Below are 123,032 nucleotides of genomic sequence, written 5' to 3'. Positions count from 1 at the left end.
TTCTCAATGCCATCATTGAGAATGTTCAGATTCTCATTATTAGTCATTGCAGATTGGCAGCTTTGTAAAAAGTCCACAAACTTTCTTAGCTCTGCACTATCCTTTTGTGTGACCTTTGGCCAGGTGTGTAACTTGTCTCTAACGGCCTTAGCAATGACAAAAGGCTCTCCATAACGTTCATTGAGCATATTCCATGCTGCCTCATATGAGTCTTCAGAGCCAATCAGAAAATAGCCATCTAAGGCTTCCTTAACACAGCCACCAACATACTTCTGTAGAAAAAATATCTTTTCGGCAGTGGGAATGTTCTTTCTCTCTATTGGAGTCTGAAAGGATGCCTTCCAATGCTTAAACTTAAGTGGATCCCCACTAAATACCGAGGGTTCTGGAATAGGCAGTCTATTAGCTGACATAGCTTCTGCCAAAACCTTTACAAGCTCACCTGTGTTCTCATAAGTGACATTTAACTCTCTTCGTGGTTGTAAGGGTTGATTAGCAGTATTCTTGGACTCTGTTACCTGTAAGTTTGCAGGGTTTAGAGTGACTCTTTCTTGCTTTACTGAAACGTAGTCTTCCTCATAAACTTGTAGTTTTGCTTGTGCTGCCTTGAGTCCTTTCAGATTTTCCAATCTTTCAATTTCTCTTCTAAAGTCCTCAACTGACTTTCTCCTTGCAGCACTTTCCTCTTGTTGTCTCTTTATCACGGCCGCTTTCTCCTTTTCTCTTTGTAGCTTGCGCTCAGTTTCCTCCTTTTCCTCTAGGAGACGTTGTGACATTGCAGCAGCTGCTTGCTCTGCGGATATGCGTTTGTCTTCTTCTTCAAGCATTTGCATTCTTTCTCTGTACTTCTCTTGTTCCGTCATTATCTGAAGCACAGCCTTTGTGGCTTCATACTCTGCTGCAGCTTTTTGTCTTTTGGAGGAGGAACCATTAGAAAGAACTGTATTGGCTTTAAATGGACTATGAACTGAGGCACTAACAGAGCTGGAGGATGTAAATACAGAGCCTGCATCAGGCCATACAATCTCCTCTTGAGTTTCTCCTTTAATGTGACATTTGATCTTTTGCAAAACTACTGTAGTCACTGATGTGCATTTGTCTAGCTTGGAACGCATATCATGAGGTGGTCCATCCATTGCTCTGTATTCATCATAAATATCATTAAGCTCGGCTGCTTCTCTTTGTACAACGTTCATGTGACCTTCAAGAATTTCAGGTGGATCTCCTTTTATAACAGATTTTTTTGCCACCTTGATTAATGCTTTCCATCTGTCATAAATACTGTCAAAGCGACGTTGCAACCCTTGTAACCTTTCTTTATGGAATTCTTTTCCTTTTTCTGTGAGCATGCGAGGCCTTTCACTTCTACGTTGCTCCATTTGCACTGTATGTTCTAAAGAGGTTTCATCCACTTGCCTTGCAGCTTGTTCTGCACTGGGAGCTTCAATTTCTGTCTCATTTGTGTCTGCCATTTTGTTTTTCTTGTAATGCACTTATTTGTTGATGCAAAATCTCCTTTTAACTTGACTTGAGTAATGAATTGTGAACTTGGGTGCATTAATTCCCTTCTTGCTAACTTGTGATGCTGTTGTTGTCAGGCTTAACACAGTTCCTTATTGTTTCTCCCTCCTTGTGTCATCTTTCCAAACATAAACTTTAATGTCTGGCTTCTGGACATCTTTATGAAGAAGCAACTGTGAACTTGTGTGTCCATTAACATTTGCAGCAGCTTGGTCCTTGGTGCACTGGCACGATGTTGCCACCAGGGGGCCGGGAATCATGCAGGTCCGAGTTCGACTATCACTTCTACCTCTTCTTAAAGTCAATAAAGAGTTCTTTTACTGATGGCATGAAGTTGGCTTTAATGTTAGTTGTAAGGTCTTGGGGTTGTTACAGCTTCACCTTGATCACAAACTACGCCACCGTCGAACTAAAACATAACATAAAATCCAATGAAATAGTAAGACAAGTGAAATAAAGACATAAAATGATCTATATAACATACAAACATACCTCGCTGGCTGACCCATGCTTTGAGGCAGAAATGAGCACTTTACAGATACTTTTAAGAAACAACTTTCTCAGAATTAAATTGGCGTCTCTTGCTTCAACTTGCCATGCTCACACATCAACATGGGCGTGCATCTCCCTCAGGTGCACCAGTGGAACGAAAATGCAGTACAATAGTTCCTACATGAGAATTTTTACAATAAATGACCTAATGGCATATAAAATATGCATAGTGCAAAACAAAATACATTAACTGAAAGTAAGGCAGTAAAACACGCCATGAGCATCAGGTAGCACAAAGAAGCAGTTTCTGCCGAAGGAAGGAAAATCCTCCAAATACTCCAGAATGTTAAGAAGAGTGATCAGATGAATTGCAAAGTTCTTTGCCATAAAAATGAACTTAATCCCAAAAAACCTATTTCCACTGCATTTATCACTACCATAAAAAGACATGCTGAGATAATTTCAATAAACAAACAATACAAACAATAGAATGTTGACGAGCACAAGGCTGAAGATTATTATGTTATGCTGACTGAGTTAGAATAATAGTGAGGATTATGTTTGAGATCGTTGTTCTTCCTGTTAACCATGGTTATCTGCAATGCAACATCATTGTGTTGCATAAAAAGGGCTTCACAGGCAAGGATGTTGTTGCTACTAAAATTGCAGCTAAATCGACCATTTATGGGATCATCAAGAACTTTTAAGAAACAGGTTTAATTGTTGTCAAGAAGGTTCAGGGCGCTCAAGAAAGTCCAGCAAGGCTTAGAACGGTCTCCTAAACAGGATTCAGCTGCGGGATATGGGTGCCACAAGTGTAGAGTTGCTCAGGAATGGCAGCAGGCAGGTGTGAGTTCATCTGCACACACAGTGAGGCAAAGACTTTTGAAGGATGGCCTGTTGTTAGCTGAATGGGAAGAATAGGATCCAGGCAATTAATACCTGTACCCCTGCTGGGATAATCAGTAGGCTAAAAGAAGAGAAAGAAGCCACTGGCATCAAGATAAGAAAGCTCTTTAACATGTATGGAAAGTTTCAATCCAAATCCAGCACTCTGAGACTTTACACTAAATGAAATGAAGGATGCTGCAGTGTCAGAACCACTATTCAGGATGAAACAACAAACATCCATGAATACATCAGCAAGATGAGCACAACTGATAGTGTGTTTGGGACAGCCCTAGTCCTGTGGCACTTTCAGATACAGATAGACAAAGGTGATGGTTTTAACCCGCTTAAGAAAAAATGCCATGGAAAATAACAATTATGATGACTGGCACGTCTTCTTCTTCTTCGTTTATTGGAGCATTATCGCCACCAGCTGGAAATGAGTGTATCCCTATTAATGCCAGTATTTATTGAATTTCTAATAAAAGGTCTGGTCCACGGTCTTAATGCTGTTTTGAAATGAAATGAACTGAAGTTTAAATGCCCCATTTAACGCCCCATACCTACCATTATCCGATGACACATCTGATTACCTGGATGTTTTGCTCGTTTCTTCTCCTCTCCTTTCTTTTTTTTCCTATACTGAGCATCTGATGACACTCAACCCGAGAATCACCATAACATAACCTAATAGACCTTGACCATTTTATAGGGTTTTATTTTCTTTCTGGGATTTTGCACAAACCACAAAAAATAATCAATGCACACTGGGCTTGGATTGAAAACATTATGAATGAAATGTTCTTTCTTTGGGTGCTTCCCACCCCCTTTCCCTTTTGACAGGTTGTGTTTGAGACTTCAGCGCAGCAGCAGCAAGCAGGGGCACTGAGGGCCCTTGCGTTCACTTTTTGCGTATATGTGTGTAATAGAATTTAGAAAACACAAATTGTGCCAATTATAAGTCTTTATCATAATTTCTGGTGTTTTGTGTTTGTTGGTTTGTTTTTATTATGTTTTACTTTGCGAGCTGGTTATTAGTGGCATGGTGTGAATGACTGTAAAATTGTATATGCAGGAAAAATTACAATGTATTGTTTCATCTGATTTGTAGTGTGTCTTCCTCTCTCTGCTGTTCACGTTTATTAAAATGAAAACAAGCATAAGACAATCTTGACGGGAGGGGCCAATGGGGGAGCCTCAAATTTTAGAGCTGGAACGCAAATATGCAAAACAAGCTACATAAAGCAGTCAAATTGATATAATGATACTACTCACTAAAGGAGAAATGAAACAGTAATTAAAAAAATCAAGTGAAGATGGCAGAACAGTAAAGATGAAAGAATTCGCAGGAAGTTAGTGTCCCCTATCAACACTTCTTTGCAGGTGGTGGCGGTAATGCACCAGAAACGTTGCTTGCCAATCGACATTAAACAAGAAGAAGTAGTAGCGCTTGTAAAAAGCAGAACGTAGGCGTAAGGAAGTAAGAGTATAACTACAGTCATCAAACGTTTTATCTTCCACGAGGACCTTTAGTTTTTTAAGCCGTCTAAGGCAAAGATCGTGTGGCTGTGCCCCTCTGGTCTCCAGCAGATCGCGTTTCTGTTTCTGATGCGTGATTGGAAAGATATACGCTCTCGTTGATCGTTGTAAACAAAGAACGTGTACTCGTGCTGACTGACGGGAGTAACATGCCGGAAAGAGGATGTAAGTGAGCCCACTCTCTCTACTCGTCGTAGTCTAATTACAAAATCGGCACGCTTGCCTCCTTCTCTCCTGGTGGATCTTTAATTCGGGTTACTCAGAGAGGGATCCACAGTGAGTAAATTATAACTGCATTGGTTGCCTAACTCCATCATTGTCTACAGGGTTTCTCTCTTAGCTAATTTGTGTTTTCGCTTGTACCTTCTGTTTATCCTCTGTCGCTTACTTTATTCCATCTGATGATCGCATAGAGCTTCTTTTGTTAATAGCATTACATCCTCTGCACAATGTGGCTGCTCTGAAAAAGAAGTCAACAAATCAGAGAATCTCGACTCCCTGGAAGAACTTATAAGTACACCTACACTGAAGACTAATTTAGAAGATCTTCTTTTGACATGGAAAAGTAAAAGCCCTCTTGAAAGTAATGAAATCTTAGTAAGTAAGGAACAACATCAGGTTTCTTTACGGCGCTGCAGCCAGGTTGAGCCAAGTGTACTGTTTGTCTTTCTATCTTAGTACAGCACTGGTCAAATGTTTGGACACAGCTTCTCATTTAATGCCTTTTCTTTCATTTCATGACTGTTTACATTGTAGGTTCTCACTGAAGGCATCAAAACTATAAATGAAGAAATATGGAAATAGGAAGTAAACAAAAAAATGAAAATAACTCATGTCTTATATTCTAGATTCTAGCCACCCTTTGGTTTGATTACTGCCTCGCACTCTTGGCATCCCTTGATGAGCTTCACAGGTAGTCACCTGAAATGGTTTTCCAACAGTCTTGAGTACTTTCTAGCCCTTTTGGTCCATATGATCCCAAACCATCTCGATTGGGTTTAAGTCGGGTTACTGTGGAGTCCAGGCTTTCTGGCGTAGCGCTCCATCATTCTCCTTGGTCAAATTAGCTCTTACACAGCCTGGAGGTGTGTTTGGGGTCATTGTCCTGTTGAAAAATAAATGATGGTGCACCTAAACACAAACCAGATGGGGCGGCATGTTGCTGCGGGATGCTGTAGTAGCCATGCTGGTTTAGCGTGCATTCAATTTTGAATAAATCCCCAACAACGTCACAAGCAAAGCACCTCCACACCATCACACCTCCTCCATGTTTCACAGCGTGAACCGTTCACCTTTTCTGCTTCGCCCAAAGACACAGTGGGTGGAACCAAACATCTCAAAATTTGACTCATCAGACCAGATTTTCACTGGTCTAATGTCCATTCCCTGTGTTTCTCGGCCCAAACAAATGTCTTCTGATTGTTGCTTTTCCTTAGTAGTGGTTTCTTAGCAGCTATTTGACCATAAAGGGCTGATTCACAAAGTCTCCTCTCAGCAGGTGATGTAGAGATATTTCTGCTACTGGAACTCTGTGTGGCATTTCTCTAGGCTCTAACCAGAGGTGCTGTGATTTCTGAGGCTGGTGACTCAGATAAATTTATCGTCAGCAGCAGAGGTGACTCTTGGTCTTCCTTTCCTGGGATGGTCACCACGTGAGCCACTTTTTTGTTTGTTAGCGATTGATGTTTTTTTGCGACTGCGCTTGGCGACTACATCATGAAGCTCATTGAGAGAAGGCCAAGGGATTGCAGCGCTGTCAACAAATGAAAGGGTGGCTACTTTTAGATGTCTAAAATATAAGATATATTTAGAGTTATTTATCTTTTTTCTTTGCTAAATAATTCACACATCTCTTTTCATATATTTAATGTCTTCTGTTTGTGTCTACAATGTGTCTCTATATACGTTTTCTTTAACCTTTTAACGATGTTAAACTGAAACTGAATTAAGGTTTTAAGAATGTGTCATAATCTGTACACTTTGTAGGTTTTGTCATTCTATAACCGCATGTCATTGTTTCTTTGTCATTATAGGCAAAAGAAGGGAAAGCATCAAAGAAAACAAAAACCAACCAGTTCCAGCAAGTACAGATGAACCAGTTGTGAACCGGATGGAAAAGACTTTTACCACTATGAAGCAGCCCAGAAGACGCCAGAGCATTGACAGTGGGGACAAAAGCTTCACATGTGATCAGTGTGGAAAGACTTTAACCCGGCGTAGCGGTTTAAAACAACATCAGCTCATCCACACTGGATTTAAACCATTCAGCTGTGATCAGTGTGGAAAGTCTTTTACTGACAAGGGCAACTTAAAAAAACATCAGCTCATCCACACTGGATTTAAACCATTCAGCTGTGATCAGTGTGGAAAGTGTTTTACTCAGAATGGCAAGTTAAAACAACATCAGTTCATCCACACTGGATTTAAACCATTCAGCTGTGGTCAGTGTGGAAAGTGTTTTACTCGGGATGACATCTTAAAACAACATCAGTTCATCCATGCTGGATTTAAACCATTCAGCTGTGATCAGTGTGGAAAGTGTTTTACTCAGAATGGCAAGTTAAAACAACATCAGTTCATCCACACTGGATTTAAACCATTCAGCTGTGGTCAGTGTGGAAAGTGTTTTACTCAGAATGGCAAGTTAAAACAACATCAGTTCATCCACACTGGATTTAAACCATTCAGCTGTGGTCAGTGTGGAAAGTGTTTTACTCAGAATGGCAGCTTAAAAAGACATCAGCTCATCCACACTGGAGAGAAGAGGAATGAAGAGAAGGGGAAATAACATGCCTATCTTAAGCTGGCAGCCAGCATGTAGAAATTCTTTCTCTGAATTGTTGATATTAGTTTCTTACATTTTCTGATTTTTAATCAAATAGTCTTTTCAGAAACTTCTGATTGTTGTTTCGTAAATGTAATGGCTATTTACTAGAAACCCAAGTTAGACCCATGATTAAGAGGCCACTGTTTTTTTCTGTTAACTTATTTACACATTACTTAAAAGTTATGTCGCTATAATCATTTTTTGTATTTTCTCTGTAAGAAACCGACTTGCTAACCCTTTATTCCAGTGTACCTACTGTTAAGTATTTGTGCATAAATATAATTAAAATGCCAATTCAAAGAGAATGATTAAAATTTCATATAATTACAGTGGAATTGCAGCATTTATCACAGGACTAGAGTTGAAATCCAAATCCCCCTGTAACTGTATTGTCATGTGCCATGTGCAGTGTAATAGGGCAGTATTAAATTGCGTTCTTTTGAATTCTTTTGACGACAGAGAAAGACTAGACTCAGAGTGGTCAAGCTCAAAAAACAATCTTTATTTTACATTTCCAAAAATGGAGAAGTGCAGAGACGAAGACGTGCCCCAGTTCTGAAAGCCTTGTCCTCACAGACCTTACTACAAAGTACAAAAAACAATATAATCAGAAAATAAGCACTAAGAATATATGTTTATTTCAGAACAGCAGCCTTTTGCGGCTGGATTTATTATGAGGCAGACCAAGACAAGTATAGTTGAACAAGGTATTTATTTACCATACAGCTCACAAACAATCCACTGCATGTAATAGCAACTGACAGTCTTAAATACTTTCAGCTGTCACAGGTTAAAGCATTATTCTATTAACAGGTGAGTTCTCAAATCCTGACCTTCCACCACATTATATAATACATCAACTTCAATAAAAATATATATAAATACATTTTTCATTTTCATATTAATAAATATTTTTCACTTTATCCTTAAACCATACCCCATACACCTCCATCGTCCCGATACCCAAAAACTCCAACCCATCTTGCCTCAATGATTACCGCCCAGTAGCACTCACCCCCATCATCACTAAGTGCTTAGAGCGACTGGTCCTAGCACACTTCAAATCCTGTCTCCCCCCCACCCTGGACCCCCACCAATTCGCATACCGCCGGAACAGGAGCACAGAGGATGCAGTCTCCATCGCAATGCACTCTGTCCTCTCACACCTGGACAACAACAACACCTACGCCAGAATGCTGTTTATAGACTTCAGTTCAGCATTCAATACAATCCACCCCTCACAACTCATCAGGAAACTGACAGACCTGGGTATCAGTTCCCTCATCTGCAAATGGTTACTGGACGTCCTGACCAACCGCCCCCAACATGTCCGGCTGGATAACCGCTGCTCATCTACCATCACAATGAACACCGGTGTACCACAAGGCTGTGTGATGAGCCCTTTCCTCTACTCCCTCTTCACCCACGACTGCAGACCTGCTGATGGTTCCAACACCATCATTAAGTTTGCAGATGACACCACGGTGATTGGCCTCATCAGTGACAACGATGAGGCCGCCTACAGGGAGGAGGTGGATCGTCTGGCTGAGTGGTGCGACAGAAACAACCTGCTGCTTAACACCGAGAAGACCAAGGAGCTCATCGTGGACTACAGGAGGAATGCTGACCCACATCCACCCATCCACATTAAGGGGACGGCTGTGGAGCGTGTGAGCAGCTTCAAGTTCCTGGGAGTCCACATCTCCGAGGATCTCACCTGGACGACCAACTGCTCCAAGCTGGTCAAGAAGGCTCACCAGCGCCTCTTCTTCTTGAGGACTCTGAGGAAGAATCACCTGTCCTCAGACATCCTGGTGAACTTCTATCGCTGCACCATCGAGAGCATCCTGACCAACTGTATAACAGTCTGGTACGGGAACTGCTCTGACTCGGACCGGAAGGCGTTGCAGAGGGTCGTGAAAACTGCCCAGCGCATCGCCAGAGCACCACTTCCTGCCATAAAAGACATCTACAGGAAGCGGTGTCTGAAAAGGGCTGGGAAAATCATCAAAGACCCCAGTCACCCATCACATGGACTCTTCACCCTCCTGCCCTCTGGGAGGCGCCACAGGAGCCTCCGGACTAAGACCACCAGGTACCGGAACAGCTTCTTCCCCACAGCTGTCAGACTCCTGAACTCTGCCTCCTGACATCTGACCCACGTTAAACTCATGGACTGAACATACACACACCCACAATGGACAACTGTACCCTCAAACACAATAATAACATGGACTGAACCACCACTCACAACCACTAGCACTTTATATAGCCTCTGTAGAAACTATCTACACCCTCACTTATCTTAACTGCACTACTGTATAGCTCTGTGTAAATAATCATTCTGTACATTCGATAATCTTTAATCCTACAACTGTTTACAACTTGCATAGTTCCCATTTCTGTATAGCTGTATATCCCAGATTCTGTAAAGTTATTTATTTCATATTCTGTATAGTTTTTCATATTTATATCCTGTTCATATCCTGTACATAGCTTGTACTCACTACAGCCTGTACATACTTATAGTTATAGAATATTCACAACATACTTCATACCGTGTACATTATAACATACCATAATAGACCCATTTCTGTAATATACTCACATATCTATATTATTGCTAATATATATTGTAATATATCTATATCACTAAAGCACTTCTGGATGGATGCAAACTGCATTTCGTTGCCCTGTACCTGTGCATGTGCAATGACAATAAAGTTGAATTCTAATTCTAATTCTAATTCTTATTATAAAACACCAAAAAAACCCAAGCACAAAAGATTTACCACGCTCCTTTAACCCATGGCCTCTCCTGGAACCTTTAAATGTGTCTGGACCCCCAGGAAAACATTTGCCCAAACACCCTGGAGTGAACACGGGAAAGAAAGGTGAGTAATAACATCTTACGGTCACTTCTTTGCACCACCTTTATTTCTAGACAGAGGCTACAAACTGATTTTAAAATAAACAATAAATACTAAATGAAAAATCCAACTTGTGTGCAAATGTTCTTCCTGTGCTAGGCTTAAAGTGTGTTAAGAAATAAATATATATTCCTAATGCTCATTTGCTGATTAGATTGTTTTATGAGAGGCCCAGACTTGAGTGTAAAACTAGGTCGCAGTCTGACAGGAAACTGCATGTCTTTGCAGCATATGAGGAGCAGACAGAGAGTGAAACTAAGTTCAAACGAAGGGTGACAGGTTGCCCTGGCAACAGACCTCAGAAAGGGGACATTATTGCAAGCTGCACAGGAAGTAAGACACAAAGAAAAGAGGAACTGAGTAAAAGGAGTTGTTTGTATCGAAACTGTGTGTGACGTGTGAAGTACCAAAATAACACCTATATGAGACACATGTTGAGCTTCTACTGTTAGAGATTCTGCAACTGGCTTTGGGCTGTGCAGGGCTCGCTCTTTTCCGGAAGATGATTGAATAAAGAATTATAAATGTTTTGACCACTCTTAGTCGGGTTTTCTCTGTTCTATCATGGGGATTAAAGAATCGGGTTTAATAAGTGCGATGCTGAATAAAGAGCTAGATATGGTGCTTTTAATAAAGTGAAAGGTGCTCCTAAAGTGCTATACAAATTATAATATAAATGATAGTAAGGGAGTCGTCTCCCTTACATGCAGTAAAGCCCACTATTAGAGTACATGGTCTGGACCATTTCTCACCACAAATGCACCACAGTGGCTTCACCACATTTTGTACAAGACGATATACCAGCTGTTATATCTTCACTCCGGGTTACTAGTATAACAATGATACTCAGACCACGACGTAACTTGAGGTATTTATTATAACGCATAACTTAACATGGAGCTAGCCCGAGCGACAGCCTAAAGCTTTTATCCCATAATGCATCTGGGCATGACCGCTACGGGTCCTGTTATAACCCAAAATACACAACACCAGCCTTTAAAGAAAGTAGTGCCAGACAGTCAAGCTATGCTCCAGTTGTCTGGCCCAAACAGGAGAGAAGGCCACCTGCCTGGTTTGAAGATTATGCTGTCACCCAACCCCCTTAAGAGCAGCAGTCTTCATTGGCCAGCTCAGTATTTCCGGCCACATCTGAGTATTTTGCAACACATCGGAGCCCTCACTGTGCTTCTGCATTTTGCATCCCAGAGCTAGGCTGGATCTTGGAAGCAAATCGTGTCTTATCCAGGCCTCAGTCACTCCCACTACCACTAATTCTTGTTTTTCTGCTTTATGTAATATTTGCAGTTTCTAGTTCTTAGGTTCTATTATTATCGCTCCACTGTTTTTCACGTTCCATGTTTTGTCAGCCTTTTCTTTAAGTTTTTCTTATTTTCTTCTCCATGTTTGTTCCCCTTCTGTCTCCCCAGTCAGTCTAGTTCCCATCGCTGTTTCTCCCCCTGGCCCATTGTTGAGCCAGTGGTTAGCATTCTGCCTGTGTTCAGTGTGTTTGCTTTTGCCTTCCATATCCTGTTAGTCTGTATTACTTACAGCGGCATTCCCTCCTATTGTTATCATGTGTGTATTTAAGTCCTGTGTCCTCCTCTGCTCATTCTTGTGTAACGTCCGTTAGCGCTGTTTCCCTGCATTCCACCTTTATCCTTCCGGTTCTAGTGTTTTATTGTTGTTGGGTTTTTTTTTTAGTATTGTTGTATTTTGTTTGAGTATTTTTTCTACAGCAGTTTATTACCCTGTCTGTGACTCCTGTGTCCTGCCTCCCACTTAGTACCATCATGACAATACTAACTCAAGACAACTGTATTCTGATGTGATGTTGTCTCTTAATAAACATTATGGAAAACCACACCAGTTTGCTGTGAGATGTAAAGCAGAAGTGATGGAAGCCCCGAACAACCACATAAATAGCACAAGTTTTTAAGGGGCTTGCATGCATGTGTGCGCAGACACTACTGGTAATGCTTGAGCAGCCTGGAAACAGTGGCCATGTTGAGCTTCAGTGTGGGTTGCTGCTAAAGCTATCATAAGATATAAGAACTGAGTTTAAAAGATAACTGTACTGTAGGTCTTTATAACGTGTGCTCCAATTATACTTTTTCACAATTTATTATCAAAACGGTTAGAATTTTAAATTAGTTTTACATGGTGCCATGGACCTCCTTTTACTGGCAGAGGGACAATAGGCTGTCACAAACAGGCAGTAAACACTTTTTTATTATGTGTGACAAAGAGTCGAAAAATTTGTTTCTTCTTCTATAATTTTCCAAGCATCTCCTTATTTGGAGATAACCCTTTTGCAAGCAACGCTGCCATTACCATGAAAAATGCCTCTTGTGCTCCAGTCTAGCCTGTAGATTTAAAGACAGGGGAAGAGTGCATTAAATAAGAGCAGATTTATGGCTGAGGCCACATTGCTGTGAGGGCGTCCTCTCAATGTTTATGTTTGCCAGTGAATCCAAGAGTATTCAACTATACACTGTTGAGAGTAAAATACAAAATAGAAATATGTGTTGCTAGTGTTGAAATCTCCCAATTCTTTGAATCTTTGGGCTGAAGGAAGGACAATACTCGGTGTATTTATGCTCAATCAACAATACTTTATTTCCATACAATTCAACACTTAAGAGCATAAGGACCATCATGATGGGGAGACATGCCTGAAGAGGGTCACCGCAAATCTCGAAATGGTGACGTGTTACTCAGCTTCTTATAGCCGCTAGTGGCCCCCACCTAGTCGTAAAAGCCCAAACATTCACATTCTTTCTCCCTTACGGCGCCTAAGTTATGACCTCGGCTGTTGTTTCTCTACTCTTTGTAAAGGTGGGGGTGTGGAATGTGGTCTATCTCCCCTGTCTTAGACACAGAGTCTCCCTCTGTTTATGATTCAGCAATAAAACATGTCAAGAACACAGTATGAGACATTCACAGCAGATCAAGGATACAGAGTGATGCACACTTATCTAATAAACTAATAAGTGAATATGTTCTTTTAACTCAAAAGTATAATGAGAACTAAACTACATACACAGCACACCATCTAAACTAAATGATAATATATGACCTACAGCAGTTAACATAATTCAACTATTTTAACTACAGGTGTAAGATAACATATGATAACAGAATAATCTCACACTAGTTATGAGATATAAGCGTCTGTCAGTGCGCCCCAGGGTGGCTGTGGCTAAAATGTAGCTTGCCATCACCGGTGTGTGAATGTGTGTGTGAATGGGTGGATGACTGGATGTGTAAAGCGCTTTGGGGTAGTAGTAAAGCGCTATACAAATACAGGCCATTTACCATTTAAAAGTTGTGAGATTATTATATTATCTTATGCTATGTTATACCCCTAATTAAAGATTGTGAAATTATTTTGTAGTTTTAGTTTGCATTATTCTCCTGAAGAGGTGATAACTATTAGATTTTTTAAACTGATTTGTATTACATTAGACTGCTGATTTATTGTGAATGAATGATATTGTTTTATGATGCATTATACTGCTGAGTTATAAGAAATACTGTTTTTAGAGAGTCATGGCCAGAGGCTATAAGAGTTTGAGTAACTTTCCATCATTTTGAGATTTTGCTGTGACCCTCTTCATGCATGTCTCCCCATCCGGATGGTTTATACTCAAAGTGTTGAATTGTATTGAATAAAATAATTGTTGATTGAGCATTTATACACCGAGTATTGTCCTTCCTTCAGCCCAAAGATCAAAAGAACTGAGGATTTAACAAGGTAAAAATAAATCCCAGCAATACCCTCAACATATCCACATCCCCACAGTTGTTAGACTATGAGCTGGGGATACAGAAATCTGTGTTTGAAATCCTTGGGGATGCTGTTAAAGCAGATAGGGACCCACAGAAAGACTGACGCAAGGATCAAAGGCCAAATATCTCCACAATCATTCTCCACGGTGCTGATCTGCCAATAGGTGTCACCACACTGGAGTTCCCTTCACCATCAAGCAGCAACCAAAGGAGCTACAAGTGTATTGTCCTTACTGCTCCAACTCTGAGCACTATGTGACACAGTGAGACAACTTTTGTCAACACGCGATATTGGATCATGGATTTTCAAGATATCTGATACGCTGTGAAGATATATGAATAGCTGAATATATGAATAGCTGAAAGAGTTGCCTCTGATCCAGTCAGTTTCAGCTTGTGGTCCTGATTTTCTACTATTGTCCACATCTCATTACCCCAATAGAGCCAGTGCATGTGGTGCCACCAGTTGGACCAGCTACGAGTGGCAGGACCACCCTTTTGATGCTACCTGTCACACATGTTGTGCGACCTTCGCATTACAAAAACATGTGAATGTTGTAAAAGCACTGTGACTGAAAAAGTGATTTGAAAGTGCAAATTTAGGGAAATTGTGTCGTAACCACATTTTGCGAGGAGTGCTGTTTCCCTGTGATTTCTTTCTATCTTTTCTTTGGGAAAAGAAAAACAGTTATAAACTCCTCTCTATAAACACTGAGCTTAACAGTGAAGTTATGTTTCTGCAGATACCTATAAACACTTTGTCACTGATGTAAGAGGACTGAAAAAAGGTGTAATAGTAAGTAAAACCAAATATGTTAATTGAGTAATTTGATTTATTCTTACATGGAAAATTATTTGCTGCCTTCTTTTTGTGAACAACATTTTCACTTCCAGGTGACTGTTGGTGTAATTTGGTGATGTATAGATAAAACTGAATTGAAACTTCTGCTGTACAGCTCACTAAGGAGTCCTCTCATGGACAGTGTGCAATGACACAAAAGAACAACTTCAATTTCACCATAAGCCTTACTGGAGATCAGTTTGGATATGTAAATGACACTTTTGTACATTAGTCTGAGATCAGTGCTATGAGAGTGACTTTAAGATCACAACTTGATTTGAGACAGAATCTTGGTCCTGGAAATAGCTCTAAGATATCAACTGAGTATGCCAAATGAGATGACAGGATCAAGGAACATCAAAGTACCACAGCAAAGAATAAATGCACATATGAAAGAGGAAGTATCACTGCTATGGAGATTTCTTGTTTTGCATACAGACTCAGGACTGCTGTTCTCCTCTTGGCATTTTCTTATATAAATATTTTTGATTTTGAACCTCAGAATTTAGCAGCACAACACTTCAATTCTTTTTTCCATCAAACATTTCATTCAGCCACTGCTCTCCCCAGGTGTGCTGGATTAGATTCAAATGCAGAGTCTTCTGTGCTGGTAAAAGAGGCTCTTTGTGAGTTCATAAATTTAAAAAAAGAAAAGAAAAAAGAAGAAGCTCACGTGAATGTGGAGGCCACAGAAAAGGACCGTACCAAAGAGCACTGCTAAGACAAAGTGATTCGGGCCAGTAAAGCAGTTGCAGAGCAGCTGGCCAGGACTTTTTTTTCCCTCTGGAGAGTCTGCAAAATTGCTTTGTGTGATTTCAAAAGATTTTAACATTAGCTGTGTTACTCATTGACTGAAGAGAGTCATACTTCTCCATATAATAACTCTATTGACAGTCGACAGTACATTTTTAATTGATTATTGATAAATGTTAAACAGTTTTAAATGTTATGCAATGAGTGGGGAGTGGAGTGAGCTGAGCAAAGAAATGAAATCAGTAACTAAAAAAAGGTCAGTGCCAGAAACAGTACGAAGAAGAAAGAACTGACCAGTGGCTTCATAATATTCAATGAAAGTAAGGATGAAATAAACATCTGACTAACAATACATTCTGTAAATTGGGGAAACATGGTAGATGGAAATAAGACTTGTTTTCAATAAGAGACAATAGAACATGTTTTATTTTTCTGTTCCAGTTGGTGGCGGTAATGCTCCAGAAACCTCGGTCGCAAACCGCCAGCAAACAAGAAGAAGAAGAAGAAGAAGAAGTAGCAGCTCCCGGCGCGTTTAAACAGCAGAAGGTTCGCTTAAGGAATAAAGAGTATAACCAGAGTCATCATACGTGTTGTCTTCCAAGGGGAACTTTAGGTTTTATTTTCAAGCCGGCTATGGCAAAGATCGTGTGGCTGTGCTGAGCTTCCTTTCTGCTTCTCCTCTGGTCTCCGGCAGACCGCATTTCTGTTTCTGATGCGTGTTTGGAAAGATATACGCTCTCGTAGCTCACACAGCTTGTTCTTTCTGCAAGGTAGCCAGTAACATGCTGGGAGGTCAGATAGCCCACTGTCTCTACTAGTCCTACTCCAACTACAAAGCCCACGTGTCTCCTTCTCCGCTGGTGGATCTTTAGGTCGGGTTATTCTGAGAGGGGATCCAGAGTGAGTACATTATAACTACATTGGTTGCTTAACTCTATAACTGTTTACAGGGTTTCTCTCTCTTAGCTATTTTTTTTTTCGTTTGTTCCTTGTGTTTAACGTCTCGGTTTGTCTGCCTGGAGCTTCCAGCAGTTCAGGACTTAAATGTTTAATCATTTGAGTTCAGCTATTTGTTTTACTTCTTTTGAAGGTGGTGTACTGAAAGTTACGATTATATGAGATGGATAAAATACAGCATAATCCACAATTAATAACAGAATCACCAACCAGTAATACGCCTTGATGCATGCTCAATTATCCAGGTAAGTAAACCCCCAAATTTGATTGTGTTCATCTGGACGTCTTCAGTGGGAGAAACGTTTCGTCAACTTGGATGAGTGACGAAACGTTTCTCCTGCTGAAAACGTCCAGAATAAACTTTCAGGGACCAACCAGTAATGTGTCTTTAAATTGGCACTGTTCTAGTGGCAGCCTGTTGTAGCAGCTCCATGTCTACGTAATGTTCTTTAGTTTCGTTTGCGGTTCTGTCTTTTTCATTTTCTTTCTGTTTAATCTTACTATTTTGTTTTAATTATTTTGCTTTCAATAATTTTGCTTTTTATTTATATATCTCTGTATTTGTCTTAATATTGATCCATCATAATCCATCATAAGGCTCATTTGTATGAGTGCTTGTTCTTTGTTGCATATTTGCTTCTATGACAACTCAGTTTCACTCTGCGATTAATAGAGTTTCTCTGAATCTGATTCTAATGTTGGTAGTGAATGTATGAGTAAGAATAATTCTATACAATATAGGGCTGCACGATTAATCGTTAGAAAACCGCGATCTCATTTCCAAATGACAACGATTTAAAAAAAAAAAAAAAAAAAAGACGACGACGATTGTACCGCATTTTGATCCGGGACGTAATCTGCATGAAAACAAGCGCTCACTCTTCCTGCTCAACAAATGACAAGGGCGGAGCCTTATACCACGTGATACAGAAGCTGTGCCGTGTGATGCTAAAATTAGCAGGGAAAAAACAACGGAGAGCACGTCAGGGATGACGAGAAAGTGACAGGAGAAAGTCCGTCCCGGTCAACCACCCAAACATCAATAACGGAAACCTTCCCTATACCCGTCGAACTCCCGCAGGCACAAAGAAATTACGGAGGCTATCACTTATCACCTGACCAAATATATGGCTCCCATCAACACTGTGCAAAACGAGGGATTTAGGAAAATGATCAACGCCCTAGACAAACACTACACTGTGCCGTCCCGCAACTATTTTTCTATTGTTGCACTACCTGCTCTATACACGCAGCGTCGAGCAACGGTGGAGATGGAATTTCAAGCAGTACAACATTTTGCGGTTTCAACTGTTACGAAGTTGATGTGCAGTTAATAAGTGCAATAAATATTTATACTGGAAAAGAAAATCGTGAGAGAATCGTGATCTCAATTCTAAGCCAAAAAATCGTGATTCTCATTTTATGCAAAATCGTGCAGCCCTAATACAATACAATGCTCTTAGGTAGTGCCGTACAATAAATCACTGAATAGAAAAATAAAGATCTGTTTGATGACACAGGCGACTGATGGGAGGAGGAGAGTCTGATGGAGGAGCAGCTCAGCCACTGCAGTGAGATCTGTTCTTCATAAAAGGTGACAAAAATAAAAATCACCACCATTATCCTACAGACATTAAGCTGCTGTTATTATGATTATTGTTAGTAATAATAACATTTATCCTGCACACACTGGCATCTTGCCAGTTTATACCAAATGTGGGACAAATCATTGCTAAAGAAAAATAATGTAAAGCAACTAGTATTCCTTAATGTTTCTAATCTTTCTTTTGTCACCGAAATACTTCGAAAACATTGCTTCTGTTTAAAATATATATATTTGTGGTACATACCCACACTGAATGGAAAAATGAATATCTATTTGATGTCACTTTGAGTCTAAAATATAAGACATAATATATTTTACAGTTATTCATTATTGTTTTCTTTGCCAAATAATTCCTTTTATCTCGCTTCATATATTTGACGTATATAGCTATAAAGTAGAAATTAGTAAAATAAATTAGTAAAAGTAAAAACCATTAAATGAGCGTGTGTGTCCAACTTTTGAGTGGAAGCGTACCCTACCGGTCAAAAGTGGTAGAACACCCTAATTTCTGAATTTTTTTCAATTGAAAATTATGTAGCTTAGTGTTTCATTGCACTCTGAAACGAAACCATAGTATAAATAATGAGTTGGAGTTAAACAAAGAAATCATGGAATCAATTTATAGGCCTGGCAGATAAAACAGCTGAACATACCTGTTTTATTCTTTATATTCTTCAAAAAGTTCTTTCCATATGTATTCCACACGTATTTTTAAATGTACCTGAACATGGTCATTTTTCAGTCTGAGATAAATCATTTTTGTATGTGTATCAAAAGCCTCAAAAAGAGATAATCAACATTTCTGCATTCATCATGTTTTCCCACTGTCACAGAAGAGGACATCTGATGGGGTTGAGGTGGAAACATCTGGTGACACAAATCTGAAGGCTAGATCAACCCATTTAACCACTTTTTGCCTCTGACGTTTATGATCTTCAAAGTAAACGCAATGTCTTTGAGGTCTAATCTTTAAAAATGTCACAAGAATTTGAATCCTTGAGCTGTTACAAATTTTTAAATGTCCACTGCAAATGAGTCATGCCGGATGTGCTGCAATGAAGCTTAATAATAATATTCTTTTTGAAAACTGCAATCATGAATATATATATATATATATATATATATATATATATATATATATATATATATATATATATATATATATATATATATATATATATATATATATATATATATACATACATACATACATACATACATACATACAGTGGGGCAAAAAAGTATTTAAATACTTATTTTCCACCCTGATTTACGAATAAATTCTTTACAAATCCTACCATGTGGATTCATGGATTTTTTTTCACATTCTGTCTCTCACAGTTGAAGTGTACCTCTGGTGCAAATTACTGACCTCTGTCATCATTTTAGGTGGGGGAACTTGCACAATCGGTGGCTGACTAAATACTTTTTTGCCCCACTGTATGTGCTGCACAAGTTCTGCGTGATGAACCAAAGATTTCAAATTTTGATTCATTATACCTTCCAGTCTTCCGTAGTTCAATGGCAGTGTTTCATGGCTCAGGGAAACCTCTTATACTGATTCTTCTTATTCTGATGTCTCAGCATTGGCTTTCTTGCTGCAACTCATCCTATCAAACCTGCAGCTTGAAGTCTTCTATTCACTGTTGCAACTGACACTTGATTACTATGACCACTATTTATGTGCTTGAAGCTTTTGTCCTGTGACTCAGCTGTTACACAACCTGTCAACTCTCAGAAACCTGTCCTGGTATTCAGTTGTGGCTTTGGGTCTGCCAGACCTCTTCCTGTCAGAGTTGTCCCAGTTTCTGAGGGCTTTTGAATGGTGAAGGAAAATGTATTCATTGACCCCTTGACTTTCTTTGCTATTTCTCTCTTCTAGAGTTAACTGCCTTGTTCCTCACCTTTTTTGTGGCAAAACATCACTTTCTGCAGTACAATAATGTTCAACTGATGCTCATAAGGATATCTTACCACAGTGTGTTCCAACACTGCTTTTATGCAGACAGAGCAGTTTGTAAGTAATTCAGAAAGGTTGGAACACTTGTAGGAGTTAGTCGCACCAGGTTTCAAGGCTTGATGATGGGTGGTTTGAAAAAATAAATTTCCCTGATTGAAATGTATTGTAGTTTGAATAACACAATAATGATTAAAGAGCAGGCAAACAGATTCCGCCAAAATATTTAAATATAACGCGCTGACCTGCCGTCTGGTGCTGAAAGTCGACATCTCACAGATTCTGAAACTACAGGTTGTATCACTGTCTGACTAAATTCACTGAACCAGAAGCAAAAGAGCATCAAAATTATGCTTCATGTTTGATAAATATTGTCATGAACTCCCTCTTGCATTTGCTGTCTTGCTTCCACCACTAATCACACTTGCTCTACAGCTCTCTCAGTGTAGTTCAAGACTAGTTTGCCATTATTAAAAAAAAATCAGTTTTTTGCATTATTTGCTTGCTTATCATGCATCAGTCTACCGATGTGTACAGTGTTGCTGCCCATTGTTTTTGTTTGTTTTTTTTTAAAGTGCCATCTGACCAGAAAGCTTAATTTCTGCTCATTTCTACTGAAGAAATGTAAACTTTTACAAACGATGCCAAATTGTAAAATGCGTAGCCATTTCTCTAATAAAACCTCTTCAACATTGCTCTACTTTAGTTCAGCAGCATCAGGTAATGTTCATATGTCGATTCGTGGTTTTCTTCCTTTTTGGATTTACTGGAGAATATTTTCAGGGGGTTATCTGCTATAAAAGCCAGGACTTTTTTTTACAGAGACCTAAATATAGCACAGGGGTTAAAACATAGCACCAAAAAAAGAGATGACCAAAATATTGCACAGAACAAGGAAAGACTAAGATATTGCACATGGGATGGCAGCAACATAGTCAATGAACAGCAGCAAGAGAGTTATTGTATGGAAGAAGTCTGTTCACATTCTTAGTTTGCATTAAAAGTTCTGACAGCCCACGGGAAGAAGGTGGTTTTTAGTCTATTGGTTTTGCAACTGGTGGAGCACCTGATGGATCTTGACTATAAGATAACAGACCTCAAAATAACAATATATACAAATGGTAAATGAATTCAGTCCTAGCCACTTTGTCACACACTGCTAGAATAATAGAAGGTTTTTTTTTTAATGGGGTTGCACACAAACGCAAAGCAGACGTTGATGCATTGCCAAATATGCTTCCAAACCAACTTCCTTCCAAGCCAATGACTAGAAAATGATCACTAACTACTCCTGAAATGTTGGAGGTTTTAGCTCTTCATACAGTAAAGTTACAGGAGAAAAAATGTTCTTTGTTTGTTAAAATAATCCCGTCCGGTACCCCGTGAGAACAATAAATATATAATTTTCAGTTGTAACCCTCAAACTGAATGGTAATGTAATCCACTCATTTTTTGCTTCATCACAAAACTCAAACATTACTACTTCCACGTCTAATCGTTTGTAATGGAGGCAGAGCAAACTGGATCCGCAGTCCGTGCCTGATAGGTTTCTAGCTTAAACCTATTCGCTGGAACGTTCAAGAGAATATACTACACAGCAAAAGCAAGACACGAGTAGGCAAAGTTCTTTGTGTTACCTGCCTGGAGCCAAGTGTCGTTCCACCGACTTGACCTCCGTCAGACTCTCAGCCAGTTTCCCAATAGCACTCCTTTTATTGTGGTTGCATGAATATGCATAGGTTCATTAACATATGACGTTTCATATAGGTATACATGTGGACAAAGAATACCTTGTGTGTGGGGGGGGGGTCAAGATGTGACCCTGTGAAGACTCCCCAAAGCTGGTGCCAGGAGTCTGGCGGTCCATCTAAACAAAAGGCTCTTATACTTAACCAGATACAGAGTAGGTGTCCTTCTATACCATAAATCAGTAAGAGCAGATATGACCTCTCTCCTGACCTTAAGTTGTATGTGCATGCCAGAGTGCTCTGGGAGGCACACAGAAAGATCAAACCTCTACCAACATGACATTGATTATGAGTAGATACTTCTAAGCATAAATGACAATCAACAATACAAATCTAACAGTGCCCAGTGAATGCTCACAATGCAGGGGGCACAAATTTAGTTGGTGATACCTACCTTGTCACAGGATCAGTGCTGTGCCAATTTGGTGCAATCATGGACAAACAGTATCCCACAGTTGTTTGTGTTTTTAAACCCATCTTGCACAGAGACAATTTTTGAAAAATGTATTGATAGCAGTGTTGAATATTCTTACACGGTGTAAAAAAAAAAAAGAAGAAAAAAAACTTTTTTCTTTTTTCTTTTTTTTTCTTTTTTTTGTAGGTTTTGTTGTTCCATAACTGCGTGTCACTATTTTGATTCTTTGTCATCATAGGCAAAAGAAGGAAAAGCAAGCCAAAACCTCTGCACACCGAAGACCTAAAAATAACCCACCCAAGGCCAACAAGTACAGATAAACCAGTTGTGATCCCTGTGGAAAAGACTTTTACCACTATGAAGCAAGCCAGAAGACACCAGCGCACCGATAGTGGGGACAGAAGCTTTAGATGTGATCGTTGTGGAAAGTCTTTTACTCATAATAGCAGCTTAAAAAGACATCAGCTCATCCATGCTGAAGTTAAACCCTTTAGCTGTGATCGGTGTGGAAAGTCTTTTTCTCAGCATCACAGTTTAAAAAAACATCAGCTCATCCACACTGGATTTAAACCATTCAGCTGTGAACAGTGTGGAAAGTCTTTCACTTCCAAAAGTAACTTAAAAGGACATCAGGTCATCCACACTGGAGTTAAACCATTCAGCTGCGACCAGTGTGGAAAGTCTTTCACTTCCAAAAGTAACTTAACAGCACATCAGCTCATCCACACTGGATTTAAACCATTCAGCTGTGAACAGTGTGGGAAGGCTTTTACTCAGGATGGAAGCTTAAAAAAACATCAGCTTATCCACTCTGGTGTTAAACCATTTAGCTGTAATCAGTGTGGAAAGGCTTTTACTCACAAAAGGAACTTTAAAGAACATCAGTTTATCCATGCTGGGGTTAAACCGTTCAGCTGTGATCAGTGTGGAAAGTCTTTTACTCGCAAAAGTCACTTAAAAGGACATCAGCTCCTCCATGCTGGAGTTAAACCTTTTAGGTGTGATCAGTGTGGAAACTGTTTTACTCACAAAAGTCACTTAAAAGAACATCAGCTTATCCATGCTGGAGTAAAACCTTTTAGGTGTGATCAGTGTGGAAACTGTTTTACTCACAAAAGTCACTTGAAACAACATCAGCTCATCCATGCTGGAATTAAACCATTCAGCTGCAATCAGTGTGGAAAGGCTTTTAATCGCAATAGTCACTTAAAACAACATCTGCTCATCCATGCTGGAGTTAAAGCATTCACCTGTGATCAGTGTGGAAAGGCTTTTACTCATAGAAGTCACTTAAAAGATCATCAGCTAATCCATGCTGGAGTTAAATCATTTGTCTGTGGCCAGTGTGGAAAGTCTTTTACTCATATTAGTAATTTAAGAAAACATCAACTCATCCACACTGGAGTTAAAGCTTTTGTCTGTGGCCAGTGTGGAAAATCTTTTACTCATATTAGTAATTTAAGAAAACATCAAGTCATCCACACTGGAGTCAAATAATTGTTTTGTGATCACTGTGGAGGCTTTTACTTATATAGACACATTTAAAAAGCACCAGATCATTCACACTGGAATTAAAGCATTTGTGGTCAGTGTGGAAAGTCTAGTTTAATCATCTAAAAAAATAAAGATATCAACCATCTTAAAATTAAAACACTGAAACGTGAATGGGGTGGAAAGTTTTATATCCATAACACAAACTTGTTCAACTGACAAAGTGTCCCTCTGTAACAAAACTGGCAGACCGTCGTGACAGTACTCTGACAGAGTTCTTTTGGACAGAGTGAGAAACACAGCTGATCTGAACAAATCTTCTGTATGCCTGGTCAAACTTAAAAACTTGATCAGGCCTGACAGAATTCAGCTTTAATCTCCTGTTCAATGCTACTGCGAGAAGGTCCGTTATATCAGTTAAGACCTTCTACATGCTCTCTGGTGAAAGCGAGTGTGGATAAACTTTGACAGCATTGAGCAAGCTAAGTATTAGAAAGACTTAGGACTATGTAAAATGAGCAAGTAAATGGAAAGAGATTCACAGATGTGATGTTTGCTTTGAGGGTTTGATGGAGACTGTCAGATCTTCACTATGTCTTTGTGGATCTGGTGGTGCAGGACATGAAAACAGAATGGTGAAATGTGTGGTAACAGATTGATTGAAGGTGGGGGTGGGATTACATCAATTCTGAGCCCCTTCTTGCTTCCAGTTGTGATGGACAGGCTGACATGCAAGATAAGTTAACAGTCTCTTTGGATTATCATGTTTGCAGATGACATTGTTATCAATAACCCACTGATCAAAGACCACTGATCAAGGTTTTGGTCAGTGGTTGTTGGTCAATGGTAGGGCTGCACGATTAACACTTAGAGTCCCCCGAGAGCAGCAGTGCCCAGCCTTCTACCTTTCTACCTTTAAAACCCGCCTTCCAGCCAAATGGCTGGTAGGCTTTTAGCTAGGCTTTAGCTTCAGCCAAGTGGAAGCTAAATTGTCTAGTCATTCATATGTAAATTAGGTTGTTATCTGGGAATTCTGGAGGGGAGTGGGGGTGTGTGAATGAGGGGGTGGGGGAGCTGCTAAAAGCTGTGAACTTCCTTTTGTGTTCGTCTTGATGCATTCTCAATCATCCAGGGAAATAAATCTCCAAAAGTCACCAACTCGGAGTGTTTCAGTTTGCCATCTTAGGGAGAAATCAACACACATGGGTGTAGGTCCTTTGTTGCTGAGATTTATTGATAAAAACAGTACAAAAAACCAACCATTTGTACACATATTTACAAATAATAATAAAAAGTGAGTGAGTACATTTCAACATTTTCAGCAATCACTCACAATTCTGGCACCGAACCGAAAGGACTGTATCGAACGGTTCAATATCGATATGAATATCGTTGCACCCCTACAATATATATTTATGTGTGTGTGTGTGTGTGTGTATGTATGTATGTATGTATGTATTGTGGAGCAGGGAAATTATTTTACTGCTATTGGTAAATAATCATCATTACCATTGCATTAATAATATAATCTGCAGCATTGATATTGTATTCAGAGGTTTAAACAGTGTGTGTGTTTTAGAAAGAATAAGTTGCAGGCTGACAGGAAGTTGCAGAGAGTTTGCAGAAGTGAAAGCAGAGTCTAAGTTATTCTGAGGAGCAGGTTAGACGAGGCTATTTGAATTACTAGGTTATTCAAATTGTCTGTTATACTTTTATATTCTTTTACTAAGCTTTTAGTAGAGGTTCTTGATTAAAACATTTATTCAACATAGTACATGTAGTTTCAGTTAGGTTATTACACATAAGGATGAGCCTCTGGTCTGGTAAAAGGTCAGAAGTGCAACGGGTGAATTGAGAGAGCATTTGAGGATGACACACACACACACACACACACACACACACACACACACACACACACACACACACACACACACACACACACACACACACACACTCAGAGAGAATCATTTATAGGTGGAAGTTTAATCATGTTTTGCTTGGGGTTGCAAAAAGAGCAGTTTGTCGCAGAACTGCTGCTGAGGTGTCAAGATGACAAGCGAGCATCTGGCAGTGACAGGAAGTACCGGCCATGAAGATAAAAGACAACGTTCTTTTAAACTGTGTTAAAAGTCATTGTGGTTTTGATTTGATGTATGTATGTATTCTGTCTGTGACGTATGAAGGGGCGTCATTAATTCAAACCCTGATGCTATAAAAATCTGTGTATGCTTTGATTAAGTCGAAGATCAATTGCTGTCTGCAGTGATCTTCCCACGCGTGTATTAAAATCATCGTTTGACTTCACCCAGCCGGATCAGTGTGGTTATTCTTCGATCATCTCTTGTACCCTTCCTCAATTATGTGAACCTTAACAGTAGGGATGGGTATCGTTTAGGTTTTATCCGATACCGGTGCCAAATCGGTACTTTTGAAACGGTGCCGGTGCTCAAACGGTGCTCAAACCGGTGCTTAAAGAATGGAGAACACAAAATTGGTCCAAAAACCTCTCATGTTCAGCACTTTGGCGCCATTGGGAAGACAAAACTCCCTTTTTAACAGGAAGAAACCTCCGGCAGAACCAGGCTCAGGGAGGGGCGGCCATCTGCTGTGATGCTGCTACCGTTAAAGTATCTGAATTTTATTATTTATTATTATAACTTGTATTCTCCTTTTACTTTATCCCATATCCCAGTGTGTGAATGTGTGTGTGAATGGGTGGATGACTGGATATGTAAAGCGCTTTGGGGTCCTTAGGGACTAGTAAAGCGCTATATAAATACAGGCCATTTACCATAGTTTCCACTGAGCTTTGATCCATGGACTTTGAAGATTGCTTGTATTGGTAGGTCTTTAATTATTGAGGGCTTGTTGTCCTTCCATCTAGCGTGGAATTTTGATTCTCAGAAATAAACAAGAGACTTGATTTGAGCCGCATAGGAAGGCTAAGGTTTGGTAAGGCTCAACATCCCTCTTCTTTAGGAAGTGGTAATGTTTTATATTTAATCCTAGCTCTCCTGCCTTGCCAAATAAATTTGGAAATGATTTTGTCAATTACTGAAAATTCTTTCTGGCTGATTTCCACTGGGTTGCCTGGAACAAATACAGATACCGCACAAGTATGTTCATTTCCACACAATCAATTCTGTGGCTCAGATTGAGAAAGAAAGTTGAAAGTAGTCCCGGATATAATGCATTACTTTAAATGGTGAGAATCGTGAGGGATGGCTTCTATGAGGAAAGGCAGCCCAGAGACTTTACCAGCAGCACACATCGCTGTGTGCCTCAACTTTTGGTCATTTACTGTCAGAGATTTACAGTTAACAAACAGTCAGGTGAATAAACAACAATGAGACACTTGTGTAGGTTAACGTGCTGCACGGGTGAAAAGCTCAGAGCAAATCACACCGAACTGAAGTATTCGTTTATTTTTATAGGTTACATCGTCAATATGCAAATATAATCACATTTCCTGTCACGCAGGTCCTGATGTCTGTCTGCATGCAAGCTGTGTGTGTGTGTGTGTGTGTCACAGAGTATGTGTGTTGCAGGTCAATTTCTAAGAATAATATAATGCAAGTCAACTTCTGCGGATATGTATTTCTGTGCTGGTCTCTTGTCAGTGTCACAGGCTCAGCTTCCTGTTTTAACAGAAAACTGTGTCTGGTGAAATATGTATAACAAAACTTTTGAAGCATAAGCAAATAAAACAATAAAAACTCCCTGACATTTACCCAAGCTAGTCTGACATTTTTTTTTTTTTTTGGGGGGGGGGGAGGGGATTAGAGATCTGATCTAGATTATTGTATGGGACACATCGTCAGTAGTGGACCTTGGATTCATCGGGTGTTTCGGCAACACGTTCTCACTCCCAACTTGTCAAATGTGTGACGCATGGTCAGGCTACCTCTGCTTCACTTATCGACGCACAGGTTACCCCCCTTGCATCGAGGATTGACGTGCAGGGTCCTCTCATTGAATACTATAGAGCTCCCTAAACGTAGATATTATTACGTGTTTTACCGTCTTTATGGTGCTAGCTTAAAGTTGCGGTGTAAACGTTAGCTTATATTGTAGTAAAGCTGTTGCTGTTTAAACGATGTTAGGACAGAAATATTAGCTTCTGTCATGACTGATGAAGTTACTAGTTAATAAAGTTTCCAGTAAAGTGATTAATCGCAGCCACAGATTTACAGCAAATTAAGACGCTGTCTTAATTCTCCAATAAGCCAGGGCCAAGCCAGCTCCTATCAGCAAGAACCCTGTTATCATGGTTCCGAATAGGTAGATATCTTCAGCGTCCTCGATCGACAGTCCCGCCAGGCACACGATCCTCCATTTCTGCCACCCATCCATCGTGTATCCGGCAGGGAAAGTCCCTGTAGGGCACTTGGGCTCTCCCGAGCCAGGACTTCTCATTGAGAAAAGGGTGTCAATAGCATTCAGAGATTTGATCAACTGGTCTAGTTGATCAAATCCATAATTCTCTTTTAGGTTTTAGAGAACGACTGTGAGAGACTGTTCCAGGTAAAGTAATACACACGAGACAGGACAAGGACACAAGAGACTAAGCAGGGAAGATAAGGGGAAGGAGGAGAGGAGAAAAGTGCAACTGCCTTCACCGAGAGCCAAAGAGAGAACAGCAATATATTGGCCATATTATATTTACATTACCGCAGTGAGATGATTTTAGTCTCATGAACAGCATTAGCTAATTGTTATTACTAACTACTCTTGAAATGACTGTTCAGTACAGAAATGAAGCCCAACAATCATGTTTTACAGTCCTGTGGTCTCAGCCTCAGATACTCAGCTAATCAAAGTGATGTCATGACAAAAATGAATGACCAACAAAACATTTTTTCTCCTTCATTTCTGTCAAACAATGCTGTATGTAACGTTTCTCGCAGTTAGTATCATGGTTGCTAGGCAACCTGAAGAGGGCGACGAAGGCTAGACCGTCCCATTTCACAAGCCTCTCACTTCCGCACTGCTCGTACTTATAGTACGCACTGTACGTAGTACGCGTAGTGTGCGTACTTCAAGCGTGCAGACCCTGAATTGGGACAAAGCCATGGACTGGAGATACAAACAGCCACAACCACCTACACACACACAATGGACAACTGTACCCTCATACACACAATAATAACATGGACTGAACCACCATTCACAACCACTAGCATTTTATATAGCCTCTGTAGAAATTATCCACATATCTCACTTATCTTAACTGAAATACTGTATAATTCTGTGTAAATAATCATTCTGTACAATACGATAATTTTAATTCTACAACTGTTTATAACTTGCATAGTTCCCATTTCTGTATAGCTGTATAGCTCATATTTCTGTATAGTTTTTTTTTATTTCATATGTCTGTATAGTTTTTCACATTTATAACATACCTTCATACCGTGTACATTATAACATACCATAATAGACCCATTTCTGTAATATATTTACATATCTATATTATTGCTAATATATATTTGTAATATATCGTTATCATGGCTAAAGCACTTCTGGATGGATGCAAGTGACAATAAAGCTGAATTCTACTCTATTCTATTCTATTCTATTCTATTCTATTCTATTCTATTCTGATGAGCGAATCATGAACAGACTCCCAACCAGTTGGTGGCGGTATTGCACCACATCGTTGTTTGCCAACGTTTGTTGCCAACCGCCGACAAACCACAAAGACGAAGAAGACGTAGTGCCCGTGCCCGCCCAGAGCACAAAGTAGGCTTTCAGAAGAAACAGTGTAACCACAGTCATCATACTTTTTATCCTCCACGGGGACTTTTAGTTTTTTTTTTCTTTGTTTGTATTTTTAATCCGTCTAAGGGAAATATAGTGTGACTGTACTGAGCTTCCTTACTGCTGCCCCTCTGGTCTCCGGCATATCACGTTTCTGTTTCTCATGCGTAATTGGAAAGATGTACGTTTCGTAGCTCGGAAGCTTGGTCTCTCTGCAAGGTAGCCATTAACGTACAGGGAGGTGAGTGAGCCAGCTGTCTTTACTAGTCCTAGTTCAACTACAAAGCCGGCCTTCTCCGCTGGGGGATCTTTATTTCGGGTTATTCTGAGAGGGGATTGAGGGCCTTATTTTGTTTTAATCATTTGTGTTCTGCTAGTTGTTTTTCTTCATATGAAGATGTTGTACTGAGTATTATGATTTCATGAGGTGGCTAAAAATACAACAGATTCCACAATAACAGAATCAGTAATATGTCTTTTAAGATGGCGCAGGCTGTTGTAGCAGCTCCCTGTCTTCTTTCTTTTTGTTCCTACTATTTTTTTAAATTATTTTGATACCTTTAGCTCAATATTTATCTTTTTATATAATATTTATCCATCATAACTCTGTTTCTGCACTCAGTGAGTGCATGTTGTTTGTTGTATATTTCCTGCTATGACAACTTAGTTTTCCTCTGGGATTAATAAGGTTTTTCTGATTCTGATATTGGTGCTGAACCTACGAGGCAAAATAATGCTACACAATACAATGGTCTGCAGTAGTGCCCTACAATAATACAATAAATTTAACTGGCTTAAATATAAAAATCTTTTTGCTGTCACAGGTGACTGGCAGCAGGCGAAGAGTCTGCTGGAGGAGCATCTCAGCACCTGTAGTCAGAAACATTGGTTCTTCATCGAAGGTGACAAAGAAAAATCGCCAACATTATTCTACAGACATTAATTGGTTATTATTTTAATAATAATAACATCTAATTCTGTACACAGTGACATTTTGCCTGTTTATCCCAAATGAGAGACAAATCACTGCTGAAGAAAAATAATGTTCTCAACCTGCTTACATTAAATCAATGGATAGATGAAGTTAGCCGTTTTTAACCCTCCTGAAAATAAGCTTCTCAAGGATCAGTTTTTGGTCCTGGATTTTTTTTTTAACCTTTACACACTCTACATGTTGCTATCATAAAGTATCTGATAATATGTTCTAGTTTTGCACATGATACATTTTTCACAGCTGATACACAGTTGTGCTTTATTCCCTCTGATAATCTCTGATAGTGTATTTTGTTAATAGTATTACATCCTCTGCACACTTTGGCCGCTCTGAAAATGAAGGCAACAAACCAGAGAAGTTTGACTCCCTGGAAGAACTTATAAGTACACCTACACTGAAGACTAATTTAGGAGAACCCCTTTTGACTTGGACAAGAAAAAGCCCCCTGTAAAGTTATGAAATCTTAGTAAATGAGGAAAACAGGAACAGCTCTGTAGCCAGGCTAACTAAGCCACCGGTCTAATGTTTGGACACACCTTCTCATAGGGCTGTGCGATATGACCAAAATCTCATATCCCGATATAAGACATCTATCCTGATAACACTATAAATCACAAAAATGTAACATTTTCTGTAAATTCTGTGAATCTCGGGCAGCTCGACTTGTATGAAGTGTTTCCAGCTGGGCGTCGTGTACCTGGAGTCGAGTGTTTTAACCGATGCATGAAACGATGCAGAAAGTAATATACTGTAGCCACTACAGTGACCATCAAAACGATGAAAAAATATTGCCGTAAACAGTTTATTTTGCGACACCACGAAACAAACGATAGCGTAAAATGAAACAATAGATGTTTTCACATCGTCATCCGATACATATTGTTATGTCGAACAGCCCTACTTACTTTACTACCTTCTCATAATTTTTCTATTTTATAATGGCTTTTTACATTTTAGCTACTAATTTAAAGGATCAATCTCCAAATGAACACTCATGTAATTAAGAGACAAAAAACTGTTAAATAACTCAAAACATATTCATATTTTAGATTCTTAAAAAAAATTCAGATTCTTTAAAATAGTCAGTTGTCTTGATTACTACTTTTCTCACTGTGTGTGTGTGTGTGTGTGTGTGTGTGTGTGTGTGTAGATATATGTATGTATATGTACTAGAGCTGGGCGATAGAACGATAACGATATGTATTGCGAAATAACTTTTTCTCGATAGAAAAGTTAAACTATCCGGTTGTTCAGTGATGATGCGACGAATCCTACTTCCGGGTCTAAAGTAGTCTGCGTTTAATATGGCTTTTGTGTTGTTAACATGTTTAATGTTATGTATTTTCTTCTATTTGATCTCAAAAAGCTCCTAAAACAGTCAGTGATCACTGTTGACCTCCCTCGGCTTTTATTACCGCTAATCATTTATTTAAGCTCAGTTTTTAAAACCTTATGATGTAACTACAGCCCAGCCCATGCAGCAGTATATGAATGACTAACCTTGTATTGTGGATGGATTATCTCAGTTGTTCTCCTGACTGAAGTTTGGTCCTTTTACAGCATCCTGCCATGCGATTACATTTGTTCCTGACCACCGAGAACACTCACGGTAACTTTTATCGAGTGGAAAAAAGTTAACTTGTTTATATTATGCTAACATAGCTGTGTCGCTAGCGGTCACGTAGCACATCATTATATACCAGGTAGCTCAACTTCAGTAACCCTACAAACGTCACTGCTGTTTAGTTTTCTGTCTTCATTTATGCTGGAAGTGATAACAGAGCTGTACGTTTTAATTTGTTTCCAAAACCCTGCAGTCAGGACATGCTATATTGTATTTAGATAGAAGCTAGCGAGCTAACTCCCTGCTAACTTCTAACTCCGTTAAATGTCATAAATTCCGTTTTCATGGATGCCTGGATGTTAAACTCAATTGTTACACCTGGTAGAGCAGAACGCTGATCATTTTATTAAAGATGAAAGACTTTAGACAGTTTTTCAACTCTCAGTAATGCCATAGTGATCGTTTGATATATGGACCTGCAGCGGAGTTTAGGCCCAGACACGGCTAGTGACGTCAGACTGAACAACCGGATTGCGATAGGCCTCATCTCTCTTGTCCTCTTAAAAAAGAAAAAAGAAAAAAAAGAACAGCCAATCCAAATTAAGTAGCGCAGAGCCGAACCAATCACAGCCGCAGCATCACGTCACGTGACTTGTTACGTACAGCAGAGGTCCCCAACCCCCCGGCCTCGGACCGGTACCGGTCCGTGAGTCGTTTGGTACCCTGTCGCGAGAGTTGAGGCTCAGGTGTGAAATGTATAGTTTTCAGGGTTTTTATCGGTTTTCAGCGTTATTTTGTTATCGTTTTTATCGTTTACTCGGTTTTCCTTGGTCTTTTCACGCGTGTTATGAATAAATTTTCTTTTTTTCGGTACTGGTACTAGTTTTATTTTGTTGTATTTATCCGCGACACCTTAAAGGCCGGTCTATGAAAATATTGTCGGGCATAAACCAGTCCATGGCGCAAAAAAGGTTGGGGACCGCTGACGTACAGCACAAGTGCCAAGCTGCACATGTGTATTTGTTTGGGAAGCAGCCAGTGGCCGTGCCGCCTGGGTAATGGAGGAAATTAGTGTGCCGACTAGAGAAAAATCAACCGAGAGCGTGACCAAAGGTTACCGAAGAGAAAACGGATGATGGTTCCAATGTCGGAGAGATTGTCGAACGGAAGAGCCGCAGAAGTTCCGTAGTGTGAAGGTATTTCGGCTATTTCAAGTCTGACAAAAAACAGAGTAGCGTGCACTGTAAATTGTGCCGAAAGCAAGTCTGGAAATACAATAAACCGGTGTATGCTCAATCTCTGACTGAAAGCGCTAATTCGTCATTCGGCTTTTGTCAAACTAAAGTAACTGTTAAAACTGTTTGAAAAGCTAAGCTATACAACAAGGAGAGATTGAGAATTTCCTTTTAGTTCTCAGTTTATTTGATATTGACAAAAGTTAGTCAATTTTGTCTGTTCTTCTGTAAAACAAACTAAGATTTATTTTTAGAATTAATATTTTGTTTCTAAGTGGAATTGACAATTTAGTAGTGTGTTTTGTTTGTTCTATTTTGAAACTTAAACGCTTTAGCGGCTGCCTTTTGTGTAGTTTGCAATATTTGCCTTTATTTATCTGAAAAAGTCTCATGTTCCTTAAGTACATCTACCCTGTTGAACTTATTATTAGAGATGGCACGATACCACTTTTTTATGTCCGATACCGATTCCGATATCATAAATTTGGATATCTGCCGATACCGATATGAATCCGATATAGTGTTTTTTAATCAACAAAATTGTTTTTTTTTTTAAATATCTTGCTGCATTTTGTATAAGTTCATACTCAAGTTTAAAAGAACAACTACACTAAAGCTATTCTGTTATACCTGTATGCAAAAAAAAAAATTTCATAGTTCAGCAATACTGATCAATCTAATAAACTTAAACCTACACCATCCTCCCTATTCTGGTATTTTAAAGAGTACTTAGCGTAAATATTAAGCAACCTAACTAATAGGGTTCCAACTCCCAGCAACAACAAAAATAAATAAATAAAAAATAGGGAACCACCCCTCACGCTCCACCTCATGATGCTTAATCGACGTAATCAACCTTAATTTGATGCAGTGTGAAAAAAAATGCACAGAAATCAATTATTTTTCAAGAAATATTAAATAGATTCAACATCTTTCTTCAACAAAATTGCAGACTGCACAGATGGTACCTTCCCAAAGGAAAATGTACTATAGCTTACTAGGGTATATTAGACTTAACAGTTACTATATACAGTAATGGACTTCTATACATTTTACATCAGATTAAAACTTTGGGTGTAAGATTCAGATAATTATTTAATAACAGCCAGACATTTTAAATGAGAATAAGAAAGAAAAGTATGTCTTTGTGCCCCCTTTTCCAGTTAATGCCCTATCGGCCCCCCTGGCTAAACTTTGCTAGATCCGCCCCTGCACAGTTACCAGCGTCAGCTGCGTAGAAAAAGATCCTCGAGTAGAAAGTAATATTAAATACATTCTAACAACAGCTTATCAAGCTTAAACGTGCTGCTGTTGTTCAGCCGCTGGTTTCCTCTTTCTGGTGCAAAGTGGGCCAAAAACAAAGAAGAGAGACGGAGTCCCGACAGAAAAGCCGATCAGCTGATCATTAAGCAGTTTCATGATTGAAGTAGCAGCCAGAAGAGGCAGTCGCTCCATATATCGCTTGTTAAGCTTAACGCAGGAATGCTTTACATTAAGAGATGGACTTACACACTTGCTTTACTTCTCTCGGGGATAACTTTGTCGGAGATGAAATGCCGGGTTGCTAGCGAAGCTCCACATGCTATCCAGACCACCGACAGGTCCCGCATGCCACAGCCGCTCTATCACGTGATGCATACTGCTCCGACGTGCTAACGTTCTGAGGCGAGTTACGGCGTGTTGCAAGTTTTGTGAGGTGCTTTCGTGATATTTAATGGATCGGATTACATTTTTTATTTTTCTCCGATATCCGATCCAGTAATTTAGGTCAGTATCGGACCGATACCGATACGTAATATCGGATCGGTCCATCTCTACTTATTATGGGAAATAAATATTTAAATCAAAACAAGCTGCTGATTATTTCACAATTTACTTGTGAGCAACGGCACATTTAAATCTTACAAATATAGTTATTTGGCTTATATCGTGATAGATATCGTTATCGCCGGAAATGAAAAAAAACAACAACATTGTGATATGAAAAAATCTATCGCCCAGCTCTAATATGTACACTTTATAGGTTTTATTATTCCATTAGTGCATTTCACTGTTTTAGTTCTTTGTCATCTTTGTCATAGGCAAAAGAAGGGGAAGCGTGCTGAAACCTCTCCAAATTTTTGACCAACCAATGCCAGCAAGTAAAGATGAACGAGTTGTAATCCCTGTGGACAAGACTTTCATCACTATGAAGAAGGCCAGAAGACGCCAGCGCATTGACAGTGGAGACAGAAGCTTCATGTGTGATCAGTGTGGAAAGGCTTTTACTCGTAATAGCAGCTTAAAACAACATAAGCTCATCCACACTGGCATTAAACCATTCAGCTGTGATCAATGTGGAAGACATTTCAATCACAATGGCAGCTTAAAACAACATCAACTCATCCACACTGGAGTTAAACCATTCAGCTGTGATCAATGTGGAAGGTGTTTCAATCAAAAAGGCAGCTTAAAACAACATCAGCTCATCCACACTAGAGTTAAACCATTCAGCTGTGATCAGTGTGGAAAGTGTTTCAATTATGTTAGCAGCTTAAAAAAGCATCGCCTTGTCCACACTGGATTAAAAGCATTTAGTTGTGATCAGTGTGGAAAGTGTTTCAATCACAATGGCAGCTTAAAAAGACATCAGGTCGTTCACACTGGCATTAAACCATTTAGCTGTGATCAGTGTGGACAGGCTTTCATACATAATAGCAAGTTAAAAAAACACCAGCTTATCCACACTGGATTAAAACCATTCAGCTGTGATCAGTGTGGAAAGACTTTCACTGAGAATGGCAACTTAAAAAGACATCAGCTCGCTCACACTGGAGTAAAACCATTCAGCTGTGATCAGTGTGGAAAGACTTTCACTCAGAGTGGCAGCTTAAAAAAACATCAGCTCATCCACACTGGATTAAAAGCAATTAGCTACAATCAGTGTGGAAAGCCTTTTTCTCCGAGTAATGGCTTAAAAGAACATCACCTCGTCCATGCTGCAAATAAACCATTTGTCTGTGCTCAGTGTGGAAAGTGTTTCACTGAGAATGGCAACTTAAAAAAACATCAGCTTGTCCACACTGGCATTAAACCATTCAGCTGCGATCAGTGTGGAAGGACTTTCACTCAGAATAGCACCTTAAAAAAACATCAACTTATCCACACTGGATTAAAAGCATTTAGCTGTGATCAGTGTGGAAAGTCTTTTACTGAAAATGGCAACTTAAAAAAACATCAGCTCATCCACACTGGATTAAAATCATTTAGCTGTGATCAGTGTGGAAAGTCTTTTTCTCAGAGTAACGGCTTAAAAGAACATCAGCTCATCCATACTACAGATAAACCATTCACCTGTGATCTGTGTGGAAAGTCTTTTACTTATAGTAAAAGCTTAAAAGATCATCTTCTCATCCACACTGGCATTAAATCATTTATCTGTGGTCAGTGTGGAAAAGCTTTTACTCAGAGTACAACTTTAAAAAAACATTTACTCATCCACACTGGAATTAAACCATTTATCTGTGGTCAGTGTGGAAAAGCTTTTACTCAGAGTACAACTTTAAAAAAACATTTACTCCTCCACACTGGGGTTAAACCATTCACCTGTGATCAGTGTGGAAAGTCTTTTAGCTGCATGAGTTCCTTGAAAGAACATCAGGCCATCCACACTGGCATTAAACCATTTGTCTGTGGTCAGTGTGGAAAGGGTTTTACTCAGAGTAAAACTTTAAAAGAACATCAGCTCATCCACACTGGAATTAAACCATTCAGCTGTGATCAGTGTGGAAAATCTTTTACTCGGCGTAGAAACTTAAAAAAACATCATCTCCTCCACATTGGTGTTAAACCATTCACCTGTGATCAGTGTGGAAAGTCTTTTAGCTGCATGAGTTCCTTGAAAGAACATCAGGCCATCCACACTGGCATTAAACCATTTGTCTGTTGTCAGTGTGGAAAGGGTTTTGGTTGCATGGATGCATTCAAAAATCATCAACTAATCCACACTGGAGTTAATTAATTTTTATTGGTCAGTGCTGAAATGCGGCCAATTCTATGTAAACATTTTAAAAAATCAGATTGTTCACACTGCAATTATAGCGTGTATTTAATTGTGGTAATTATGAAATTTGTGGAAACTTTCATTTATAACAAATGTTACTGAGGCATCAGCAAATCCACAACATATGTCGTGCTATGACAAAACTGGCAGACCAATGTGACATTACTCTGACAAAGTTCTTTTGGACATATTAAGTTTGAAGAGGCTCTACCGATTGCAGACTTCTATACCTGTCATTGTACTGGGTCTTTGACCCAGTGTTTTGTGCTTTTTGACATTAGCATTCCATTTGATTGAATATTGTAATATTTAATGTTTATTTCTATTTATATACTTTTAATTGTTTTTCTGCTTGATGTAATATTTGTAATTTCTAGTCTTTAGGTTCCGTTATCATACCTCCCCTCTTTTTCACATTCTGTGTTTTGTCAGCAGTGGCAATCCTAGCCTGCTTGGTTCCCTGGGCGAACACCCACTCTGCCCCACACCCACAGATAAAATATATGTATGTTAAGGATTGTACATGCATATAAAGCATATTTTACTGTAAAAACTGTTGTTGGAACCATACTGAATTTAGTCAGATAAACACACACGCACATACATACACACATGTGTGTATGTATATTTATATGTGTGTGTGTATGTATATGTGTGTGTATGTATATGTGTGTGTATGTATGTGTATATATATATATATATATGTATGTATATGTATTGTGGGATTATAATATTATTTTATGCCATGTTAGATCCCTAATTAAAGATTGTGAATTATTATGTAGTTTTAGTTTGCATTATTCTCCTGAATTAGAAGGTGATAACTATTACATTTGTTAAACTGATTTGCATTACATTAGACTGCTGATTTATTGTGAATGAATGATATTGTTTTATGATGCATTATACTGCTGAGTTATAAGAAATACTGTTCGCAGAAAGTCATCGCCTTATTTGTCTGATTAGAAGAGAACAGAACATACTGGAGTTTTCTGCCCCATCTCAGCAGGAGCAGATAAACAGAGAGCCAAGGTCGTAGCTTAGGCGCTGTGTGAGAGAAAGCATGTGAATGTTTAGGCTTTGATGATAAGGTGGGGGCCACTAGAGGCTATAAGAGTTTGATCAATGCTCCACCATTTTGAGATAAGATGCTGTCTGCGTACGGTGTCCATCTCCCACGCGTGTGATCATTAAAATCATCGTTTGACTCAACCCGGCCGGACCAGTGTTGTTATTGTGGTTTTTCCTCTTGTATCCATCCCCAATATTTGAACTCGTAACAGCTTGGGGGCTCGTCCTGTGGTATTGGGGTGGAAGTTGGAGGTTTGGACGGTCCGAGGTTGTCCAACGGACAGGCACAAGCCAGTGGTCTGACGTGAGTGGGCATAAGCCGGCTTATACAAAGGTAAGGCACTACCTGTTGAATCTATTTCCAAAGTGTGCCAAATTGGACATGATATTATTAAAGTCTACTCACTGAAATTACTGGTGGATGTCTGTTTTGATGAAAAATCTCATGAGTTAAAGCAGTTAGAGTCTGCTAAGAAGAAGGTAAAGCAGTTAGAGTCTGCTAAGAAAAGTTTAAATACTGGGTTAGAGTCCCAAGAAATTGAGTTAGAGTCTCAAGTAGTTTGGTAGGGAATTGGTCATTTTGTTGGTTAGAGTCCAAATTGGTTATAAGAGTGGACCTGAGTGGTCATTTTGTGAGTTAGAGTCTCCATTGACCTCTAGGTTGCACTTGCCTCAGTCAGACTCTTGTTTTGGGGTGCTGACTGTTGTTTCAAAGTGTTATAAATTATTATAGGACGGCAGTTAGAGTCTGCTAAGATGCGCATAGCCCGGAGGTTACGCTCCCTCCTGGCCATGGACGCGCGACCTTGACCTGTCGGCAAACAGGGTTAGTTCAGTTTGGCTTGACTGTGGAGCTTGGGGCACTCCGGAATAAGCTAGGAGTTAGAGTCTGTAATGGTATCTGCGCTCTTTTGGACACTGTTAAATTGAGTTAGGGACTTTAGAGATTAGGCCAGATACAGTTAGAGTCTGATACTGGTTAACTGATTACAAAAAAGTTGGACTTTCTTCGGTTGGACCCGTTAACTTAAATTTGTCAAAATTGTGTAGGCGCTAAATCTGTCAGGCCTTACAGTGATTGTAAATATAAGACGTCTGTGTAATATAAAGTAATAGAGCTGTGTGTGAGACGAGGCCGTGTGTGACGACAGCGCGCTGCAGCGCTGCGAGCTATTTTTAGACGGTGTGTGAACATGCAAATGAGGTGGCTGCTGTGAAGCGCACAGAGGACTTTTGCTTCCTGTTTAGCGTGTTTTTGAGTTTTATAATTATGATTTGCAAGCAATGATACATGCCTGTAAATAAGACGCTGATTTTGCTGATTATAATATTACAAATAAAGTTTTGAATGAGGGTGAATGTTTGATGCTTGGCTGGGTTTTGATATAGAAGAGACAAATCGTGCATGATTTAGACCGGCACTTCAGTCGGCAGAGTAAGATTGTGTGATAAATACAGCTGTGATTTGTTTCAGTTTTGTGGTGTGAAATATGTTGGGTTTTAAAACTGATGTAGAGAAAGGAGAAATAAAGGGAGAGTGAAGAATTATTGAGAAGTAGAGAGAGGAGTGTGTTGGGAGACTGGCATGTAGTCTGCACTGTAAAGGTGGGCGTGTTGCCTGCTGGTCTATTTAACAGTGATGAAAATGATATTAAATAAATCTCTTAGTGTGTTAATACAGGTGGCTACGGGCCTGGACCAACTGCCCCCCACAAGCACAGCGGCCGAAGCAAAATTATAGTAATGGAAACCACACTCAGCAAGAATCAGCAGCTGTGGAAAAGACAGCAGCTAGCAGAGAATTAGAGGAGAAAATAAGAGAAGTTTTTAACACATAAAATTGGGGCCAACAGACTTGTGGAGGTTGGGAAGGCGTCCGGAGCATCACATCAAAAGGTGAAACAAAAACACACACAAGCAGAGAAATGTGAGAGAAAGGCACGTGTTAGAGAAATGCCTTGTTTGAGAAAAAAAGTTTAATTAACCCACCTACAAACGCACACACACGCAATGAAGAAACAGCTTACATTCATGAACATGTGAAGATTTTCCAGCAAGGTTAAAGCAGCGAAACTTAACATAAACCTGTTGTTAAATGATAAAGTTTATCCACTACTAACAAATAAACTCTCTGGGTTGCAGGACAACAACTTAACTTCAAAGAAAAAGACACTGGTCTGACCAACCAGTGAAGACACGACAAATTTAGTGGTTAAAAGAATCAAATTGTGACATGTTTTCTGCTGATTGATTAATACAAGTGATTACTAAATCAAAGAAAATTCCATTTTTGGGGTTTTAAACATGATCTTAAGAATTTTAACATGTACATGTGTTGTCCTGTCAACTTGGTGGGTCATGAGTTGATTATATGGTGAGAAAAAACAAAAAAAGGGGGAGAGAAGGCTGACACAGGGCCTGGTCCCGTTGTTTCTCCCCTCTCTGAATAACACAGCCAAAACAACATAATTTTCCTGTTCGTCCGTTTTTGTTTTGTTTTTTCTCTTTATGCTTGATTACAGGCTGCTTTGTCGGCCCGGAAAGCCGAGGCTGACCTGGACTCCTGCTCTCTCCTCTACCATCTTTGATGTGACCCTGACCAAATGCTACAGCAGCTGGACCCACAACAACAACCTGAAAACGTCAACACTGCTGCAGGAAAACGATCTCATGCAGCGGAGACGGAGAGCGTTAAATCCAAGGCCTGTTTCACTACACGGGGGAGATTTCCAGACAGCTTCAGCTGACAGAGCTGTGACGAGATGCCCATTAAGCCCAGATGAAAAGTGAGGGCGAGCAAAAGAATGCTGACCTTAACAACTCTGCATTAAAACTGTGCAGGACAGTGACGGACCAACACAGATGATCGGGCAGCAAAAAGGGCGTGCCAGAGACAGGAGGAGTAACTGAGGTCAGGAGGCACCTCAGAATGGACAAAACCACAAGAAGAAAATAAGCTGAAGGCACAGGTGTCGAGGCTCGGCCAGGAGTTGACCTCTGAGAAGAGCCGAACAGCAGAGCTGCAGAAGGCCGTGGAGCAAAGCAAGGGAAACATCAATGGACTTCAATCTGACGTGTACGGAAAAGACTCTGAGGTTTCTGCCCTCAGTAAGAGCTCAAGGCATCAGAGCAGAAACTGAGCATGGCTCAGGAGGAGCTGGCTGATAATCGAACCCATCAGTCAGGCTTGGAGTCCCAGACACAGGACTTGAAATCAGGCCGGAGCTTGCTGGAGCAGGAGGTTGCCAAACCTGACGAAAAAGCTCCAACAGCAGGAGCAAGCCTTGAAGGAGCTACAGAAGCAAAAGGGTCAAGTTAAGGAGGAGCGGAACAAGGAGAAGATGCAGGACACTGGAGAAAAGGACTGCCTCAATTGGGGCCAGAACCAGTATGGACAGAACTTTGAGCAGCAGCACCAATGGATGCAAACAGACTGAAATGGAGGAGGGCACGCTTCAGGCCGTGGTTTATCCAGAACACCAGAACAGGAAAGTGATGAACACAAATACACACAGACTCAGAATGAACACATATGCACTCGTTGATTGAGTGAGAAATGATCCACACACACACACATTGCACACGCTTGTGCAATGAAGAGTGATACACACACACGCTGATGCAATGAAGAATGCTTTACTAACAAATGCTGCACACAAACATCCAAATACAGAATCTGTTACAACAACAAGAAGCCATTGATTGTTTATTGGTTAAATGCAGTTCATGTCACCCAGAGGGCATTTGTGTAGATTTAGGGGACAAGGTCTAAGGCAGTTTGGTTATGAAAACAATGTCTGTGCGTGATGTCTGTTTATGGCTTAAGGCCTCCACTGAATTGTTTACTGTGCTTCACACGGCCTGATAAGGAGCAGTGGTACAGAGTAAAAATGATGAATTAACGGTGTGAGCCTTATTTCGGAGCGCCACATTGTTGTGAGTGAGATTTAATTGAAGGAGGAACACACTGAAAAAAAAAAGGGGCCAGCCCTTGGATTTACGTAAGCATCTCGCGTGTATTTGACACAATTGCCTCAGGCTTTAAAGATCTGTACGAAATTCTGATTTCCAGTGTGAGAGAAAAAGTCATGCAGTTATTAGAGCTAGGTTAATTGATGATTCTAAATTATCCATGAATGTAAGTGTAAATGGCTGTTTGTTTCTATCTGATAGACTGGTCACCTGTCCGGGGTGTACCCTGCCTGGTAACCTATCACTTCAGGGTTATTTCCCGGCCCTGCTGTAGCCAGGATAAAGATAGGAGGGTGGTAGTTGTTGTAGACCCCTTCAATTTTTATGGTAACCATGATCTAGACTTTGTTGAACCGCATGCAATATGAAGACAACATGTAGTATTTAAGTGACCAAGTAGTATTTGGATAAAAGTTTCTGAATAGTGTTGAAATAAACTGACAGAATTGGGAAGGATTAAAATATTCCAGGAGCTCAACTTACTCCATCTGAACATGTTTCAATCGTGTTTTATGAACACAAAATGCACAGGTTTACTGAATATGAAAAGGTTGTGTTGATTTAACTCGGTTGTTTAAGTTTCTGCCAAAGCAAAACATTTGTGTGCAACCAGTGTCCACTATTGAATCAAGTAAATCCAACATGTTTTTGTCAGTGCAAAAAGGAGTTACGGTACCTGTATGCCTGCACAATATTGTCCCGGTAGGGAGAAAAACTTTCTGGTGAAGTTTTGGTTGATTTTTGGGTTTTGCTTGACACTAGGTTGATTTTATTAGTGAGGTTTGGATTGTTTTCTTTCTCTAAGAGAGAGAAAGATGGTTTTATGCTTGGACATGTTTGCAATGGGCCCCAGTATTTGTTATTATATGAGTATTTTATTGGTCACGTTTGTTTTTGCTTTTGTTACAGTGCACTGAAATAAGAACATCTGAGAGGTGTGATCCACCGGTGGTGATATTTTGGTATTTTGTGAGTTCCTGATTTAACAAATCAGCTCTTTAATCCAGGCCTGAGAGATTGAACTTTAAAGCGCTATAAAATATTCTTACTGGAAACAGTCGCAACGTATTTTTCTCCATGATCATAATGGGCTTGGGAGAAATTCACTTATATGGGACATTGATCACATGAGAAGTCCTGAGCCTAAAAGGATTGCAGCGAGTCAATCCAGTCCAAAAAAACAAGGAACGGTTTTCCTTTAAAATGATGACGTCATCTTGCTGGTGATGGAGGCTCAAATAAGTTGCGCGTGAGACTCCATTATCAGCATTATCTGGTATGAATGTGTGTGGATGTATGCATGTGACTGGACTGTGATGGACTGACGACTAAAACTGACTTGATACTGAGACAAAAACGGTACCGACTTTAGGATTAGTAAATGTCCACAAACAATTCACCCAGCCTGTAAAAGAAGGGTGGATGTTTTGTCTTGCTTTGTTTTGTTTTTGCAAGAACAGAAGGATGACAGAGACTAAAGGGGGAGGCTGTAACGTCACATGAGTGTGAACTGCAGACTTAACCCTTTGGTTGCTAATTTTGAGTTACTGATGTTTGCATTAAGAAAATTGTGTTTTAGTAGCCGTGTTTCGATTAATGTACCACATTATATCGTTGGGAATGTTAAATGCTAAAGTGAAGAAAAGGTTTGATTTCACTCATGACTGAACATGTTATTATTAACCATAGCGGGCCACTGTAAAGAGTCAATTAACTTTTAGAGAGATAAAAATAAAATAAAATAAAAAAAAGCCAAAAACCCTCTATTGAGGTCTATGAATAACAGGGGAATGATAGACTTGTCACACTCAAAATGGAGATATGTAATGATAAACACTGGTCCCCGTCTTTTAGATGCTTTCTTGAAATAGTCAGCAATTTAAAAGTAGGATAGAACCGACAGGGGCATGTGCTGAGAGGTGGTGCTGCACAAGAACAAGAGCAAAATAAAGAAAAATTATTGTGTTTAGCTTTGATAAATTCAAATTAAAATGTACCATTCCACTCAGATGATCAATATGAAATTCAATATATGCTAATTTTGTATGTAAGTACATGACTGATAACTGTTCTGTCCTGAGCTTTTGTTTTTACAGCACCCACTTGACCACACCAACAGTTTCTCGCCACCAAAAGGGGGTACTTGCAAAGAATAGGGAGGAATATCATCAACACTGGGAAAGGTAAGCCCCGAAGGGGGTGATAACACCAAAACTTTCACTTATAGTCAAATTCTCAAAATTTGACCCCAAACATGGAAAATTCTTCAAACATTTAGAGACAGAGTGGATAAACATAATGTCACATTATGGATGGAGGATGGAGCATTTGAATCGATAAGATGGTGAAATAACACGCAGTAAAATGTTGATCATGTTGATTATGTTTATGAAGGGGCGATCGTGGCTCAAGAGTTGGGCGTTCGCCTTGTAATCGGAAGGTTGCCGGTTCGAGCCCCGGCTTGGACAGTCTCGGTCGTTGTGTCCTTGGGCAAGACACTTCACCCGTTGCCTACTGGTGGTGGTCAGAGGGCCCGGTGGCGCCAGTGTCCGGCAGCCTCGCCTCTGTCAGTGCGCCCCAGGGTGGCTGTGGCTACAATGTAGCTTGCCATCACCAGTGTGTGAATGTGTGCGTGAATGGGTGGATGACTGGATATGTAAAGCGCTTTGGGGTCCTTAGGGACTAGAAAAGCGCTATATAAATACAGGCCATTTACCATTTACCATTCCAGTGTGCAGAGCAAGGTTATTATTATTATTAACGAAAACAAATGAAATAACGAAAATTAGAAGTGAAAAAACATTTTCGTTATTGATGTGTGCGTGTCCTGTCAAGGGTGAAAATGAAGTTTAGTTTCCAGATTTTTTGCTTGCTGTCTAATTATGCCAGCAGGTGGCAGTACGTTAGTCGAGTCGTCTGTGTTGCTGCTCCGTCCACGCGCAGAATCATGTTAGGAAAAGTCGGGAGAAAGCACCAGAGTCCAATTTGGGATTACTTTGAATATGACTGTGTTTTGGATAAAGCAAGTGTCTTGTAGTGGAAAGAGACAAATTATGAGGGACATTTACAGTATAAAACAAAAAAATCCCACAAACCTTAAAGTGCACTTGAAAAGCTCACACAAGAAGGCTAACCTAGCTTACCTTGAAAAGGTAAGGGAGCACACTCAACCCTCATCCCCAGAAAACAGAAGCTAACCCCAGGCAAGGCAGCGTGATGCATCCCAAGACAACAGGACGGGGACATCTACATAACTGTGTAAGTCAATTGCCTTCAAAAATATTATCAATTCACTTGAACCAAAATTACAAACACCTGGTGCTGCAAGAGTTAATAGTCTCAATACCCAAGGATAAGCACAAGAGCATGACTGATATGATGAAACTGGGATTTTGTTGCACTTAATTATCGCAAACACAACCAAAACTAAACAGAAACTAATCAAAACTAGACTAAACTGAAACTAAGGATTTTCAAAAAATAAAAACTAGACTAAACTAGCAAACAATTGGTAAAAACTAATTACAACTGATATAAAATTGAAAATCTGAAGTCGAAGCTAAATAAAAATAAAAACTAATGAAAATTGCAAAACTATTAAAACCCTGGTCCAGACTAAGATGGCGTTGGACATCTTCAGGGCAGAAAAGGGTTGGTGTGACCAAGGTGTGGTTTGGCTTGTTGTATGTATATTTCAAGATGATATGGCTCTGGATGGACCAGTTACCAGGGCATGGAAGGAGGACGGACTCATTAAATGAGGAGAAGGAATTTTCTGGGATTGGAAATCCTCTGGGTGAGTGGTTGACTAAAAGCATGCATAAAATAAAAGCTATTTTTTGTTATTGATTGGTAATAGATTGATAATTGGCCACATTTACAGCTGTATTGACTTGTTGTGGACGTAGTCTACTTCTTTTTTTCTTTTTCTTTTTTTTTCTTTTTTTTGACTATAGAAAATATTTAATTATTTAATGCTAAGTTCAGTGTTAATTGTCACCATTTGTTATATCTTTGAAAATGAATTATGTTCCAGTTTTCAGCTGTGTTCATGGCCAAATGAGCAATTAGAAGGTGTGATCTTAGACACAAAATGTAAGCAGTTTCCTGACAGACATTACTCAAGCAATTAATTAATGACAAAAATTATCATTACGCACTGCCAAGTGGCAATTTCCAGGTTTGAAAAATTAGACCAGGTGGAATAAACTTGAGTTGTTTCTTTTTTTCTTTTTTTTTTCTTCTTTTTTTTTTGCCTGTCCCGTTTGGCTCTTTTGCCATCAGAATTGTTGTCTAAAGGCAAAGAAAGATGCCCAACGGATTTACTTTACCAAATTGACCATCCCAGCCTTGCCGTAATGGTCCATTTGATTCACCTTTTATTGTTTCTTTTATTTTCACTTACTGAATACGGGACAGACTTGACTGGGGGAAAGAAGGGGAGAAAGAAAGAGGGAAAGAGAAACAGCTGAGAAGAGGGACGGGGGAGAAGGGCAAAAGACAAAAACCAACAGAACGGGCAGAGAAGAAAAAAATGCATCTATCGATCACCTGGGTCACCTGCTGAGAAAGAAAAAAAGAAAACAAGCAGAAGAGAACAAGAGCAACAGAACAAACAACACCACAATGATACATGGGAATACGACAGCAAATACCAAACACTAAACACCACTGTGCAGCACACAAGACCAACAAAACACAGTGTGCCCTGAGGTAGGAGCCAAAAAGGGTGCAGTTTGTGGGTGTGATCACCCGTGTGTACACCTGTGAGCATGGACGCGCTTGTTTTTTGTTTTTTAAAAGGTTCCTTCTTGTAATAATCTGCTAGAGGGTGTGGGGGGGCCACAGCCCCGTCCTCCAGGGCATGAAGCAGGTATGGAGGAGATCAAAACTCCAGACATCCAGAGGCCCCCAGAACACAAGAGACCAAGGAAGACCAACAGAGGGGCAGCCGCGCCACTGTCCCAGAAAGAGCTGAGGAGAGTCCCAGATGAGGGCTCACTCAGCAGCCGCGGAGCAGAAGCCAGGGGGAGTTGCAGTGACGCGCCCGTGAACTCCGCCGGCAGCCAGCCGCGCCTGAGTGACCGAGCCCCAGGCCGAGAGGCCGGGGGCACCCCACCTCCGAGGTGGCCCGAGCGAGCCCCAGGCTCCAGGCCCCGATGGGCGGCCGCCAAGGAGTGAGCCGGTGTGTACCTGGATGCCCATCCCCGGACACAGAGAGCCACCAACGCACCGATGTCTGAGGGGGTCCGCCACTGGCAGGGGAAGTGGTGGTAGGGGGAGATAGGCCTCCAAACCTTGGAGGGCCTGAGATGTCCCCAGAGAGGTGGCGCCTGACACCCAACCTGACATATAGACACAGACATACAGGCACACACAGATACAAACATCCATTCCCACCCTCATGCTCTCATATGCACTTACTCCACACTCAACCACCGTGGAGACAGACATAAAGAGACGCTGTACACACGATCACACTCCCCAAGCGTACTCTACAAACCGGGTCTAGGTACCCTTGCCCCTGAGGGGGGGAACTGCACCCAGACCCAGGTGGTGTTGCCCTTTTCCCTGCGGTGGGGGGAGGCAGACCGCCCCGACTCCGCAGCAGCAGGAAGGCCCCACACTCCAGACCGCAGTCGGACGGCCAACTCCTCCTCCTAGCCCCCCCCCGCTCCAGCAGGTCGCAGAGAACGGGGGTGAGAGAAGACTCCAAACCTCCCTCCACTCGCTCATTGTAGTGTTGATGCATTTGTGTTCTAAGGTGCATTTAAAACCCAGGAGGGCATGGAGCTACCTGCCAGAGAGCAGCAGGTAAGCGCATGGTCCCTCCTGCTAGCCCTCAATGTCTATGTGTATTTAAAATTGAGAGGTGGGCAACGACGCCAGGGGTGGGGTGTACACCCTGGTGGTACTTTGGATTCCGTGTATCGTGCCCACCCCCAAGATCCTATATGTATGTGTAATGAGAGTGTGAGTAATGTGAATGTCTAAGTTGTGGGATAAAATTGAGGCAGAGGCAGCCAGAAGGGGACGGGGGGGGGGGGGGGGGGGGGGGTAGCCTCCTCTGCACCCTGGTGACATACCCCTACTCCAAGGTCCTGCATGTGTGGGTGGTTGTGGTGGAGCGGGAAGAGGGAGGCAGCTGGAGATGGGGAGGGAAGGAAGGGAGGGGCAAGTGACCCCTCCCTGGGGCCAGCTCCCCCGCTGACCCCAGTAGGCACCCCCATACTCCGCGACCCGCCAGGGAAAGGGGGCCCAGGCCCATCCAGACCGGGGCCCAGTGCAGCAGCGCCTCCCGGCCCCACAGAGCCCGGGACAGTCCACCCAACCCCACCACAGAGAAAACTGCACCCACCCCACCATCCACTCATCTTCCAGACTACATAAGACAATAAACACCCAGGCTGAGATCTTCCTCCACCTCTCCTGTATCTCCCCCTCCTGCAGAGGGAGCTCCTGAGGAGAGGAAAGCTCCTGCAAGATGTGACAATCTCCCCCACCAGTTGAAGAGCCCCCCAGGTGGCTCGATGCACCGGCGGCACCCTGCTCCAGGGCTGGGCCCCCATTCACCCACCCGCCCACAACCCCGGCAACACACCAACCAGGACCCAAGCCCCCGAGGCCCGGTCCGGGTCCCAGCCCAGAGACGGAGCGCCCCCAGAACCTCACGCCCATCCCGGACCCACCCAGGGGCAGCCAGGCTACCAGGTCAGTAACCCACGTCCGTCAGCACAGACCCTCCCCTAGCCCCACTGCACGCAGCCGCGAGGAAACAGTCACCTGAGAGCCAACAGAGCCCCTAACCGGACATGACCGCTACCCCGGGTTGAGCCCCCCCAAGGAAGATGCCTCCGGGGAACCCCCCGACGCCCTAAGCCTGTCCCTACTCCCACACCAATCACAACAGTGAAGGCGGGACCAAACTATGACCCCCCACCCCCACTAGGTGATGGAGCTGATCAAAGGAGCCCAGAGCAATTGATCTGATGTGGTGGCAGAGGCTGTATCAAGGCTAATGTAATCTAATAGATAATTTCTATATTGGTTAGAATTAAGATTATTTTTATTTTTCCAGTTCATGAGGACTGTTTTCTTGGCTATGCATAGGGCAGTGAAAACCATATGGGCGATATTCTTTTCTGAAGTGACATTATCTAAGCTGCCCAACAAACACACTAAGGGGGAAGTTGGAATGTTACATTTCAGACACTTCGATAAGTCTTCACATATCTCGCGCCAAAACTTCTGAACTGGTGGACAGAACCAAAGAGCGTGGATATAATTGTCCGGTGAATTGGTTTGGCAGTGTGAGCAGTTGTTGGTAGACGTAAAGCCCATCTTGAACATCCGATGACCTGTATAGTGCACTCTATGTAATATTTTGTATTGAATTAATTGAAGACTGGGATTTCTAATTAGATGAAAGTAGAGCTGGGCGATATGAGATTTTTTCATATCACGATATGTTTTTTTCATTTCAGGCGATAACGATATCCATCACGATATAAGCCAAATAACTATTTGTAAGATTTAAATGTGCCGTTGCTCACAAGTAAAATGTGAAATAATCAGCAGCTTGTTTTGATTTAAATATTTATTTCCCATAATAAGTTCAACAGGGTAGATGTACTTAAGGAACATGAGACTTTTTCAGATAAATAAAGGCAAATATTGCAAACTACACAAAAGGCAGCCGCTAAAGCGTCTAAGTTTCAAAATAGAACAAACGAAACAGACTAAATTGTCAATTCCACTTAGAAACAAAATATTAATTCTAAAAATAAATCTTAGTTTGTTTTACAGAAGAACAGACAAAACTGACTAACTTTTGTCAATATCAAATAAACTGAGAACTAAAAGGGAATTCTCAATCTCTCCTTGTTGTATAGCTTAGCTTTTCAAACAGTTTTAACAGTTACTTTAGTCTGACAAAAGCCGAATGACGAATTAGCGCTTCCAGTCAGAGACTGAGGCTACGTCCACACGTACACGGGTATTTTTGAAAACTGAGATTTTCCGTTTTCGTTTTAAAAAATAATCCCGTCCACACATAAAGGCAGAAATGAAGGAAAACGCTGCTATGAACATGCCAAAGCAGCAGGTGGCGCTAGATTCCTAACCGTGCCGAAATGTTGGCCAATCAGAAGTCTAGAAGCCTCGGTGGGAAAAAGTAAACAAAGCTGGGGCATAGAAGCAGAACCAAGTCGTATGTGTGGACGGACAGTAACTGTGTGTATATGTAAGCATTTAAACACTGCAGAGAGTAGAATTAACAGTAACAGTATTGTAGAAATTCATTTCACCGAAACAATAACGTGGCGCACAGTGTGACGCATGCTCCAGTTTATTGTATTTCCAGACTTGCTTTCGGCACAATTTACAGTGCACGCTACTCTGTTTTTTGTCAGACTTGAAATAGCTGAAATACCTTCACACTACGGAACTTCTATGGCTCTTCCGTTCGACAATCTCTCCGGCATTGGAACCATCATCTGTTTTCTCTTCGGTCACGCTCGGTTGATTTTTCTAGTCGGCACACTAATTTCCTCCATTACCCGCTGGCTGCTTCCCAAACAAACACACGTGCGGCTTGGCACTTGTGCTGTACGTAACAAGTCACGCGACGTGACGCTGCGGCTGTGATTGGTTCGGCTCTGCGCTACTGAATTTGGATCGGCTGACCTTTTTTTCTTTTCTTTTTTTCTTCTTTTTTTTAAGAGAACAAGAGCGGCAAGGTCTATCGCGATAGCTTAATTTCTCTATCGAGTAAAAGTTATATCGCCCAGCTCTAGATGAAAGGTTTTTAAGCAAATCTGAGACCAGAAGTTTAGGTCTAAGTTAACTGATAAATCCGCTTCCCATTTTGCAATAGGAAGTGATATTGATTCATCTGTTTTAGAAAGCATTCTGTATATTTTGGATAGTAATTTGGGGGTTTTAAGAGTAAGAAATTGAACCACACTTGGTGGTGTTTGTAGTTCAACTTGACCCGGTTTAAATTTCTTTTTTACTATGGATTTAATTTGTTGATATTCTAAAAATCTTTTCTTGTTGATCCCATATTTTGTAACTAGTCCGTCAAATGAAATAAATTCTGTTCCTTCTAGTATATGTTCTAAATATTTGATTCCTTTACCACTCCAATCTGAAAAGTTTATCATATTATTGTTTTGTAATATGTCAGGGTTGTTCCAGATAGGTGTACATTTGCATGGGATTAATGAAGACGCCGTCAATTTTAGAAACTCCCACCATGCTGTCAGAGAAGAGCTGATGTTGATGCTTTTAAAGCATTTTAAAGCATTCATGACGTAGTCTACTTCATGTTTAAGCACTCTAATTAACAGATTGAACATAGAGACATTAAAGGAAGAGTATGCAGCGCCACCCTGTCAGATGCCAGTCACGGTGGGGCTCAGTGATGAATCAGGTGAGCTGGATTCATGGCTGAATCAAGACAAAGATTCCCCTGCTGTGGTCAGTAAGGGAAAAGCAGGGGGAAATAAAATTTAAAAGAGGCATTTATAAACGTTTATGTGTCAAGTTTATAAACGGGATAAAAGGGGGTGTTTTACTGTTATTTTAGCATCAGCATTATTGTTACATCAGAATCATATAACAAGCATTGTTACATTACATTGTTATACATTAACATTTGTATTACAGTGATTGTTATAACCTCAGGTTAATCTTCTATTTACAGGTGTCAGGATAATCATATGATCTTTCATTGCAGGTGTAACCATGATCATTTTTATACATATTGCAGTTTGTTGCTCATTATAGAGTTGTGCTCAAGTTAATAAGGGTTAAAAGCTACGGTCAACGCGATGTTTGGCTGATCTATGGACTGGAGTGACTTCGAGCATAGAAGGCCACACGCGCTTACATAACACTGATATCATGTTTTTCTTGGTGATCTTTTATTCAGTTATATCTTTTGCTAAGTTTTAAGTAGGGGCAGTTAATTAAACGACATTCATTTAATATTACATACCTGATTCAGAGCATTACACACAGATCAACTTAACAATCTGCAAAACCTTGTAGCTGCAATATTGTGTCTCTATAAGGGACAGTTGGCTCCAGGAGATAAGTGGGAGTCAGTGCCTGTCCTCGAGGAGGAGAGAATCTTCCTTTGCTGTGTCAAAAGTAGTCAACAAGTTCATATTCAAGTGAAGTTCATATCATTACAGGTTTTGTTTCCTGGCAATTCTGCAGACGCAGGCTCTGGGCGGAGCCAGGAGTTGAATAGATCTAACATGACAATTAAATTGGTTTCATTTCCTGGCACAGGCTGACAGGACTGGAGCAAAGACACTGGATAGGAGGAGGTCTCATACCTTCTAAGATAGGAGGTCACTAACCTTTTCTTTTGATTTTCTAGCTCCGTTGATTTGACACATGGGAATGTGTCAAAAAAGGGGGGGAAGTTGAGTTTTAACATCAAACAAGGATTATATGAACATTTTTATGACTTCATTTGTGTTTTAATAACTTAGGTATGGTAAAGCTTAAGCTAATAGTGGTTTCCGGACTTTTTAGAGATCCAGTGAGAAGCATAAATCATTATTTCCATGTTTATGCATTAATCATTGAAATGAACTGAATAGCATTTAGATGATAAAATGCCTGTGTTCATGAGAAGCTGAGTACCACACTGGAGAGGAAACCGTGGGACAGTAGGCGGAAGCAAACACATGATTTTTGGGGGGCAAATGTTAGAATTAAAAATAGCTAATTTGTTTTTGATGTCTTTTGTTAAAATGAGTGGTTTTAATAATAATTTTCAGGCACACTGTGGTAGGACTCGACTTAAGCGGTCAAAGAAGTGCAGGAGACTGATGCTGTCCAGTGTAGCAAGTGATTTATTCACCATTCTGTGGCCCAACAATATTTACAAAGAAACAAATAAGAAACTCAACTCTATAATTAACTCAATTCAAATAAACATAACTGAACTTAAATCAACGGAAATTAAGGTCAAACTGCACACAGCTACACTGACCTGAACCATTCTTCCGAAACACCTGAGTTCGTCTGCTTAAATAGTCCCCTTAATCAAACACTTTCTCCTCTGGACTATTCCATTCAGTAGGTAGGTGAGATGAACATGATTATATTCATCCTCTACTACTCCTCTTGACTGGCAACATAAACTCTGGTGTAATCAATACATATCACAACATTAACTCTATTTCTTTATAAACCCTTTAAAATCAACTTTATTAAATTATAAGAATTCTTCCCCTCCTGCACTTGGTCCCTTCCTGTGACCTCAGATGAACCCAGAAGGTATAAAGCAGGAAGTAGAACTACATTTCCTCCTTTTCCTTCTGGAAGACAGGTAGGTAAAGGTAAGTTCAAAACAATACAAATTAACAGTTGAAAGAAATAACATGTTAACTTAACAAACTTGTATGAATTGATTTAAACCAAGATGTTATATTATATAATCTGTAAAAGTGCAGAACATAAACAAACCCGGGATAATAGATGTTTGCCTATTGCAGATTACATGTGAAATATGGTTAAATCAAAACAAGAATGTTAACTAAGAATGTAGACAAATGGTCTTCTCACCCACTTTGTCACACACACACTGCAAATGTGCTTATAATGAGTTGGCACTCGGTCTTTTGAAGGTCATAAGCTTCGTTCGGCGTGATGGTCCGGACTGATAAAGTGTAGGAAATGCCTTGAGTACAGAGGGCTAAATGCAAACACGCTTACACACACATAGGATATGATTAGAATAAGTCCCTGGGACATTCTGAATATTCTAAACCAATTCTGAATCACCAGAAGATCAGTAGATAACAACATTAGATTATTAGAGCTAGGTATAGAGTTTTGGTTTTCTGTCTCTTACAGAGAAAGGAACAGACACCAGACGAGGTCACAGATATACGAGGATCCTTCGCAACAGAGACAGACACAGTGACTGCCGAGACACCAACTGGGTTCAAGTGTCATGGCGTTTGGGCTCCGATTAGTCACCTCAAAAGGATGGATCCCATAAACACAGCAATAACCATGAAGGGGTTGGCGGAAATCAAGGAACACCAGACCAATGAGGTTCGAGAGGCTCTTGGGCAAAAGGGGGACACTTTCCTGTTTCTTTTTCTGGGGGATACACAGGACACACAGGACCCGAGGATACACAGATCGTTGTTTGAAATCGGGGCAGAATAATCCCCTGATCTGTGCAACGACTGAAGGGTTGTCTAACCCCTGAGGTTGAAGAAAGAAGAGCAGAGGATCACCCAACTGGAAGACACTGGTAGCTGCAGCAATAAAATAAAGGCTAAAAGCTCCTTGGACAGAGGTTCTAGTCTGAGTACGTCTGAAGAGTATAAGGTAGCACCAAAATAAAGCTGTGGGAGGACTGGGGAGTGTCATCTGTACCTGCTATTGTTGTAATAATAGTTTTTCTTGCATCTGAACTGCGCAAACTCAGAGGTCATCTCACATATGGTTCACCCAACAGGGGGACAAAGGGCCTCAGGAGTGAGAAGAGATGAACCTGGCCACACTGGATTACAGGGTGTAGGTGAGCTCTTTATTCTAAAGAGCTCATCAGGGGGAGTGTGGGATTATAATATTATTTTATGCCATGTTAGATCCCTAATTAAAGATTGTGAATTATTATGTAGTTTTAGTTTGCATTATTCTCCTGAATTAGAAGAAGGTGATAACTATTGCATTTGTTAAACTGATTTGCATTATATTAGACTGCTGATTTATTGTGAATGAATGATATTGTTTTATGATGCATTATACTGCTGAGTTATAAGAAATACTGTTCGCAGAAAGTCATCGCCTTATTTGTCTGATTAGAAGAGAACAGAACATACTGGAGTTTTCTGCCCCATCTCAGCAGGAGCAGATAAACAGTGAGCCAAGGTCGTAGCTTAGGCGCTGTGTGAGAGAAAGAATGTGAATGTTTAGGCTTTTATGATAAGGTGGGGGCCACTAGAGGCTATAAGAGTTTGATCAATGCTCCACCATTTTGAGATCTGATGCTGTCTGCGTACGGTGTCCCCCGTAGCCGGTTACCAAGATTACGTGAAGTACCCTCAGAAGGTCTGCTAGATGATGTTAATGCAGCACTACGGGCAATACCTACAACCACGATTACCGACACTAACAAGCTGATCTACAATACGGCAGCAGTGATCAGTGAGATGCTTGGCTACAAGTTGAACAGCCACAAGGGGCAGTACCCTCCATGGAGAAGGAGGCTAGAGGGCAAGATCAAAGTAGCACGGAGGGAGGTTAGCCAACTAACGGAGTTGCAGAAAGGTGCGACAAATAAGGTGCCTAAGAAATACAGCAAGCTGTCCATACCTGAGGCCTTGTAAACTGCCAAGCAAAGACACACAGCCTTGGCCAGCCGCTTGAGGAGGTACACCAGAGAGATAGAAGGCAGGAGACCAGCTGTTCTCCACAGAACCAGCAAAGGTGTACTCTCAGTGGCAAGGAAACAATAATAATAATAAGAGAACAGCACCACCAAGGCTGGAGATGGAGCAATACTGGAAGAGCATATGGGAGAAGGACGCAACCCATAACGGCAATGCTCAGTGGCTAGAGGATCTGAGGGCAGACCACAGCGACCTCCCTGAACAGGGTCCAGTAACCATCACAGTGGCAGATATCCAAGAAAGGGTCTCCAGTATGAAGAGTTGGACAGCACCAGGGCCCGACATGGTTCACGCCTACTGGCTGAAGAAGCTGACTGCACTCCACGAGCGTCTGGCAGCACAAATGAACCAGCTGCTAGTTAACGAGAGACACCCGGAATGGCTAACCGAAGGCCGGACGGTCCTGATCCCCAAGGACCCCAAGAAGGGACCGGTCCCCTCCAACTACCGACCAATAACCTGCCTCAGTACTACATGGAAGCTCCTGTCAGGCATCATATCGGCTAAGATGAACAGGCACATGGGTCAATACATGAGCGGGACACAGAAAGGAATTGGCAAGAATACCAGAGGCGCAAAACACCAGCTACTGATAGACAGAACAATCAGCCGAGACTGCAAGACCAGACTGAGCAACCTGTGCACTGCCTGGATTGATTACAAGAAGGCCTATGACTCAATGCCCCACAGCTGGATACTGGAATGCCTAGAATTGTACAAGATCAATGGGACCCTAAGAGCCTTCATCAGGAACTCAATGGGGGTGTGGCGTACAACACTACAGGCCAACTCCAAGCCCATAGCACAAGTCACCATCAAGTGCGGGATCTACCAAAGAGATGCTCTGTCCCCACTGCTGTTCTGCATAGGCCTGAACCCCCTCAGTGAGATCATTAACAAGACTGGCTACGGATACTGACTACGGAACGGAGCAGTTGTCAGCCACCTCCTGTACATGGATGACATCAAGCTGTATGCCAAGAGTGAACGAGACATCGATTCACTGATCCACACTACCAGGCTATACAGCAATGACATTGGAATGTCGTTCGGACTGGAGAAGTGTAGTCGGATGGTAACAAAGAGAGGGAAGGTAGTCAGAACTGAGGGGATTGAACTACCAGAAGGCAACATTGCAGACATAGAGGACAGTTACAAGTACCTGGGGATCCCGCAGGCGAATGGGAACCATGAAGAGGCCGCTAGAAAAGCTGCAACCACCAAGTACCTGCAGAGGGTCAGGCAAGTCCTGAGGAGTTAGCTGAATGGTAAGAACAAGATCTGGGCCATCAACACGTACGCCCTGCCCGTGATCAGGTACCCTGCTGGGGTAATAGGCTGGCCAAATGAGGAGATAGAAGCCACTGACATAAAGACAAGAAAGCTCCTTACCATGCATGGAGGGTTTCACCCCAAGTCCAGCACCCTGAGGCTGTACGCTAAGCGGAAGGAAGGGGGCCGGGGACTGGTGAGTGTCAGCACCACAGTCCAGGATGAGACAACAAACATCCAAGAATACATTGGGAAGATGGCCCCAACTGACCGAGTGCTCAGTGAATACCTCAGGCAGCAGAAACCCAAGAAAGAGGAGGGAGACGAGGAACCATCATGGAAGGACAGGCCCCTGCACGGTATGTACCACTGGCAGATAGAGGGGGTGGCTGATATCCAGAAATCCTACCAGTGGCTGGACAAAGCTGGACTGAAAGACAGCACAGAGGCACTAATCATGGCAGCACAAGAACAAGCTCTGAGCACAAGATCCATAGAGGCTGGGGTCTATCACACCAAATCAAATCAAATCACTTTTATTGTCACATCACATGTGCAGGTACATTGGTACAGCACATGTGAGTGAAATTCTTGTGTGCGAGCTTCACCCCAGAGACAATCCAGCACATAACAGCAGGGTGCAAAATGCTAGCAGGCAAGGCATACATGGAACGCCATAACCAAGTGGCCAGCATAGTGTACAGGAACATCTGTGCCGAGTATAACCTGGAAGTCCCGAGGTCAAAATGGGAGATGCCCCCAAGGGTGGTGGAGAATGACCGAGCTAAGATCCTGTGGGACTTCCAGATACAGACGGACAAAATGGTGGTGGCTAACCAACCGGACATAGTGGTGGTAGACAAACAGAAGAAGACGGCCGTAGTGATCGATGTAGCGGTTCCGAATGACAGCAATATCAGGAAGAAGGAACACGAGAAGCTGGAGAAATACCAAGGGCTCAGAGAAGAGCTCGAGAGGATGTGGAGGGTGAAGGTAACGGTGGTCCCCGTGGTAATCGGAGCACTAGGTGCGGTGACTCCCAAGCTAGGCGAGTGGCTCCAGCAGATCCCGGGAACAACATTGGAGATCTCTGTCCAGAAGAGCGCAGTCCTGGGAACAGCTAAGATACTGCGCAGGACCCTCAAGCTCCCAGGCCTCTGGTAGAGGACCCGAGCTTGAAGGATAAACCGCCCGCAGGGGCATGCTGGGTGTTTTTTTTTTTTAAATGTATATATATATATATATATATATATATATATATAAAGACAAGCTTTCTTGTCTTTATGTCAGTGGCTTCTATCTCCTCATTTGGCCAGCCTATTACCCCAGCAGGGTACCTGATCACGGGCAGGGCGTATGTGTTGATGGCCCGGATCTTGTTCTTACCATTCAGCTGACTCCTCAGGACTTGCCTGACCCTCTGCAGGTACTTGGTGGTTGCAGCCTTTCTAGCGGCCTCTTCATGGTTCCCATTTGCCTGCGGGATCCCCAGGTACTTGTAACTGTCCTCTATGTCTGCAATGTTGCCTTCTGGTAGTTCAATCCCCTCAGTTCTGACTACCTTCCCTCTCTTTGTTACCATCCGACTACACTTCTCCAGTCCGAACGACATTCCAATGTCATTGCTGTATAGCCTGGTAGTGTGGATCAGTGAATCGATGTCTCGTTCACTCTTGGCATACAGCTTGATGTCATCCATGTACAGGAGGTGGCTGACAACTGCTCCGTTCCGTAGTCGGTATCCGTAGCCAGTCTTGTTAATGATCTCACTGAGGGGGTTCAGGCCTATGCAGAACAGCAGTGGGGACAGAGCATCTCCTTGGTAGATCCCGCACTTGATGGTAACTTGTGCTATGGGCTTGGAGTTGGCCTCTAGTGTTGTACGCCACATCCCCATTGAGTTCCTGATGAAGGCTCTTAGGGTCCCATTGATCTTGTACAATTCTAGGCATTCCAGTATCCAGCTGTGGGGCATTGAGTCATAGGCCTTCTTGTAATCAATCCAGGCAGTGCACAGGTTGGTCAGTCTGGTCTTGCAGTCTCGGCTGATTGTTCTGTCTACCAGTAGCTGGTGTTTTGCACCTCTGGTATTCTTGCCAATTCCTTTCTGTGTCCCGCTCATGTATTGACCCATGTGCCTGTTCATCTTAGCCAATATGATGCCTGACAGGAGCTTCCATGTAGTACTGAGGCAGGTTATTGGTCGGTAGTTGGAGGGGACCGGTCCCTTCTTGGGGTCCTTTGGGATCAGGACCGTCCGGCCTTCAGTTAGCCATTCCGGGTGTCTCTCGTTAACTAGCAGCTGGTTCATTTGTGCTGCCAGACGCTCGTGGAGTGCAGTCAGCTTCTTCAGCCAGTAGGCGTGAACCATGTCGGGCCCTGGTGCTGTCCAACTCTTCATACTGGAGATATCTGCCACTGTGATGGTTACTGGACCCTGTTCAGGGAGGTCGCTGTGGTCTGCCCTCAGATCCACTAGCCACTGAGCATTGCCGTTATGGGTTGCATCCTTCTCCCATATGCTCTTCCAGTATTGCTCCGTCTCCAGCCTTGGTGGTGCTGTTCTCTTATTGTTCCCTTGCCACTGAGAGTACACCTTTGCTGGTTCTGTGGAGAACAGCTGGTTTATTCTCCTGCCTTCTATCTCTCTGGTGTACCTCCTCAAGCGGCTGGCCAAGGCTGTGAGTCTTTGCTTGGCAGTTTCCAAGGCCTCAGGTATGGACAGCTTGCTGTATTTCTTAGGCACCTTATTTGTCACACCTTTCTGCAACTCCGTTAGTTGGCTAACCTCCCTCCGTGCTACTTTGATCTTGCCCTCTAGCCTCCTTCTCCATGGAGGGTACTGCCCCTTGTGGCTGTTCAACTTGTAGCCAAGCATCTCACTGATCACTGCTGCCGTATTGTAGATCAGCTTGTTAGTGTCGGTAATCGTGGTTGTAGGTATTGCCCGTAGTGCTGCATTAACATCATCTAGCAGACCTTCTGAGGGTACTTCACGTAATCTTGGTAACCGGCTACGGGGGATCCAGGTTTCAAGCTTGGCCATGATCCTATTTTTCAGGTCAGTTCCTCTCGCACTCAACGATCCTTCTCCTATCGCACTTGGGGCTATGTACCCAATCTCGGGTGGGGGTGATGATATCTCCCCCCTGACCTGGCGTCCTGACTCCTCCTTGCCGTAGCATTTGTGTTGTACCTCGTCAATCTCTAGCTGTGAGAGCAGTCCCTTCTTTCGAATGTTGGAACACTGAGCTACTAGTTGTTTCGCCGTCATTGTGGATGTTGGGTATCGAAGAATCCATAGGTCCCTCATCCTATTCATGTAGCCCCTTCCGCCGGGGTTACTTGCGTAGTAGCATTCCAACAACGCCCTGTTTTCGTCCCTTGCCCACCGATGCCTTCTTGTTCCAGTAGCCCACTTTTCGTCAGGGTGCCCTGGTTCCTCAACACCTGACGCGGACCTTGTTGATCCGGGCGACGTCCGAGCCGGCATGCCTTCATATTTATCTGTCTCGCTCATGTCTGCGGTAGGCTTGCTTAGCATAGGGGGTCTAGCCTTAGGACCCTTACTGGATACAGACGCCCCAGGCAGGAATCGAACTTGCGATCCTCTGTTCCAAAGGCGTGTAGTTTAACCACTACGCTATCCAGCTGCCTACATATATATATATATATATATATATATATATATATATGTGTATATATATATATATATATAGAAGGAAGAGCGCAGGGCACCTCCCCCACCCTCATTCAGATCTGGCGTTTGGAATTATTTTGGTTTTCATGTGAGGTATGACCCTGAAGGTAAGCGAGTCATGGACTAAAGTAAAACAGTATGTTGGATGTGCCATGCAATGCTCAATTACATGGGTGGGAACTAGTGTGTTAGCGCAGTTAGCTCGTTAACGTGTTGGCCGTCTAGCCCCATGCACGGGGCGATCGGCGGTAGATCGTTAACGGAGATTTGCCGTGTTGTGGCGTTAAGGTCATTTCAACGAGATTAACCTGAAAGCACTAGTGGGAACACAACGAATATGACTGCACATTTACGCCGACATCATCCTAGTGCAAAGACAAAAACAACAAGCATGCTACTAACTTTAGCCGAGTCATTTAGACAGCTGTTAGCACATGATTCTCCTTATGCTGCTGAGAATATAGCCCAGAAGAAGCGGATAGTATAGCTTTTATTTTGGAAAGAGACATTTCTCTGTAATAAACTCTCTTTTCCAAAGATGAGTGATTCCTCAATCAGATACAGGGCTTGCAATATCGCTAGCCCGACGTCCTGGGGCTAGCGGTTTTTTTCAGTCGGGCTACCAAAATCTATCTCTTCCCTGCCCGTCGGGCTATTGTAGGAAAAATATATGTCAATGCTTTTGCATTCTTTCAGAAATGTAGCTGGGTAATTATGTCATTGGCATCGGTGAGCCACTGTCAATATGTGACATATTGAAATCGCGTTTGAATTTGCGCTTGTTTTTTTGCTTTCACTTTGCAATCGCGCGAACTGTGTATAGAGAGCGACAGCACTGATCTGTGAGTGATGATAATTTGTGCACCAATTCCTCTGACATCGTCTTATTAATCGTTAGCTTACTATGCAAACATGACAAGTGAAATCTCCCGCAGCTTAAACATGTGAGAGGTTGATCGCGCAGAGAATCGCTGAGCTTATGTGAGTGCGTGTGTAAAAGCAGCAGGATTTATATTTTAGTTCTGCTGAGCCAAATAAGACAGGTCAGGGTGAAGAAGTGACAGCCAAAGAAAAGCTTACCACAAAACGGAGAAGTTATGACAAATCAGAGTATAAGGCAAAAAGAAAGTGCAGCTTTATGGTTTCATGGACAAAATAATTTCTGTGGCTGCAATATGACGAGCTAAATAACCAGGGCTGCACATAAGTGGTCCGCAGGTGCGCATTCGCTGTCAAAATAAAAAACACGCACAAGGGTTAGGGTTAAATTTAAAAACTGTACTTTTGAGTTAAAATATATATTTATAATTTTAATAAATGACAAATTAAAAAGGCATGAACATTTTTTTTTGTATCGAAAAAATATTGAACCGTGACACCAAAGTATCGAACCGAACCGTGAATTTTGTGTATCGTTGCACCCCTAATATATATATATATATATATATATATATATATATATATATATATATATATATATATATATATATATATATATATATATATATACTGCCTCTCGGCAGTGTCATCAGGAGGCATGGAGTGAACTTCCACAGTTACGCTGATGACACGCAGCTGTACATCTCCGTGTCTCCTGATGACACCAGACCAATGGATGCCCTTTTTAACTGTATCTTGGATATAAGATCTTGGATGGCAGAAAACTTTTTACAGCTTAACCAGGACAAAACTGAAGTTTTAATTGTCGGTCCTGAGGCTCAGAGAGAGAAACTCTTGTCTAAATTAGAGGCATTTTCACTATGTCCTTCGCTACAAGTGAAAAACCTGGGTGTTATTTTTGACTCTGAGCTTGGTTTTATCCCACATGTTAAACATGTAACCAAAATTGGATTTTATCATCTAAAAAATATAGCCAGAGTCCGCCCTATTCTCTCTCGGGCCAACACGGAGATGCTGATGCATGCTTTTATTACCAGTCGCATTGATTACTGTGATGCCCTGCTCTCTGGTCTTCCTAAGAAGAATATTTCAAATTTACAACTCTTGCAAAACTCGGCAGCTCGTGTGCTGACGAAGACCAGAGGGTGGGCCCACATTACACCGGTTTTAGAATCGCTGCACTGGCTCCCCGTGTGTTTCAGGATCGATTTTAAAGTTCTTTTATTGGTTTTTAAATGTCTTAATGGTCTTGGGCCTTCTTATCTCTCAGATCTGCTTTTACCATACGAACCCTCGCGGACCCTGAGGTCCTCTGGTACTGGCCTTTTGATTGTCCCTAAAGTCAGGACACATACTCACGGAGAGGCAGCTTTTCAGTGGTATGGTCCTCGTCTGTGGAACAGCCTGCTGGAGGAGCTCAGGGCCGCAGAGAACGTACATGTTTTTAAGAACAGGCTCAAGACCCACCTTTTTAATTTAGCTTTTACTTAGCATTTATTTATTTTTTATGCTTATTTATTCTATCCTGTTATTCTATTATTAATTTAGGATTTACCTAATATTTTTTGATTTTATTCTTATTCATTTTTTAATCTTCTTACTCTATTTATATTTATATTTATATTTTATCCTGTTCTTATTTATTTTATCATTTTACCCTGTATATATCGTATTGCGTCATATCTCCAGTGTTTCCTCGGAGGGCGCTCTCTGCACCGGGGCTGTTATTGACCGTGGCTGCTGGGTCTCTGGGGTCCTCTCAGCCTGGTTGGGGGGCTCCTTGGCCTCCCTCCGGCTGTGTGCCCAGCCCGGAGGCTGCGGTCTGTGACCGGCTCCCGGTGCAGACGGCTCCCTGTTATAATGTTTCCTCACTTGGCTCATGCGAGCCCAGCCCAATTTTTACTCTTTAAGTGTGCGCGTGTGTGTATGTGTGTGTGGGTGGGGGGATATATGTGTATTGAGAGTGTGGGGAGTGAGTTGGAGGGTGGGGTGGGCTGCTTTTAACTATGTAAAGCACTTTGTGCTACATTTTTTCTGTATGAAAAGTGCTTTATAAATAAAGATTGATTGATTGATTGATTGATTGATTGATTGAAACTATCAGGACAGAGTTTTGGTATGATTGTGTAACTGCATAATTATGCTTATGTACTTCTGGATAATGAGACAAACTAGCATGTGGCGCTTCACTTTTTAATAAACTAAAAGACAGAAATGAGATTATAGGATCTGTAGTGTTGTTTATTCATATTATGGTACTTATCATTTGGGATATGTATTACTGTGTGCATACTTTATAAGAACAGATGAGATAAGGAGAGAGGAGATTAAAAAAATCTCTACCTTGCTGGTTTTATCAACGATGAAATGCTCAAGTATCTATGTAGCACCTACGTAATCTAATTCCACAACACAATGTGATGGGGGAAATCAGCTGTGTTTTGATGCCAATTTTATTTCGAATCTGGCGCGAACCGGCGAGCCAGTTCCTGAATCAGTCACATGGTACGGGCTGCCCGCGAGGCCTTGAACGTCACTGCATACGTAATCAAAGAAAGCCTCGATACGCGCTTTACAAAAACTCCCCCAAGATTAGCCGACACACGCTTCGAAGCTTTGACACACAGGACACATCACTACCAGTTGGTGGCGGTAATGAGTCGTTATTGCCAACCGCCGACAAACCACAAAGAAGAAGACGAAGTACTGCGCGTGCACACAGCGGAAAGTAGACTTACCGAGTAATGATTATAGCCACAGTCATCATACTTGTTATCTACGACGGAGACTTTTGTGGTGTGACAAATATAGTGTGACTGTGCTGAGCTTTCTTACTGCTGCCCTTCTGGTCTCCGGAAGATCGCGTTTATGTTTCTCATGCGTGATTGGAAAGATATAGGCTCTCGTAGCTCGGACAGCTTGGTCTCTCTCCTAGTCCAACTACAAAACCGGCCTCCTCCGCTGGGGAATCTTTAGTTCGGGTTATTCTGAGAGGAGATCCAGAGTGAGTACATTATAATTTCTTCCTAAATCGATAACTGACTACAGGGTTTCTCTCTCTTAGCTAATTTTGTTTTCGGCTGTACGTTCTGTTCAGCCCCTGTCATTTTGTCTGCTTGGAGCTTCCAGCAGTTTAGGACCTTATATTTTTAATCATTTGTGTTCAGCTATTTGTTTTCCTTCAAATGAAGATGTTGTACTGAGTATTATGATTTGATGAGGTGGATAGAATACAACAGACTCAACATTTAATAAAAGAATCACCAACCAGTAATGTGTCTTTTAAGATGGCGCTGATCTAGCGGCAGGCTGTCGTAGCAGCTGTCTTCGTAAACACCCCCCCCCCCCCCCCCCCCCCAAATTTCTTTTTGTTCCTGCGATATCTCTATATTTCTCTTTTTATATAATATTTATCCATCATAACTCTGTTTCTGCACTCAGTGAGTGCATGTTGTTTGTTGTATATTTCCTGCTATGACAACTTAGTTTTCCTCTGGGATTAATAAGGTTTTTCTGATTCTGATATTGGTGCTGAACCTACGAGGCAAAATAATGCTACACAATACAATGGTCTGCAGTAGTGCCCTACAATAATACAATAAATTTAACTGGCTTAAATATAAAAATCTTTTTGCTGTCACAGGCGACTGGCAGCAGGCGAAGAGTCTGCAGGAGGAGCATCTCAGCACCTGTAGTCAGAAACATTGGTTCTTCACTGAAGGTGACAAAGAAAAATCGCCAACATTATTCTACAGACATTAATTGGTTATTATTTTAATGATAATAACATCTAATTCTGTACACAGTGACATTTTGCCTGTTTATCCCAAATGAGAGACAAATCACTGCTGAAGAAAAATAATGTTCTCAACCTGCTTACATTAAATCAATGGATGGATGAAATTAGCCGTTTTTAACCCTCCCGAAAATAAGCTTCTCAAGGATCAGTTTTTGGTCCTGGATTTTTTTTTAACCTTTACACACTCTACATGTTGTATAATAAAGTATCTATTAATATGTTCTAGTGTTGCACATGATACATTTTTCACAGCTGATACACAGTTGTGCTTTATTCCCTCTGATAACCTCTGATAGCGTATTTTGTAAATAGTATTACATCCTCTGCACACTTTGGCTGCTCTGAAAATGAAGGCAACAAACCAGAGAAGTTTGACTCCCTGGAAGAACTTATAAGTACACCTAGGGCTGCTCAATTAATCGAATTTTAATCACGATTACGATCTGGGCAACGATCATTAAAAATGACTGAGCCGATTATTAGCCCCTCCCTCGTTTATCCGCGACACCTTAAAGGCCGGTCCGTGAACATATTGTCGGGCATAAACCGGTCCGTGGTGCAAAAAAGGTTGGAGACCGCTGATTAAGAGGACCCGAGGGAAGCTCGGAAAGCTAAGCAGAAGTTATTTGGAGAGGAGAGTGACTGCCGTTGTTTGAAAAGAGAAGTAAAAAAAAACAACTTCAGTGGTGTTGCACACTATTTTATATTATTTTTTAAAGTCATTGTTAACCCTTTAAAGCCGGTCAGAGCAGCACGCTCCGTTTTGTGTAACTATTTTTTTTTTTTTTTTTTTTTACTCTTTATTTTGTACTTTTTCCTTTGTATTACATACGGACAAGACATTAATAATAATAACACAACAACAAACACACAAAAAAAAAAAAAAAAAAAAAAAAAAACCACGAGAGGTCCCGCCCTATAAGGCTGACTGAGACTTATAAATTATCCATTTTGTCCACTGTTTTCGGTGTTTGTCAGATTTCAGTCTCAGAGTGTAAGTCATTTTTTCCATTGTATATATGTCCTCGATTACGTCCATCCAGTCTTCCAGTTTTAAAGGATCGCTTTTCAGCCAATTCTTTGTTATCACCTTTTTGCTTGACAACAACATAATCTTAAACAAATACCAGTCCTCCTTTTTTACATTTTCCCATATTCCAAAATACATTACTCGTGCCTCACACAGTACTTCATACCCCAGCACCTTCGTCATTGTTGCCGCGATTCTTTCCCAATATGATTTAATATATTTACACTTCCAAAACACATGTGAGTGATTGGCGTTCCAGTCTCCACATAATCTCCAGCATTGTTGGGGTGTTTTCAACTGCTTGCTTTTGATATATGGAGTAATAAAAAACCTAATCACATTTTTCCAGCCATATTCTCTCCATCGTCTAGAGCTAGTGGAGTTATGCTGTGTGAGACATAAGGATCGCCAATCATCCTCTGACAACTCAATTTGTAGTTCCGATTCCCACTTTTGTTTAATATATAATGTTTCATTCCTATTCGAATTTTGTAGGCCATCATATAATTTCGACAGAATTCCTGATGGAAGATTTTTATATGCACCTATTATTGTTCCTATTATACGATTTCTTTCTCTCGAGAGCTTCTTTCTAATTTCTGTATTGTAAAAGTGTCTTAATTGAAAGTACCTAAATAAATCTGATTTATCCAATCCGAATTGTTTCTGTAGATTCTCAAAAGATTTAAATGTTGTCCCATCTATTAATGTACACATTGCTGTAATTCCTTTATTGACCCATCTTAAAAATGTACTATCCCATTTTCCACTTTGGAATTTTCGAGAGTATGCAGGCCAAATCAGCAATTTACAATCTTCTGTAATTCTATATTTCTTCATTATTGTCCACCAGAGTTTAATAGTAAATTCAGTGATGAGATTTTTGTTCGTGGGCTGGGTAGTTTCTTCTCCCAATCTTGCTTGTGGATGACATGATAGGCAATAATTTAACTCTATATGCTTCCATTTTGAAGTATATTCTGATGAACACCAGTAAACAGTATATCTCAGCTGGGCTGCATAGAAATATTCCTTGAAATTCGGGAGGGCAAGTCCTCCTTTTTCTTTTCCTGATTGGAGTATTTTAAATCTTATTCTTGGCTTTGTCCCTTTCCAAATAAATCTACTAACTAATTTATCCCATTTACCAAACTGTGCATCTGTTATTTGGACTGGTAATGAGGTGAATAGGTACAATAACCGGGGAAGCACATTCATTTTTATTACCTCTATTCTTGAGCTAAGGTCCTTGACAAGCGGAGCCCATTTAATCAGATCTTTTTGGATTGTGTTACTAAACTTCACATAGTTTGCCTCGTATAAAGTACTTGTATCACTAGTTAAATAGACACCTAAGTATTTGATCTTATTTGAATCCCATTTTAGTTTAAGTTCATTTTGTAATAATTCTTTGGGGAAATAATTCAGACAGAGTACTTGAGTCTTTACGATGTTTAGTTTATATCCTGCGTTTTTACCAAAATATTTTAATGCTTTAAACAGCCAAGGAAAGGTCGTATCAGGATCCTGTAGATATATAATTATATCATCTGCAAAAAGACCTATTCGTTGTTCAAGTTTGGAAACAAAAACCCCTTTTAAGTCTGTACTTTGCCGTATATACTGAGCCAAAGGCTCAATATACAAAGCAAAAAGAGCTGGACTCAAGCAGCAACCTTGCCTAGTTCCTCTAAAGAGCTCAAAGCTGTCTGTCAAGTCCCCATTTATTTTAACTCTAGCCATTGGCCTATGATACAGGGATTGTATACACTTAATGAAGATACTGTCAAAGCCCATTCTCTTCAAAACAGCAAAAAGAAATATCCAAGAGACTCTGTCAAAAGCCTTTTCAGCATCTAAACTCACTAAGGCTGTTGGGATTTTTTCTCTATTAACTTCATTAATTATATGCAATGTGCGTCGTATATTGTCTTGTGTCTGTCGCCCCTTAATGAACCCTGTCTGGTCTTCATCCACCAGGTCAGGAAGGAACAGCTCTAAGCGTCTTGTGATTATAGATGTAAATAGTTTATAATCAACATTTAAGATGGAGATTGGGCGATAAGAATCACAGTTTTCCTTGTTTTTACCTTCTTTCGGTAAGACTGAGATGATGGCCTCTTTCCAGGAAGGTGGAATTTTAGCGTGTTTTATTGTCCAATTAAAAGAATCTATCAAAATAGGGGCCAAAACCTCTTTAAAAGTCTTATACCACTCATTGGGGTACCCATCACTCCCTGGACTTTTATTCGTCTTCAATCTCCTTATTGCCTTATCCAGTTCTTCCTTTGTAATTGGTTTGGTTAATAGTTCATTTTGAGTTGTCCCTATTGAAGGGAGGTCTAACTGATCCAAAAACTCTACAATTTCTGGTCCATTTTTCTGATCCGGTTGACTATACAATGTTTTGTAATATTCTTGAAAAGTGTTTTTTATCTGTGTTGGTTCATATAGTAGTTCCTTGGTATTTGGATCTCTAATCTTGTTGACTGCATTAGTTATTTGCATTAATTTTAACCGTTTAGCCAATACTTTAGTTGCTTTGGAGCCAGACTCATAGAATGTTTGTTTTGTGAATCTCAATTTCTTTTCTATTTCCTCCATAGTCAAATCACTTAATTGTTTTCTTACGTTTTTGATTTTTTCGGCCAAATCAGGACTCAAATCTGTATGCTTTTTTTTTTCCAAATCCCTTAATTGTTGTTCTAATTTGGACTGTGTAAGCTTCTTCATTTTTTTGAGGTAGCTGGTCCTTGATATCAAATACCCCCGAGTTACTACTTTCACAGTATCCCAAATTATTGTTGGGTCTATCTGATCATCCTTATTGTGGGCAATACAGGTTTGTATTTCTTTTTTGATCTCTTTTACCTCAGATTCATTATTGAGAATACCAATGTTCAATTTCCATAATAATTTCTTTTTCTGATTATGTAGGTGAATGGTCAAATGAATGGCGTTGTGATCCGACAAGTCGGCTATACCGATATTGCATTCTGTGACTCTATGTTTATCACTTCTATTTATCAAAAAAAAATCTATCCTAGAGTGAACCTTATGGGCTGCTGAGAAATGGGTATAATCCTTCTCCAGAGGGTGTAATTCTCTCCATACATCACAGAGATCCACTTCCTTTATTAATGAGTTAAGAGATTTAGATTTATTATCTTTGCGTCTTTTTTTGCTTGTAGTATCTTTAGTATGATTTAATATACAGTTCCAGTCGCCCCCACATATCAAGGTCCCCTCACTAAAGCTTATAATTTTTTCAGATAGTTTTTGATAGAATTTTGAGTTGTCCTCTGGAGGGGCATACACATTTATCAGGGACACCACTTCATTATTAATCCTCCCTTTAACAGCAACATATCTACCCTCCTTGTCACAGATTTCCTCTAACTTTTCAAAATTTACCGTGTTAGCTAATAAAATTATAACTCCTCTTCGTCTGCTATTCTTACATGAGCTATAAAAAGAATTTACATAGCCAAGCTTTTTAAATTTTTCATGTTCTTCTTTTGACATATGAGTTTCTTGAATGAATATAATCTGTGCCTTGTGTCGTTTCAATTTAGATAGCAATCTACTCCTTTTAACTGGATTCCCCAGACCATTGATATTGATTGAAATAATTTTTATTTTACCTACACCACTCATAATTCGTACAGTGTACAATGATCATCCCCTCTAGTTTAAGAAAATAAAATAAAACAATATTACTAGACATTAAACAAAAATTAAACACAAACTTGCGACTCCCAATTAGTAGGAAGAAACTGTCTCCCACCATGACCCCGTTGGTAGATCTAGGGTAAAAAACCTCCGTAAAGGAGGGCCCTATGAAATATTTGAGAACTGAAGAAGTAGTTCCCAAATTATAGTCCAACGTATTTACCTCCATCCGGTGTTGCTCCTCCAGAACTTTGAATTTAAGAGGCCTATAATTTTCTGATCAGTAACAGGGGGAAGATATCCCCCGAACTAATCAGCATTTCTCTGAAATTCCTCCAATTTTTTTTTAACTCTCTGCCTCGGGGAAGAAATTTGCTCTCGATGGGAGATTGAGGCCCGTTTCCACTCTCGACACCTTCTGCTTAGCGCATCGTCCTCCTCAGATGCCGCCGGGATCTGGACATCGTATCCCCTCCTCTGCATCTCCATAGCCGCCTCTCGTACGTTACCGTAGTTTCTGACTCCGTCCTGCCAGTGGATCCGAATGCTCGTGTAGGGAGTTTGGAAGCGCACTCCCGCTTCCTTTAGTATCCGCTTAACTTCTCTGTATTGTTTGCGCTTTTGAACAATATCTGATGCATAGTCATGATCAAAGTAGATCGTCTTGCCATTCACCTGGATTTGCTTCTTTTTCCAAACTTCTCGAAGTACGAGTTCTTTCGTTGTGAATTCCTGGAAATTAATAAGAATCGGACGTGGGAATTCTCCAGGGCGCGGTTTCTGTACAGAGATACGATGGGCCCGCTGGATCTTAAGTTCTAGCCCGGCCGGTATAGGTATCTCGTGCTGTAGCAGCTCCGAGACAAAGTCTTGGACAGATCTCCCCTCGGAGCCTTCCTCCACTCCAACCAGGCGTATATTATTTCTGCGGGATCTTGACTCCAGGTCCACCAGCTTGTTCTGAATAAATTTCTGTGTTTTCAAGCTTTGGAGGAGCGCTTCAATTAACTCCATTGTCACATCTTCTATATTTCCCACTCGATCCTCGGCTTCCCCCACTCTCTTCGACAGAGTTTTTATGTCCTCCTTTATCTTGTCGAGCTTACCGCCCAATTCCCGCTGTAGCGTGTTAATGCCTTCTCTCAGCCTTTCATTATCTTGTTTCATTTCTGATTTCAATGATTCGATGGCTTTTAGTAATTCGCCAGCCGAATCTCTAATTATGCCATCGGGGCTCGTGCAGTCTTGTCCTGTTGCGTTATTGGTATTTATTTTTGCGGCTTTATCATGTCCCCTTGGCATTTTGGCCTCCTTTTGCCTTATTCCTCACCAATTATGTTCGTTTTGCTCAATTGAATTGTCTGTTGACGAGTTTTCGGTGTTTTAAATTCCTGATAGGGAGCTACCACCAAACGCGTCCACTCAATCCGCCATGACACCCGGAAGTCCCCTTGTGTAACTATTTTTAAATCCCTGTAGAACCGGAACCGTGTAAGCTAGCGCAATAATTTGTTTTGCATATGAAACCGGAGGAGTTGTACTTACATCTGATGCCATCAGCTTGTCCTCGGTCAGGGTTCCCTTCCACATAAAGCTTTGCAAAAACTGCATAAAAAGCGCTTGCAGGAACAAAAAATAATATTCCAGAAACACGCTTTGCCGATCCGACCAGCTGTTCGTAACACTTCCCACAGTGAAACAGACGTCAGCGCGAACTGTCGCATGTCCGCCATTTCCTGCTCGAAACCGGAAGTGACGTCATTTTCGCTGAAATGTAGTTGTTTTTTTTTACTTGTAGGCCTTAAAAACCTATACTGGTCATGTTTGACTTTTCGGAATAGTTGCTAGGATGCTTAGAACTCGAATTGCACAGCTGGAAATAGTTTATTTTGATGCTGTTTTCTTTGCAAATTTGCATCATAGGATTGTTTTTTTTGTTTTTCCTGCAGTATATAAAAATTGGTGTATCTCCAAAATAAAACTATGAAGACACTCAAAATAAATTTCCTGTTGTTGTAAACTATTTTTTGCAACTTTTTTGTATTTAAAGTTTTGAGGGATAAACCTCTTAAATTTCTCCAAGTAGAAATATATGTTAAAAAACAAAAACTATTTTCAATTTTTTTGTAGTTTATTGCACTTTTTTGCAATTAATGTAGTTACTATGGACTTAATGCATACATATTATTAAAATATGGGCTATAACAGTTGTATAGCAACTTGAAATACTCCAACAAATGGCACTACAACATGTAAAAAAATAATATAAGCTCTGGCGGACTTGGTTCTATAGTAGGTCTTAAAGGGTTAAATAAATATCGTCAAATAATCGCAATCTCAATTTCAGTGAAAATAATCGTGATTATCATTTTTGCCATAATCGAGCAGCCCTAAGTACACCTACACTGAAGACTAATTCATGCTTCTTTTGACCTGGACAAGAAAAAGCCCCCTGTAAAGTTATGAAATCTTAGTAAATGAGGAAAACAGGAACAGCTCTGTAGCCAGGCTGACTAAGCCACCGGTCTAATGTTTGGACACACCTTCTCATAGGGCTGTGCGATATGACCAAAATCTCATATCCCGATATAAGACATCTATCATGATAACAATATAAATCACAAAAATGTAACATTTTCTGTATTATAATGACTTTTTACATTATAGATTCTAATTGAAATCTTTAAAACTCCAAATGAACACATATGGAATTAGGAGACAAAAAAAATGTTAAGTAACTCAAAACATATTCAGATTTTAGATTCTTAAAAATTTTAGATTCTTTAAAATAGCCATCCCTTGTATTAATTACTAATTTTCACACTAGGTGTGTGTGTGTTTTTGTATGTATGTATGTATGTATGTATAGATATATGTATGTATATGTACACTAAATAGGTTTTGTGAAGTGCATGTCACTGTTTTAGTTCTTTGTCATCATAGGCAAAAGAAGGGGAAGTGTGCTGAAACCTCTTCAAATTTATGACCTCAACAAAAACCAACCAATGCCAGCAAGTAAAGATGAACGACTTGTGATCCCTGTGGAGAAGACTTTCATCACTATGAAGAAGGCCAGAAGACGCCAGCGCATTGACAGTGGAGACAGAAGCTTCACGTGCAATCAGTGTGGAAAGGCTTTTACTCATAATAGCAGCTTAAAACAACACCAGCTTCTCCACACTGGCATTAAACCATTCAGCTGTGATCAGTGTGGAATGTCTTTTTCTGACAATAGCAACTTAAAAAGACATCAGCTCGTCCACACTGGTATTAAACCATTCAGCTGTGATCAGTGTGGACAGGCTTTCAACCAAAATAGCAAGTTAAAAAAACACCAGCTTCTCCACACTGGATTAAAACCATTCAGCTGTGATCAGTGTGGAAAGACTTTCACTGTGAATAGCAACTTAAAAAGACATCAGCTCGTCCACACTGGCATTAAACCATTCAGCTGTGATCAGTGTGGAAAGACTTTCACTCAGAGTGGCAGCTTAAAAAAACATCTGCTCATTCACACTGGATTAAAAGCATTTAGCTGTGATCAGTGTGGAATGGCTTTTACTCAGAATGGCAGCTTAAAAAAACATCAGCTCGCTCACACTGGATTTAAACCATTCAGCTGTGATCAGTGTGGAAAGACTTTCACTCAGAGTGGCAGCTTAAAAAAACATCAGCTCATCCACACTGGATTAAAAGCATTTAGCTGTGATCAGTGTGGAAAGGCTTTTACTGAAAATGGACATTTAAAAAGACATAAGCTCATCCACACTGGATTAAAAGCAATTAGCTACAATCAGTGTGGAAAGTCTTTTTCTCCGAGTAATGGCTTAAAAGAACATCACCTCGTCCATGCTGCAGATAAACCATTCCTCTGTGCTCAGTGTGGAAAGTGTTTCACTGAGAATGGCAAGTTAAAACAACATCAGCTCATCCACACTGGCATTAAACCATTCAGCTGTGATCAGTGTGGAAGGACTTTCACACAGAATAGCAGCTTAAAAAAACATCAACTCATACACACTGGATTAAAACCATTTAGCTGTGATCAGTGTGGAAAGTCTTTTACTGAAAATGGCAACTTAAAAAAACATCAACTCATCCACACTGGATTAAAACCATTTAGCTGTGATCTGTGTGGAAAGTTTTTTGCTCATGGTAACTGGTTAAAAGAACATCAGCTCATCCATACTACAGATAAACCATTCACCTGTGATCTGTGTGGAAAGTCTTTTACTTATAGTAAAAGCTTAAAAGATCATCTTCTCATCCACACTGGAATTAAATCATTTGTCTGTGGTCATTGTGGAAAAGCTTTTACTCAGAGTAAAACTTTAAAAGAACATCAGCACATCCACACTGGAATTAAACCATTCAGCTGTGATCAGTGTGGAAAATCTTTTAATCGGCGTAGAAACTTAAGAAAACATCAGCTCCTCCACATTGGAGTTAAACCATTCACCTGTGATCAGTGTGGAAAGTCTTTTACTCATAGCAAAAGCATAAAAGATCATCTTCTCATCCACACTGGAATTAAACCATTCAGCTGTGATCAGTGTGGAAAATCTTTTAGCTGCATGAGTTCCTTGAAAGAACATCAGGCCATCCACACTGGCATTAAACCATTTGTCTGTTGTCAGTGTGGAAAGGGTTTTGGTTGCATGGATGCATTCAAAAATCATCAACTAATCCACACTGGAGTTAATTAATATTAATTATATATATATATACATATATATATATATGTGTGTGTGTGTATATATATGCAATAGTTACATCCTTTTTACATAAGCCCTTTTCTACTCTGTAATATTCTTGTCAATTTTCTTGATATTTATTTATTATCCACTCTTTTAATCCTTGATATTTATAATTGATTGATCTTTATATATTAGTGCTATTTCCTAAATGTGTAAAATCTGTAACAGAATGTGTTGTTTGGAGTTTAGTCTGTCACTGTTGCTATTATTAGAATTTCTCTTGGAATAACTGTAATCCATATAATTTCCTTAAGGATTAATAAAGTATTCTGATTGTTTCAGGATTCATGACCTGCTATTTTCCAATGACAAGTCTGCTTACTTGTCTCTTTTGCTCGTTTCTCCTCCTCTTCTTTAATCTTTTTTCCTAAACTTAGGACCTGATGGCTTTGAACTTTTCTTGTCCATCTTCCATTGGTTTTACTTTTGTACTCCAATATGAACACCCATCCTCCAACTCGAGGATCACCACAACATAACTTAATAGACCTACACCTTAGTTCACAGATTCACTTTGTCTAGGGTTAATTTCTGAATCAGAATCAGAAAGGGTTTTATTGCCAAATGTTGAGCAGGTTTGCAACATTAGGAAATTGCTGCGGTGCTTCAGTGCAAACATACTGTCATAAATTACGCTTAAATAGACATGAAAATAAAAATAAGAATTAAAAGTGCTAAGTAGATAGATATATACATGATATATACATGAGTGCAGGTGGTGATCAGTGCCAAACATGGAATGATGCAGTGAACACAGCGTAGGGTCATGTGTTAGTGGTGGGAACAGTCATACGGTTATTGTTCATGTGTCCAACAGCAGAGGGGAAGAAACTGTTCTTATGGCGAGAGGTTCTGGTGCGAATGGACCGGAGCCTCCTGCCTGAGGGGAGCAGGTCAAACAGACTGTGTCCAGGGTGAGCTCGTGCAGCTCGGATCTCAGCTGACCCAGCTGAGATCCGAGCTGCACGCCCCAGTGTCCTGGAGGTGTACAGGTCCTGCAGAGATGGGAGTCTGCAGCCAATCACCTTCTCAGCAGAGCGCACAACACGCTGCAGTCTCTGTTTGTCCCTGATAGTGGCTCCAGCGTACCACACAGTGATGGAGGAGGTGAGGATGGACTCGATGATTGCAGTGTAGAATTGCATCATCGTCCGTGTTGGCAGGTTGAATTTCTTCAGCTGCCTCAGGAAGTACATCCTCTGCTGGGCTTTCTTAATGACGGAGGTGATGGTGGGCTCCCACTTCAGGTCCTGGGTGATGGTGGTACCCAGGAAGCGGAATGAGTCCACAGATGGGGGTGTCAGTCAGGATGATGGTGGGGAGTGGGGCTGTGTGCTTCCTGAAGTCCACAATAATCTCCACTGTCTTCTGGGCATTCAGCACCAGGTTGTTGTGGCTGCACCAGGACACCAGACATTCAACCTCCCTCCTGTAGGCAGACTCATCCCCGTCCGAGATGAGTCCAATAACGGTGGTGTCATCTGTAAACTTGATTAGCTTGACAGACTGGTGGGTGGAGGTGCAGCAGTTGGTATACAGGGAGAAGAGCAGAGGAGAAAGAACACAGCCCTGAGGGGAGCCGGTGCTGATGGTCCGGGAGTCCGAGACATTCTTCCCCAGCCTCACATGCTGCTTCCTGTCCGTCAGGAAGTCAGTGATCCACCGGCAGATGGGATCAGGCACATTCATCTGGGAAAGCTTGCCTTGGAGATGGTCTGGAAGGATGGTGTTGAAGGCAGAGCTGAAACAGGATCCTGGCGTAGGTTCCTGGGGAGTCCAGATGCTGCAGGATGAAGTGTAGGGCCATGTTGATGGCGTCGTCTACAGACCTGTTGGCTCTGTATGCAAATTGCAGGGGGTCCAGGAGGGGGGCCGTGAGGGTCTTGAGGTAGGAGAGAACCAGGCGCTCAAATGACTTCATGACCACAGATGTCAGAGCCACGGGTCTGTAGTCATTTAGTCCAGTGATCCTAGGTTTCTTGGGGACAGGGATTATGGTAGAGGACTTGAAGCAGGCAGGCACATGACATGCCTGCAGTGAGGAGTTGAAAATGCCAGAAAACACTGGGGCCAGCTCGTTTGCACAGTGTCTGAGGGTGGCAGGAGACACACCGTCTGGGCCGGAAGCTTTCCGAGCATTCAGACTCTTAAACTGCTTCCTCACACCTGCTTCATGAATATGAAGAGTTGTGGTGGTGGGAGGAGGTGGTGTGAAATCCTCTTTTGTGTGGGGTGAGGAGGGGGGTGTTGTAGGTGAAGTGTTTGAAGGTGGTGATGGCTCTATGGAGGGGGGAGAGGTGGGGGAATGAGTGTCCAAAGTGTCTCTATTGTTGGGGCCGTTGGAGGTGTGAAGGCTGCCTGATGGCTCGTCAAAACGGCAGTAAAAGTCGTTAAGGGTGTTGGCTAAGAGCAAGTCATCAGTGGAGTGGGGGGTTTTAGGCTTGTAGTTGGTGATATTCCTAAAACCTTTCCACACAGAGCAGAGGCCGAGTCATTCTCTGGGATTTCACACAACCCAGGATTCAAATCATGAATACATAATGGGATTGGATTTACGACATCATGATTGAAATGTGCCCTATTTGGAAGCAGCAGGGCCCCCTCCTCTGTCGACAGGTTGTGTGAGACTTTAAATCATCAAACTGTAAAATTTTAAATTGTCATTAATCCCTTTACCACTAGTCCTAAAGTGTATATGTATTTTCTTACTTTTCTTATTTTTATTGTTTGTTTACTTGCAGTGCTGTAATTGGAGCCTCGTCGTCTCGTCTCTCTATATACTGTACTGTATATCGCGGAGATGACAATAAAGTTTAATTTGACTTCAGCATAGCAGCAAGCAGGCACACCGAGGGCTCTCACGCTCACTTTATAGAATTTCGAAAAAACATCGGTGCAAATTATAAGTCTGTATCACAATGTCTGGTGTTTTCGTGTTTGTTGGATTGTTTTTATTTTGTTTTAGTTTGCAAGTTGGTTATTAGATGCCGCTCCAGCCAGCCAGATAATCCCCCGCAGCCCTGCCCTCTCTTCTCTGTGCCGCAAGCAGCAGGTGCACCTTGCAAACAGAGGGTACCTTTACTCGCAGAAAATGGACGGCAGAAAACTGATCGGTGCCTATGCCATCTCCAAAATGCACTGGCTGATGATTGGGCAGTATGAGTACGAGCAACTTTTTTTTGGGAGATGCCCGTGATGCCGCCGCCACCCTGGGCAACCGCCCATGTCGCCCCTGTCAGAGTTTTACCCCTGATACTGCTGGATAAACAGAAACTCACTCAGGAACGAGGTCACACAGAGCTCAAGTTTTCACTCACGAGAGGGAAGCAGTTGTCTCCAACTCACTTCAACTTGCTTCCCCCTGCAGGCTGCTTTTATTATTTACACACATGAATATGCATAGTCTCATTAACATGTGATATCTTAAACAAGCATATATGTGAACAAAGAGCAACTGTGTGTGTGTGTGTTTGTCAAGATATGGCTCCGTGAACGCCTCCTTAAAAAAACGATTCTAATTTTTTCTGCAGTTGAAAGTATTTTTTGCCACAAAAATAAAGCTTCCTGTTTGTGTTTATTTCCCTGTTTGTGAGTCATGTGTTCTATTTTACATTCAGTACCATCATGACAATGCTAACATGAGACAAGCAAATTCTGACATGATCTCTTCTTTCACTAAACATTATGGAAAACCACACCAGTTGGTTATAATCAAATACAGCTGGACTCAAATGAAGGTGTAGAACCATCTCAAGGATGATCAGAAGAAATGGACAGCACCTTAGTAAAATATATGAGTGTGACAGCAAATGGTCTGAATACTTAGGGCCATGTGATATTTAAGTTTTTCCTTTTTTAACAAATCTAGAGAAATGTCAACAATTCTGTGTTTTTCGGTCACTATGGGTTGCTGTGTGTACATTGAGGAAAAAATGAACTTAAATGATTTTAGCAAATGGCTGCAATATAACAAAGTGAAAATCTGAATACTTTTGGTACCTACTGTAGTGTATGTGAGCACCCTTGTGTACAACTGTGCACATGAGCGCTCTTGAGTTCAAAAGGTTTCTCCATGCAAAGATCTGCTTGAGGGTTTGGGGAGCCATAGCCCTACCCCCCAAGAGCATGAAGCGGGCGCAGAGGAGACCCAGGGCCGGACATCCACAGTGCAAATGGAGGACCACCAGAGAGGCAACCGCACCACCCTCCCTGAAAGAGCTGAGGAAAGCCGCAGATGTGGGGTCACCCAGCACCACGGTGCAGAAGCCACAGAGGGCCGCAGTGACGAGCCCACAGGGCCCGCCGGTAGCAAGTCGCACCAGAGTGGACCGAGCCACAGAGACCCAAGGCAACACCACCTCATCGGAAGGGGCCCGATCTGGCCACAGGCGCCATGCCCCACCAAGCAGCCATCAGGAGTGAGCTGGATAAACACCCGAGTGCTCAGCCCTGAACGCAGAGAACCACCAACTCACCGACGACTGAGGGCATCGGCCACCAGCAGGTAGTGAGGTGGGTGAAGGTAGGCTAGATATTCCAAGTTAGGCGGAGGTGGGGACTCGACCTGACTCATAGATATAGACAAACTGGCACACACAGACAAAAGCATACATTCCCACCCTTATTAACAGAAATACAAATACTCAGCACTCGCCCAACATGGAGAAAAAACAGAAATGAACACTATACACCCATTCACACTCCCCAGACATACTCTATACTCTCGATTACAGGTATTACATGGGAGGGGCATGATGATTTCTGCCAGAAAGAAGTAGGTGTTATCATCCGAAATTTGCGTCATCGAAACACACACACACACACACACACACACACTGGCGCTTTTAAGAGTTTGGCCATTGTGTGTCTAGGTCAGTCAAACAGCCTGGAGCTGCTAAATTTGAATCCACCAATCACAAAGGCTGCTTCTTTCCCACCAAAACAGCTGCATCTGCTGTAGCCCTTAACCCTTTAGAGCCGATCGGAGCGGGCACGCTCTGTTTTGCGTAACTATTTTTAAATCCCAGTAGCACTGCAACCACGTAAGCTAGCGCAAAAATTTTTTTTGCATATGAAACCGGAGGAGTTGTACTTACATCTTATGCCATCAGCTTGTCCTAGGTCACGGTTTCCTTCCACATAAAGCTTTGCAAAAACTGCATAAAAAGCGCTTGCAGGAACAAAAACATAATATTCCAGAAACACGCTTTGCCGATCCGATCAGCTGTTCATAACACTTCCTGCGTTGGAATAGACGTCGGCGCGAACTTTTGCATTTCCGCCATTACCTGCCCGAAACCGGAAGTGACGTCATTTTCGCGGAAATGTAGTCTTTTTTACCCTCAGGGCCTATACTGGTCTTTTTAAAAGTTATCTTTGACTTTATGACTTTCTGTGTCGTTTCTGGGATTCTTAGGACTCATATTGCACTGCTGGAAATAGTTTATTTTGATGCATATGCTGCTTTTTTGCAAATTTGCAGTATAATATTTATTTTTGTTTTTCCTGCAGTGTATAAAAATTGGCGTATTTCAAAAATAAAACTATGAAGACGCTCAAAATAAATTTCCTGTGGTGGGAAACTATTTTGTGCAACTTTTTTGTATTTACAGTTTTGAGGGATAAGCCTCCTAAATTTCTCTAACTACAAATATATGTTAAAAAAGCAAAAACGATTTTCAATTTTTTTGTAGTTTATTGCACTTTTTTGCAATTTATGTAATTACTATGCACTTAATGAATACATATTATTAAAATCTGGGCTATAATGGTTGTATTGGTGTATAGCAACTTGAAATGCTCCCAAAAATGGCTCCACAGCATGTAAAAATATAATATAAGCTCTGGCGGCCTTGGCTCTATGGTAGGTCTTAAAGGGTTAAATACACGAACAGAGAGAGTACTTTCTGCAATCCAAGGGCATAGATTAGGTTTTGGCATTGGTGGGGACAGATGATTCAACCACCAAACCCTGCCCTATTTCTTTTTCCCCCCTTCTTGTCTTTGCTTCTTAATAAAAAATAAAAAATAAAAAAAGGAGAAATATGCTTGCCTACATATGCTATTCTACATGTTTTTAAACCATTTAAAATTACAATTCTTAGTTTTATATGTGAATTATATAATGTTAAATTACTTAAGTATTTTAGGCTTTAGTTTACTTAACCTTCCTGCCTTCTTGGGACCTTTTTGTGCCACTGCTATGTGTTAAATGGCTGCCATTTCCACTGTGTTCAGTGGAATATAACCAAACTTGCCACAGGATAGTTTTTACCTGTCAATGTTAATATTCCAGTGTGAATTCCTTAAATCAGCCTAAAATGGCTGAGCAGCAGAAATCCCCACACCCATCACCCTGGGGACCATTTCCTGCCCATTGACTTCCATTATAAACGCTATTTTTCAACCCCAAATTATCATTATATGATTTTATTTTTTCTTCTTTTCTTGGATGTCAATGAAGACTCAGGGCCTTGAAGTTTTAATTTTTAAATTGCAAAAAAAATGCAAAAAAATAATGGCAGGTCAAAATGTATGTTGGTGCCAATCTTTGGTCCATCTAAAGGCCTACTTATAATGACAATCACATATTACTTCAACTGGTTTTTTGTGGAAATATTTAGTTTCGTTTTTTGTTTTTTGGGGCTTATAACACAGGGCGCTCATGTAATAACACTGGGATTTGAAGGGTTAAAACAACGAAAATATAATTAAAACTTTACATGAATATTTCAGGGAGAAGTAGTTTTACAAGGTTGGCTAATTTAAAGTGGAATAAAATATGGATATATGGTCTTTTTATGGCGTTTTTGGGCGTGGCTGAGAATGGTCCCTAGGGTAATGGGTGTGAGTTTTTTAAAGGATGGCAGGAGGGTTAAGCCATATTCCATATATATCAGGTATCATACAAAGATAAAAATAGATTCATGACAATAAAATAATATGACTTTAAGGACTTAACAACATTACTTCAGTTATAGTACACCAACATCTCTTACACATTAGCACTAAGGGAACACTGAATGACCTGGTGGTTTTTGTCCATAAAGCTACTCATCTAAGATTACCACAAAGTAAAAGATCGATCAGCAAGATTACGTAACATTTTAGGCACACTATTGCCCCTATTAAGTCAGTGAGCTGGGATCTTTTATTCTAAACATGAACTACTGTTATAGCAACGGACATGGACTACTGGTTCTAGTGATGGTAAATTTGATTCTTTTTACTGAATCGAGTTTTAATGAGTCACTCACCAAAGTGAATCGGGTGTTTTGAGTCATTTGATTCACTGAGTCAGTTGACCAGAGAGTGCAAAAAAATTTACATTTTCACTCAAACTTAATTTGTTTCTCTTTTCATGTAAATCCCACTGCTAAGATGAATGATTCTAAAAAAATGACAGGAAGCATGTTTTAATAGTGTGATTTGGCCATCTGAACATGCTACCCAAATAAAACTATGCAGGAACCATGTTTTAATAGTGTGATTTGGCCATCTGAACATGCTACCCAAATAAATCCCAGCAGGAAGCATGTTTTAATAGTGTGATTTGGCCATCTGAACATGCTACCCAAATAAAACTATGCAGGAACCATGTTTTAATAGTGTGATTTGGCCATCTGAACATGCTACCTAAATAAATCCCAGCAGGAAGCATGTTCTTAACGTCCTAGCGAAATAACTCAAAGTTTTTAAGTGTGATTTGGCCATCTGAACGTCCTACCTATACGACCGAGCCATTAACTACGTAAGGTAGCATATTCTGATAAGGTAGCACGGATTGATAGATAAGACCATAAATTTACGCTACGGTAGGATGTTTTGACAAGGTAGGACGTTTTGTCAGAACACAGGCATTGGCTGGTCATCCAGAGCGATAAAATGAGTCAGAGCCTCTGACTCATTCCCAACGCTTGAGCTCTCAGCGAAGGCGGTCGCACTTTCTCCTCTCCTCCTCACCCTTATCTTCCCTGCTTCGCCTCTATGTCCTTGTCTTGTCTTGTGTGAATTTACTTTCCCTGGAACAGTCTCTCACTGTCGTTCTCTAAACCTAAAAGAGAATTATGGATTTGATCAACTGGTCTCTGAGTGCTATTGACACCCTTTTCTCAACGAGAAGTCGGGGCTCGGGAGAGCCTGAGTGCCCTGGAGGGACTTTCCCTGCCGGTTACACGATGGACGGGTGGCAGAACTGGAGGACCGTGTGCCTGGCGGGACTGTCGATCGAGGACGCTGAAGATATCTACCTATTCGGAACCATGATAACAGGGTTCATGCTGATCGGCGTTGGCTTAGCCCTGGTTTATCAGAGAAATAAGAAAGCGGAACCGGCTGTTCAAACCCCCACAAGGCTGCCCGCTGGATTCGAAGCGACGGGACGAGGTGCGACCTCTCACAACGAACGTAATATGGTCAACACCTTGGAGACGCTTACAGCTGCTGTGAAGGCTCAAAACAACACCATTGAGCGTATGAGGGGAAACATCAGAGAGAGGCCTGCTCAAAATGAGACCCTTGAGCGACAGTTGGAAAACATCGCGGAACGGATCACTGCAGTTGTGAGGTCTCAGAATCAAAAGACTGACAACACCACGGAACAGAAGTTTGATACCATCATGGGGAGGCTCGCAGCTCTTCAACGGGAGATCGAGAGACCAGCCTCGGAGTGCTAGAATTCGAGCTGCTCACAAAGGAGAAATCAACAATATTCAACATTTGGACACCACGGCTCCAGCTGCAGGCCCAAGGCTGGAGCCCACCAAAACAACTCCCTGATAACGACTGTGTGATGACTATTCTTCCCGCCCCATGAAGGACACCTGGATTGGCTGGAGGACTGTTTACTTAGCCTGATAGGCCGAAGGACACTGTCTCAGCTAAACTATGGACACGCACACACACACACTTACACTGATAAGCACTCACTCATCCCCCTCCCTTTCCAACGCCTTCGATGCTTGTGCCCTACCGGGGATGATAGCAGTCAACTGGACCAGCACAGATGCTGCAGGACCGGATGCGCTGTCTACGCCGGCTCTCTCTTACCCTTTACCCGCCCTGTTGCTTGTCTCGTGTTTCTATGGTGTATTGATAGTCATGTGCTTTTGTGCTGAGGTGTTTTTTCTTTTATCAAACTGTTCTCCCACTAGGAGCTCAGTCTGAGTGGAGTTTTTTTTCTCCTCCTCTTACCTCATGTAGTGTATTTTCGTTGTTTTTTTCCTATCAGCCTACCTTCTGACATGTCTGCCCAATGTGATGTTTGTGTAAAGTTGGTCAGAAGGTTCCTTTGTGAGTGCGCATGCGCCATTAGCGTGCTGCCTGCTGTAACCCCTAATTTCCCTCGGGATGAATAAAGTATTCTGATTCTGATTCTGTTATTTAAACTGCCCGTGGATTTTCTCTTGACATTTTTCATCGTTTTTCCAAAACCTGAGTTAAAGTTGGCTGTTCCGTTCCACACTGCTGACATTTTGCTTAGCCTAGCTACAGCAGCCTCCAGTTTCTCTTTTTTATCTGGAGCTGCCAGTCTCACTCGCCTAACCATGTGCCTGTTTAGCGCGAGGTGTCCCCCTAGTGGCCAATCTAAAAAACTACAACAGAAATGACATGCCACCCTCTGATTAATGAAATAAGTTAGTATCGGTTCATGGTATCGGTTAACTTTTACGAGTATGAGTACACACACATTTTACAGTATCGGCCCCAATACCCGATGCCAGTATCGGTATCGGTGCATCCCTACCGAAAGGTTTTTAAGCATATCTGAGACCAGAAGTTTTGGTCTAAGTTAACTGATAAATCCTCTTCCCATTTTGCAATAGGAAGTGATATTGACTCATCTGTTTTAGAAAGCATTCTGTATATTTTGGAAAGTAATTTGGGGGTTTTAAGAGTAAGAAATTGAACCACACTTGGTGGTGTTTGTAGTTCAACTTGACCTGGTTTAAATTTCTTTTTTCCTATGGATTTAATTTGTTGATATTCTAAAAATCTTTTCTTGTTGATCCCATATTGTGTAACTAGTCTGTCAAATGAAATAAATTCTGTTCCTTCTAATATATGTTCTAAATATTTGATTCCTTTACCACTCCAATCTGAAAGGTTTATCATATTATTGTTTTGTAATATGTCAGGGTTGTTCCAGATAGGTGTACGTTTGCATGGGATTAGTGAAGACTCCGTCAATTTTAGAAACTCCCACCATGCTGTCAGAGAAGAGCTGATGTTGATGCTTTTGAAGCATTCATGTCGTTGGATGTTTGAGCTGATAAATGGTAGATCTGAAATCTCTAGATTATTGCAAAGTGCTTGTTCTACATCTAACCAAGGTTAATCTAAGAGGGTATGTTTTAGCCATCCTGAGATAAATTGAAGCCTGTTGACTAAGAAGTAGTGCTGAAAGTTAGACAGCTCTAATCCTCCTTTAATCTTGGTCTTTTATAGTGTTTTTAAGCTTATACGTGGGGGTTTATTTTTCCAAAGGAATTTGGACATCTATCAATCTAGACATCTGAACCAATTTTGTGGCGGTTTAGTTGGGATCACTGAGAATAAATTTATTTTTGGTAAGACCATCATTTTTATAGCAGAATCCCTTCTCATGAGTGATATGGGTAGACAGTTCCATGTAGCCAGATCACCTTCTACTTACTTTAAAAGTGGGATATGGTTTAATTTAGTCAGATCTGCAAGCTTGGGAGAAACATTAATACCTAAATATTTTATATTTCCTGATAGCAGTGGTGTAGAAGAAGAATTATGGAAGGAGCAATTAATCGGAAGGACTGTAGATTTTGACCAGTTAATTGAGTAATCTGATATTCTTGCAAAAGAGTTTATAAATTCAATCACCCCAGAGATATTGGTTTGTGAGGTTTGGAGAAAAAGTAACACATCATTCGTAGGGATGGGTATCGTTTAGGTTTTATCCGATACCGGTGCCAAATCGGTACTTTTGAAACGGTGCCGGTGCTCAAACGGTGCTCAAACCGGTGCTTAAAGAATGGAGAACACAAAATTGGTCCAAAAACCTCTCATGTTCAGCTGGTTTTTTGTAAAAAGATAACAATGTTAGCCTTTTCTGCAGCTATGGGGCATATATGGTATCACTCTTGGCTGGAAGCAGTGCTTAAACAACGGAAAAAACACAAACTTTGTCCAAAAACCTCTCATGTTCAGCTGTTTTCCACTTTTTCTTTGGTCATTTTAGCCTTTTGGGCCAGGGTGAAGGGAGCATCTGCCATCAAACAAGAAGACAGCCGCATGTAACTATGATGATGTTTGCTAGTTCACCTTACATGCATTAATGTAATAACGTGGTTAGCCTACTCAATGTAAATTACACACGAACAACATTAAGCTACTCACGCAGAGAAGAACGGCTGCTGCTGCCATCATCATCCGTCATCATTTCTGCTACACTGGCAGGGCTAGGGGCCAGGACTCCATTCTTCGTGTTTTTGGGGGATGTTGCTCCGGGTCCGATAACAGGCAACCCACCCGCAGTAGATGTGCACGGTGTGAGGTCTCGCAGCAAGCTATCAAATACGACGCATTTCTCGGCTTTAAAAAAAAAAAACCGCTATGCGTCGCCAGGTGTTTCATCAGATTTGAGGTGTTACCTCCTTTGACAGTATCACAGTATCAGCTTAAAGCACTTGTTGCAGGCTGCTGAGTTTGCATATTTTGCTGTGAAGTACAGCCAGACTTTTGACCGCTTCGTCTTGGGCATTTTTAATCTGTAGCTCTGCTCTAAGAACGTACGTACCTGGACCCGCCTACTATCCTCGGAAACGTAAAATGATTGGCTAGAATCTAAAGTGTATCACAGCTCAGGAAAAAAAAAAGCACCGAAATGTGCGCTGCTTTTCGGTCTGGTTACTACCGTTTATGTCAGAACCGGTGCCATCATGGCACCGGACACCGGTACCCATCCCTAATCATTCGCATAAAGGCTGATTTTATGTTCCACGTTCTTGCATTTTATGCCCTTAATTACTGAATTCTGTCTAATTGCTACTGCTAGTGGTTCAATAAAAATTGCAAACAGTGAAGGGGAGAGTGGGCATCGCTGCCTGGTGCCCCTCAGGAGACAGAAACTGGAGGATGTTTGGTCATTTGTTCTGACACAAGCTGTTGGGGAATTATATAATATTTTTAACCAGTTAATGAAAGAGGATCCAAAACCAAATTTGTGTAAAGTTGCAAATAGAAATTTCCAGTTAACTCTGTCAAATGCTTTTTCTGCATCTAAAGAAAATATTGTAGTTTCAAGGTTTTTACTGTATGAGTAATCTATCAAATTAAGTATTTGTTGATGAGTGCCTACCTTTTATGAAACCAGTTTGGTCAGGATGAATTAAGAGGGGGTTTATTTTCTCTAGTCTCTTTGAGAGAGCTTTGCAGATTATTTTAAGGTCTGCATTTATAAGGGATATTGGACGATAGCTTGAGGGATATACAGGGTTTTTCCTTGGTTTTAGCAGGAAATTAATGTTTTCAGAATTCATATTTGATCGAAGTCTGCCCTTTTCGTATGGAACGCCAGGACTGCCATAATGAATTAATTAAATACACCATTAAATAATTAATTAAATGTGTCAATAATTAATTAATTAAATGTGTCAATAATTAATTAAAATGTGAATTACATAAATAATTAATTAAATGTGTCAATAATTAATTAATTACATGTGTCATAACTATTTATTTAATTAATTAATTCCAATTTTAATTAATTATTGACACATTTAACTAATGATTTAATGGTGTATTTAATTAATTCATTATGGCAGTCCTGGCGTTCCATATTTTCCTTGATTTCACACAACGTTCTGTAAAAAACTGGTGCTAGAATCGTCCAGAAATCGTCCAAAAAAAAAAAGTGATGTTAGTACTTTCAGCGTTAACTTTGTTTTAAAGTCTTTAAAATATACACCATTCAATAGTTGACCTTAATCTTACAGAGAATGTGATGATTTTATGGATAATTAAAGTCAGTCATGTTGTTTATTTTTATTATGGTACTTATCATTTGGGATATGTATTACTGTGTGCATACTTTATAAGAACAGATGAGATAAGGAGAGAGGAGATTAAAAAAATCTCTACCTTGCTGGTTTTATCAACGATGAAATGCTCAAGTATCTATGTAGCACCTACGTAATCTAATTCCACAACACAATGTGATGGGGGAAATCAGCTGTGTTTTGATGCCAATTTTATTTCGAATCTGGCGCGAACCGGCGAGCCAGTTCCTGAATCAGTCACATGGTACGGGCTGCCCGCGAGGCCTTGAACGTCACTGCATACGTAATCAAAGAAAGCCTCGATACGCGCTTTACAAAAACTCCCCCAAGATTAGCCGACACACGCTTCGAAGCTTTGACACACAGGACACATCACTACCAGTTGGTGGCGGTAATGAGTCGTTATTGCCAACCGCCGACAAACCACAAAGAAGAAGACGAAGTACTGCGCGTGCACACAGCGGAAAGTAGACTTACCGAGTAATGATTATAGCCACAGTCATCATACTTGTTATCTACGACGGAGACTTTTGTGGTGTGACAAATATAGTGTGACTGTGCTGAGCTTTCTTACTGCTGCCCTTCTGGTCTCCGGAAGATCGCGTTTATGTTTCTCATGCGTGATTGGAAAGATATAGGCTCTCGTAGCTCGGACAGCTTGGTCTCTCTCCTAGTCCAACTACAAAGCCGGCCTCCTCCGCTGGGGGATCTTTAGTTCGGGTTATTCTGAGAGGAGATCCAGAGTGAGTACATTATAATTATATAGCTTACTAAATCAATAACTGTCTACAGGGTTTCTTTCTCTTAGCTAATTTTGTTTACGGCTGTACGTTCCGTTCAGCCCCTGTCATTTTGTCTGCTTGGAGCTTCCAGCAGGACCTTATTTTTTTTTAATCATTTGTGTTCAGCTATTTGTTTTCCTTCAAATGAAGATGTTGTACTGAGTATTATGATTTGATGAGGTGGATAGAATACAACAGATTCCACAATTAATAACAGAATTATGGGCTCAAAATGTGGTCATAAATATTTTGTACTTGTAAAAAAGATTTGTATGTGTAAAAAAAGATTTGTATGTGCGTAAAAAAGATTTGTATGTGCGTAAAAAAGATTTGTATGTGTAAAAAAAGATTTGTGTGTGGACTTAGAAAAAAAAAAACCCTGCAAGTTACAAGTACGGATTTTGACCCTATTTTTCTTCCTTTCATCTGATTGGTCAATGTCATGTCAATCACAAATGTAACAATCCAATCAGAGAACAGATGGGTTTGGCTGTCAGAGGGGCACTTTTTTTGAACTGCAGGTCTTTGAAGGGAATAAATGCCCTTTTACATGCCAACCCAGCGTTTTCCTTCATCACCACGAAGGAAAACAGTCTGTGGTCGTCCGAGTTTGGTGATTTTTGTGTCACAGGACTACATGTTTAATGCAGGGACTTCCACAGCCTTTCCAACAGCGCTGCGGACCGCGGGGTGGGGGCGGGCAGTGTTTTGGAAATGACAGTCTTCATTACAAAGCTTTCTTCGTTATGAATTAGCATACATGTTTTTATTGAACATTTGAAGAAGCAGCAAAAAAAACAAACTCTTGTAGAGGACATAAAGTCAGAGATAGAAAAGACAAGGAGCAGGTGCATCTAGTACAGGTAGAGCTGCTGCAAAAACCCACAGAGCCCAGCAGCCAGCGTAACAAATTCTGGATCCTTTGCTTTTAGTTAGCAGTTAGCATTAGCAGCACATCCTGTGTCCGATGTGAAAGGACTTTTATGCTGCGCACTGTGACTCACAGCAATGGTCCTGGGTCGGCCCTGACTTTGTGTTAAACTAATCCTAAAGTAATAATGGTATTTCTAACCACTGATATACCACAACTTTATCCTTTCAACAGCTACTGAAAGTTAGGGGACCTAGCTGCTATCGGATATTTATATAGCGATCCTCCAGCTTCAAACTGTATCACCCTTCAAGGACCTGCAGTTCATAAAAGCGCCCCTCCAACAGCCAAACCCATCTGTTCTCTGATTGGATTGTTACATTTGTGATTGACATGACATTGACCAATCAGATGAAAGAAAGAAAAATAGGGTCAAAATCCGTACTTGTAACTTGCAGGGGTTTTTTTTCTAAGTCCACACACACATCTTTTTTACGCACACACACACACACATCTTTTTTACGCACACACACATCTTTTTTACGCACACACACATCTTTTTTACAAGTACAAAATATTTATGACCACATTTTGAGCCCATACAGAATCACCACCAGTAATGTCTTTTAAGATGGCGCTGATCTAACGGCAGGTGTTCCAGATCTACTGGCGTTTAGATCAACTGGCGTTGGTCGAACAGTTGTGTGACACTCTTGCGTTTCAGGAGCTGCTACCGACAAACCAGCAAAAAAACGCCAAATGTGTCACCTGTGACACTTGTGAGGTTATCTCAAAAACACTCCGTCAGTCTTGATGCTGTTGAACAACAAAATGTTTAAAAATGTGGCGAGTTTACCTGGTGATATCCTCATGCGCGACGCGATCGCGAAAACAGCAAACAAGTAATACCACGCCGATGTTGTTCACGGGACAGCAAGAGTAAACGATCGGGAGACTCTTGTCGTTGTTATCGTTCCCCTCGCACGTTTTATTTCTCCGGTCTCAGCGTTTTTGCTCCACAACTACAGCGAGCAGTTTACTTTATGCACTAACATGGAGTCGAGTCAACCAGCGCCACCTCTGGCCAAGTGCCACAGCCTACAGCCAGATCAACTTGTGACACACATCTGCACCACGTCTGAATTCGTTTCATGCACAACACATTTGTACCCTTCAATTGTGTCTGTTTGTGCGTCATGCAAATAAACCTTTGAAAAGAATGAAATGATATCATATATTCCTTATTGGCCTACATTTGTACAAAATTCCAAATTATATACACAAAGTCATAGAAATCACCACTCCAATTGGTCATCATGATTTTAATATTCTCTTTTCCCATAACAATGAAATACACCTTGGACAAATATGACACATCAATATTTCATTAGTGTTGTCGCATCACATCCTGTAAGCAGAGTCTGCCTGTGTCTTTTCCCTGGAAATTAATATTTCCAGCCAATATAGGCAATCCATCAACATGACTTGGGAGTTGGTAGTTATATACAGTCTGTATAAGTGTGGTTAATCTAATGAACATTTGTAAGGAGACGGCAGTTACTGTGAATTCACAGCAGTTACACAGTGATTAGTAATAAACAGAGCCAGTGAGAGTGAGTGGATTTAAGAAAGTCAGTGACTCAGGTGTGTCGCTTGGTTTGTCATCTGTTTGTGAGACTGGAGGAGACGTAGAATCTTTTGTTTTAAATCTTAGTTAGGAAGATTCCTGTTTGAAAACAAGCACTTTTTGTGAGAAATGCAAGAAGTACATCTGCAGAAAGCACACAGTTACATTCTGTCCATCATGTGGACAAAATTGAAAATGTTGAGCATTGAAAAACTGAGAACGTTGGGCAAGTTCAAAAGAAATGTGTTTGTAAGAATGAAAAACCAAATTGTACCTAAAATAGTTATGGAAAGTCTAACAGTTGTATGTCTGTGTTCTACATGTTTATCTGATGGGAAGTAAAGTTGCTATTGTTTTATTGCAGTTTTTTGACAATTCTGAGTGGATTTACACAGTACGGGTCAAAATTCAATTTTATTTATATAGCGCCAAATCACACCAAAAGTCGCCTCAAGGCGCTTCATAGATACAGAGAAAAACCCAACAATCATATGACCCCCTATGAGCAAGCATTTTGGCAACAGTGGGAAGGAAAAACTCCCTTTTAACAGGAAGAAACCTCCGGCAGAACCAGGCTCAGGGAGGGGCGGCCATCTGCTGAGACCGGTTGGGGTGAGAGAAGGAAGACAGGATAAAGACATGCTGTGGAAGAGAGACAGAGATTAATAATAGATATGATTCAATGCAGAGAGGTCTGTTAATACATAGTGAGTGAGAAAGGTGACTGGAAAGGAAAAACTCAATGCATCATGGGAATCCCCCGGCAGCCTACATCTATTGCAGCATAACTAAGGGAGGATTCAGGGTCACCTGGTCCAGCCCTAACTATATGCTTTAGCGAAAAGGAAAGTTTTAAGCCTAATCTTAAAAGTAGAGATAGTGTCTGTCTCCTGAATCCAAACTGGAAGCTGGTTCCACAGAAGAGGGGCCTGAAAACTGAAGGCTCTCCCTCCCATTCTACTTTTAAATACTCTAGGAACAACAAGTAGGCCTGCAGAGCGAGAGCGAAGTGCTCTAATAGGGTGATATGGTACTACAAGGTCATTAAGATAAGATGGGGCCTGATTATTTAAGACCTGGTATGTGAGGAGCAGGATTTTGAATTCAATTCTGGATTTAAGAGGAAGCCAATGAAGGGAAGCCAAAACAGGAGAAATATGCTCTCTCTTTCTAGTCCCTGTCAGTACTCTTGCTGCAGCATTTTGGATTAGCTGAAGGCTTTTCAGTGAGTTTTTTGGACATCCTGATAATAATGAATTACAGTAGTCCAGCCTGGAAGTAATAAATGCATGAACTAGTTTTTCAGCGTCACTCTGAGACAGGATATTTCTAATTTTAGAGATGTTGCGCAAATGGAAGAACGCAGTCTTACATATTTGTTTAATATGTGCATTGAAGGACATGTCCTGGTCAAAAATGACTCCAAGGTTCCTCACAGCGTTGTTGGAGGCCAAGGTAATGCCATCCAGGGTAAGAATCTGGTTCGATACCATATTTCTAAGATTTTCAGGGCCGAGTACAATAACCTCAGTTTTATCTGAATTAAGAAGCAGAAAGTTAGCGGCCATCCAGGTCTTTGTCTTTAAGACATTCCTGCAGTTTAACTAATTGGTGTGTGTTATCTGGCTTCATGGATAGATAGAGCTGGGTGTCATCTGCATAGCAGTGAAAATGTATGCTATGTCTTCTAATGATACTGCCTAAGGGAAGCATGTATAATGTAAACAGAATTGGTCCTAGCACTGAACCCTGTGGAACTCCATAATTAACCTCAGTGTGTGAAGAGGACTCTCCATTTACATGCACAAATTGGAGTCTATTAGATAGATATGATACAAACCACTGCAGTGCAGTACCTGTAATACCTACAGCATGTTCTAATCGCTCTAATAGGATATTATGGTCAATAGTATCGAATGCTGCGCTAAGGTCTAGCAGGACAAGCACAGAGATGAGTCCACTGTCAGAGGCCATAAGAAAATCATTTGTAACCTTCACTAAAGCTGTTTCTGTGCTGTGATGAGCTCTGAAACCTGACTGAAACTCTTCAAATAAACCATTCCTCTGCAGATGATCTGTTAGCTGTTTGACAACTACTCTTTCAAGGATTTTTGATATGAAAGGAAGGTTGGAGATTGGCCTGTAATTAGCTAAGACTGCTGGGTCTAGAGATGGCTTTTTGAGTAAAGGTTTAACTACAGCCAGCTTGAAGGCCTGTGGTACATAGCCGATTATTAGAGATAGGTTGATCATATTTAAGATCGAAGAATTAATTAATGGCAGGACTTCTTTGAGCAGTTTTGTAGGAATGGGGTCTAAAAGACCCGTTGATGGTTTGGAGGAAGTAATTATTGAAGTTAACTCAGAAAGATCAAATGGAGAAGAAGAGTCTAACTTAACATCAATGGTACTAAGAGCAGCTGTAGATAATATTACATCTGTGGGATGATTATTGGTAATTTTTTCTCTAATGATAAAACTTTTATTTGTGAAGTAGTTCATGAAGTCATTACTAGTTAACGTTAAAGGGGTGGTTGGCTCAAAAGAGCTCTGGCTTTTTGTCAGCCTGTCTACAGTGCTGAAGAGAAACCTGGGGTTGTTCTTATTTTCTTCAGTCAGTGATGAATAGTGTTACGTCCCCCCCAAAGGGGTCTAGGCATGCGAGTGAGGGGACCAGTAACAAATGAGTCCAGAACAGAATGAAAGGAAAACAGACAGGTGTTCTTAGTAAATAACATAGTCTTTATTGTAGATAATCATAACATAAGGAGCCGGCAACGCCGTATTACCAATAACTAGTGATGGGCAGATGAAGCCCCATGAAGCACTGAAGCTTTTCATCCAATTGGTTCACCCCAACGCGAAGCTTCATGAAGCTTCATTTGCTCTAGCAGGACACCTACTGGACGTAAAAATAATAGCTGGCATGAATTTGAAGAGTGTGGCATTTTGCACACAGCCTGTAAATGTCAACAACAAAAGGAGTGTGTAAAACATGTATATTGTAGTGATGGCAGTATACTGTGTATATTTATAGTGGCAGTATGGGAAATGATTATTTGGAAATGCTTGAAATGGAAATGATCATTTACTGTGAGGTGAGGTGTGGTTGGGGTGTGGACAGTGGTTGTGCTTTTGTAACGTTGAGGTATGGACAGCTACACACTGAGGCTTTGAGCCTCAGTCCTGCCTGTTCACATTTTATTCTGTAAAAACTAAATTTTCACTGCTTTTATGACCTTTTTAGTGGGGAGAACATAGCTAGGATTTAATGATTTAACAAATCTTTTGAATCCTTTGTCCTCCACAATGCTAAATGGCTGGGAGTCCTCAATCACCATGCTGACCAGGTCTTCATCTATTTGAGATTGTTCTCCTGAGGAAAGACAATAAAGATAAAGCACAAATATAAATATCACATACGTAACTTATAACAGTTGTATAATATTGTTATATCATTTAGTAACATTACTGCATGCTATATTATCATGGCATTTGATGGCTCACCTGGTCTTGCTCCACAATCGGTGTCCCCCTTATTCTCATGCAAAGCTCTGTAGTGCCTAAGCATGGATGAGGTGTTGTTGTTATATCCCAGCTCCCTGGCACATAGAAAACACTTCACCTTGTACAAAAGTCAAGACAGCTCAACATAAATTGTATTGCACCATCAGTATCATGAAAATACATCTTCTGTAGAAATTTACATACCTTGTTGGGAGGAATAAGATCAAAATGTTCCCACACAGGGGAGGACATCCTCCTCTTCTTAGCTGGCTCTATTCTCTCCTGACTTTCTCTCCTCACTCTCATAAACCTCCAAACGGTCTCCAAACTCTCACTAACCGCAACTCTCCATCAAACACCCACATTTTTGAATGAAGTCTGAGGGGTTTATATCGCTGTCATATCTCGCGGCAAAGTTCGAACCACTTCATGAACCAGTCACGTGGTACAGCCGGGCAGCGAGGCTTCGGACGTCATCATTTTCAGCTCCTCCCATAAATGAAGCAAGCCTCGATACGCGCTTCGCGGAAACGCCCCCTCCATTACTCGACACACGCTCCGAAGCCTCGATACAGAACGTCCCATCACTACCAATAACATGCCGAAAAAAGGTGGCAACAACAAAGAACACAACAACCAAACAAAAACTCCACACCACGAGGAGGCACTTCCAGGGGCCCACAAGCTCACCCTGTCACTAACAGTAGCTGGCTTTACTGCTGCCAAGGCCCACAAGCCCACACTACTCACGTAAAGCAGCTATACTGCTTCCACAACTCCACACTTCAGGCAGGCTACCTACACACCAAGCAGAGACACCCCACACCCTGCTCACAGCTCATCCCCAGCTTATATGACCTCAGAGAGGTGATTGCTGACTGGGCCCAGGTGGTAAGTGAGTCCAATGAGCAGCAGCTGTGTCCTGGGGAGAGAGAGAGAGCAAGAGAGAGACAGAGGGGTGGAGCAAAAGAGGAGGAGGTGGAGAAAAACACCACGCCCACACAAGGGCAGTATCAGGAGGCCCAGCTAGGGCCATAACAAATAGTAAGATGTTCTGGCTTTGCGGAGGGCTTTCTTATAAAGCAGCAAACTATTTCTCCAGGCTAAATGATGATCTTCTAGATTTGTGACACACCATTTCCTCTCCAGATTACGAGTCATCTGCTTTAGGGTACGTGTTTGAGAATTATACCACGGAGTCAGGTACTTCTGATTAGAGACCTTAGTTTTCACAGGAGCTACAGTATCCAGAGTCGTACGTAGTGAGGAGGTGAAATTATTAACAAGATAATCGACCTCTGTTGGGGTAGCGTTCAGATAGCTGCTCTGCTCTGTGTTGGTACAGGGCATTGGAGATGATAACAGTGGGTGGATTATATTCTTAAACTTAGTTACAGCGCTTTCAGAAAGACATCTACTCTGATAAACGTCTACTCTCCACTGCTGTGTAATCAATTATTGTAAATGTAAATGTTATCAGGAAATGATCAGACAGGAGAGGGTTTTCAGGAAACACGGTTAAATGTTCAGGTTCTATGCCATATGTTAAAACAAGATCTAGAGTGTGATTAAAGTGGTGGGTGGGTTCTTTTACATTTTGAGAGAAACCAATTGAGTCTAATAACAGATTAAATGCCATGTTGAGGCTGTCATTTTTAGCATCTACATGGATGTTAAAATCACCCACAATAATTATTTTATCTGAGCTCAGAACTAAATTAGATATAAAGTCTGAGAAATCAGACCGAAACTCTGTGTAAGGCCCAGGTGGACGATAGATGATAACAAGTAAGACTGGTTTCTGAGTTTTACAGCTGGGGTGGACAATGTTAAGCATCAGGCTTTCAAATGAATTAAAAGTCTGTCTTGGTCTTTCATTAATTAATAGGCTGGTGTGGAAAAATTGCTGCCACACCGCCCCCTCGGCCTGTGCTTCGAGATTTCTGGTAGTTAGAATGACTCGAGGGTGTTGATTCATTTAAACTAACATAATCATCCTGCTGCAACCAGGTTTCTGTAAGGCAGAGTAAATCGATTTGTTGATCAATTATTAAGTCATGTACTAACAAAGACTTGGAGGAGAGAGACCTAATATTTAATAATCCACATTTCACTGTTTTACTCTTTGGTTCAGATGTGGATACTGTATTGTTCTTTCTTTGTAATTGTTTATGTTTAAGTTGTTTGTTTATAAATTTGTCCATATTTCTAGAAATGAGAGCTGCTCCATCCAAAGTGGGATGGATGCCGTCTCTCCTAACAAGACCAGGTTTCCTCCAGAAGGTTTGCCAATTATCTATGAAGCCCACATCGTTTCTGGGACACCACTCAGACAGCCAGCAATTTAAGGAGAACATGCGGCTAAACATGTCACTCCTGGTCTGATTGGGGAGGGGACCAGAGAAAACTACAGAGTCCGACATTGTTTTGGCAAAGTTGCACACCGATTCAATATTGATTTTAGTGACCTCCGATTGGCGTAACCGGGTGTCATTACTGCCGACGTGAATTATGATTTTACTGAATTTACGTTTACCCTTAGCCAGCAGTTTTAAATTTCCTTCATTGTCGCCTGCTCTGGCCCCTGGAAGACAATTGACTATGGTTGCCAGTGTCTCTAGCTTCACATGTCTGAGAACAGAATCGCCAACTACCAGAGTTTGACCCCCGGCGGGTGTGTCGCCGAGTGGGGAAAAACGATTAAACACATGAACGGGTTGGTGGTGTACCTGGGACTTCTGTTTAGGACTATGCTTCCTCCTCACCGTGACCCAGCCGCCCTCTTTCCCCCAGCTGCTTGGGATCTGCCGGGGAACAGCTAGCGGGGCCTACGCTATCTTCGGCTGCACCAGCTACAGGGGCCTGGCTAGCTACGGGTGAATGAAGGGTGCGAAGCCGAGTCTCCAATTCAGTAATCCTGGCCTCCAGAGCTGCAAATATGCTACATTTATTACAGATATCATTACTGCTAAAGGAGGCCGAGGAGTAACTAAACATCTGACACAATGAGCAAGAAAGTGCAGGAGGGACAGGTGAAGTAGCCATGGTGCTAATGAGTCAGCTACGAGCTAAGCTAAGCTAGCGAGACAGTACAGAGACAGTGAGTGAATACTTTGGCTATAAATTAGGTAGTGAGTACACAGAAAGTGTGCTTCGGATGAAGCACGTGAAGATTATACTATGAAAGAAGAATGTATTTAAAAGTTGTTAATTAAATTGCTAGGCAAATAAGCTACTCAGAAACACCACTGTGTTTGAGCAGGAACAGGAAGTGATACTCTACCGCAGAGCAAGCGAACACCAAGTGACCCGCAACAAAATCAATGTCATTTTTTTGTTCTTCAACATAATACAAGGGTTCATTTCCAAAACTTGCTTATGATCTTCAATTTGTAGCAGATCCACTATCACACAGCAGCTGGACCAGTTTCAAATGGAGGTCAGTCCACTACTGCCACCTGTGGCCAAGTGCCACAGCCTACTACTAGATTAACTTGTGACACATCTGCACCTGCTGCTATGATCACATTGAGTAGAGGCTGAGTGGCTGCACTAACCCCTGGTACATCCAAATCTACCCACAAACATGTTGAAAGATGCAATCCCAGCAATGTGGATTGTCAACACTAAAAACAATCAGTAAGCAAAGACAACAGGGATCACTTTTTTCTGTTTATTTAGCACCCACAACATTTGTAGTCTCCTTCTGCACAGGGGAAGTCCACACACACTGTGTGGTACCACTTTCCACAGAAGGTGCATTCAGTCTGCAAGATTGAATGAGATTGTCAGAGTCATTGTCTGACTGTTTATTACTGATCACCTGCTGTACATTCACAGTAACTGCCATCTCCTTACAAATGTTTATTAGATTAGCCACACTTATACAGACTGTATATAACAACCAACTCTAAAATGTTTGCTCGCAGAGAAAAGACGCAGACAGACTACGCTAACGACATGTGATGTTACAACAATAGTGAAATATTAGGGTCATTTCATTCATTTCAAAGGTTTATTTGCATGACGCACAAACAGACACAATTGAAGGGTACAAATTAGGGCTGCCACAAACGATTATTTTGATAGTCGACTAGTCACCGATTATTTTTGCGATTAGTCGACTAATCAGATCATGCATCCATTGGACGTAAAACGTACAGCTTATTGCACCAGCAGCATCTGCTCTTATATAACTATCATTAGCTTACAGCTTTAAGTGTTTAAGGTATGTGCTAACTAAAAATAAAGACAAGATGATAGTTTATTAAATTTGAATGAAATTTGCAGATTGTTTCAGTGAAGTTTAATAAACTCCTTGCTATCTAAAATATAACAGGACACCGGAGTAAATTCTCGAGCATCTCACACTTCTGATAATCAGCTGTCTGCTTGACGTTTATTCAGCTGTGTAAAAACTATAACTTTAATCTCAGCCAATCCGATTTACTCAGGAACAAATAAAATACTGAAAAAAGCCAAACAATAACATTTTTAAGTTCTCTAAGTGACTTGTATATCATGTTTAACCTGAGTAGCGAAAGACGGCGGTGGGTTTGAAAACGATTTGCCGGAAGTCCGGTGTTCTCATGGCTCTAGTTAGCCTAGCCCCCGGCTCGCTATCGAGCTAGTGGGTAACAGACGTCTCCGAAAACGTCGGAGCGCTTTTGAAAATATGTGGTGTCTTGATAAACTGAGCAGATATTTGAGGTTTACACAGCTACATTCTCGTCTGAAAATATGTTAAACGTCTATTTTGTGACCCAGAAAGAATAATAAGAGTAATATTAAAACGAACTAGGTGCCGCCATTGTTGGAAACTGAGCAGGGCCGCGCTATGAATTCTGGGACAGTTTCTTCTTCTTCGGCGTTTAACGGCAGCTGGCATCCTTGTACATGCAGTGCTGCCATCTTCTGTTTCAGTCCGTTATTACACTCTTAAATCCTACTACTTAGTCCTGCGTCTTTCAGGATCTTACAAAGCTTCAAACGACGCGTCGACTATTAAATTAGTCGTCGACGAGTTTGATAGTCGACGTAATCGTGACTAGTCGACCAATCGTGGCAGCCCTAGTACAAATGTGTTGTGCATGAAACGAATTCAGACGTGGTGCAGATGTGTGTCACAAGTTGATCTGGCTGTAGGCTGTGGCACTTGGCCAGAGGTGGCGCTGGTTGACTCGACTCCATGTTAGTGCATAAAGTAAACTGCTCGCTGTAGTTGTGGAGCAAAAACGCTGAAACCGGAGAAATAAACCGTACGAGGGGAACGATAACGACGACAAGAGTCTCCCGATCGTTTACTCTTGCTGTCCCGTAAACAACATCGGCGTGGTATTACTTGTTTGCTGTTTTCGCGATCGCGTCGCACATGAGGATATCACCAGGTAAACTCGCCACATTTTTAAACATTTTGTTGTTCAACAACATCAAGACATTTGGCTTTTTTTTTTTTTTTTTTTTTTTTTTTTTTTTTTTTTCTCTTTTGCTGGTTTGTCGGTAGCAGCTCCTGAAACGCAAGACTGTCACACATCTGTTCGACCAACGGCAGTTGATCTAAACGCCAGTAGATCTGGAACACAGGCTGTTGTAGCAGCTGTCTTCATAAGCGCCCCCCTCCCCCCCCCTTCTTTTTGTTCCTACTATCCAGTATTTATCCATCATAACTCTGTTTCTACACTCAGTGAGTGCATGTTGTTTGTTGTATATTTCCTGCTATGAAAACTTAGTTTTCCTCTGGGATTAATAAGGTTTTTCTGATTCTGATGTTTGTGATGTTAGTACGAGGCACAATAATGCTACACAATACAATGGTCTGCAGTAGTGCCTTATAATAATACAATAAATTTAACTGGCTTAAATATAAAAATCTTTTTGCTGTCACAGGCGACTGGCAGCAGGCGAAGAGTCTGCAGGAGGAGCATCTCAGCACCTGTAGTCAGAAACATTGGTTCTTCACTGAAGGTGACAAAGAAAAATCGCCAACATTATTCTACAGACATTAATTGGTTGTTATTTTAATAATAATAATAACATCTAATTCTGTACACAGTGACATTTTGCCTGTTTATCCCAAATGAGAGACAAATCACTGCTGAAGAAAAATGATGTTCTCAACCTGCTTACATTAAATCAATGGATGGATGAAATTAGCCGTTTTTAACCCTCCCGAAAATAAGCTTCTCAAGGATCAGTTTTTGGTCCTGTATTTTTTTTTAACCTTTACACACTCTACATGTTGTATAATAAAGTATCTATTAATATGTTCTAGTGTTGCACATGATACATTTTTCACAGCTGATACACAGTTGTGCTTTATTTCCTCTGATAATCTCTGATAGCGTATTTTGTAAATAGTATTACATCCTCTGCACACTTTGGCTGCTCTGAAAAAGAAGGCAACAAACCAGAGAAGTTTGACTCCCTGGAAGAACTTATAAGTACACCTACACTGAAGACTAATTCATGCTTCTTTTGACCTGAACAAGAAAAAGCCCTCTATAAAGTTATGAAATCTTAGTAAATGAGGAAAACAGGAACAGCTCTGTAGCCAGGCTGACTAAGCCACAGGTCTAATGGTTAGACACACCTTCTCATGATTTTTCTGTTTTATAATGACTTTTTACATTATAGATTCTAATTGAAACCATCAAAACTCCAAATGAACACATATGGAATTAGGAGACAAAAAAATGTTAAATAACTCAAAACATACTCAGATTTTAGATTCTTAAAAATGTTAGATTCTTTAAAATAGCCATCCCTTGTATTGATTACTATTTTTCACACTGTGTGTGTGTGTGTGTGTGTGTGTATAGATTAGGGCTGCCACGATTTGTCGACTAGTCACGATTACGTCGACTATCAAAATCGTCGACGACTGATTTAATAGTCGACGCGTCGTTTGAAGCTTTGTAAGATCACAAAAGACGCAGGAATAAGTAGCAGGATTTAAGAGTGTAATAACGGACTGAAACAGAAGATGGCAGCACTGCATGTACAAGGATGCCAGCTGCCGTTAAACCCCGAAGAAGAAGAAGAAGCAGCTGTGTCCCAGAATTCATAGCGCGGCCCAGCTTAGTTTCCAACAATGGCGGTAGCTAGTTAGTTTTAATATTACTTTTATTATTCTTTCTGGGTCACAAAATAAACGTTTAACATATTTTCAGGCGAGAATGTAGCTGTGTAAACCTCAAATATCTGCTCAGTTTATCAGGACACCACATATTTTCAAAAGCGCTCCGACGTTTTCGGAGACGTCTGTTACCCACTAGCTCGATAGCTAGCCGGGGGCTAGGTCACTAGCGCCGTTAGAACACCGGACTCCCGGCAAATTGTTTTCAAACCCACCGCCGTCTTTCGCTACTCAGGTTAAATATATATGAGTCACTTAGATAAATTAAAAATGTTGTTGTTTGGCTTTTTTTTTTTTTTTTTGTATTTTATTTGTTCCTGAGTAAATCGGATTGGCTGAGATTAAAGTTATAGTTTTTACACAGCTGAATGAACGTCAAGCAGACAGCTGATTATCAGAAGTGTGAGATGCTGGAGAATATACTCCGGTGTCCTGTTATATTTTAGATAGCAAGGAGTTTATTAAACTTTACCGAAACAATCTGCAAATTTCATTAAAACTGAATAAACTATCATCTTGTCTTTATTTTTAGTTAGCACCTTAAAAGCTTAAAGCTGTAAGCTAATGATAGTTATATAAGAGCAGATGCTGCTGGTGCAATAAGCTGTACGTTTTACGTCCAGTGGATGATGATCTGATTAGTCGACTAATCGCATAAATAATCGGTGACTAGTCGACTATCAAAATAATCGTTTGTGGCAGCCCTAGTATAGATATATGTATGTATATGTACACTAAATAGGTTTTGTGAAGTGCATGTCACTGTTTTAGTTCTTTGTCATCATAGGCAAAAGAAGGGGAAGTGTGCTGAAACCTCTCCAAATTTATGACCTCAACAAAAACCAACCAATGCCAGCAAGTACAGATGAATGAGTTGTGATCCCTGTGGAGAAGACTTTCATCACTATGAAGAAGGCCAGAAGACGCCAGCGCATTGACAGTGGAGACAGAAGCTTCATGTGCAATCAGTGTGGAAAGGCTTTTACTCATAATAGCAGCTTAAAACAACACCAGCTTCTCCACACTGGCATTAAACCATTCAGCTGTGATCAGTGTGGAAAGACTTTCACTGAGAATGGCAACTTAAAAAGACATCAGCTCGTCCACACTGGCATTAAACCATTCAGCTGCGAGCAGTGTGGACAGGCTTTCAAACAAAATAGCAAGTTAAAAAAACACCAGCTTCTCCACACTGGATTTAAACCATTTAGCTGTGATCAGTGTGGAAAGGCTTTTACTGAAAATGGCAACTTAAAACAACATCAGCTCGTCCACACTGGCATTAAACCATTCAGCTGCGATCAGTGTGGAAAGACTTTCACTCAGAATAGCAGCTTAAAAAAACATCAACTCATCCACACTGGCATTAAACCATTCAGCTGCGATCAGTGTGGAAAGACTTTCACTCAGAATAGCAGCTTAAAAAAACATCAACTCATCCACACTGGATTAAAACCATTTAGCTGTGATCAGTGTGGAAAGGCTTTTACTGAAAATGGCAACTTAAAACAACATCAGCTCGTCCACACTGGCATTAAACCATTCAGCTGCGATCAGTGTGGAAAGACTTTCACTCAGAGTGGCAGCTTAAAAAAACATCAACTCATCCACACTGGATTTAAACCATTCAGCTGCGATCAGTGTGGAAAGTTTTTTACTCATAGTAACTGTTTAAAAGAACATCAGCTCATCCATACTACAGATAAACCATTCACCTGTGATCTGTGTGGAAAGTCTTTTACTCATAGTAAAAGCTTAAAAGATCATCTTCTCATCCACACTGGAATTAAATCATTTGTCTGTGGTCAGTGTGGAAAGGCTTTTACTCATATTACAAATTTAAAACAACATCAGCTCATCCACACTGGAATTAAACCATTCAGCTGTGATCAGTGTGGAAAATCATTTACTCGGCGTAGAAACTTAAAAAAACATCATCTCCTCCACATTGGATTGAAACCATTCAGCTGTGATCAGTGTGGAAAATCTTTTAGCTGCATGAGTTCCTTGAAAGAACATCAGGCCATCCACACTGGCATTAAACCATTTGTCTGTTGTCAGTGTGGAAAGGGTTTTCGTCGCATGGATACTTTAAAAAATCATCAACTAATCCACACTGGAGTTAATTAATTTTTTATTGGTCAGTGCTGAAATGCGGCCAATTCTATGTAAACATTTAAAAAAATCAGATTGTTCACACTGCAATTGTAGCGTGTATTGAATTTGTGGAATTTCTTTCGTATTGTATTGTATATTGTAATATTTGATGTTTATTTCTATTTATGTTCTTTTAATTGTTTTTCTGCTTGATCTAATATTTGTCATTTCTAGTCTTTAGGTTCTGTTATCATGCCTCCCCTCTTTTTCACATTCTGTGTTTTGTCAGCAGTGGCAGTCCTAGCCTGTTTGGTGCCCTGGGCGAACACCCTCTCTGCCCCACACCCACAGATAACATATATGTATGTTTTCATGTGTATATATGTATATTAAAGATTGTACATGCATATAAAACATATCTTACTGTAAAAACTGTTGCTGGAACCATATCGAATTTAGCCAGATAAACATAAACACACGCATCTATCTATCTATGAAGAGAGAGAGTATGCATAGTTTTCAAATTTTGTACAAACAGCCATTATAATCCATCAGACAATGAGAATAGGACAAATCAACAACCGACAATGACAACAAAGTCCAAGATTGCATAAGGTCAGTGCTATCTTCTATGCCAGAGGTTCCCAACCCCCGGGCCTCGGACCGGTACCGGTCCGTGAGTCGTTTGGTACCGGGTCGCAAGAGTTGAGGCTCAGGTGTGAAATGTATGGTTTTCAGGGTTTTTAGCGTTATTTTCTTATCGTTAACTCGGTTTTCCTGGGTCTTTCCACGTGTGTTATGAATAAATCTTCTGTTTTTCAATACCGGCACTAGTTTTATTTTGTTGTATTTATCCGCAACACCTTAAAGGCCGGTCCGTGAAAATATTGTCGGGCAGTCGATCGTGGCTCAAGAGTTGGGAGTTCGCCTTGTAATCGGAAGGTTGCTGGTTCGAGCCCCGGCTTGGACAGTCTTGGTCGTTGTGTCCTTGGGCAAGACACTTCACCCGTTGCCTACTGGTGGTGGTCAGAGGGCCCGGTGGCGCCAGTGTCCGGCAGCCTCGCCTCTGTCAGTGCGCCCCAGGGTGGCTGTGGCTACAATGTAGCTTGCCATCACCAGTGTGTGAATGTATGTGTGAATGGGTGGATGACTGGATGTGTAAAGCGCTTTGGGGTCCTTAGGGACTAGTAAAGCGCTATATAAAATACAGGCCATTTACCATTTACCATAAACTGGTGCGTGGCGCAAAAAAGGTTGGGGACCACTGCTCTATGCTGTTGCAAGCTGGGGCAGCAGGTTGAGGGTCACAGATGCCAACAGACTAAATAAACTGATCCACAAGGCCAGTAATGTTGGACTCCGTTAGGGTGGTGTCTGAAGGCAGATGTTGTTCAAGATAAAGACAGTCATGGATAATACTTCCCACCCACTCCATGACATACCAGCTAGTCACAGGAGCACTTTCAGTGAGAGACTGAAGCTGTGTCCCAAAACGTCGGCAGCATCCTCCGGAGGCCGCATTTGAAGGCCGATTACATCACAGCCAGGCGACGAAGGCTGTCCCAATTCGTCGACTCCTTCAAATGCAGCTGACAAATGCGTCTTTCATTTCCCCGAATTTGAAGGATGGGTCGGATGTGTGCTTCGTGGCAAACCATAACCCAGAATTCATAGCGCGGCCCAGTCAAATTTCAGCTGACAATAATGGCGGCCGCTACTAAGTTTGAAAATTACTCTTATTAATCTTTCTGGGCCACAAAATAAACTTTTAACATGTTTTAAGGCGAGAAAGTAGCTGTGTAATTTACAAATATCTGGTTGGTTTATCAAGACATTACATATTTGCAAAAGTGTGCCGACGTTTTCGGAGATGTCTGTTACCCACCAGCTCGATAGCAAGCCGGGGGGTTCAATGGTCACTCCAGCCGGCAAGAGCAGCGGACTCCCGGCTTTATCGTTTTCAGACCCACGCTCTTTTGCTACTCAGGTTAAACATGATATAAGTCACTCAGATAACTTAAAAATGTAATTTTTTGCCTTTTTTGGGTGTTTTATTTGTTCTGGAGTAAATCGGTTTGGCTGCGATCAAAGTTATTAGATTATTAGATTAAATAAAACTTTATTAATCCATCGAGTGGGTTCCTCTGGGATTTTCACACAGCTGAATAAATGTTAAACAGAAAACTGATTAAACAGAAGTGTGAGACGGTCGAGAATTTACGTCAGTGTCCTGTTATATTTTAGATAGCAAGGAGCAGACGGCCGAGTTTATTAAACTCCACCAAGACAGTGGTGACGCAAATCTGAAGGCTAGACCATCCCATTTCACAGCCTCGCACTTCTGGCCTTCTCGGTCTTTGAAGGACCCAGCCCACGTAGACCGCGAAGGCTGGGTCCTCCGAAGGATGCAGCCAACGTTTTGGGACACAGCTTGAGATTAACAGAAAAAAAACAAACAACACAGGAAGTCATTCCTGCCTGTGGCCATCTCCCTGTACAACTCCTCCATCCAACACACTGTAAACACTGCAAAAGTTACACCCTTTTTACATAAGCTCTTTTCTACTCTGTAATATTCTTGTCAATTTTCTTGATATTTATTTATTATCCCTTCTGTTAATCCTTGATATTTATAATTGATTGATCTTTATATATTAGTGCTATTTCCTAAATGTGTAAAATCTCTAACAATGTATTGTTTGGAGTTTAGTCTGTCACTGTTGCTATTTTTAGAATTTCTCCTAGAATAACTGTAATCCACATTATTTCCTTAGGGATTAATAAAGTATTCTGATTGTTTCAGGATTCATGACCTGCTATTTTCCAATGACAAGTCTTACTTGTCTCTTTTGCTCGTTTCTCCTCTTCTTTTCTCCTAAACTGAGGACCTGATGGCTTTGAACTTTTCTTGTCCATCTTCCATTGGTTTTACTTTTGTACTCCAGTATGAATACCCATCCTCCAACTCAAGGATCACCACAACATAACTTAATAGACCTAAACCTTATTTCAAAGATTGACTTAGTCTATAGTTTATTTCTGGGATTTCACACAACCCAGGATTCAAATCATGAATACATAATGGGCTGTTACGACCCCCTCTGCTAGGCGTCAGGGAGGGAGTAACATACACGAGCCCCCCAACACAAAACTGAGTAAAGCAAAAGGTTTTAATTCCAAACTTTAAACAGAAAACCGACAGGGCTGTGCAACAGACCACTGGGCAGACAATTATTACATAAAGAAAGAACAGTCACGAGTAAAAGTTAAAGGGTAACTAAGGCAGGCTGGCCGCACACAAAATAAAAGCTAGGGTTTTAACTAAGGCAAGCCAGCTTCACGCAATCCTACTCACAGCCAGCTAGCAGCTCAAAACTCTAATCAGGCTAGGTTTAAAGCATGCACCAAGGTTCGACAAAGGTCAGCAATATGAATAAGTTCAACAAAGATCGACGAGGGAGGCATGAAGGGCAAACTGCATGTTCAGTCCTAAGCAGCCGCCACTGAGTGAAGGACCTCCAGCCTTTTGTAGCCACAGGTGGGTACGATCAGCCACTGATTGTCTCTTGGAGCATCATGGGATCCCGGGGCAGCCAATCGTCCGTGTGGTCTGGCACACTTCATTCTGCATAAGAGAGGGTTGGCACGGGTCTCCCAGTAACCAATCACACACGAGTCCTGGAACACATTGATTTACCTAGAGGAAGGCGGGGCCACCTGAGACCGGAGGCCGTAACATGGGCTTGGATTTACGACATTATGATCGAAATGTGCCCTATTTGGAAGCAGCAGGGCCCCCTCCTCTGTCGACAGGTTGTGTGAGACTTTAAATGATCAAACTGTAAAATTTTAAATTGCTATTAATCCCTTTACCACTAGTCCTAAAGTATATATGTATTTTCGTACTCCTATCATATTTATTGTTTGTTTACTTGCAGTCGCCTCTCTATATACTGTACTGTATATCGCGGAGATGACAATAAAGTTTAATTTGACTTCAGCATAGCAGCAAGCAGGCACACCAAGGGCTCTCACGCTCACTTTATAGAATTTCGAAAAAACATTGGTGCAAATTATAAGTCTGTATCACAATGTCTGGTGTTTTCATGTTTGTTGGTTTGATTTTATTTTGTTTTATTTTGCGAGTTGGTTATTAGATACTGCTCCAGCCAGCCAGAGAATCCCCCCCCCCCCCCCCCCCGCCCCGCCCTCTCTTCTCTGTGCCGCAAGCAGCAAGTGCACCTCGCAAACGGAGGGCACCCTTACTCCCCGCGAATGGGCGGCAGAAAATTATGGAAAACCACACCAGTTGGTTATAATCAAATACAGCTGGACTGAAATGAAGGTGTAGAACCATCTCAAGGATGATCAGAAGAAATGGACAGCACCTATATATACCAGATAGCAAGGAAACATTGAAACAATGTTTAGTCAATATCAGGCGATGTCATTGAATCAACGTTGAGGTGTGACGTTAACCTAACGTCACTCTTGAACCCTTTTTTAATATTGAAACAACGTCAGGTTTTGATATTGAATCAGTGTTGAAACCTGACATTGATTCAACATTATATTTTCTAATACTGTTGACATTGAAACAATGTCAGATTCTGACTGTTGACATTGAAACACTGTTGAGCTATGGTGTTGATTTTCCACCTCTTTCGCACAGTTGCCTTTTATTAAAACAACAGTTAAATCATGACTGGAAATCTACCTTTCTTCATAGGTATTTTAACCAATACTAAACTACTGCATGTTTCCATCAATACTTAAACCACCTAAACACATAATTGTACTTATTCCTCAAATTGGACACCCTAAATGTCAATATTAATATCCTAAAATAAGAAAGCATTGCATGTGATGTAACAGAGAAAAAAAACTAGACATGTTTGGTTTGCTAAATACTTTATTAAAAGACAGTTTCCGATTTACATTTCTATGTTTCACATAAATTTGTAATTTTTACTCTGGGATGGGGATGCATGATGTGCGTCCTGCGCCACCCATACAATCTGGGGCATATCGGAGCCATTTCTGCACTGCTTGTGCAAAGACAAACTCGGACATAGAGTTTGCCCCTAACTGCTGCGTCAGGCCATTAAGGACAAAAATACACACACACACACACACACACACACACACACACACACACACACACAAACAAAAAAAGTGAATTAGAGCACATGAATAAGCTCTTGTTAACTCTTCAGCGGGGAGAAAGTATGTAAACTCCTAGGCTGATAAACATGAAAGTCACCAGGCGTAAATCTTCAGACTGCCGCATTTGAAAACAAAATAAACATGGGGTCCTCGGGCTGTACAAACTGTACAACCCGAGGACTAAACAAGCTGAAGACCAAAGACTCCATCTCCAGATTAACCGGACATGAAAGTCTTGTTATTAAGAAAGACAACGTAATATAGCAAAACCTGGACATAGGAAATATGAAACACACCCAGCAGATCAATTGATCCCTTTATTCACTTTAGGCTCATAAAACTACAACAAAAGGTAAAACTTACCAAATATGCATCTGCACAGCGCTGTATCTTTAAATGCCCTTTTTTGCTTGGTAAGGTCCTTGGTTTTTTACCCTGCCCAGTTGAGTACCGAAGCCAGCTCGTTTGTAATGGCATAAGCCATTACACGGCGGACTCGCACCTTCAGTGTGGTCCCTCCAATCAAGGCAAAGCGTCTCACCTATAGACATATTTTAAGAGATGGAATTAGCTTGTCTTATGTCTTAAATGTGTATGCAAGTGCTTGTGTGTATAATCAACATGCCGTCGTTATGTATTTAAATCACATCTGACAGCTATTACACTTTATAGTTACAAAGTGTACATAACCTTTATATACTTACCTTTGCCTTATTTGCCTCTTGTGATTGAAGAGCTGTCTCTGCATTGTTTAGCTCCTCAATGTTGTGCAAGGGCAAATCCAGAGGCAGTACCCCAGCATCTACTGATTCATTGCAGCAGGGATGGCGGATGGCACTGACCTCCTTATGGAGTTTGTTAATTGCTCTGGTCAGGTCTGACAGCATAGTTAAAATCTTTTGTGAGGTCGCATCTGTTTCAAAGAACAATTCTAGAAAGATTAATGGCTTAAGCAGTGAGAGGCGAAAAACTAATATATCCATAAGTGATGGTGTAACATTCTGCATTCAAGTATAAGTTGTTCTAACTGCTAAAAGTGTTTGCTAGTTTTTGCCTGTCACATATATTTGATATTTGTATATGTAGCTTGCCATCACCAGTGTGTGAATTTGTGTGAATGGGTGGATGACTGAATGTGTAAAGCGCTTTGGGGTCCTTAGGGACTAGTTAAAGCGCTGTACAAATATAGGCCATTTACAATTTATACCATGTAAAATCTGAAAATCCAAGATTTTCGAACTTGCCTTGTAATAGTGGCCTCACAGAGTCTCTGGAATCTACAGAAAAAAAATCACAAGATGATATTCAGGAGTATAAATTGGTGTTTTGAAGACAAGAGTACAATGACATTGTGATTCAGCTTTAAAACAATTTTAAAAGCATACCATCTATCCGGTCGTTAAGTGATAACGTGATGAATCCTACTTCCGGGCCTAAAGTAGTCTGCGTTTAATATGGCTTTTGTGTTGTTAACATGTTTAATGTTATGTATTTTCTTCTATTTAATCTCAAAAAGCTCCTAAAACAGTCAGTGATCACTGTTGACTTCCCTTGGCTTTTATTACCGCTAATCATTTATTTAAGCTCAGTTTTTAAATCCTTAGGATGTAACTACAGCCCAGCCCATGCAGCAGTATATGAGTGACTAACCTCGTATTGTAGATGGATTATCTCAGTTGTTCTCCTGGCTGAAGTTTGGTCTCTTTACAGCATCCTGCCATGCGATTACATTTGTTCCTGACCACCGAGAACACTCACGTTAACTTTTATCGAGTGGAAAAAAGTTAGCTTGTTTATATTATGATAACATAGCTGTGTCTCTAGCGGTCACGTAGCACATCATTATATACCAGCTAGCCAAACTTCAGTAACCCTACAAACGTCACTGCTGTTTAGTTTTCTGTCTTCATTTATGTTGGAAATGATAACAGAGCTGTACGTTTTAATTTGTTTCCAAAACCCCGCAGTCAGGACATGCTATATTGTATTTAGATAGAAGCTAGCGAGCTAACTTCCTGCTAACTTCTAACTCCGTGAAATGTCATAAATTCCGTTTTCATGGATGCCTGGATGTTAAACGCAATTGTTACACCTGGTAGAGCAGAACGCTGATGTAACCCATATTTGAGTATGGCTTAACTAGAATATACCAGAATAAGAAAAGAATCATTAATCTAAGCAGCACACTTCATTTGTAATGAATAAATCATAGGTGCAGCAGTTAAGGAGTAAACTGTTCTGGTTTAGACACGTGTTACTCTAGGCCAATGAGCTGCTGAAACGTGGTACAGGCTCCGCCTGCCGCCCCTGCCTAGGAGGACACAGATTTTTCTCTTCTCTCTCTCTCTCTCGCTCGCGAACCTTCCATGAGCAAGCTAGTGAGGAAACGAGACACGGCGATTTACTGAGACGAGTCGAGAAAGGTCGGGAGTTAGAGACGACGCCATTTCATCGGTCGTGCGCCATCTCGCGCTGCTCTGTCTTTCTAATTCTGAGATCGGTCAGGTTTTTTTAGTTTGGTTTTAGGGTTTTTTGTTTCTTTGGTTTGTATCTTCCTGGTGCATTCCAACGGATCCTGAAATTGATGGCGAGCCAACCCTGTTGAAGGACCAAATGACTTTGTTCTGTCCTGCACATCAGAGTGTGGTAGGCCAGATGCAACAAAACAGAAACACACCACGCCATTTTGTACTCGTAGTCCCCCTTCTTCACACACATCCCCCTGGACTCATGGGCGGGTGGTTTTAAGGACACGTTTTACGGACTCTGTACATTCCATGAATGTGGACAAAAGTGAGTGTGAGCGGTCGGAAATAGCCCTCCAGCTGATTAACTGTTGCTATTTGTAAACGAAGTCTGTGAAAATGCAAATAAGTGTTAACATTTATATGCTGATGATTGAAATTGTGGTTCATTGTTGGATGTGAACTGTACTTCTAGAAAGGGTGCACCCAGGTAAGATTTCTTTCCCATCGAGTGATTACTGTGATTTTGCCAAAAGGTATTATTAAGAGAGTACTGGTACCGAAAGGGAATAATTTCATTTGTAAATGTTTTGTATGTTTGTCATAATGTCCTGTTGTTTCTAATTGAGAAGAAAAATACAATTCCGGTTATTTTTCAAAACTCGCGGTTGTCTGAGTCTCATTCAGTTCGCCTCTCCTGTACGTAGCCGAACCCACTGGGCCAAATCTTTGAGCTCTTTGGTGTCAAATTTGGGTGACATACTCTTTTTTTTGATCTGGGAGTATTCGAAACACGCACATCAGTGTTACACTGAGCATTTTATTAAAGATGAAAGACTTTAGACAGTTTTTCAACTCTCAGTAATGCCATAGTGATCGTTTGCTATATGGACCTGCAGCGGAGTTTAGGCCCAGACACGACTAGTGACGTCAGACTTAACGACCGGATAGGGAAGGCCTCGACATCAGACTCTGCATGCTGGAGAGATCGCAAAGCTGTGTCGGTTTGTGTGTTCTGCCGGAGTGACGAAAGGTGCCGGAAGCTGGGCAGGGCATTATGATGTGGGCTGGGGGGAAGACTGCGGAGTGGTGACCCAGATAGCAAGGAAACATTGAAACTATGTTGAGTCAATATCAGGCGATGTCATTGAATCAACGTTGAAGTGTGACGTTGACCTAACGTCACTCTTGCACCCTTTTTTAACGTTGAAACAACGTCAGGTTTTGATGTTGAATCAATGTTGAAACCTGACATTGATTCAACGTTATGTTTTCTAAATGTTTTGTATGTTTGTCATAATGTCCTGTTGTTTCTAATTGAGAAGAAAAATACAATTCCGGTTATTTTTCAAAACTCGCGGTTGTCTGAGTCTCATTCAGTTCGCCTCTCCTGTACATAGCCGAACCTACTGGGCCAAATCTTTGAGCTCTTTGATGTCAAATTTGGGTGACATACTCTTTTTTTTGATCTGGGAGTATTCGAAACACGCACATCAGTGTTACAAGTTGGCGAACCAGCCAGGAGTTATTGTGAAATCCTCCACCATCTCCTCATTGAACGACTGGCGACCTGTAGCCCTGACCCCCATCGTAAGCAAATGCTTTGAGAAGCTGGTCAGGGACTTCATCTGCTCTGCACTACCCGACTCACTGGACCCTCTACAGTTTGCATACCGCCACAACAGGTCCACTGATGATGCCATAGCCCTGACACTACACACTGCCCTGTCACACCTGGAGAAGAGAGACACGTATGTGAGAATGCTGTTTGTAGATTACAGCTCAGCATTCAATACCATCGTTCCCTCGAAGCTGGACAGGAAACTGCAGGATCTAGGACTGAGCAGCTCCCTCTGCAGCTGGATCCTTAGCTTCCTGTCTGACAGACGCCAGGTGGTCAGACTGGGCAGCATCACCTCATCCCCCATCACACTGAACACTGGTGCTCCACAGGGGTGTGTACTGAGCCCTCTCCTGTACTCACTCTACACCTACGACTGCACAGCCACTAACAGCTCCAACATCATTGTGAAGTTTGCGGACGACACTACAGTGGTGGGTCTTATCACCAACGGTGATGAGACGGCTTACAGGGAGGAGGTCAGCGCCCTGACCCACTGGTGTCAAGACAACCATCTCACCCTCAACGTCGCAAAGACAAAGGAGTTGATAGTGGACTTCCGGAGGTGCAGAGAAGTACACACCCCCATCACCATCAACGGCGCTGCTGTGGAGAGAGTGAGTAGCTTCCGGTTCCTTGGAGTACATCTGGCTGAGGATCTTACGTGGTCAGTACACACAAACAAAACAGTGAAGAAGGCGCAGCAGCGCCTCTTCTTTCTCAGGAGACTGAAAAGATTCGGCATGAGCCCCCGCATCCTCAGGACCTTCTATCACTGTGCCATTGAGAGCATCCTCACTGGATGCATCACCACCTGGTATGGCAACAGCACCGCCTACAACTGCAAAGCTCTCCAGCGAGTAGTGCGGTGCTCTGAACGGATAATTGGAGGTGAGCTTCCCTCCCTCCAAGACATCTACAGGAAGCGCTGCCTGAGGAAAGCGGGGAGGATCATCAAGGACTCCAGTCACCCCAGCCATAAACTGTTCAGACTGCTTCCATCAGGAAGGAGGTTCTGCAGCATCCGGTCCCGTACCAGCAGACTGAGAGACAGCTTTTTCCATCAGGCCATCAGACTGCTGAACACGTCATAGACACCTCAGCTTCACTACTGGAACTTCAACATTATGCACTCCACACTGTATATAAATGCCACTTGTTTTGCACATATTCAACTCTGTATATTTTATATATTTTATTATTATTATTATTATTATTGTTTTATTTTATTTTTTTATTTTATTTTATTTTTTTTTACTATTTAATTTGTAAAAATGTGTATACACACACACACACACACACACACACACGTAGGAAAATATTTAGTATACACATCCAGAAATGCATACACTATTATATATTGTACATATATTTATTAGTTTCAGGTTGGCCATTCTTGTATTTTGCCCGTTTGTGTTGTTGTGTTTGCACATCTCTGTTGCTTGTGGGGCTCGCACACAAGAATTTCACTCGCATGTGCTGTGCCAGTGTGCCTGCACATGTGATGTGACAATAAAAGTGATTTGATTTGATTTGATTTGAAACTGCATGAAACTCATCTTATTAAGTATTACAACGATAAGAAACAATCAAAACCTAGTTTGACAAAATGGACGTAGTACTTAAAGAGGCAATTAAAATCCCAAACGCAGTAATCATAAAAGGGCTAACTAACAGCGACCTCGATGAAGAAGTAGCTATTTACCTGGGGAAACACGGTTCAGTTAACCGCCACATCCGTATAGATGATCCGCAATAAATAATAAACAAAAAAGGTCAATAGGTATGTTTCGTTTGCTAAATACTTTATTAAAAGACAGTTTCCGATTTACATTTATATGTTTCACAGAAGTTTGTAATTTTTTACTCTGGGATGGGGATACATGATGTGCGTCCTGCACCACCCAAACGATCTGGGGCGTATCGGAGCCATTTCTGCACTGCTTGTGCAAAGACAAACTTGGACATAGAGTTTGCCCCCTAACTGCTGCGTCAGACAATCTAGGACAAAAATACACACACACTAGTGATGTTCGATTCGTGAACGAATCGTTCAATACTCGAGAATCACTTTACTGACTCGTGAATCATGATTCACAAGCCCAACTGACTCACTGACTCATCCCTGTTGCTGTTAGCAAACTAATTCCATTAGTAGAAATATATCTAGCTTATAATTAAAATTGCGGGGGGGGGGGGGGGAAACAACAGCCAGTTTCTTAACAAAAGCATTTCTGCTCTGAACTGGAAGAAAAAACCCTGAGTAGAAGTTCACATCAAGAAAATAACTCCTCGGTTCAGAGTAGCATCGCTCTGCTAACATGCTAACAACACATTTGAGCTACTCACCCCCTCCCTTCCTGTGCTGAATCGTAAGCTTAAGCGAATCACTCAGGACTCGCTCACCCCCTCCCTCCTGTCCTGAATCATAGAACGAGCGAACGAATCACTCACTCACCCCCTCCCTCCTGGCTCGCAGCTTCTTCTTCTTCTTGGTTGGCAACCAATGTTAAGGCGCATTACCGCCCCCTGGCTCACAGCTCAGTCGACATTTAGATGAGAAAATATATATTTAACACATTTAAGGAAAATACTAATAAAATAAAAATAAACAAAAATAAATGTTTATTAAGCAATTTTGATAGGAAATTGCTTAATTTTAGAAATGTTTTTGCTCTTTTTTTGCTCTATAAAATAGTTGGGGTTTTTTTGTGGTTTTTTTTTAGAATCATTCATCTTAGCAGTGGGATTTACATGAAAAGAGAAACAAATTAAGTTTGGGTGAAAATGTAAATTTTTTTGCACTCTCTGGTCAACTGACTCAGTGAATCAAATGACTCAAAACACCCGATTCACTTTGGTGAGTGACTCATTAAAACTCGATTCAGTAAAAAGAATCAAATTTACCATCACTACTACACACAATATTCGAAGCACATAGTGCACTGTGGGAATTTACGACTGTGCGTGAATCCCCCCTGATATTGGTATGATCCGAGCTCAGGCACTAAGCGACTGAGCGAGGGGGCGGGGCAGCTGCTGCCTGTGAGTGCACTGTTGGAGAAACGGAGCCAGCCATACTAAGGAGAGCTTAAGTTTGAGCAGGTACCAAAGCAAATCATTCTTACTGTACAAATAATGTAAATATGACGGTGTATCACGAAAGATTGATATCAAACTGATCACTTGACCAATATTACGTTACTTGCTCTTCAAGTGAATCAACAAATGGCGAAATGAAAAGCCGAACAACAACAATGCTGTTTCTTTAGAGAGTCTTAGCTTACATGTGTGTTTATTTCATATTTTCAGTTCTTACCCTCCCCGACTAAATCGGTTTCAGTTATGTACTGAAATATAAGAATGGACATTAGAGGCTTCTTTCAAAGAAAAAACTCAGGTAAATGTTATTTTATATATTATGCTTTGTATGTTGTTCAGTATATTTCTATGCAAAACAAGAGGGATTTCAGTACGCAGCAGGATATTCACATTTGTAACCAGATATTTACACTTTAGGGAGAAAACATAAAACATTTTTACTGTACAACATCAATTTAGAGTAAACTTTTGTTTTAGATAAATATTGAAACATCTTTTGAATGAGTTAAATGTCAGAATAAAGAGAGGCAGAGCTGTCTATTTATCATCACTTTCATCAAATGTAGGAGTACATGTACACTAAGTTTATTGTTAATTAATAAGAAAACTCCAGACGATTCCATTCTGAGCTGAAGAAGCTTCTGACAGGTTAGTAGAGTCCATGTGAGTAAATTAGTGGCACAGCTGTGGATGCATATAAGGCAAAACACAGAGCCTGTTTCTGTGACATGGGAACATCAAGAGATGTCAACCAAAACACCAGGAAAAGAACTGTGGAGCTCCATAAGTGTGGCTCAATTTTGAATACAATTTGGTGCCATTTACAATTAAGAAATACAGACAGTTTCTCTCTTTACTCTTAAAGTTAACAAATATGTTTTTTATATTTATCAATCTAAAAAAAATAAACATTTAGTCTGATTTGATGTTACAATTAAAAAAAGTGTTTTTATCTGAAGAGTAAATATCTGGTTTCAACTGTATATTTGATGATTGTCAGCACAAAGAGGGAGAGAGAGGAACAGAGAGGGAGAGAGAGGACAGAACAGAGATGAATATGAGCAGGTGAGACACACCTGTTGTTCAAATGGTTGTTTACCAAAAGTATCACCGTATCATAGGTCCTCATGTACAGTGGGGCAAAAAAGTATTTAGTCAGCCACCGATTGTGCAAGTTCCCCCACTTAAAATGATGACAGAGGTCAGTAATTTGCACCAGAGGTACACTTCAACTGTGAGAGACAGAATGTGAAAAAAAAATCCATGAATCCACATGGTAGGATTTGTAAAGAATTTATTCGTAAATCAGGGTGGAAAATAAGTATTTGGTCAATAACAAAAATACAACTCAATACTTTGTAACATAACCTTTGTTGGCAATAACAGAGGTCAAACGTTTACTATAGGTCTTTACCAGGTTTGCACACACAGTAGCTGGTGTTTTGGCCCATTCCTCCATGCAGATCTTCTCGAGAGCAGTGATGTTTTGGGGCTGTCGCCGAGCAACACGGACTTTCAACTCCCGCCACAGATTTTCTATGGGGTTGAGGTCTGGAGACTGGCTAGGCCACTCCAGGACTTTCAAATGCTTCTTACGGAGCCACTCCTTTGTTGCCCGGGCGGTGTGTTTTGGATCATTGTCATGTTGGAAGACCCAGCCTCGTTTCATCTTCAAAGTTCTCACTGATGGAAGGAGGTTTTGGCTCAAAATCTCACGATACATGGCCCCATTCATTCTGTCCTTAACACGGATCAGTCGTCCTGTCCCCTTGGCAGAAAAACAGCCCCATAGCATGATGTTTCCACCCCCATGCTTCACAGTAGGTATGGTGTTCTTGGGATGCAACTCAGTATTCTTCTTCCTCCAAACACGATGAGTTGAGTTTATACCAAAAAGTTCTACTTTGGTTTCATCTGACCACATGACATTCTCCCAATCCTCTGCTGTATCATCCATGTGCTCTCTGGCAAACTTCAGACGGGCCTGGACATGCACTGGCTTCAGCAGCGGAACACGTCTGGCACTGCGGGATTTGATTCCCTGCCGTTGTAGTGTGTTACTGATGGTGACCTTTGTTACTTTGGTCCCAGCTCTCTGCAGGTCATTCACCAGGTCCCCCCGTGTGGTTCTGGGATCTTTGCTCACCGCTCTCATGATCATTTTGACCCCACGGGATGAGATCTTGCGTGGAGCCCCAGATCGAGGGAGATTATCAGTGGTCTTGTATGTCTTCCATTTTCTGATGATTGCTCCCACAGTTGATTTTTTCACACCAAGCTGCTTGCCTATTGTATATTCACTCTTCCCAGTCTGGTGCAGGTCTACAATACTTTTCCTGGTGTCCTTCGAAAGCTCTTTGGTCTTGGCCATGGCGGAGTTTGGAGTCTGACTGTTTGAGGCTGTGGACAGGTGTCTTTTATACAGATGATGAGTTCAAACAGGTGCCATTCATACAGGTAACGAGTGGGGGACAGAAAAGCTTCTTACAGAAGACGTTACAGGTCTGTGAGAGCCAGAGATTTTCCTTGTTTGAGGTGACCAAATACTTATTTTCCACCCTAATTTACGAATAAATTCTTTACAAATCCTACCATGTGAATTCATGGATTTTTTTTTCACATTCTGTCTCTCACAGTTGAAGTGTACCTCTGGTGCAAATTACTGACCTCTGTCATCATTTTAGGTGGGGGAACTTGCACAATCGGTGGCTGACTAAATACTTTTTTGCCCCACTGTATCTTGTACCTAGTGTTTCTTTTTAGGTTTGTTATTTTTCAAATTCTACATTTATTACATTATGCAGCTTGTTTGCACAACAAGGCTAAATAATTATATAAACTTTTCTTAGTCTAAATAGTGTACTTTGGTAGAATTAAAAAACAAGTGTAGTGCAGGTCTATGATGATTTTAGTGCTACTATCATCTAGTTCTGATTCTGGTTCTGTCTTGGTTAAGTCCTCAGTAGTCCTGATTTTGAACTGTTGTAATCCTGTCTTAATTCCGGATCAGTTCTGGGTCTGGTTGAATTGGGGTTTAGTCCTCGTGTCTTGATACAGCCCTGACCTTGTTCTGCTTTGCTGCTTAATTAAAAAACTAGTTTAAGGTGTCCTGCATATGTGATATATATTTTTCCCTATATCAAGTCATTCTTTTTTGAACAAAACTCAAAACAGAGCCTATTAATCTTTCAGTCATTTCTGCCCCCCCCCCCCAAACAAAAAAAAATAAATCCCACATGCATACTACCCTTTTGGGCTAAGCCCCGGGTGTTTCAAATATCTGGCTCCGCCTCTGCTGTAGCTCTGCTCTAAAAGAACGTACGTACCTGGACCCGCCTACTATCCTCGGAAACGTAAAATGATTGGCTAGAATCTAAAGTGTATCACAGCTCAGGAAAAAATAAAGCACCGAAATGTGCGCTGCTTTTCGGTCTGGTTACTACCGTTTATGACAGAACCGGTGCCATCATGGCACCGGATACCGGTACCCATCCCTAGTTGGCAGTCAGGTATCTAACTATGAAACAAATTACACTCCAAAAGACCCCGGGCTCAGCAGTGTGGGGAAGAGGAGGAGGAAGCGCCAGCAGCAGCTGACAGATGGAGAGAACAGTCAGACTGTTCCTTGTTTGTGAAGGACTGCTAGAAAGTCGAAGGAGTTTGCAAAGAAAAGCGTCTGGACTTCTTTAAGTTACTTGAAGACGTTTCACCTCTCATCCGAGAAGCTTCTTCAGTTCTAAGGTCAAATGGTGGAGAGTCCCAGATATAAACCTAGTGGGAGTTTCCCCCCACAGAGGGACAAAAGGACCCCCTGATGATCCTCTAATCGCCTGAGACAAGGTGTGAAACTGGGTGTGGGACCCAATCAGCCAGAGTTTCGGGTGAGTTCATTGTGAAACCTGGCCCCACCTTATCATGCGAATTCCTGAGATCAGATGGCCCAGGATGTGAGTGGGCGTTAAGGCGTCTGGGAAGGGATCTCAAAACTGGATTATAGATGGCCGAGAGTTGGTGTCGTAAACCCCCGCCTCTGTTCAAAGATGGTCGCTCACAGTGGACATAGATGGCTTCTTTCACTCCTCTTTCAAACCATCTGTCCTCTCTGTCCAAAATGTGAACATTGGCATCCTCGAAAGAGTGTCCTTTATCCTTAAGATGCAGATGGACTGCTGAGTCTTGTCCTGTGGAGGTGGCTCTTCTATGTTGTGCCATGCGCTTGTGAAGTGGCTGTTTGGTCTCTCCAATGTAGAGGTCAGTAAATTAGGCAGTAAATTTTAATGCCTACTTCTATGTTTTTCAGTTAGTGAGCATTTACAATGTAAATAGTCATGAAAATGAAGAGTGTGTGTCTGTGTGTATGTGTGTGCATGTGTGCGTACAACACACACAAACCACGAACAACCTTATAGCTGATATAGTTTATATACAAGAAATACTCCCCACAGTGCTCCATTAAGTGTAAAATAAGTATCTGGACCCTCCATCTTTCATGTGTGGATATGCGCTGGTGTTCTTCAAGACTGGCAACCAAAGATTCTCCCCTTCAAAATAATTAAACATGTCATTTAACGTTTATCTTGGCTTTACATTTCAGCAAAAACATTTGACAGTAACACATTCCCTTATTCACAGGTTTTTGTTTAGGAACAAAAGCATATTTACAGTTTTCCCTTTAAATCTGCACCGTTTTTTGCTCACATCCTCTCCTGCTTTTGAAAAGATTCTCTCTTTAGGTACAGAAGAAGCAACAATTCCTAGGTATCTCACTGCAAGTCTGCTTAGGGATGGGAAGGCTTGTTCATGCTCTTGCCACCAAACCAATGGATCTTTATTTCAGGGAATTAGGTTTTCCTCTGAGTACCGGCGTATTTTAATTAGTACATCACTGAAAGCTGACAGGTGATGTTGGCTTGACACAACCTGCATGTCAAAATCTGTCCTTTTGTTGCAGCAGGACCTTCGGGTGGAGGACTCGGGATAGACCCTGAAGTAGAAGGCCCTGAGACAGAACCAACAGTAGGTGTTGAGCTTACAGTTAAGAGTGGGAGCATGAGAGTGACACAAGTGGAATAATTTTGGAGACTTAAACATGTTTTTCAGATTAAACTTCCTGTGTTACTTCTTCATCAACTGTTTCCTTAATCAGGGATAATTTTCCCACATTTAAGCACAATGCATTCTTCCCTAAAAGCTAGGCTGTGGTCACGGCTTTATTTTGCACACAGATCCACTCCAACATGTAAAAGACAGAGTTCCAGCAGGTATCTACTGACTGAATTAGCTTGTGTTCTGAAATTTTCAACTGCTGAATATCCTTGAGCTTCTTTGTGCTGTGGTGAAAAAAGGACACGACTGCATTTTTCCAGCACCTGCACCACTTCTGGGACAGCTTTGACACTGTCTTTTACAACTAAATTCAGTGTGTGTGCAAAACATGTATGATGCCTCCATCCAGCTTTATGAACTGCAGCAGCTATATTTGCACCATTGTCTGTGACAACTGCAATCACCTTCTCAGTTATGCCCCATTCTTCTGTGATTTGCTTATGTGCTGAGCTGATATCATCTGATGGTAAATGGTAATGGTAAATGACCTGCATTTGTATAGCGCTTTTCTAGTCCATAGGACCCCAAAGCGCTTTACACTACATTCAGTCATTCACCCATTCACACACACATTCACACACTGGCGATAGCAAGCTACATTATAGCCACAGCTGCCCTGGGGCGCACTGACAGAGGCAAGGCTGCCAGACACTGGTGCCACCGGGCCCTCTGACCACCACCATAGGCAACGGGTGAAGTGTCTTGCCCAAGGACACAATGACCAAGACTGTCCAAGCCGGGGCTCGAACCCGCAACCTTCTGATTACAAGACAAACTCCCAACTCTTGAGCCACAATCGCCTAAGCAGAAAGGAATTGATAGTTTACATATACTTGCTGTTTTATATAGAATGCTGTGTGAATGAAATTGTCAGTATAATACATAATTATAAAAATAATAACAAAGCTGATAAAATTGGCAGATAAAATTGCAAAACATACTGTTAAAGGAGATCAGATACATTTAAATATCAGTATTAGCAAAGCAGAAATGGAGAGCATGATAATTCACAGAAAATGAGGAAAAGATGGTAGCGGTGGGAGGAGGAGAGGACAAGGGGGTGGTTTTATTCTATTCAAAGGAAAACAGGACACATAAGAAGTACAGAGAGCACCAGGAGAGAGGAGATTCATTTTTGGACACACTGGGTTAAACTGTAAACTATTCATTACAGGGATACATCAAGGGGGGAAATGTAGTCGCTGTGGAATAAATGACAAACATAGAACATGTTCTGTTGCACTCTGAAATAGATCAGGAAGAAAGAAGTTATATAATTTAAAACCAGGGGGAAAACAAGATTAAGCAAGATATAAAGGATTTTTGAAAAGGAAATCCAGATGTGAAAGTTTTTGGGGGCTTTATTAGCCTGTTTCTAAAACAGGCTGATTTGTATGGAAGGATACGAGGATGTATATATGCGGTAGTATTCATCTATTTATTTTTATTTTTATTTTTTTTATTAGTGTTATTATTTGGTATGAGCGAATCATGAACAAACTCCAAACCAGTTGGTGGCGGTATTGCACCACATCCTTGTTTGCCAACGTTTGTTGCCAACCGCCGACAA

The 123,032-nt window shown here is 41.2% G+C and overlaps 5 protein-coding genes across 7 annotated transcripts; all 5 read left to right on the top strand.

The window, feature by feature from the left end:
* Positions 1-4,584: 4,584 nt before the first annotated feature.
* LOC146635842 (uncharacterized) lies at positions 4,585-23,760 on the top strand. Its single transcript, XM_085349159.1, has 5 exons — positions 4,585-4,605; positions 6,474-6,978; position 7,055; positions 22,693-23,347; positions 23,507-23,760. The coding sequence occupies exons 1-5, from the start codon at positions 4,590-4,592 to the stop codon at positions 23,758-23,760; spliced, it is 1,431 nt and encodes a 476-aa protein (XP_085205285.1). The 5' UTR covers positions 4,585-4,589.
* A 6,598-nt stretch (positions 23,761-30,358) lies between these two features.
* Positions 30,359-37,943, top strand: LOC146635841 (uncharacterized). Its single transcript, XM_085349141.1, has 2 exons — positions 30,359-30,416; positions 35,389-37,943. Exon 2 carries the CDS (start codon positions 35,439-35,441, stop codon positions 37,305-37,307), a length of 1,869 nt encoding a protein of 622 aa, XP_085205267.1. The 5' UTR covers positions 30,359-30,416; positions 35,389-35,438; the 3' UTR covers positions 37,308-37,943.
* Positions 30,398-74,901, top strand: LOC146635840 (uncharacterized). 2 transcript variants are annotated; one of them, XM_085349166.1, is made up of 2 exons: positions 30,398-30,416; positions 73,139-74,901. In XM_085349166.1, exon 2 carries the CDS (start codon positions 73,201-73,203, stop codon positions 74,899-74,901), a length of 1,701 nt encoding a protein of 566 aa, XP_085205292.1. In that variant the 5' UTR covers positions 30,398-30,416; positions 73,139-73,200. The 2 variants fall into 2 exon arrangements, with proteins under 2 accessions (XP_085205292.1, XP_085205294.1); XM_085349168.1 differs by lacking the exon at positions 30,398-30,416 and adding an exon at positions 65,344-65,415.
* An 8,022-nt stretch (positions 74,902-82,923) lies between these two features.
* LOC146635839 (uncharacterized) lies at positions 82,924-84,201 on the top strand. The gene has a single exon (XM_085349172.1). The coding sequence runs from the start codon at positions 83,019-83,021 to the stop codon at positions 83,625-83,627; it is 609 nt and encodes a 202-aa protein (XP_085205298.1). The 5' UTR covers positions 82,924-83,018; the 3' UTR covers positions 83,628-84,201.
* A 4,220-nt stretch (positions 84,202-88,421) lies between these two features.
* On the top strand, positions 88,422-104,035 carry LOC146635838 (uncharacterized). Of its 2 annotated transcripts, XM_085349169.1 has the most exons (3): positions 88,422-88,726; positions 100,657-100,734; positions 102,693-104,035. In XM_085349169.1, exon 3 carries the CDS (start codon positions 102,812-102,814, stop codon positions 104,033-104,035), a length of 1,224 nt encoding a protein of 407 aa, XP_085205295.1. In that variant the 5' UTR covers positions 88,422-88,726; positions 100,657-100,734; positions 102,693-102,811. The 2 variants fall into 2 exon arrangements, with proteins under 2 accessions (XP_085205295.1, XP_085205296.1); XM_085349170.1 differs by lacking the exons at positions 88,422-88,726; positions 100,657-100,734 and having other exon boundaries at positions 102,791-102,998; positions 103,083-104,035.
* The last annotated feature ends 18,997 nt before the right edge of the window (positions 104,036-123,032 follow it).

The sequence above is a fragment of the Diplotaxodon limnothrissa genome, linkage group LG3, assembly GCF_057381915.1.
Source record: "Diplotaxodon limnothrissa isolate DT_005_m linkage group LG3, D_limnothrissa_male_GT1.1, whole genome shotgun sequence".
Lineage (NCBI taxonomy): Eukaryota > Metazoa > Chordata > Actinopteri > Cichliformes > Cichlidae > Diplotaxodon > Diplotaxodon limnothrissa.
This window is presented reverse-complemented; position numbering and strand designations above follow the sequence as displayed.

Excerpts from the sequence above, each read along its gene's own strand:
- LOC146635842 (XM_085349159.1), top strand. Across the intron at positions 23,348-23,506 it reads TGGAGTAAAACCTTTTAGGT|CATTCACCTGTGATCAGTGT; the intron begins GTGATCAGTGTG and ends CTGGAGTTAAAG.
- LOC146635841 (XM_085349141.1), top strand. The coding sequence starts at position 35,439 with ATGCCAGCAAGTAAAGATGAACGAGTTGTAATCCCTGTGGACAAGACT.
- LOC146635840 (XM_085349166.1), top strand. The coding sequence starts at position 73,201 with ATGCCAGCAAGTAAAGATGAACGACTTGTGATCCCTGTGGAGAAGACT.
- LOC146635839 (XM_085349172.1), top strand. The coding sequence starts at position 83,019 with ATGGATTTGATCAACTGGTCTCTGAGTGCTATTGACACCCTTTTCTCA.
- LOC146635838 (XM_085349169.1), top strand. The coding sequence starts at position 102,812 with ATGAAGAAGGCCAGAAGACGCCAGCGCATTGACAGTGGAGACAGAAGC.